General features: G+C 40.5%; 3 protein-coding genes across 5 annotated transcripts; all 3 read left to right on the top strand.

Moving 5' to 3' along the window:
* Positions 1-4,929: 4,929 nt before the first annotated feature.
* Positions 4,930-22,172, top strand: LOC146440193 (elongin-A-like). Its single transcript, XM_085056650.1, has 11 exons — positions 4,930-5,325; positions 11,789-11,845; positions 13,501-13,613; positions 14,685-15,378; positions 16,779-16,878; positions 17,713-17,886; positions 18,429-18,526; positions 19,289-19,469; positions 19,797-19,920; positions 21,681-21,799; positions 21,941-22,172. Exons 1-11 carry the CDS (start codon positions 5,173-5,175, stop codon positions 22,000-22,002), a joined length of 1,875 nt encoding a protein of 624 aa, XP_084912776.1. The 5' UTR covers positions 4,930-5,172; the 3' UTR covers positions 22,003-22,172.
* Positions 22,173-47,438: 25,266 nt separating this feature from the next.
* On the top strand, positions 47,439-118,345 carry LRRC1 (leucine rich repeat containing 1). The gene is made up of 14 exons (XM_085056646.1): positions 47,439-47,959; positions 62,932-63,049; positions 77,173-77,251; positions 80,411-80,500; positions 94,574-94,630; positions 96,195-96,258; positions 97,018-97,092; positions 98,866-99,010; positions 101,562-101,680; positions 102,674-102,757; positions 112,425-112,540; positions 113,453-113,625; positions 115,178-115,314; positions 117,127-118,345. Exons 1-14 carry the CDS (start codon positions 47,801-47,803, stop codon positions 117,283-117,285), a joined length of 1,575 nt encoding a protein of 524 aa, XP_084912772.1. The 5' UTR covers positions 47,439-47,800; the 3' UTR covers positions 117,286-118,345.
* Positions 118,346-126,896: 8,551 nt separating this feature from the next.
* Positions 126,897-142,953, top strand: LOC146440191 (uncharacterized). 3 transcript variants are annotated; one of them, XM_085056649.1, is made up of 6 exons: positions 126,905-127,254; positions 129,390-129,626; positions 130,147-130,236; positions 130,914-130,991; positions 132,761-132,856; positions 142,780-142,953. In XM_085056649.1, the coding sequence occupies exons 2-6, from the start codon at positions 129,438-129,440 to the stop codon at positions 142,930-142,932; spliced, it is 606 nt and encodes a 201-aa protein (XP_084912775.1). In that variant the 5' UTR covers positions 126,905-127,254; positions 129,390-129,437; the 3' UTR covers positions 142,933-142,953. The 3 variants fall into 3 exon arrangements, with proteins under 3 accessions (XP_084912773.1, XP_084912775.1, XP_084912774.1); XM_085056647.1 differs by lacking the exon at positions 142,780-142,953 and having other exon boundaries at positions 126,897-127,254; positions 132,761-134,556; XM_085056648.1 differs by lacking the exons at positions 126,905-127,254; positions 142,780-142,953 and having other exon boundaries at positions 128,595-129,626; positions 132,761-134,556.
* The last annotated feature ends 349 nt before the right edge of the window (positions 142,954-143,302 follow it).

Here is a 143,302-nt window from a genome sequence, read left to right as displayed (position 1 = left end):
CCTGTATAGACTTGCCTCAGCTTTCAAGGATATAATGGCTCACATCCCTGATATATTTTCAGAGATGTGAACTTCAATCTTCTGTCTCTCAGCTGTCTATCCTAACTTGGGGGTTATACTGTACACTGGAATAGTTTACCTCCACATCCTTGCCAGTCAACCTCAGGAATAATATAAAGCCAAACCCCCATATCCCAGGAGAATTTCATCCCATGGGGGAGATAAAAACAGTACAGGTGTCTGCATGGGAAGGGAATGGTATTGGGGGAAGTCAAAGAACAGGAAGATTTTCTCTTGCCTGTGCTTCGTATAATGCTTAATCTTACAGGTTTATTTGTTTGCCTCCAGGCTTGGATGGGCTTTTACAACAACCACTGCAAAGTAACACTTGTCGTTTTGAACAACAGGTGATCAATCTGCTGGTGGAGCTATGAAACATCGCAAGGTAAAAATGAAAAAACAGAACAGGAAATTAGAGGCAGTCAAATATGTGAAATGAGAGTGAAGGAGCAGGACATAAGGCTAAGCTCTCCCAACAGGAACAAGGTAACCAGCTTTCCTTTTGAAAAATAGAGCCACAGCTATGAAAAATTAAGGACAAAGCCTTATTTTCATAGAATCTTGGAATACCAGGTTGGAAGGAATACCAAGGATCATCTGGCCCAACCTTTCTTGGTAAAAGCACAGTCCTGACAAGATGGCCCAGCATCCTCTTCAGGTGAATCCTAAAAGTCTCCAATCTTGGAGACTTACCACTTACTTCCTTGAGGAGATTATTTCAATGGCTGATTGTTCTCATTGTGAAAAATTTTCTTCTGGTATCAAATCGTAATCTCCCAGGAATAACTTGTACCCATTCCCCCTCATCTTCTCCTTGTGATTTTGGTAAAAAAGGGAGTTTCCATCTACCATGTCTTTTTTTTCCCTCACATGTAGATTCCTACTGCCTCAAAAATACAACTAACAATAGAAATTATTTATACGTAGGATGACATCTATGATCATCTTAACACATATCAATATATTTTAATTTACTAGTTCAATCTAATTATAAAATTCTGTACATTGACAACTATCTTTAAATTTTTGAAGCTTTGCATTCATAGGATCTGTTGTGATTTTTATGCAAAGAATTTATTTTGTGCTGTGCTTCATGAGTTTTAAGAACTTGTAAAAAATTAGGTCTTGTAGGTAGAACAAGCACATTTCTAAAGCAGTACCACCACACATATCATATCAGTGAACCATAGTTATTTAGTTTTCTCTTTTCTAACAGCTCATGGCCAGACTTTTATGAATTTTCAAAATTTAAAGATTTTCTAAAAAGACAACATTTTTCAGACTAAGATTATTCTTTTCTTTTATTTTTCAGTTAGTTGTGTTTTTATAAAGGGGACACTTTTCCAGAATGAACACACTATCATAATATATAAAAAATAAAATATTATTCTAATTTTTATATCATTAAAATTTACTAGCGCATTGTAAAACAAATTGAATTCTTATTCAGTCTCTACAAATGTGTTCCCAACGTCATTACATGCTTCACTGTTGAAAAAACAACAGAAACAACAATGGAAAAGGATTTTCACTGAAAAGACAAAACCAATTTGTAATTTCCAGAAAATATTGAGCATGCTTTGAGCTGGGCAGTACAGAGATAACCATCTTGTGCAGCATGAGTCAATGTCTCAATGTACTAAAACTGAAAAAGTCAAACATCTCACGTAATTCTGAAACGTTGCTTCTGTGTTAGGGCAAGATCCACAAAATCTTTAATTACTCAGTCTTCAAGATCAGAAGACAACTGATGGCATACATTGTGTGGCACACAAGCTGTTCTTGGTAGTAGTCATTCTCATTTTCCATTAATTAGCACACAATGAAGTCTTTTAAAAATAACTAATACCAGGATCAGAAATCATTGTATATTTGCATAATGTAGTCCATACATGTATATACATCTACATAATACAAATATTAGTTTTAAAAATAAAACTTTAATTTTTAGATATTAACAGTTTCCCTTGTATCTTGAAAACAGCATGTTCTTTCTGTTTATTGCCTTTCAAATGGCATAGAAATTAATTACTGTAAAATATTTTTATATTGACTTAAGTCCTTGCAATCAGATTATTAATTATCTTCTCACTTAAAAGAGGGAGCAGTACATTTTAAAAAACCACCCTGAGCCTCTCAAGATGTATCCTTTTAGGTATGAGTGAACCTTGGGGGGGAAAAAAAAAAATTTCTTCATAATCAACTGGTCAATATGAGTGACTAAGGACAATACTATCAATCCATGCAGCAGTAGCAGGTCATGAAGTAATGTTTTAACATTTTATGGGCAAAACGTGGAAACATTTCAAGAGATTTGTTCTCAGCCCAATGAACAAGAACAATTGTTATTATTTGCTCCATGCGCACGGTTCAGAATCAACAATAGGCAAAGTTCTTTGGTCAGCAAAGACAGGCCTTAAGGCAATTATAACCATCTTTTCTAATCCATGCACAACCACTACTGCACTCTTTCTGGAAATGTAAAACCTTTTGTTTGAAGTTGACATGCTCTGATTTGTGGAACTCAAGTGTCACAGCCACGGCCGTGTGGAAATATACCTTGGTCAACTAAAGATGTTAGCAAAACTCAGGCTTAGCTCTAAATCATGACTGTTTTGTGTGCTCAGATCACTTTGTGTATGCTCAGCCAAATGCCACACACCCTCAAAGCCCAAATTTAGTTCTCTCTGATAAATAGTTATGAAAAATATCTTTAAATGTACTAATCTGAATGTATTGAGTAATCACACCAGTAATGCCTTTAGGAAGGGTGAAACTCTTTATGCAGACTGGAGAAAACAGTGAAAGCGTACTATATTTCAGTGGCAACTGCAGTCTTTTCAAAAAAGAGATGGAAAAGAAATGGGGGGGTTGGGGTTTTAAGATGCTGAATAAATGTAAAACCAGCATTGTTAGGAACAAATGCACAGAGCTTGATTTCACAGAGGTGGCTCTGAGGACTGTGTTCAGCAAGACACCCAGCCCCAGTGGGTCACTCAGACCTCCCCCCATACTTGATCATTTCTTCCCACTTCCTTGCCTAGTTTTGCCCAGCCAAGCTTCTCACATCAATCCATCCCCTGAAATTCTCAACAGGCTCTTCTCTTTAGTTCAAACAAAACCTGTTCATCATTCTGGTTTCTGCCTTTCCTTGGAAACTCACTAAGCACTGGCACTACGGCATAGAAAGGTCCTTAGGGATGAGAAGAGTTTGCAAGCCTTGCAGCAGAGCTGATGGCACAACACACCTCTTGAGCATGTAGTGTAACGGCAATTTTTGGAGCTACATTTGTATGACAAGCCCACTTCTTCCTAAGAGGAGTCACACATCAGTGTCAAATAAACAAATCCTTGTAATAATCAGCATTGGCTGCAGTTTTGAAGGACTGAGTAAACTTGGAATTCTTCCCTCTTGACAGTTATGACAGGCAATACAAAAAATGCTTCAATTAGATCTGGGCTTAAAATATTCTTCTTGTGCTAGAAAACTTTTGAGATTTTAAACGTTTTCACTGTCATGAAATCATAATCTTTCAGAATAATTGGCCAGCAAGAACATCTTACTCATCCCAGGAGTAGTTTGATATTTAGGCTTTCAAACAACATATGGGAATTCCAGCTTCAATCACATAATCTGTAAGACAATCTGGCCCTCAACTTTGTTACTCAATAATTACTTTAATCATAATGCTGATGTGGACTGAATTTCTGTGAAGATTTCCTCAGCATAAATGTCACTTTGTATAAATTATACTATTTGGGCCAGAAAATGGAAGAGTAACTAGTTGTGAATGGCCTAATGTAAGGCAGAGTTGATGAAGTCTCTACATACTGTGAAGATAACTTAATTATTTCTGCAAAATGAAAGCATGAGTATGGGAACTAGAGAGCCAGTCTGCATCAGGGACTTGGATTTATTTTTTCCATTTCCAAATGAATGCTCTACCTACTGTACTGCCCTATCAGCTATTTTGGTTTCTCTACTGATGAATTTGCCATACAGTGTGCCAAGATGTAATAAGATCTATTTTGCAAGAGCCACAACCCTAATGTGCAAATACTAGACTTTTGCCTACTTAAAATTCCACTGAAGTTCAGACTGGATGCACCTTTTTAACACTTCCCCCAAACACCACTTTAAAGAGTAAAAGGTGTTCTGTGTACCACACCTATTTTAATTACACCTACAGTAACTTCCCAGGAAATTCTGCAAACACTTGGATTTTTTTAGGAGGAACTCATTCAGCTTGGGAGGCATTCAAACACATGCTCAGCGCTGGCAAGCTCCATGGCAGGGATCCCGTTTCAGATGCACAGTTCACACAGCAGCAACGACTGATTCCCTGTCATAAGCTTTTTAGGTAATCCATGGGAGAGCCCTGAGCCCAAAAGAGCTCACACCCCTTAATTAAAAAAATCTTCTTAAAAAAAAAAAATTAAAAAAAAAAATTAGGCGTTAGGCATCAGGCTGTAAATAACGCAGACCCTAAACAAAAGGATGTTCTCTTCAGCCCGAGACAGGACTGCAGTGGGCTGCCAGCGGGCGACAGTCACGGCTTCACGGCTAGGCGTCACTACCCCAAGCCAGGGCACCCTGCCACAGGGCAGCCTCGCTGCCCCACACGGACACCAGGGATGCCCCACGCCTCGTGGGTACCGCAGGGAACAGCAGAGGTGTGCACCGGCAGGTGACACTGTCGGTGTGCCACCCGGCGCACAGGGCACAGGCACCGCTCGGGGCTGCTCCCGAGGTTGCCACGGCCGCCCTGGCAGGAGCACCGTGCACACCACGGCGTTCCCTGGCAGGCTGCTCCCTGAGGCAGCTTCCCGGGCTCATCCCAGCTACACTGTGCCTGCTCAGAACCGCACTGGGTGTAAGAATGCCGTCCAACGGGGCAGAGAAAAACACACAGCCCCACTGTTACTGCTGAGGCGCAGAGAAAAGCACACAGCCCCGCTGCTACTGCTGGTAGTTTGGCAGCGAACAACCAGCTCGGCTGCCGCCCTCAGCCCCAGCCCGAACGGCCCAGACGAACGGCCAATGGCGGCGGGAGGCACGGATACAAGAACGGCTGGAGGCGGCTGAGCCGCTCTGGGGGCGGTGCCGGTGCCATGGCGGAGAAGGGGCGCAGCGGTGCCGGTGCCACGGCCATGGCGGAGAAGGGGCGGAGCGGCGGCGGCGCCATGGCGGAGCAGGGGCGGGTCTCTGCGCTGAGGGTCCTGGAGCTGAAGGAGCGGCTGCGCTGTGCGCAGGAGCCCGCGGAGGTACCCGGCTAGGGGGCCGTGCGCGGCAGCCGCTGGGCTGTTGTTTCTGTGTTCATAAGAGCTTTTCTGTGCGAAATAGGTGCTTCTGCTTTGTTTTAACAGCGCACGCCAAGAGGAGCGGGGGCTGTCGCACCCTGCCTCGTCATTCCTGGTCCAAGAAGGGCCAAGCTGTTGTGAAGCAGTCCCTGCAGGGTGGCAGGGCTGCTCAGGAGCACCTGACACAGGCAGAGATCAGTGGGGAGCGCGGTCAGGGCGGTGTTGAAGCTGTGCGGGGGGCAGAGGGACCAAGGCACCAGGCTGGGGGTCACAGGGACCAAGGCACCGGGCTAAGGGGCAGAGGGACCAAGGCACCCCCGCTCTCTGAGCAGCGCCGGCACTCCCAAACACACGGCAGCAAAGCAGCGTGTGCCAATTTGACCTCAGTGTTTCATGAAGTAATAAATCACACTTGACTGAAGAAGGTATAGTCAAAAGAGTGATGTGGTTTTTGCTTGGTTTGGGGTTTTAAAAATTTTTATTTTTTTGAGGATCACGTTTGCCTTGAAGATACAGAACACATTTACCTTGATGGGTTTCTAAGGCGTTAAAACTTCATACAAGTTCGTGGGAGTATTTGGAGGCAGGGGGCAGCAGTGATAATTGCGTTGTATTTGGTAGCTGATGAAAAGCTTAGCTATTAATCATGTCTACAATGTGTTTGCAAAGTGTGTGTGTATGCATATAGAGGAAATACGGATTTTCATAGCCAATAATGGTAGATTTTCTTGAATGCCTGTGATGTAGGCAATATCTGTCTAAACTGTAAATACCTTTGCAGGTGCTTCTTCAGAAGTTTTAATTTGCTGTTCAGTTAACCTAATATTTCTTCCTGTGCTGTGCAAATGATCAGATATTATAGTTCCTGAGTTTTTTAGTACTTGGGATTAGTGATGTGCTATTTTGAACAAGAGGTAGCAAAGGAAAAGGAAGAAACCATTCTAGAAGTAATTAATTTTTAAGTGATCCCAAACCAATAGGTTTCAAAGCATTCAACTAAATTGAATAATGAGAACAACTCTGGCTGATATGGATTCATTAAGGGAGGAGATACACTTTTTATGCAGCACAGCTGCAAGTAGGTGCTGCATAAAATGGGGCTAATGGTGGTGCTGCAGCACTTCTGTCCCTGGTAAAAGTGCCTTGTGAAATAGAAGTATTTATGGATAACAGGGCCTAAGGAGGGGCAGGGAAACTGATAGCTGTAAATTGCCAGTCATGAAAGGTACTCCTGAAAGAAGGTAAATCTAATAATAGAAATTACGTGGTTAGGATCTTTATAGGCAAAGAGGAGAGTTCTAGAAATGTGCAGAAAAAATTACCAATCAGTATTACAGATGTGTATGTAGGCAAGTGTGCTGTCAAATATTTCTGTTCCATACCAAGAATAATTGTCTTGGGACTCTTGAATAATTGCTAAAAAGTTTTTGATAACCATGCAGAACATCAACTGTTCATTTCAAAAGCCTCTTAACGTGTGAGGTTTGATAGCTACCAACTGAGTTTTCAGAGAATTGACCAAAGAAAGAAAAGGCATTGAATGATGCTTGTGGTTCTAGGGAAGGTACAGGAAAAAAGTACTGTGCTATTGTTGGTAAAGGTCAGTGAAATTGCAGTTGATCATCAAGGAACACGTTGAGCAGCTGTCTGATGTTATGGTGTAACTGATGAAGAATTAAAGGGTGGTGCCATGAGCCATACTACTCAATAAGATATTATGCAGATACATTCTGGCAAATTTATCTCAAATTGTATCTGGCTGACACTACTTGTCATAAATATATGCAAGCTTCAAGGCATTTGACTTGCTTCTGTATGATGCTGATTAGAGTAGCAGTGTCACGGACCTGATAGAATACATAAAACTGATTTCAGTTGCGCTTGCCAAAAATAAGTGCTATAAGTTTCCATCAGGAAACAAAGTTGGTTTGTGGGTTTGGTTGTGGGTTTCTCATGGTTTTTTGAGGGGTAGGAGAGTGATTAGGCATCTCTTTGAGACATGATGCTACTGAAATCTTCCTTCATTTAGAAGACAGCAAGCATTGTGGGGAAATGCTACACATACTGAAGTAATTTGTGTGAAATGAAGAGAGTCCCTTCTAGAAACCAAATTTGACTGTGTGGTAGCAACATTCATTTGAGAAACACATGTTTTATCATGGCTCAGTGGAAAGTCACAGCTAGGAGCTATGAATATAGGTCACTCAGGATAGGAGACTGTATTTTGGAAAGCATTGACTCAGAAAATGATTTGGAGCTCTGATGTATTACCAGTTGAGCATGAAATTGCAGTAGACTGCAGTGGCTTAGGGAGTAAATGCTATCTTTGGGTAGCTTAGCAGGGTTATGTTATTATTGCTATATAGCATTAGAGGGACAATTACAGGAATATTATGTCCTGTTCTGGGGACTGTTTTTTTAAAAACGACACTGGCCAAGCTGGAAAGATAAGACAGCCAGAGAATGTCTGTAGCTCTGGCTAACATAACTTAATGAAACTAAAGAACTAAGGTAAAGAGTGTGATTAGTATTTACATTTATTTCTGTGTTGTGTAAGATGATTGGAAGAAAGCTCATTTAATGTAATTAACACATCATTAGATTTAGTAGCTGAAAAGAAAACAAGGCATTTTTTTTGGCAAACTGTTGCGTTTTGCTTTGGTGGTGGTTTTTTGGGGTTTTTTTTTGGTGGGTGGTTTTGTTTGGTTGGTTGATTTTTGTTAGCTGAGGGCATGGTGATGATTTGCTTGGGAAAGAGTTGGGGTTTTCTAAGGTGTTTTCTTCAAAGTTGTGGTGCTCTTTCAAATGAGTTGTCTGGCTCAGCCACAAGTTGATGTAATTTCACAGGCTTTGTTATAGAAGAGAACGAGCTGTAGAATCATAGAGATCTCTTTGAAAGAGAGATGCAGCAATTGAATGAGGACAGAGAGAAAACAGGAAAGAATTACTGTGGAGAAATGTTGTCAGTCCCAAATACAGATGGTCTGGGAACCTGTTAATGGATCCCATCCTTCCTGAGATTCCCAGCTCAGATAGGAAAGTAAGAGGAGACTGTACAACACTTGCATGAAGGATGATGGAGCAACACTGGTGTGGTGGGAAGAGACCAATCCCAGTGCACCTGGGATCTGTTACCACTTTGCTTTCAGTTTTGACTCTGGACAATTTTGTTTGCTCCCATGCTTATTTCCCATTGCTCATTACCATTGATCTCTGCTTTCCAAAAGCTTGCTTTCCCTTCTTCCGTGTATCTTTGCTTGCTTTTGTTCCTACTGTCATCTTTGCTTTTGTCTCACACCAGTATGTGTGTGCCAGCTCTGTTTGTCCATAAGGCTTTACCTGTTTATATTGCATGAAGACCTAAGGCTTGGGTTATCCCCGAGTGTCATGTGTGGAAAAAAACCCCAGTCCTAAAGGGTTTTGATCATTTTTTTATAGATCAGTATTTAGTAATTATGTAGACTAGTCCAGGAATTGTAAATAAAGGTAACTTTTCTTCATAATTTTCCTGTGTAATTTACAGTCTGTTTTAAAGTTGATAAGAGTTTTTCCACAGGGATGTAGCTGATAGTGGTATGTGAGGTAAAATGGTCTGAAAACCAGTGGAGGGTTAAATATGTATTGTGTGTGTATGGAAGTCTTTGGTAAAGAAATTACCAGGTCCAGTCCAGTGAGGTAAGAGCCAGACAGGCTGCAAAAGCTCAGATGAAAGAAAGGGTTAGAGAAAGATTGCCTCAATAGTCAGTCTTAATTTGGCTTTTTAAGGCCTGCACAGAACAGACTTAATTTTGCCTTTTTTATGCAATAATTATAATGTATATAAGGTATACTATATATAGGTATCATAACAACAAAGTTTGTGTTTCTAGCAAGCTCTGGTTTTGTTAAAGACTTTGCTGTGTCTTGTGCTTCACAGTTTACCTTTGTCTGGCCTTCACCTAAGCCCAATAGATACTGGACCTTGGTATTTGTGCTGTTTTTGATAGAGAAATTGGAGGTCTCTAGCAAACAGGATAAATACAGAGTTCCTCTGCTGCTACAGATGCTTGCCACAAATTATATTTGCTTATTTTCTGATTGTGACTAAGTAAGTTTGGTTTTAAATCACAAGAACTTGGAGATATGTGATTCCTACCAACAGGGTGGATGCTGCCATTTACTTTGTCCAGTTACAGAATACAGTCTCGTACTAGTCCTGTACATGCAGAGCTGCTGATTCCCCTGCTTTCAAGTCATTGATATCACTTCTAAAAAGCTTGTCAGTGTCTGATCCATTTTTAAAATTTTTTTAAATGAAACAGTGTTATTTTTCTTAATTTTCCAAATGTGACATACATTGCAAGTAACCAAAGTGTACTCAATGTGTGGTCTTCAGTTTAGAAAACTTTGGAAGTTTTGTTTTTCATTAAAATGTGTTGACTGCTTTTGAACATGCTTTTCATCTAGGTACGTTTGTAATTTAGCCTGTTGGTTTGAAGTTGCATGAATACTAATTGCCTGCTTCCTGAATTTTTCTTCTGAAATAAATTTGGCTTTATGAATTAACTTAGTCCAAAATCCATCAAGAGGAACTATTCAAAACCCCTATTCTCTTTGTATCTTGAAAACATCTCTTAGTATTCTTACACAAATAGGTTTGTCTCTGGCCTATTGGATTTATTCCCAGTAGTTTGCACTGCTTGCACTGCTTGATTATCTAGTCATATTATATATCACAATATAATGTGTCAGCAGTGGGTTACTTCCTTTTTCTTTGCAAAATAAATTAAATCAATGGGGATAAATATTATTTTAATTAAATAAAAGTGAACTAAATTGCCACTGGTCATCTCAAGCATTAGAAACTATGTTAACATTGTGAACAATTACTATTTTTCTTGGGGAGGGCCTTACCTTCAAGATAAGCAGAACTTCATATGGCTTTTGTGCTGTTTCTGAAAGCATGGTGAGGAAGCTTTTTTTTTTTTTTTGGTACCTGTCCTGTCATTTTGTTGCTAGCTGAACTTTTTGGGAGAGATTTTATTTGTTACTTCTGGTCCTAGGTGTATCTTACCTTTGTCTCACATTTTCCCAGGCTGTGAAGCATTTCTCCTGTGCTTGTCTAGACTCGAAAGCACTGTTGCAGGGTGGATGATTTACAGAAAAACTGCATGCCAGGCATATAGATAGAGCCCACTGAACACAATGAAAATCATTGTCAAGTGTGGGATTCCACTACTAGTGCATTATAGGAACAATGAAACTTAGAGCAACAGTAGGGTAATATATCCCTGGAGTGCAGTTTGTAAATTGTCTTCAAGTTTGCTACTCATTTTTAGTACCTCTTCCACCTCCTGCAATGCCATTTCAGAAGCAGTATCTGGTATAATAAATAAAAGTTCATCAATTATTTTAATTAATATAGCTGTTATTGTAGTCAAAAGATTTCTAGGTCATGTGTTTTGTGTTCCTACTGTTACATTTCGAAGTGTCCATGATCTGAAAAACGTAACTAGTATTTCAGGCTTTGTGAAAGCCCTATGATGTGCTGCTACTTCAGTTGTGCATTAATTCTGTCATAGCTTCATGTGTGTGGTTGGGAGTGTTTCAGTGGGAACACTAAATTGGGGGGTGCCATTCTTAAACTATGACAGAAGAATAAGACAAGTTGCTGTGTATGGTCAGCTGCAAGACCCCAGGGTGCAGGTATATAACCCATTGCCGAAGAAATTTGATTATATTGCTGTAGAAATTTATACTCTGCTTATAAATGAGACTTCTTTGTTACTAAAACTCTTCTTATAGGAAGATGAGCAGTTTGTATGTGAAAAAATCTTTCCTGCTTTTATGGAAATGTTGAGTTTTGTAACAGGTGTAAGCTTTGACAGTGCAAAAGAAAACGGTTCTTCTAGCTTGAGCTTGTTTTGTTTAAAATGCAAATTGCAGTTATGTTTTCAAAACCTTATTTTGTGCAATCTGCGATCCCACCAGCTCTGTTGTCCTTTCTTGGCCTGGACTGATGGAGTAGTGCTGCTGACTGTGAGATTTGCTGATTTTTGCGTGGTGGCTTTGCATAATGTAGCTTTTCTATTGGCAGTGTGGCAAAGGAGGGCCACTGCTACAGGATGAGTAGGCATATATATGTATATCTGTACTACTGTGTTATTGATCTTTATTGTAATCTCTGTAGGCATAAATTCAAACTGTCTACTGGATTTTCTGATGTTACTGGAACTGGGAGTTGGCAGGACCTTACTGGTTCACAGCACAGACTGCAAACACTGCCCTGATGTGCAGTAAAGGAGTGCTTACATTTTCTAGGACTTACTGGATGTTCTTTTTAACACTATTGTGTATTATTGGAGTAAACATGTGAATGAGAATGGGAAGAACAGAATAGTATTTCCTAGTATTTGTTTAAAACGATAAATCTAATGTTTCCTTCCAGATTATAAAAACACTTGAGGTACTACAGGATTTGGATTTATCGCTGGATATCCTACTGGTAAGTGATCAATAATAATAATACATTAAACTCTTCTATAGTGAATTACTGTGTAAATGTCAAGAGTGTGCATTTGTAGAAGTGGTTTGCATTTTATAATTTTGACTTTATATCATGGTTTGGCTAGATTCATTTTCCAAAAGCAGGTCATCCAATTTGATAAGTGCAGTGTTATGTCAACAGTGATAGTACTGAGCAAGAAACTGAGCATATAGAGGACACTTTGCTAATCAAATTGGTTTCTTTACACTGCCTTCAGTCAGAGCTTAAGACAAGGCAAATATGGGTCAACCATTCTTTAGGTCAGTTGTCTAACTGTCATCTTTTATTAGCAGCTCAAAGTTAGTTTCGTGCTTTTAAAGAACAGGCATCCCAAGTAAGCATTCCTGTGACTTTTATACTCATTCAAGCTGCTTCCTATCAAATTCTGTGTTAGATATTGTCACACTGGCCTGTGAAGCTTCTAGCTATAACAAGCATTGTGTCTCTGTTTCAGGAAGAATAAAATATGGGTTTTGTGAGAGAATTCTTTGAGTAAGAGCAAAAATATAGTTGTTCAGATATTTGGATAGCCTGTTCGGGCAAAGGCATTTGCCTGCCTAGACACAGGCAGACTTCTACTGGAAAGCAGTAATATTTATTTTGTTTTCCAATAAAAATACATAATCACATATTGCAATTAGTTGTTTAAAATGGCAAAGGGTTTCTGCAGATGATTCATATTCCCAGCAAATTTGCATGTTTTGTAATGGGACAGACTTTGATGGAAGCCTTCCAGTCAAATAGAGGAAAGTGATGTCTTAAAGCTGAGGGCTCCACATATTTTATGAAATAGTCCCACCAGATTTCTTCCATCTGTTTGCAATAACTGACTAACCAAATCAGATTGCTCAAATTATATATAGCTAAATATACTTGAAGTGAATTTAAGGAAGTCCTTTCTAGGGGCTGAGCTGATTATGTGGGAGTAATGTGTGTATAGTTCACACTTCACAGGAGTATAATTTCACTAGTTAGCAAGAGCATTAACAGGTTGCAGTGAATTTACTGAATTCTACATTTTGTGTGCATCTTAATAGTGAGAGTTTGTTAAACAGAGATGCTTCCTGATAATACAGAATGAAAATCACTTGTGATGCTATGAACACTCAAAGTCTGCAAGCTATTTTTTCCTGAAACAAAACACCCTAGAGTGAGACTTAAAGATGCAATGATACTGTGAAAATAACTCTGCTCCCCTAACTCCTCTGCCCTGTATTGCTGGTTGACATGCATTATTACACCATGCCCAACATATATGCTCTCTAATATGCTAAAATGTACTTTGTAAGCCTAAAGGAAATTTGAATTGAGGCATTTTGTGGGCTTAAGCATTTGAGAGAAGTGAAATTCCTGAAATATGTATATTTAATGGAAGGAAATTTACTTCTCTTAGTTTTATGAATTAAGGCTGCATTTTGTTCCCCATATTTGGTTATAAATAACTACCACTTTCAGTTCCATTTGCAGTATAGAGAGTGCATTTGTTTCTTTGGCTGCCATAGGACTTCCTTGAACACTAGGCTAATACTGTTTGTAGCAGTTTTAGAGGAGATTTTATTTGGAATTAGAGTTGTGATTTATTCCACCCATCTTTCTTGCACTATCTTCAACAGGAAACTGGCATAGACAAAACAGTTAACAGTTTTAGGAAGCATGCCACTGCTGGGAATGTAGCTAAAAGTCTGTTAAAACAATGGAAACAACTTATTTCTCCAGAAAGTAAAAGGTAGGTGTGAACTTTTTTCTTAAAAGTTAATTATACTGTAGTGTAACTTTAAAATACAGATTGGAAACTTAGGAAGGTGTTTGGAATGACAAATGTGCATTGAATTGGAATGTGAATTGAATGGAAGAAATGAGAATGCAGTTATAAAATATGAGGAAAACAATCAGACCAGTATTAGTCAACTAGCCAGCTGGCACTGTGACTTCATCTGCTTTTTTGACTGGCACAAGTTCTTAGGTCCAAGCTGGTGCAAGCAGCACTAAACCATGATGGGTACTCTTCTGCACTTCAGGCAGTAGGGAAACTTGCTCTTGCTTTCCAGAGGTGGTGGTGGATAAATGAGGTAGCTCTCCAGGGATTTGGGTGTATAGATGTTTTTCTTGCAATGCTCTTGTGGACTGCGGGGGGCTTCCACCATTGGAGGAGTCACAGTGAAGAGAAGTCTCAGTTTCTTCTGAGACTGAAGCAGCCACCACTGCCACAGCCAGGCCCACTCTGCTTTAGATGTTTTGCAGAGTTCCAGCAGTTCAAGACAGTTGAGCTGGGAAAGCCAAGAGATCAGTTTGACTAAATAGTGCATTTTAAATCAGAAATTATTCAAACAGCAGGAAAGTAAAATACCAGAACCTGTGATAAGCAAATTGTAAAGGCTGACCTGTTGTAATCAGTATCACCTACAGAGCATGTTGTAAATTCTGTCTCCTAGTTATTTCAAACACCATGTCTTTTTTATAAAGCATGCAGGGAACCTTTGTGAAAAGTGGTATCCAGCATGTTATAAAGCAGATAGTATGCCAGGCATGGTTTTTCTACTCAGGGTTATATCCCTATTCTCCACTTGTTTTGTTGTCAATTCTTGTTGCAATATTTAGCAGTGCTGGACCCAAGAGCTTCTTTGTGATTTTGTATTGATAATGGAAGAGTAATAGCACAGAACAAAGTTCTGGGTTTCATAAAACTATGACACAGGGTGACTTTATGCTTTTAGTTTTACTAATACAGGAATACCAGACTGTTTAAGAATTTAGCATCAGCTGTAGAATGGGATGTATTTTTTTTTTATTGTTGCAGTGGTCACAGGGGAGGAAAAAATAATGAAAAAGAAAAACATGAGACAAAATCTTCTGTTTCCAAGGAGATTAAACCTTCAGAGAAGTCCAAAACATCTGTACTGGCCTTTAGAAGTTCTGCCATTTCAAAGAAGTTGAATAAGGAGTGTATTTGTAGTGAAAAGACCCATCAAAGTACAAATTTTGAGTCTCCAAAAGAATGTGATAATAAAAAATGTAGAGGCAGTGGTTCTAAGCATGCTTCCCAGGGTACCAATTCTCAGCCTAAAGAAAGCAAGTTCAAAGAGAGCACCTCCACAGAGAGCAAGAAAGTTTCAGAACAGCAGCATTCCTCTGCAGCCAGCGAAGGCTTATTACCCACGAAGAAAAAGCCTAGTAAGGATGCTTCCAAACAGAGAAATCCTAAACGTGTGAAGAAACCAAAACAAAATCGTGTCATAAAAGGCCAAGCCAAATCATCTAGTGATGAGGAATTTGAGCCCCCTACTATGTCTTTTGAATCTTATCTTACCTATGATGAGGATACCAACAAAAGAAAGAGAAAGGCTTGTCCTACACGTGCATGGCCAAAGAAGTGCAGTGAACAGAAGAACAGTTTATTACCACAAAAGACTTCAAAACTTTCTCAGGCAAAAGAGGGAGTGGAAGATGTAAAAAATTGTGAGAGTGATCAATCAGAAACTCCCAGTAAAAAGGTAAACCACTACAGAGTTGAGATAATAGTAGATAAACAGCAGACAAACAACTGCTTTGGACTTTCAATTTCAGTGAATTTTATCTGTATTTATTTTAAGGAACAGATTGCATAACTCTGCATCAGCTGCAATGCAATTGCCAGTAATTACAATAATTGGGGGGGGAAAGATACTGACAGTTTGCAATTAAATTACTTGTATTTTTAGCATTATTTCCAATATTACAATAGTGTTCGATCCCTATCATTTAATCTGCTTTTGACTTGTAAAACGCAAAGGCATTTACCTTTTGAAAGATGACCATCTTTTTCCTTTCTTGACCATCCCGGTTTGTGCCTGCTGCAGTTCTTTGTGTATAGCACAGTCCTTTTGTCAGATGCTGTGGTTCTCTAATAGTGAATGTTTAGGTTTGCAGTGGAACTGAACCTTCTTTAAATGAATTTAAGTAAACTACAGTATTATGTATAAAACTAGATTATACATGTTCTTAATCTGAGCTGTCCCAGTCTCTTGAAATGCAAAAATCTTAAGTAGCTCCTCTGAGCAAATGTGTATGTGAAATCGTATATTAATTATATCTTTCAAGTGAAGACCTTTTGTGCACTGAAAATTATAGTTATCTTCAGATTTATATCTTCACTGTGATGTGAAAACTTCAGGCTTTTTTGTATTGTGGAAGATCTGCAATCTGAATGTGGTATCTCCTGTCCCAAATGGGGAAATATTAATGTAGAGGCTTATGTATGATACTCTAATGTAAACTGTTTATGCTAGAGGAGAAATTTCAGATATTCAAGCAGTTGTGAAGAGTTACTATAGATGCTAAAATGAAGTGCAGGGAATGCAAGTTTTGGGCTGTAAGTGCCTGACTTACAGTTGGAGGGACACCTAAGACTCAATCTAGATGTTGCACGTGATACTTTTGTAGGGACCCATACTTAACAGATTGCTGCATCTTTAAATCCATTTTTAAGGGGTTAGCTGTGAACCTTTTAGGCTAAATGGTTTACTGAGCATGATCTAGGAGACTTGATAGGACCAGGTATAAAGCTGTTTCATGTCTTTTAGAATTGTGCTTCTGTCATCTTGCAGTTTTGTCTCATTTTGTTTCATGCCTCAGTAGTGATTTATCTGAAAACCCATTAGCTCTACATATCTACTCTGTTCTTTAATTTTTCTGTGTGCTAATTGCAGATGTCCCATTAAGTTTTTTTGTGGTATAGCCTTGGTAAGTGGAGTATGAAAGGATATACTGAAAAATAATCCTGTGAGTAGATTTTAGTGTCTTTTCTACAACCCTGGTTAACTTTTGGATTTGCATAAAGGTTTGGGGCTGTATTGTAGCTTATTTTAACCCCAAATTTATAATGTTGATGCAATGTATCCTTGACTATGCACAGGCCAAGATGGCATCCCTCCAAGAGCTTCTGAATACTCCACTACCTAAAACTCTGCCAGAAATCTTAAAATCATCTCCCCCATGTGCTGCAGACTTTATGGGTAAGTAATATACATGGCTGATAAATGTGAAATAGTGCAGGTTTTTACAGCTCTGTGTAGAGATGTTTTATCTCCTTTTCTAATAAGCTGTGCTAGCTCATCAGTCCATGGCAAACAAGGGCCTCACTTTCACTTTCTCATCATGTGGAAATGATGTTGAAGCTGAAGGGAGTTATAAAGCCTTCCTTCCCTATGGCTGGCTGAGTAAAGGAGTACTGTGGAAAGTTACCACAGACACAGAGAAGGCATAATCAAGTGGCAGTTCTACAGGCTCCATTTATCTTTATTCCCAACTATACCTTAGAGCAGGCCAAGACTTAGTAAAAATTATCTTAGGTAAAACAAATATATGAAGCACTAGGTGTAGCTTTGGCATAGGAACCACTAGCATCTTTGTAAGTAGGTGATATAGTGTCGGTTCCCCTAGGTTCCCCTAGCAGCTCTTTTGATGTTTCTGTGGTTTCATACCACTGGGATCTTGAAACATTGCTGCTATTGCAGCTTCTGGCTTCTCTAAGATAAGTTAGAAGGATCAGTAAGGTGCTGTAGATGGGTAACAGAGTAATCGAGGTGTGAATACAGCTTATGTAGACTGGAGATAAATAATGCAAGACTGCTTTGAGTTGGTGCAGCTCACTTGCAGTGTACAGATTGTCTTGGTGTTAGAGGATGGTGAATGGACTTCTGCAATTTACAATACATGCAGGGGCCCCAAACTGTAATGCAGTAACTTCATATTTCAAGAAATAGTAATATATGTGACCTGCCAGCTGTGTTTATCTCAGAGCTGAATGTTGAAAGCGTTGTAAAGCCTGCTTGATGCTATGCTTTCAGATTCCACAGCACCTGTTGTAGAAGCAGCCCAGCAAGTCAATGAGATAGTTCAGTTCACAGGACAGAGACTGAACTCTAAAATGCAGGTTTACTCTGGCTCTAAGGCAGTCTGCCATTCGAAGATGCTTACGCTGTATGAACAGTGCGTCCGCACGCTTCTCAACAATATCGACTGTGAGTACTTCAGGGGATTTGTAGCAGCTGTGACTCAAAGCAGATGAGATTTTTCTCCGTGCCAACAACTGGCCTACTAAAATTTATTGTCCCTCCCTACAAATGGTGGCTTGGAGCAGGTTGAAAGGCACTTGCAGAAATGGATTGATGGCTGTGCTAAAATCTAGTTTTGTTTTGAAAGCTTACCATTTTTAAAGGTCCAGGTTTACTTAAAATAATGTCCTATAAACTATAAACCAAAACTTTTGCTCCCCCATGTTTGTTGTTATCAAGACATTCTCTTCATCCTTGCACAGGCAGATGGGAGAAGTGATGCATATGAGTAAAGATAGGGCAATGACTATTCAAAGATGCTTAATCCATCCTCAAGTATAACTGCTAGTCAGTATGGAACTGCTGATATATAAATATTTTCATAGCCTGACATAGGATGTTCTGTTAGTGCTTGCTAAAATTCACTTGTATTTTTATTTTTAAACTGAGTGGTGTTACCCACTGAGTAAAGTAAGTGAGAGTACTGAAAGTACTGTTCTCTTTTGTAGTGCTACAAGAAGCAGGAGGTGTGCCCTTTGAAATTCTTGAGCCTGTGCTAACACGTTGCACACCAGAACAGTTGTTTCGAATAGAGAAATGTAATCTGGTAAATTCTGCCTTGTGGAATTCTGTGGTTCCCCAAATTTAACAATTCCATGGGTTGCACTGGTTTTCTATCTTGTGTACTAATTTCTTTGAATTCAGTTGTCATTATCAGGTCTCCCTTTCCCAAGTGTCAGGATTTAAAACAATCAGGAGGATTACTGCTGATGACTAAGTGAAAGACTGTGTGTACAGAAGAGTATTTCTGTTTCTAAAAGTAAGAAAGAAAAACAGGTGACCATAGTATTTACCACTGAAATAGCTGGGAAAGTCAGAACCAACTGTTTTCAAGCTAGAAACTTGAACACGGCAATGCATATCAGTCAGAAAATAGCTGGGGTGAATTTCATGTGTGTGGTAGGTTTCTATCTACACTGTTAGGACTTGAGCTCCAGGATGCCTTTGGACATTGATGTTCTCAGTGTGTAGCCCTTCGTAGGACAAGTTAGCCTTTCCTCTGCGTGCTTGAGGATTGAGAGCTGGAGTGGCTTGAGCCTGTGCTGTAAACACAAGCCTAGCCTGTGAGCATGGCTTACTGACTCCAGTGTAGAGCTCTGCTGCTTGAAGCTCTGTGATTTCCAGGCAGAAGTCAATGTCCCTGCATGGTGTTGCCACGGTGTGGGTACCTGTGTCAGCATGTGTGGTGGGATTTCTTCTGTACCTTTTTCCACCAGGAGTTTGGGTTGTGTCTGCAGGCTCAGCTAAGAGGTACTCTTGAAAACATTATTTTAAATCTCTGATTTAAGATATCTTGTGTTCAAACTAGACATTTATAAAAGAGACTGACCACTTGTGGAAGAAACACTGCCAAAGAGACTTTAAAAGTGAGAGCCTTCTGGAATATGAGTCTTGGCGTGAAATGTACTTGAGACTGTTTAATCAGAGAGAAGAAAAACTGAAGATCCTTACAAAAAATATTCTTTCAGCTCAGTCTGAGAAACCAAAAGGTAAAATCTCTGGTTAACTCTTCCACTTACAAAACAAAGTCTCTTCTGCTGTTCCTGACAATATGTTTAGTTTAGTGAGTTGTTTGCAGCGAGTACTAATGCTGTACTTATAGGAGAAATCGTCAAGAACAAACACTGTTTTTCTTAAAAGTCGCTTAAAAAATAAATACGTGTTAATACAATACGTTGGTATATCCTGCAAATATTTTGCATTAGATGAACCTTACCTTGCTGGTTAGACTGAGGATCCTAAGCAACAATGCAAAGAGCTTTAGACATAAAGAACATGAAAAGTCACGTATCCTCTGCTTGTTGCTTGTGTATTAGGCAGGCAAGTAAAAATGGCTTATGTGACTGGTGCAGCCAAACCACCCAGGAACATTCGCCGACAGCAGGAAATCCATGGGACAGCAGGACCTGTCATCCAGCTTCATCCCACAGAGAAGTGCAAGTAAGTACTATATGCTATGCCTTTAATTTGAGTTTGTTTGTTAATTTGTCAGTTCAAAAGTGTGCTTGCAAAATAATTTTAAAGCTCTAAATAACTCCATTTACTTTCCTTTTTTTAGGTGCCTACTGGCTAGAAACAAACCTGCCTTTTAATTCTTGAGTACTCCTCTGCCCTGTGTTCATTGTCACTGCATGTTTCTCGAAAGTGTCTGAATTCACCCTCCCAGTTGGAGTATGAGTGGACACTGTTTTTTTTCTCCAGATTGCACTAAAGCCGCTTGGCGTCGTAGGGCGATTCCATTGTTGATGTTTTGGGTTTATAAACCTGCCTAGTAGCCTCACATGTTCTCCTGCTTTGATAAAATCCCAGTCAGCTGCCTGGTGTGATACAGCTGACCAGAATGAACTTCAGGAACTTTTAATACTCTTTTGTTTTTCCTGTGAATTTCAGAAGCTTAGTTGAACAGCCTTGCTGCTCAAGGTTGTTGTAGTATGGGTCAGGAAGGACAGCCTGGGTGTAAGAATATTCTTAAAGTCAGCTTTTACACCAGGTGAATTTTCATAACTTCACCTTTAGCTGGTGAGATTTGCAAGGTTCTTTCCATACTGTTGCTATTTTCAATGAAAAGATAGTCCCCCACCAAGGCAGTAGCTTAAGGCACTTTGAATTGCGCTTTAGCTTTCAGTTGCTGTCTGGGAGGTTGATTCTGTATTCTGACAAACCAGCCTTTCCAGTTTAGGTGCTTCAAGTGCAGTACTGCACAAGTACATATGTTCTTTGTGCTCCAGTCATCTTTGGACCTGTAGCTGAATGGTGTAGACCTAGCTTTGCGTGACTTTTTTTTTTCTCAGGCATGATAAGTTAGGAAGAGCTGGTGTTGTGTGAAAGAAGTTGTAAGAGGGTCATTGCTCTGCCTTGAAAAACAAAGGGTTTGTTTGGGCATGATGAGTTTAACTTCACTGCTTTGACCTATTGGATTTTTAAGCTGCAGAATTTGTACAGTTGAAATTCTCACTTAAGGAGCTGGTCTTGCCGGAGCTAAAAAATCCTGTGACAGACAGGCAGATCGTTAGCAGGCCACCACTTAGTTGGCACTCGGCATGCAGCAGTACCTGAGCACTGTCACAATCCTCAGTGGCTGGCTCTGAGCAGTACAGGGCTGGTCATGCTGGGGACATTGTGCTGATGCTGCAATGCTGTGTTGGGTTAATGGTCTTTAGCAGGAGGCATCAGTTCTGTATATGCATCTGCCTCAGTCTGTCTTGTCTTGTTGGTTGAGGATTCTGACACGAAGGTTAGTTAGTTATTGTGCCTTTTGCTAGTTAGTTATATTTACAGAGGGTTTTTTAAACATTTGCCCTCTTTTTCTGTCAATGAGCTAGTTAGCTAGTTCACCTGTGTTCAAAGAGGAAAATAAACACAAGGTGCAAACTAGAACACAGGGCGTTATGAATCACAGTGGTATGGCTGACCATTTTGATCTGTCACAAACTGATAATTTAATTTTAAAGCTAGTGAGAGACATAAAATCTTCTAAATGTAATATTTGGACAAGAATTAAAATGGACAAGATGATCATATGTCAAGATAATCATGTCACCCCTTCTAAACTGAATTATCCTATGACTTTGAAATGTATAAAGTCTCTTAAAGGTGTCCAATCAGGCTGTTGGTTTTGGGGTTTTTTTTCAAAATGAGCCAAAGCAAATAGTAGCTTGATATCAAATGCTAATGTTTTTCTTACTTGCTTGTTTCAAAAGAACACGGATTTCAGAAATGAGAGACAGAAATAACACGTTATCAAATCTGATCCCTGCTGGCAACAGTAGAAGTTCTAGCTCAGGTGTCATGATTCAAGATGGAAAGAAGCCTACCAAAAGTAAGTGGCATTTCCTAGGATTGTCAATTTAATTGTTTTGACCAGCTGCCTACTAATATATGCTTGATATTATACTAATACCATTTGAAGTTGCTCATAGCTGTAATTCTAACTGGTCTCTTTGTTTTGTTGTTATTGAAGAAATTGCACCAATCATGAAGAAAACTCTGAAAGCACTGAGGAATAGAGTTGGACAACGATAACGTGAGGCTGCATATTTGAAGCTTATGTGATGTGACGGTTTGTATATTATTCTACAGTGAATGACAGTAATGTTCATGTAAGCACTGTCCAATTTGACTTAGTTAAATTAGTTCTGAAAAATTGCAGGGGTGAATAATTAGCAATAAATACTGAAATATCCGAGTCCTTTCATACTGCTGCTTTCTTACTTGAAATAAGATCAATACACACTAATGACAACTCAGTTTATAGGAACTTTTATAGATGATGTATTTATCAGTTTAAGCTGGTGAAGGGTCTGGGGCACAAGTTTTATGAGGAATGACTGAGGGAGCTGGGGTGATTTAGTCTGGAGAAAAGGAGGCTGAGGGGAAGACCTTACTGTTCTCTACAGGTACTTGAAAGGAGGTTGTATGCAGCTGGGGGTTGATCTCTTTTTCCCAAGTTACAGGACAAGAGAAAATGGCCTCAAGTTGCACCAGTGAAGGTTTAGATTGGATATTAGGAAAAATTTCTTCACTGAAAGGGTTGGGACAGTCCGCCCAGCAATGTGGCTGTGTTACCATCCCTAGAGATATTTAAAATATGTGTAGATGTGGTATTTGAGGACTAAAGTGCTGGGTTAACAGTTGGACATTGATGATCTTCAAGGTCTTTTCCAACCTAAACAATTCTGTGATTCTGCATAGTGTGGAGATGACAGAAAACGTGTGCTGTGCTCTGATCTGCTGCTCTCAGCCTGTCACAAAGAGGCCTAACTCACAACCTCACAGCCTTTCGTCTTCAAAGTGAAGAAGCTATTTGGTCTTGGATAGCTGTCCTTTCAAAAATTACGGACTGTTGCAATTTGGGGTAGGTCTATGAATGGATTTACTTTTAGAAATGAGATATGTCTCTGTAGTTTCTTCCTCTAAACCAGTTCACTTGCATGAATTGTAAGCCTAACCTTGCCTTGAAGGCATGGCTTCGAAATGGAGGAACTCTTTCTATCAATTGCACTCAGTAGTTGCAAGTAGGTCTTGTTTCTTCCTTTGTACTTCCATAGGATTTGGCATCTTAGAACTCCTCATGAAGTACAGGGTAAGGTTGTCATGAAACCAGTTGTTGTGTCTTACTCAAAACACGTTACGTGTGAATTTCCTCACCATCTTATATGTTACGTATTACAGGCACATTTCAAAAATGTTGCTGCTAAAAATTATTTTTAAAGCCATTAATGTAGTCACTCATAGATAATAGCTTGTGCGAATGCCCTGTTTGTACAGGGATTTGAAGTCAGCAGGTGTGCTTCTGTGTTGTGTTTTTTCTCCATGCATTGTAGTTGCACTAAAAAGAATGAAAGTTGAAAACAGGTGTGTTGTTGACCTGAAGACGCTGCAGAGAGCTTTTTCTGTTTCTGGGATCCAAAAAAGCATTAACTAGAAGGAGAGGTAATGCAGCACCTGTCATACATACCTGAAGACTTAATCCCAGAAGCATTCTTTCCAAGACTAAATCTGGCTGAATGGCCAGTGTTCTACTCTTTGTTGCTAATCAGTTGGTGGCAGAAGCTCAATTCAGCTGGAGGTTTCTATCAAGTGTTGTATTCTTTTGTGTAAGAAAAGACAAAGTCATTGATTGGGCTCTGGCATATAAGAACACAGCTGTAGCCATCCAGAACAGATATAGGTGATGGGAACGTCCCCTTGGGAGTCTGAACAATAAATAGCTGTTTTAACTAGTAGACTTCCATTGTTGATTGGCGATAACTTTTCCTATCCTCAACAGTGCTAGCAGAGTTATGTGGAGGGCAGATTTGACTTCAAGATTAGGTGCCTTTCATTTCCTCTTCTCATTTTCTTTAACTTCAAAGGCTCTAGGACTATACCTGCATAGCTCTAGTTAGAGGTATGCAGAGGGTACTCATGGGATCAGATTATTGTCCCGAAAATTCCTGTTTTAGAAAGACAAGCAAATCTCCTTATTGTGAAGTGTGCTACACACACTTCAGGCTAGGATTTTTCTTTTGCTTGTTCTGTGGTCTGTTCCTATGGACTAACACCCACCTGAGGCTGCAGTATGTTGGGGTGCTCTGGGAATTCATCTTTGTGAGGAATCTTGTTTTTGTGGTTTGACACTGCTTGATGACACAATACAGATCATGCATGGAGGCAAATTCAAAGCTTACTTCAAAAGCACATCCTTTTAATCTGAGCTAGAACACCAATGTAAATGCTTCTGCAGTCTCCTGCCTTCCATCCCTTTATACACTTACTCCAGGATAGAGCAGTTATTGCTAGATGTGTGTTCCTGGCATCTGACATACCTAACAGCACACATGGTATTGGAGTATCTTGGCCTGAGGCAGATGACTTTCCTTCTGGGGGATGGGTGAAAGATGTTTGATTGGTTTTGTTGCGTATTCCCCAGGCGGGTTGCCACATCCCATCAGAGAAGACCTCTGATCCTTCTTAGATAAGGGACCATTTTCACAGAAAGACTGAATGTTACAAGTGCACCATGGCCTCTTCCCTAAGAACACATTGCAGCTCCTAGTCCTCCTGCAACATCTCTGGAACCTTTGATACCAGCAGCATAATGCTTTTCCCTCCAGGTGTAATTAAGCAAGTTCCTTATTAGTTTCTGGCAAATTAAATAAGTAATGGGAGAAAAATACAGGCACAAAAGAAAAGTCCTGCTGTTGTGCAAAAGACCACAAATGCATAACGTTTCTTTTCTTAAGCTTTTTTCTTCTTTCAAGCATAGAAACCACTTTCCACTTCCTGATAATGTTTGTTTCATAGCATTCAGGAACATTTTCCATCCTGTTAGTGGTTGGGCCCAAGAAGAAAGCTTGGCCTGGCTGCTATACCACTTAAAAAAAGGAGGATGTGTGATATTGCCATCTAAACAGTCCCTGTGGTAGAAGGAAAACAGTTTTGAGGTGAAGTGTTTGATCTTAGGAGACCCTGCTCAGAAGGCATGTGAATTCCAGGAGCTAAGCTCTTCTTGGGGACCATGCAGGCATTTTAAATGTTCCCTTAAGTCCTGGGCCAAGGCCAGAAAGGGGTATAGGGTTTGGCACGATCCTTCTGGAAGAATTTGTAGGCATCAGTGTAGTGCCCCATGCTATTGTCAGTTGTTGCTGTTCAGGGATCAGTATCTGAGCTGCTTCTAAAGCAAGGCACAGCTGGGATCCCTGTGAGCAGGAAGGTTGTTATAGCCCTGAACATGATGCCATTGGCTGTGTGGTACCTGGGGATGTCTGAGCATTTCTGGCAGTCAGAGGAGATAACCTCAGCAGAGGAAAAAGAAATCCCCTCACACAGTGCAGACTTGCCATCTGAAAGCTTGGCAAAATGTCTGCCAGGGTTTCATGTGGTGAAAAATGTTGCACTGATGAGTAAAAAGACCATCCTCTGTGTACTGCTTTTGGGGAAAAAAACCCAACCAAACAAAACACCACTCAACAAAAGCCCAAATCAACCACTGAGAGTTGCCTTGTTCTTTTATTTTGATTTATTTTCTTTCCCTGCCCTTTCTGTAAAGACAGGAGAGGTTTTTTGAGTGGGTGATTTAAGGCCTTGGTTAGACAGCTTTCTGCCTCCCCTTTTGACCACCCCACCATTGAACAGAGGTGAAATTTATCAAGATTGTTTTCCTGCAATTGTAACTACTTACTGCCACTGGAGGAACAAGTCTGTCCTGGGTCTCCAGTATGGTAGAAGTTGTCCTGGATTTGTTTATTTACAGGATGAATGTACTGTGATTTTTTTATTTTTCTTTTTTTTTCCCTTTCTCACCAGTTTCCATATGAGCAATTCTTCCCTCCAGCCCTCAAAGCATTTCCGTTCTGACCTACTGAATCATTTGGAGAGGAAAAAGGATAGTGTTGTGTCCTTGTGATCAATCATGTTTGATCCAGTGTAGGGGCTGGGTTCAGCATTTCTTGGTGTGATCATTTGCCTTTGGTTTTCAATGATCTCTGCTTTGGGTACCATTGTTTAGCAGTGAAACCTTTCAGGAAAGTGATGGAGTCCATCTGCAGTTGTGCTGCTTGACACAAGAATGGGAACAGGTTATTCTTCCTGCTCAATGGAACTGATGGGCAATGTATTTTCCTCCTCTCTTACAGTTTCTAGTAAACATTTTTATTGTACTCTTTTCAATTTTTTCAACGTGCTCTTTCATTTTTGCACTCATGTGAGTTGCATCCTTACACAACTGTTGTATCTTCTTCCTCTTCTTACTTCTTCACAGAGCTGAATTATGTTTTATTCTGTGGTACAGAATTCTAATTTCCTTTGGTTACATGTCTTGGCTTGTTTTTAAAACTTCAGTCTTAATCATTAGCAAAAAAAGGGGACTCTGTGACTGCACACATTATAGAAACAGAATTGCAGGCTTTTCAAAAGATAATTTGTAGAGAGTTTGGATCTAAACCAACAAAAAAGCAGATGAAAAACAAGCATTCCCAAATGTGTAAAGGAAGTGTACTAATCCCAGAAGACTTGAGATGATTGTTTCCACAGATGGGTGTACCAAGTCCAAATCTCTGATGGCCTGGAGATGAAACATCCTGGAATCTGAGCTCTAACGGTCCTACATTTAACCCTACTCAACTTCCTCACCAATGTGCCCTAGACAAAAATTATACCAAAAATAAATCTTGGAAGTGCTAGGTTTTCTAGAAGAAAATGTATGATAAGACTGTCACAGTTTTTCAGAAATGAAGCATCAAAAACTCAGAAAATTGCCAACTATTTAAAGGCATAGAAATCTAGTTTCAGAATCCAAGTGTTTCTCTTGCTTTCAGAAGATGAAAGTAATTCAGTCAGGATAGTGCGGGAGTTTGCAGTTTTGTTATTTTTTTTTCCTCCTTAGATTGCAAAACTTCAAAATTTCTGTTTTAAATGGGAAACTACCAAGTCATGAATGTAATCTTTGTAGCTTAAGCCCTAAATGGTGTGCTTGCTGTGGGAAGTGCTGGGAGAAGCCTTCAGCAGCGTATGTTATGTGAACTCTGTTTACAGAGAAGTTGCTTCTTTTTATCCCTGGTGACAGACCTAAAAATGGCACTTGCTGAGGGACAGGGCTGAACTACTCAGGAAAATCTTCTGTAGCTGTCCTCCTACAGAGCTGTAAATAGGTATCCAAACAGTAGACAAAAGCTCTTTACAACATCTCCAGGCCCTATCCCTTGATGTTTATGGAATTGCTGAGGCTGCAGAAAGAGATGCTGCTTTAGAAGCAGGAAAATTAGCTGCTCAGGCAGAAATAAAGAGGAGCAAACTGCTTCTGGCCTCTGGAAGAAGGAAGGAGTCTAACCTGCAAGAGGGGGAAAAAGCTGCTGAGACCAGATTGGGAAGCAATATTGCCTCTTTTTAAGTTGCTGACCTCTCTGAGAGGCAAGCATTGAAGCACTTTTTCTCATGTTATCTAGCTCTGCATATTACATAAGTTTCTTCCACCAGACAAGGCACTTTTTCTACTTAACAGCTCTTTACAATGCTCCAGGTTCTCAGCTTTTTTCTCCCACAGATGTGCTGTAGCCAGCTCCCTGCAAAACACATTTTCCCACAGTTACCTGTGTTGATGTGCTTTTTCATACTTCCAGACCTTTCAGTCTGAAAGTTAGATAACTAGTCTGTCTAAAATTTTAGATAAACACTAAAGTGGTGTATTAAAGTGTGGCTTTTCAGAGCATTAGTATCGTGCTCAAGCAGTGCTGACAGCGGAGTTCTGGGCTTAGGTATTTAGAAAAGCATGGAGAGAATGAAATGTTGTAAAGAAGTCACAGAGGCTTACGCACAAAGCAGCTTTTCCAGGTTTGCAGAAAGCCTGAGACCGGAGTTTGCTTCTGCAGCTGAGGGGTGAAGATCACAGGCCCTGAGCAGAAGTAGCAATCTCTCTATAGGAAAGGAGAAAAATGTTCTATTTTTCTCTGTGTGGCTCTGAAAAGGCAAAATCAATATATTGGGCACTTCATTATAACAAGGAGGTCTCTGTGTCACAAGGTTTTGTTGTGACCTGGATGTTGATCACCAGCTGATTAATTAGCTGCCATCGTTTCAAACTCCTTTCTTTGGTAAGGTAAAGAATCCATCACTTTTCCTTGTTCAGCTTCAAATGGTTGGTGATTGCCCAGCCATCTAATTTGTCTGTGTCTCTCTGCAGGGCCTCTCTGCCCTCAAGGGAGTCAACTCAGCTTAGTGTCATCTGCATACTTGTTCAGTATCCATTCCAGTCCTGCATCCAAGTCATTTATGAAGCTGTGGGAGAGCACAGGGCCTAAGATGCAACCCCACTAGTGACAGGTCGCCAGTCTGATGTCACCCTATTCACTACAACCCTTTGTGCCTGACCCATGAGCCAGTTATTTACCCGTTGCATGATTTGTGTATCTGGCTGAGGGCTGGACATTTTGTCCAGAAGGATACTGTGAGACACAGTATCATAAGCTTTGCTGAAATCCAAGCCAAGCTTTGCTGGCTTCCCTCGATCAACTAGGCGGGTAACCTTGTTGCAAAAGGAAATTCGGTTTGACAAGCAGGACTTTCCCCTTATTAAACTGTGATGACTGTGTGGTCCTTCAGGTGCTTTTCAATAACTTTCAGAATAATATTCTCCATAACTTTGCCAGTTATAGAAAAGACACTGACAGGCCTTTAGTTTCCAAGTTCATCCTTCTTGTACTTCTTGAAAATTGGGCCAATGTTTGCTAACTTGCAGTCAGCTGGGACCTCTCCAGGTTCCCAAGACCATTCAGAAGTCATTGAGAGAGACCTTGTGATGACATTAGCCAGCTTTTTAAGTATTCTTGGATGGGTTCTGTCAGGCCCCATAGACTTACAGGTATCCAGTGGGAGCAGCAGATCCCATGTAAGTTTAGGGTTGACTGGGATCATAAAAGGTTTTAGTGGTCTTAAGAAGTTAAAATTTAACATTCTGAGCAAAGTATGGGTCCCTAAGAAGGGAAATTTCCCATGTTTGTATTGAATGCCTTTTTCAGAAGTTTCCTGATCTGGAGAGCTGTAGTAAGCTGTGCCTGTGTTTCCTCTGCTGTTTGGTACAGGAACATATTCTTCATAAGTGAGAGCTTGAATCCCCTTGACTTGCCTAACAAGAGAGGCGTAGGAAAGACTTTCCTCAAGAAAACCTTAGAGTTTGGTTTACTATGAAGTTATTTAATCATTCAGTGTTATCAAAACTTTCAACACTCAGTGTATCTTATTTCTCTATAATCTGTATCAAGAGCTTTGTGGAAGAACTCATGCATAATCAATGAAGTGTTTTTCTAGATTGTTAAAATAAGACTGAGCTATATTTTGCACATAAGTCAGTGCTAAACATTGAAAACTTGGTATAATTTTCTCAAAATTATGGCACTTACAGCACAGAAAGGATTTTTCTGAAGATTTAAGGGAAAAACCAAGGATGTGACAGACCATGTTTTTGGTAGTGCTCTGACTTGCAGCCGCTGTTTACATTCTTCTTAGTTCTCAGTAGTTAAAACCCACTGAGATCTTTGAATTGGTCAGTGAAAAGATAGCCACTCCTTTTTACCAGTATTTTTCTCATGGCTCTGCAACAGGAAGCTTCATCTTTTATCCATTGTCTGTAATAATTTGTTGAATTATTTTGAAAATAATGCTTTGCTTTTAGGAATGAATTGCTGTAATTCTCAAGAAATTACCATTTCCCATGGCACTAGTGTTTCCATTGGAGAGATGTCTCTTTTTCTCGGGTGCTTCCTGGATGCCCATCCATTATTCCCTGCCTTCTCTGTCAGCATGCACCTGCTGGGGAAGTTAGGGCTCTTACCTGTGGGGAGAGAGCAGAGAGCTGCCTTTTCCTAACTATGCTCTGAGATACATCCTGCTTACCTAAGTTTAAAGGTTATTCAGTCTTTTAAAGGTAGTTATCAGGCAACAGAATCTGGTAAGAATTTTAACAGCAGAAGGCTAACAGTCTCACCACAAGACTGCATTCCTGAGGATGGTAAGGAGTCAGGTGGGTGCTGTGCATCCTACCTCCTATGCCCTTCTTGGAGCATGACTCCTGTCCGTATTTGTCCATCTTTCGTGTTGGCTGCCCAGGAAGGATTGTTACAGAGGGTTTAAAGTGCTGCAAAGAAGCTGCAAGAACTAGGTCCCTGTTTCCTTCTGAAGCTGGGTACAGTTGGACTCTGTAACTCCTTTAGGTAATTATGAAAATTGTTTGGGTAATTTTCTCCTTAACAGCCCCTTTCCGAGAATGTTGATGTGTAACTTAGAGGGTTTATTTCCTCAAGACAGATGCCAAGCCACAAGCATGGAAAATCTTAAAAATGAGAGAAACCTCTGAGAGGTCAAGAATAATGTAAGGTTTTTTTAGTCTGTCATCCAAAATGCTAGTGTAGCTCTGTGCCTTGACAGCTCTCCCAGCAACATTGAGTAAGGTGACTTTTGATTCTACCTCTTTTTTACCCGAAGCTTGCTGTGTCCTTACCTGCCCTCCCACCCCCAACCCACCCATTCACCCAGATTCTGCAGTCTGTCTTTCTGCCTCCTCTTTTTATCATAACCCTTCCTCCTCCAGCTCCTGATGCAATATGGCAATGCTGCACCAAGAAATGTCTCTGTGAGAAGCCCTAGTGAGAAGCCCTGCCTTCTTTTGTGCTGCAGATCCATGCTTTTCTCATTTTTAGGGGTGTCACCATAGTTCCAACATCAAAACCATTCCCTGTTCCCCATTACGGATAATTCTGTAAATATACTTCCAGTGGCATGTTTTATTTTCATAGCACTCCAGCAGGATAGTTTCCTAGTTTCAGAGATGCAGCTGTTCCTTGCTAATGTATCCCAGAATAATCCCAAAAATGAGGATGTGTTTGCTGTGTTCAAGTGTTTGTTCATACTTTTCAATCTGCAAAATTTGTTTTCTCTGCACTTTGACTTGCTGATTTGTCATTAAATGTGAAATGGGTGCTTGTTTTCATAAAAGCAGGTGCTTTAAATGCAGGTTTAGAAAATCCAATTTCAGTTCCTGTGCTTGAAAATGGGACTTTTCAGAAAAACAAAACCCAAAAAACAACAGCAACAAAAAAACCAAAAAAAACCCCACCAAAAAGCCCCAACAAAACAAAAACAACCCCCCCAAACAACAACCAACCAACCAAACACAAACCCCAACAACACAAAAAACCCCAAAACCCAAAAAAAAAACCACCAAGAAAAAAAAGAAAAAAACCTCAAGGAAAAAAGGGAGCTTTCTCCTTGCCCAAAACCTGCCTTGCTTTCAGGTATTGCTTGTCTGCAGCTCTGCTTAGAGCCTCACATGATGAGTGGGCTGTTCTTGTTTGCATACAAGTAGATAAACATGCTGTCCTCTGCTCACCTAACCCTGGCTCCCATACCTTTTGGCAGTTTTAAAAAAACACTGTTTGCTTTTTATTCTTTTCACAGAGGAAAACCACTGTGCTATTTTATCTAGTGGAGACAAGATACCTCAAAGCAGTAGTAACTGTGTTGGTCTCCATACCAGACCAACATGGCTTTTTTTGTAGCAGTCTACAAAGACCAGCGAGTAATGCCTGAACTTGCATTTTTAATAAGGTGTCACTTGTCCCTGTTAAATAAGAGGAAGACTTGCTAGAGGGAAGACTTCCTCAAGCACCTTGCAAGAGCTCCATCATTTTTTGTCTGGGCTGTGTAGAATACATCCTTTTGTCACATCAGTCGCTGTGGTACAGCCCGGTGACTGGCAGCATGGCTGGGGCATGCTCCAGAAAACCTCCAGGTTTCATTCAGGAGGAGCTAGCAGTTCACTTGAGTGTGCTGCTAATGCCCTGCCACTTTCCACTACAGAAAATTAAGCACAAAAGGTTGAAGGAGAGTGACGTTAGTTTCAAGATATGCCATAACATATTTGTGTACAGACTATGAGGCTCACTGCCTCTCTTGATGGGGAGCCTTATTGGCCCTTTCTACTCATCCTCTTTTTACCTGCTCTAAATAGAGCAGGTTGTGAGGTCATCTGAAAATCTTGGCTTGCATGAGATAAAGCTCACATCAAAATGGGTGTTTCAGAAAGTTGGAGAAACCCAGTGCTGCCAGGACAGATAGGTGGTAATACTTTGGGGGAATGTTAATAGGAGTCATCCACTGAAGGCCACCAGACTTAGACTGGAGAATAAATCTGCATGGAGATGTTGACGCTAAACGCTGCAGTGGATGGGCGGGGGGGGCACACAGATTGAACTCGGAAAAACTCATTTTTCATTGCTTGGATAATCCCTTCAGAATCTGTTTTTTGAGTATCAGGGTGAGATCCTATCTCTTTATTAAAGCCTCTGTAGTGCCTGTGTTGGAGCAGAATGGGTGTCAGTGGACAAGCAGCCATGGCAAGGGCAAAGGCTGTTTCCATAACCTGTCAGCACCCAGTAACTGTGAAGCTGAACTGTTTAAATCTGTGCTGTTATGCAGCACTTGGGATTTATTCTAGAAAATTTATGCTGGAATTTGAGAAACACAGGAATGGCAATATGCACTCAAACAGATGAATTGCAATAGTCACAGCCCATTAAGTCCAACAAAAAAATCCACTGTCATTAAACTGGAAAAACAAAGGTCTGTGATATACATCTGTTATTTTTCAATATGGTAAGCATATGGTATCCAGTAGGACTTTGAAACTGTAAACTAATCTGGTGAAAATATACATGAATCTTTTCAAAACACTGTCTATGTTGCCTCACTGTTTTCAAACCTCAGCAGGATACAGCCAGCAATTCTCCGTTTTATATTTTCTGGGTTCTTTTACAGACAACTAGGTTAGATCCAGTTCACTAGCTCAGGCTGATACAGAGAAAATTATGTTGTAGCATCTAGTTTGTATTAAAGGAGAATATGGATTTATTTATTTATTTATATTTTTACTCTGTAGAGGATGAGCCATAGGTGCTACATGACTTCCTGAATGTTTTTAGCTGAAAAAAAGTTTTCATACCATACAGAGTTGGGGGGGAGTTGTGTGTGAGGGGGTGTATTTAGTCACCTCCACAGACATCTGAGGTTGATTTTTGCATGATAATGGCTCTATAAACTTTGTACTGTTGGAAGAATCAAAATACATGTTTGCTGTTGTTTTTTTACTGACAGTACTTATACTTTTTTCCTCTCTGAAGTAGAAAGGATGAGAATAGTTTTGCCTTTATGCCTCTCAGATGAAAACAGGCATTTTGAAAGCAAATTACACACATGAGTGGGAACTAATGTGGTTGTTTGGTCATTTTCAGCCTGTGTACAGTGAGGTTTCTGTCTGATGGGCTGGTGAAAGGAATGCAAGGATGAGTTACTTGTCACCATGTAATCTGTCAATATATAATTTGTCAACATATAATCTAAAGCAGCCTCTGGAGAAATAAGTACATGCTTTGTGGTTGTATTCATAATTAATTCAATGAAACTCAGATACCTCGTATAAAGCCACAATAATCTAGCCATAAGACTATGCTAATTGAAAAGATCTTTCTTATTTCAGGATGAAGTTCTTGTGAGCTGCTAGGGCTCTATGTAAAAAATATATCACAGTGCTGTTGAAGGAAGAAAAGCACCTAGAAGCTCCCGGTATTGATATTCAGTTGTTTTGCCACTGCTCTTGTTTCACAGCACAGGTTACAACACCTCTCAGAGTTCCAAGCCACTTTTCCCCACCTGTTCCTGCCTGCTGTCTGTAATTTAGGTGCTCCTCATAAGCTCCTCTGTGAAGTTTATGTAATTAAAATAACCTTTGTGGAGGAACAAAGAACAATTCTGTGTGACTGGGAACCTTGATTTGACTTTGCTTAGTGCACTGGTTTAAGTCTCTGTTCTCAACACAATGTAAAATCAAGTAAGTCGCTAAGTATGACACTAATGGTCCAGAAAATATATAAGATACTAGAGACACTGAGAACACTAAGAGTAATGGGGAGAAAAATAACCTGAATTTCTCACTCATGCTCTTTGCTTCCATATTAGAATGTGTGAAAGACAGCAGGAGTTTATATGCTATTATCCAGCAGGCATGGCCACCCCAAATGCCACCTATCATACAGGAACCTTTTAATACAAGGTGCAGAAATCCATGGTGGGATTCTCATTCTGCTCTTCATAAGCCCCAAGCCAGAGAAGAAAAATGTGTTATCCTAGAAGAGTCAGTGTGTGAACACTACAGCTCTTCTTCAAAGAAAATAAATTCCTGGTACGGCCAAGCATGCTTTTTGCTCACCATTTTATTTTTGTGAGCTCTAACTATAGCTCCCAAATGATAAAGCTGTAAAATTTTCAAGTCTAAGATAGAACAATGTGAGCTGATCAAAACTGGCATTGATATAGTCTCTCTCTCCTCTTTTGCTATATGTTCCTGGCACCTTCTTTGCACCAAGCTGTGTTATTCTGACTAAGCCGTGAGCCAAGTTGGTAAAAATAGACTCCCAAACTGCTGACCAAACATTTCCACCTCACTTTTTGAATCAGATCTAGTGCTCATGTACTATATGCTGTGTTGATTCAGCATTCAAAACCAATGAAATAAAACACTGGTCTGGTTTTTTTGTATTTTTCATACTGGGTTGGTTTCCCACAGGATCAGCAAGCTTGATCTTGCCCCACTGCTGTGGCCAGTGCATGGGAGAGCTTGGGGAAGGGAGGTAAAGGAGAGGAGAATATTTTTGGTGCTTTTTTTTTTTTCTAGCAGAAGCCTATAACTAGCAAGGTTTAGGCTGAAGAGTGGTTCAGTATGGTCAAAACTGACCCGAAGCCCTCTGAGAGGTGGTCCAGCCTGTGCTTGGCTGCAAGAGCACTAGCAAAGTGTGAGAGAGTTGTCTTGCTGGGGAGTTTCAGGGCAAAATCTTCTCTGTTGCCAATCACAAGGGCACTGGGTTCAGTTTCTGACATAGTGATATAAGCCTAAAGTAACTCACTGTCTAAGTGGTTTAAGCTTAAACTGAAATTGTAGCCTCAGAGTCTAAAAACATGCAACTGATGAGAAGTGTATTGAATTGGTACTTCTCCCATGGAACTGGGAGCTGAAGTAATTCAGAGAGCAGATTAGGCTACTAATGATGGCTGGCTTGGATTCCAGTTGAATTGGCTTGCATGAACATCAGTGCTGGCTGGCACAAGAGAGAGAGCAGGGGAGGGGAGGACAAGGCTTTGGTAACATAGGCTTAAATTGCAATGACATTTCGTACTGGAGTGAGCTGAGAAGCAGGTTACATCTGTTAGGTGGGGAAACTTAATCAGTGCAACTACAATCAGACTAGACTAGAAAAAACAGTGGGAGCAGAAAGTGGAGACTGCACCTTGCACTCCATGTTGAAATGGACTGGTGGAGGATGGGAGAATGTCAGGGTTGCTCTTTTCCTCTCTGTTTTAAGTAGCTGGCTTTGCTGGTTCAGAGGTATGAATTGTATGAAGCACTACCTGAAAAATCTTCAAGGGATTATTCTGGGGCCTGTAGATACAGTCCAGAGTGATATTAGTTCAAATCAACTTTTGAGGAAGGTAAAGGTTGTTTTTTTGCTGGCCTTACTCAGCTCATCCTGGAAACTCAGCACAGTTTTGCAGTTCTCAGCTGCCACGTTCAGTGCCAAAAGAAATTCAGTACCTGATGTTGGGTGAGATGTTTTCTAGCAGACAGTGGTATTATACATATTATACAGGCCTTTCCCCAGGGGAATTCATGGCCTGCAAATGTGCCAAAGCTCCAGTGGCCCATTTTCTTTAGATGTTTGCTTTTTTCATATTTTCATTCTGTTTCTCCTATGTTCTGTACAAGACACAATATTCCTGTCCTAGAATGTGATATTGTTATGTGTTACTGCAATTTCATGGCAGGAAAGCATGAATTTGATCTATTATTATTTTAGTTCTCCTACACTGTGTATTTAGAAATTAAATTAATTACTGCAACTGGTCTTTAAATATTATTGTAATATAGGAACTATGTGTAAATATTCAAATTGGTGCATCTAAGACTAAATTACTAAAGCATAGTGTGTGACACTTGCTCTACTGATTGGTTCCAAAGGGACTGGCTAGGTGCTAAGGGTTTCTAAAACTCACAGCCATGTTTACTCTCTGTAACTAAATAATAGACCTAGAGACCAAACTAGAAACATGATGGGATTTGGAAGCTTGCATTTTTGTTTGTTTGTTTGTAGTTTTTGTTTGTTTGTTTTTAGCATATAAATATCAGCTTAAGCCTATGATCACAGGGAAGCAGAGAAAGAAAGGTGAAGCAATATTCTAGGTATTACTGAGTGATAGGAGCTTACCTCAGTTTGTTACAACCATGAGCCCTTTAATTAAGTAGAATTTACCCCAGCACAGAGGATTTCTGTAAAGCCTTTGCTCCACACACGACCTGCTTCAGGTCTCTGTGAAGGGCAGAAATTTGGCATAACTGGTGAGGTTCTGCCCCAGATATAAACCCTCGATGAAAATCCCAGTTATAACATTCAGCCACTGGATGTCCTCATTTTCAAAGGTCTGCAAAGGTTCATCAGCTGGAAAGCCACGTGTTGTTGACAGTTTGCAGAGCATTGCATAAAGATATTCTGTCTGTATTGGGTGTTGCTAAACTCCAAGCTTACCACCCATATAGCAATGGAATCAGTTTCACTTGTCAAGATAATTGAACTACTACTCAATGCGGAACATATATTCTTAATTCTTCTTTCTTTTCTCTTATTTTCTTGGGTTTTGAGTTGTTTTTGGTTTTTCAAAATGACTTAAGTGTAATTTATGTAACACCTGGCTTTGCAGGACTTGTGGATCCTTGTGGAAAGTTGCTCATCCCCATGCTCATGCCCACTGTGGAGAGGGAGGCATGCACAGAGCTGCTCAGGTGGGCAGAAACCTGGGATGCTCCTGATAGGACTCTCAGTTCTGGGATTTGCTCCAGCTCAGTAACCGTGCTGGTTTCTGGACTCTGGAATAAGCCTAACATTCATGTGAAAGATTCAGAAGATGGAAGACAGAAAACCACCACGGGCAGATCTGGATGACACAATTCTTGTCACAATGCTGTTACCTTAATCCCAAGTATGTGCTGATAACAGCACATAACAGGGAGAAGAGCCAAATGTGGTAGGAGCAGACTGCTGTGCAGACACAGTGAGGGGCTAAGAGCAGCTTCTTAAGAGGACATGTATTGCAGGACTCCTCCCATCCCAGAGCTGCTGGCAGCTGAGGAGCCAGGGAATAGTTGATTGGAAATGAGCTCTCTCCACTCCTGGAGACTAACTGGGCTGTGGGAGGGAATAAAAAGTCATGTCCCTGCCCTAGAAACTGATACTACTCTGAAATTTGCTCACCTTAGGCTAAATGATCATCTCTCAGAAAACACAGCTTCTTAACTGCTTAGGAACTGGTGAGTGCCTGCAGACTGCTCAGCCTTCACCCTCTGAAAGAAGATTTATTGATCCCTATCAGTCATTCTGGAGAGCATTGTGGGCCATGCAAACAGTGGTGGCAAATACAGATGAAGAAGAAATGGGATTGGAGTCCAACATGTATGCACTGAGATTGGACACTTCCACTTTTCCCCCTGGTGCTCATGGTCATCCCTGGAGAGCTGAAGCCTGCTGTGATTTTGCAGGGATCTACCTACTCTTTCCTCTTGTGGCTTTTTAAGAGCTCTTTGGAAAATGTGGGGTGTTCCTTTTAGAGATTGTAAAACTAGAGATTTAACTTGGAGTGATGAAAAGAGATTAAAGGTTTTGCAAGCAGCAAACCTAGATTTATAGCAAACATAGAGGATTTTGCTTCCTCTGTACAAAAGCCCAGATGCAGCTCAAAATCAATAATTGATCTATGTGCATTTACAGATATGTCTGCATTCATGCAGGCTGGGAAACCTTATTCCTGGGTTCATAATTTCCTTTTAAGCAGCTTGTACTCAGGCTGCCTGCAAATATATCTGTTCATCAAGTGGGCAACACTCAGTCCCTTCTAGGAATGAGCCAGGGACATTTTTTTTCTACAGGAAGCCAAGAGTAGGATTGACAAGACAGATGGAAGCTGCTGAACTGTTACACAGCTTGTTAGGGAAGCGCAGAGCCCTTTAAAGCTGAGGCTGCAGCCAGGATTTACCTCTTGAGAAATGGCAGCAATCCCCAAAGTAAGTAGCTTGCATGGGCTACAAATCTGCCTCAAAATAAGCAGCATGGATGCAGCCTGTAAGGCTGAACTCCAAATTACCCTTTTTATTTCAGCTGAGATGCTATAATATGGGATGAGGCTGAGCAAACATATTGTGACTGTCCCCTGTTTGGCCCTCGGTATCCCAGATCGCTGAGTGTGCAGCCACACCAAGCCGTGGATCACACATCTGTATTCCTTATACAGATAAATATTCCTGCTATGTTAATGGCAGATCTGCAAGAAATTTTGGTTTTGCTTCAGCTGGTTAATGAACCAGTGTCTTGCTCTGGCTAGGTCCTTGCTGCAGCACCAGGACAGCCCAGGCAACATGATGCAGTCCATGGAGGATTTGGGTGATTTTTAGCTGCTAAATACTAGTCTTGTTAGAAGCACATGCTGCTGGGCCTTTGTGAACTGATTTTTCTTTTTTTCACAAAGGAATCTTGGACAAGTTTCATGATTGTGGCAGCAAAAGACCCATTGGTGGTAGGAGGCTTTCTGGTAAAAAGGTTCTTTTTCTTCCAAAGCAAACTATCACAGCAGCAAAATTACTGAGCATTTTTTCAGGATAGACATAGTGTATTGTCTGGTAAGTGTATTCTTAGAGACAGATGATAATTTTATCTGAAACTTTCTTAAAAATACCTGGATCCGAGCGAGACATGCAAGGCAGAAGACATTATCCTGACAGCTGGAGTTTGGGGAGGTTGCAAGCAGGCAGAAACTCGATCTTACAAAAGGAAGTATTGGGCCAGCTAACGATGGAGATTGTCAGCTCTTCCCATTGCTCCTGATGACAGAAGGACAAAAGGTGCCCTTCTGCTTCCTAGGAAGGTTTCCAAACTAAAGAAAGGTTCTTTGTTTTTGGTGAGAGGGATTTTGGCTGAGGAAAGTTAGCAGGATAGCAAAGATAGGAAACATGCAGCAGCTTGGCATTGTGTGTGAGGTAGAAGCTGCCCATTTGGTGCTAAGTGTGTCTCCAGAAGCTAGAAAGGGCAAGATGCTTTAGTTTTTGGCTTTATTTATAGCTGTTTTGTGCTCTCAACTTCTCCTGTGTTCATCTTGCAGCCCTGAGATTAATTAATACAGCATAGAGCTTCCCATCTTCCAGAAAATAAATGATGTGATCTCATGGTGGTCCTGTAGGAGATGCACAGGGATGAAGTGGGAGACAAAGGAATCAAGGACAAACTGCATCATACAGCTAGATGTGTATTAGGCCCAACATCTCTATCCTGGGATCAGATTTCTGCTGAGATTTTGCTCGAGGGCAGCTTGTCCTTCCTGCTGGAAAGAGACACAGGGTGAGCCACAAGATGACCATGACCGTGTTGGGAAAGTTGCAGAAAAAGTGACATATAGGAAAGGGGGCCCTGGGTGAGCTCTGTTTCTTTGGGGTAGCCCATGTCCCATCAGCACTGCTACCTGGGCACAAACCCATCTGTACATCTCCTAAACCTGAAAGCCCTGATGTATCTGGGCAGCCTAAACCAAGCAAGCCCATGGCAAGGAGTGGGATTTCTGGCAGACCAGAAGTCAAGCCTCTGCCAAAAGCTGAGAGAGCTCGGCGCCATGCACAGCAAAGTGGTATGGACAACTAGGCTGCAAAATTACAAGCTGCTGCTTGCCAACTATGTGGCTGGAAGGAGCATGCCAGAGCAGACTTGATTTCCCTCTCACCCTTCTCTGGCCTCCTGTCAGTCTATGCCTCTGCATAGTGTCTGGACAAAGCATTAAAAACTGAAAATACAAATACAGAATTAAAAACTTGAATAAAATGTGCTTGCATGATGGTTGAAAAAATAGTGGGCATTTCACAATTAAAGCTGAGCAGTACCCACAGTGTTGATGATGCTTCCATGCCAGGATTTCCATCAATGGGCAAGATAAGATGTATATTGCACTTCTGGTGTCAGCTGGAAGAAGCCTATTTTTTGAAGCACTTGGTCCACACATTTTCAAGTAATTTAATTTCATATTTGCAGTCATCCCAGATCTTCACCTAATCAAATCAATTTCAGTACTTTCTTCCAATACAAAACAGTCTTAACTGAGCACATGCTACCTTGGAAAACATTCTCTCATAAAATGACCAAGGATAGGATAAAATAGCTCAGTGTGAAGGGACCTACAGTGATCACCTAGTCTACCTGCTGGGCTGGTGGAAGTTCCTTGCACTTGGGAGTTTGCTGAAGGGTTGCACTCCAGCCCACTTTGCTTTCCATTTACTCCTGTTTGCCTGCAGAGCTTCTGAGGTGCCTGCATGGACTTCCCAGTTCACCACTGTATGTCTGTTTGCCAAGTGTTTACTTGACCTAAATTCTTTTGAAAACCATCATTTGTGACAACTTAGCACAGGCTTTACAGAACTGGATAGCTGATTAATAAGCACTGTGACCTGGACTCACAAGCTCTGACATTTTGTTATCAACAGTAAAGGCAGGTTTTTTCAATTTTATTTAGTTTTAATGGTACTGATTTCTTAAACTATATTTTTTTCTTAGTGGAAGATTGAGCTGTTGTATATATGTCCTAAATTGCTAGTTCACCTTTCAGTCCTCAGTATAACATCTCTCCAGAAAGGTATTTAATTCTGAAGACAGTTGTGATTCTCAATGAGTAGCTAAATCATGCCTGGTAACTCACTGGATTCAGATGTCTGCTTTTAATGCCAGTTGTTATTGTGACATGATCAAAGGCATAAAAATATTTTACCTGGTGCAGCTGAGTACTACAGTTTTTCCTTTTGACATTCCAAATAATTTGTGGTTATATTTTATTTATCCTTGGTCTGATTCCTTAAATAAACAACTTTCACAGTTCAGTTCCTCTTGCTCTAAAGAGAAATGTCAGAAATTTCTTCATTCTTTTTCCTGAACATCAGTAACACTTTTATAACATGGTATTTTATAATTTGAATTACAAAAAATCTTCTGTGGTAAAATTCATTGAAGTACAGCTTTCCAATTAACATGCATTTATATGAGCTAATATAGGAAATAAGTGAAGGGTAGACTCAACATTAAACTAGCATTTATGAATGCTAAATGTGGAACTGTGTGTGTGCAATTGTTGATAATACCCCATCTGACTATTCTAATAGCATTAAATTCCCTTCCAGCTGAGAGGAAGAAGAAAATAAGAAAACACACATAAAGAAACAGCTAAAAAAATTACAGGCCAGTCAAAATACTTTTCATTGTCGTAAACTTTACATTAGCCCTGGTGCTAGCTGCTTCTACCTCCTCTCTGTAAAACATATTCCAATATGTACATCAATGAGTCCATGAAATGATGGGCTGTAAGAATGCTCCTGATATGGGTCCTTGACATGCAAAGTGGTGCTCCTTGTTGCTACCTTTGCACTGGTGGGAACTACCAGCTCAGCTTCCCCAGCAGAGATGTGACCTCCTGACCCTCACAGTGCTGAAAGCCCACTGGAACCTGGGGGTCTCTCCTCATTCTGCCAAAAGAGACCATGAAATGAAGGGGAGGCTTGATGCCTATCCAAGTCCCCAGTCTGGGCTGATAGGCAGAGTGACAGACCTTGTGTTTGTATCTGCCTTTTTGCTTCATGCCAAATCCAGCAGTGTGGTTGTTTTTGCTGGTCATAGGAAATGGGCAAACTATATGGCCAAACAGAGCACCAAATGATATCCAGTCAAGGGTTATTTAGTTACATCATGATATTGATTTGAAAAAATAAACACAGACCAGAATTCACGTCTTTACTTTTTCTCTTTACATGGTAGGAGAAGAAAAATTTGCTGTGAGAGGTTGTACTGAACCAGCTGAAAACATCAAAAACCTAAAAAAATGGTTGCGAACCAGAGCCTATCCATCAGCTGTGACAGCCAGCCCAGCAACTGGGAAGGGAAAAAAAGAAGGAAAAAGCCCATCCCAGCTGCCAGAATATGTATTTTCCTTATTTGCAAGAACCCATTTATTTGTTCCACTGGCCAAAGAAGATGAGGGGTGTCAGTCCTTAAAAGTTGGTGTGAAATATGAAACTATCAGATACAATACAACTACATATGACTGGCCACTCCTTACAAACCAAACTGAAGCAAGTAGGATTAAATCAAAGTAATACCTCATGTGATTACAGCTCATTGTGTTCAAATAAAAGCTGACGTTAACATGAGTGATTTGTTTGGTGGTGGGGGTGGAGAGGCTAGGAGATGCTACAGCTTCTGCTCGCAGTGATTGCTATTTATAACGCTGTAAAACCACAGTGAACGTGTTAAATGCGCTGCCACGAGCGTGTGCCGCTTCAGCTTGGTCTTATGGCTATAATAATTCATCACAGCTCTTGGACGTGCCTTTGCACTGGTAATACATTATGTGATTCTGTATCAGTTATTTCAGGCATACAAAAACCTTGTAGATGTGGTGGTATCTGGGATGATTAAACTGTAATTTGTAACTGTATTTGTAGCTGTGTAATCAGTATGGGAACACTTTATAGTCGCATGTACCTGCTGTTTTTACAGCCCTCTTCTAAACAATTTACATAGAAACAAAGAGCAAATGAGACTGGAGTCCTCAGCCAGCAAAACTGAGCAAAGAGAAGTATGTCAGTGCTAATTACCTCCAGCACCCTGCCGGGGCTGGCTCTCAGCAGCTCTGCAGGCTGTAATACTCTCACTGTGGGTTCAGTTGTATTCCTGTTTAATTTGCTCAGAGGTGTTGGGTAACTAATCTTCCAGCAGCAATCCAGTGCTAGTTAAATTATTATGCTCAAAACTAAACCTGTTACCTGTAGTACTTGGGTCTTTCTGCCTTTGTGCTCTTGTTTTGCTCTGGATTCTCTGTGCTATATATCACTTTATAACAAGGCTTAGAAATCGGACTGGGGGAAGAAAGAAGTCTTGAATGCAGAAAGAGGCTTCAGGAACTTGGCCTGCTTTATTTTTATTTTATCTGTTTTTTTTAATTATTCATTGTATTTTTCTTAGTGTTAATTTAAGTGGATTTCGAACTATGAGCTTTATGAACCACTTAAACTATGCTGAAGCAAAATCTATTTTCATCCATTCTTTGTGTTTTCTCTCTATCCCACAATGTACTTTACTATTAAATTCTGATTATTCTGAATATTACTGTTTTCCTTGTAGCAGCACTAACCTCCTCTGCACTCAACCCAACCCCATGGGTATCCTTGCTCTAGGCCTTTTTATAAGAATCTCAACTTGAAACTTGGCGTTGTTTGCTTGAATTGCCTTTTGACAAGCCAGAAAGCAATTCTGTCGGAGCTGTGCTGAGGAGGGAGAGCTGCAGCATGACCTTGCTCTTGATTCTTTCAAACCATAACTTCTAGGAACACTCCTGAGATCAGTCCAGCCTTGTCTGTATTTCACATTTCATTGTCGGAATTCTTTATAAGTCACGCAGACCTAATTTTTTGTTCAGGAGTACACAGGATGATGGTATCTAGCTAAAGAAATTGAGATTTTCAGCACTGAAGCTCTTGGCTGTGTGCCCAGACCAGGCTGGTAGTGACTGAAGGATGGCTCTTTGTTTGACAGACTGTAAGACATTAGTTTTTTGGTCATGACCAGTCTCCCAAGTTTCAACTGTGAGGTGACTGTCTGTATAACTGGTATTCCTGGTGTCATTCCCAACAGAGAACCCTGGAAGCACTGAACTGTTCAGCAGGGTGATCTCTTGCACTCGACACAACTCTGCTGGCAGCCCTGTGCAGGATGGTTTGCTCACCTCCTGCTGTGTATGTCCTGCAAATAACTGGGGCTGCAACCTTTGTGTATAAGCCATAACACCATTTAACGGGGGCAACAGTGACTGTCACAAACCCTGACGTGGGTTGCCTGATCACAGTGCAAATAGCAGGAAGATATGTGAACTGTGGTATCACAGTGAGAGCTGACTCCATCTGTTCTCCTCCAAAGCAGAGCTGGTAGGAGTCTGACCTTGTCTGCACAAGGCTAAAGAAAGCGGTCGGCTGGGAAAGAAGCACAAAGCTGCTCCCCAAATTAATCTACTGCTCCTGCAGAAGAGGTAGAGGCTTTACTTCTCTTATGAAATGGCAGCTGGAGCCAGGTAATCCCCCTGCAGGGACTCGGAGTGCAGCACGCCTTAGTTCCTTCTGCACGTGAGCCACACCCTAGTTTGCCATGGAAATGAGTGATACAGCAGGACTGCTGCTATTAGAGAGGGCAATACTGCTGCTACCCCTGGGAGACAGTTTCCCCAAGTAATAAGGTTGTTGGGTATGTGTTAGTATGAATCCTGGCAACTTGCTGTCGTCCTTTCTCACAGCTTTCTCTCGCATGCCTGGCTGTAGCTTCTAGTTACTGCATTGTATCACAATTCTCTTTTCCCACCCTTTTTCCATGACCTTTCCCACCAAAACTTGTCTCGATATGAGGTCTCTCTTCAGGTCACACAGGATATAGAACTAGTCTCTCCTTCATTTAGGGAAGGTTTTTCTTATTGCTGCTACTTCTTAGTGAAGAACAACCACAGAGACCAAAGCTGAACAGGTTTACTTGCTTGGGAGGTTGCTTTCTGCTGTGAGAATACTATTTCCTCAAGAATGGCACACCAGTTTGTCTTTTGGCTTCCTTGATGCCTTTTTCCATACCACAGCTTCAGGCACTACCTTCAGCTCTGCAGTGGGCCAGGGGCAGTAGCACTAATTTAATATCCCAAGCTTCCAAGGATTTTATTAAAGATCCTGTGGCAGTAGCTGTCCACCTTAAAGAAGGGAAAGAAGATCTTTATCCTTATATTGAGTGTCAGCTGGTGAAAGCAGATCTCATAAATAAGTATTTATCTCTCTTGCCATCACTCTGTCCCCTGGATTCCCTGACACTCAAGAGAAGCGTGCAAATAGTTTGACTCATCCTTCAAGTACACAGACTCACCCGATTGTCAGTCACCCTCCTGTTACTGCCTAGACTTGTCACAGTGAGACCTAATCATGAGACACATGACAGCATCTGCAGAAGTGACATCTCATGTCAAAATTTGTGTCCATGTCATGCAAGAAAGGCTCAAGCTGTTAACAAGCATCTGGGATAGATCAGTGTTGTGCTGGGATCTGAAGTGCCCTTTGTCTGGAGGGCATGCTGGGCATTGCTCCTAAACGGCACAGAGGATGGTGGGACAGAGAGCACCATAAGCTGTCAGGAGAACCTTCCCACCGAGGCCACCGCTAGAGCTCTTGCTTGTTGTCAGACTCAGCTGTGGGCAATGGGGATGCTTCCAGACAAGCAGAAGATGGACAGGAAGCCCTGAGGTGCCACTCACAAGTCTGTTTTTTAGAGCTGGAGTTCAGGAGTCAGTGTGTTCATCCTTCTGTTTGGCAATTAAGCGAGTCACACTGTTCTCCAGCTTAAAATGCTTTGGTTTATCCCATCTCCATGGTGTAGTCCTTTGCAGTACTGCATGTCCCAGGTATAGTGGGGGCAGTCAGCTGAAGACCTTCTCTGTTCATGTGCTCCTCTGTAGTCTCGTTTCTTCAGAGGTTTCCCTAGGAATAGAGGAACTGGGGTCACTGAATTTAGGCAAAGCAATTTTGGCAGCAAATCTCAGTTGGTCACAGAGTCTTGTGAACAGTTTGAACCTTAAGTTGGCCTCAGTATTTGTTCAGCTGGTCTCTGCTGAGCCTCTAGGCTCCCTGCACCTGGTTCAATACCTCCTCCAGTGGCAGATCTTGGGTTGCAGCTGCCATGAAAAGCTCGATTTTATGAACCTGGCTCCTCTGCCTGGCATCAGGGAGGACTAGCCTCACCAACAGCTGCAAGAAGTGCATCTGAAGCACCTGGCTGGCCACTGGCTGGGACCCACTAACTTGTGATACAGAGGGTCCTCCTCATCTCCACCTCTAAAATCTGCCAGGCAGCTTCCTGCATCCCTGTCTTTGCCAAGCTCTGCCAACGTGCAACAGGTTCGTTTGATTTTCTCCTGTTGAAGTTATCTAATCTCCTGCTGCAGGGCTGGGAAGGTTTGGGAGTGCTGGTGTGTGCCTGCCCTGTTTCTGAGCACATTTATGAATGCTCTTTTGTAATTAATGACTGTATTGATTGAAGGAAGAAACTATGGGTTATGATGGATATATTTTAAAGGTATTTATAAGAAGGAGGTAATATTTTTAAAGTTTCTTGTTTTGTAGGTCTGCAAAGAGTAAAAGTACACAAGCACCTAAAATGTCCTTTTTAAAACTAAAAAATAGGCAGATCACTCAAATTCCCACAGAAATATAACAAGTACAGCTTGCAAGATTTATCAGCTGATTTAAGAAGTACCCAACAATAAATACATTACAACTTTGTAAGACTAAGTATTGTTTGTACCATGCTGGGATTGAAGAACAGAGACAATTACAATAAACTCCACCCTCTCCTATTCCTATATCTGCACCGAATTATAATTATGCAAGAAATTAGCAATATTTCAAGAGCAGCTCTGATGTTAACTGCCTGTTTTCAAAAGTATTTTGTGCTGCTGTGCAGATTACAAAATTGCTATTATGCAACCAGAAAGACGAGCTCCTTTGAGGCTGTTTTGCCATGGGAGCTCAGGAGCACATCGCCCCACTCACGGAGGCGTGGAGCGGGACTGCCGGAGCCCAGAGCCGGCGGACACGGGCACAGCACTGCCGGAGTATTTGTCTTTGCTAACCCTTGTGACCTCACAATTGCCCTTTTGAAAGTGGATTAAAAAACCCCACACTTCAGAAAGCCTTGAAGATAGTATATCCTTTTTTTTTTTCAGCGTTAGACCAATGCACTTTGAGAGGGAAAACATTACCCACGGCCATCGTACCTAGAGTGCGTGCCACACATTTTATTGTGTTACTTTCCAGACAGGGTTGTGCTCTAACAATTGAAAAGAAACTGCGAGAGTGGTCTGCGCAAGCTCCCACTCGGTGTTCCCGGGCGCCTCAGGTAGGGATTGGCACATCCCAGAGTCGGTACAATGAGTGTCCCAACCCGCTCCGCGGCACTCCCGGTCACTGCGGACACCGCCGGTCACAGCAGCTCCCGATGCGATGGCAGAGCCCGCCTGGCGCGGCTGCCGGGGGAGCCTCGCCCTGCGAGCCCCGCTGCCCGGGCAGGACTTTATCCTCCGAGGCGGGGGAAGCTCCGTGCCGGCGCGGCTCTTTTTCCCTCGGCAGAGAGTTGTGCGGCTCCCGCCCCCGGCTGCCCGGGGCGAGGCGGCGCCGGGGCGGGCGCGGGGGGGTGTGCGAGCGGCGGGCCGGGTCCGGGCCCGGGGCGGGGCAGGGCGGCAGGGCCCGGCCCCGCTGATGTCAGCCGGGACGGGGGAGGAGGGGAGGGGGAGCGGGAGCGGCCGCCCGTGTTCCGGGTCAGGCGCGGGAATGCGCGGCGGCCGCCGGCAGCGCTGCGCTCGGCGCCCCGCGATGCCCCTGCGGAGACGGCAGCGGCCCGCCGAAAGGCTCTAGGGGGACGCCCCCGGTTCCGCCCCGCTCCGGCTCCCGCCCATTGTTCTCCCGGGGCCGCCGCGCTCGCCCGGGGCTGCTTCCCGGCGGCGGCGGCGGCGCGCTGGATGCGGGTTGCGGCCGCTGGCTCGCCGGGACCCGCGCTGCGCGGCGGCGGAGCGGGCGGCAGCTCCCGCGGCCGGCGGCGAGCAGGGGGCGGCGGCGAGCGGCGGCGCCCGCCCCGCGGCCCCCGGCGGCGGGGCGATGTTCCACTGCATCCCCCTGTGGCGGTGCAACCGCCATGTGGAGTCCATCGACAAGCGGCACTGCTCGCTGGCCGCCGTGCCCGAGGAGATCTACCGCTACAGCCGCAGCCTGGAGGAGCTCCTGCTGGACGCCAACCAGCTCCGCGAGCTGCCCAAGGTGAGCGGGAATGCGAGCGGCGGCCAGGTGAGCCGCCCCGGCAGGTGCCCGCCGAGCTCCGCGGTGCAGCGCCCGCACCGAGGCTGCGGTCAGGGGCTCTGGGGCCGTCGGTCTGTGCTAGCTGCCTCTGGAGTTAAAGGAAGAGCCGGAGTTTCGGGTTAGCGTGTGCCCGGAGCGAGATGGTCAACGAGCTTTCACGAGCAAAACCTGGAGATGCCCGTCTTGCGGGAGGATAGGTCCTGTCGGAGGGCAGGGGGGTTGGTGCCCGAGTCGCGGGACATGAGTGTGTATTGTGATTAACATTCACGTCATCGGAATTACGAGACCTTGGAGGGTATTCAACCCTCCCCCGTTTCCCCCTTTCGGTAGATACTGTCTGCTCTGTACATGGGAAAACCAAAACCTTCCAGCAGATAACCGCGTTCCCGTTTCTGCCTTCTACTTCTGAAAACTTCGTCTTACAAAACACGAGAGGCTAATAAGCTTTTTATGTGTTTCGGTGTAAGTCCCACGCAGTTGTCAGTGTTTTGCTTCTCGCTTGAAACATGCAGCCAGAGTTTTGTGCGTACTGTATTTTTGGTAATATTGTCATAGGTGAAGTCAATTAAAATTCAACATGGTTTTGAGACCCTGAGGTGATACCTGCCAGGGTGCCTCTCCAGGTGGCACTTGCAGATTTTGCTAGAGGAACTCCATCAGAGTGATTCCAGCGAGGCACTGTTCGGCTGCACAGATGCAGAGTGAGTGGGAGGCATGCTCCACTTCTGACGTGATGAACTACGGGCTTTTTTTCCCGTGTTTCCTCTTTAAAATTTGGGCAACTCAGAAGCCGTTGTGAGCTGTGGTTGGTAGAGTGACACAGGAAGGAAAGTGTTACCTGGAAGCTGCATCTTAAAAGTGTGTAGACTCTTACTAACTTGGAATCCAAGGAACTGAACTCACTAGCCAGAAAAAATTTCAAAAGCACCTTTGTTTGCATCTGAATCAAAGTTGCTCTGTTCATACCCAGACTTAAATAGTCTTACTTTTTCCTTTTTGAAATTCAGTGAACTCACATACACTCTCTTTTTTCAATCTACGTAGTAAGACTAATCGTGGTGGCTAGGTTTTCCTTCAGACAGCAGTAAAGGTGTTCAGTTGAACTGACATATTAAATTTGGCTTTTTCTTTTGCAAAGAAATAGAAGGCACAAGTTTGCATCTTGCTGTGACTGAACTCTTTATCCTTCTGAAGTAGAGCAAAACTGGTTTACATAGCCTGTGTGTGGGTGCTATTTTTACTTCCAGCAGTTCTTGCTGGCTTTGTGCACAGACCAAACTCAGGAGTCCCTTTGTACTAGACCTTTCTTCTTAGTGTTGGCTTTCAGGCTTGTACACATTTCATTACAGGGGTATGAATGTGTGTATGACTGAAATCCTATTGAAAACTATGGCTCTCTGATTTTTTAAAACCGTAATAAATCTGCCACCAGCTGGTTGCTGTGGACAAATGTAAAGGATGATGTCTCTTCGTGGTGTTATATGGTAATAATTTCTGTAAATAGAGTGCAACCATTTATTGTTTCGCCTCTCTTCCATGAACCATAATATATGAAATAGCCTTTTTTGTGCCCTGTGATGCTTAAAAAGACCACTTCTTCCCATTACTTACATGTGACTATACATTACATCCTGTACATGTAAGACATAGCTGAGGGGGTTAAAAAAAATCCAAATACCAACCTAGGCTCCTTGGCATCTCAATGGAATCAAGCAAAAGTTGAAATTAGAAGTTTGGGTTTTTTTTTTTTTTATGTGCATGGATCGCATTACAGGGGCGTCTAAATATACTGTAGGAATATGTTTGTGGGTTTTTAGCTAGACTAGGAGGAATCCGATGAAATGCAACCACAGAAATATATTTGTAGTATCTGTCCTAAGTACTTTCTGCATTGTCAGCAATGCAGGGAGGCATTTTTATTGGGGCTTCCTGTATGAACCTATGAACTTTCCTTGTCAGTTCGTTATTAATGATTTCTGATAAATGGAATACAGCACCATCATCTCATGTAAGTGTTGACTCTGCAGGATTCTGAGATACAAAAATAGAGCTGCAATCCTGAATGTGAAAGTAATCTATCGAAGGTGAAACTGATGGGAAGAGCCCTGTTCAACTTTTCTACCAGCAGATAATTCTAAAAGTTCTCCTTCTTTCTGTAGGAATCTGGTTGAAGAGAATCATGGAACATCTCTCAGTGGAAGGTAGCTACAGGGTACATTGCTCATTCCTCTTATATTAAAAGGGTAGTGTCAATGCAAAGTACTGATGCAGAATTTGAAATAAGTGCCAAAAGCTGGGGTACACCATCCCTCTGGTAGAGAAAACATGAAGGAAATAATTAGAGTGTGTAATTAATGAACTGTTAGGTCAGCATAGATAGAAGTGGTCGTTACATCCTTAATTTAGTATAATCCATTATATTAGTCTGAGTTTACCTCCATTAAGTTTTTTCTCCATGTATATAAAGGCAGTCACACAAAGTCAAGCTAGGTTTGACTCAGCTGAGGCCTGAACAAGTCAGGAGAATTGTGTAACTCTCCCTGGCTGGTTAGTTAGGTGTTTTTCTGTGCTTGACGAAGTTCTGAAGTTCACAGTGATCTGTGCAGTTCCTGGTGAATCACCTGTGGGCTGTGCTGATGCCATAATACAATCCCTTAACAGTGATAAGGTGTTCGTGTTGCTGAGATGGTTGTGATGCCCTTTAGGAAATTGCTGCTGTAAAGACTTGCCCTTGGCATAGTGAAGAAGAATCTCCCTGTAAACTCTCGTAAACTCTGTCATTTGCAGCAGAATTTGCCATGGATGGAAGAGGAAACCCCAACTCTGCTGCTCAGTTCTTTGTTGTGCACACAGGTAGCTCAGACTCATTTTCCCAGTGTGGGCAGTTGTGGTCTGAAAGGTCTATTACAGCAGGCAGGAGGTCTTGTAATGTTTTTCTGAAATCGAGTAGATGTTGGTGAGCTCTTTTACCAACTTTGCCATGGCTACAAGTCAGTGATGATGGCTTTATTTCTAGACATCCACTTTCCATCTACTTGCATATTTTTTTTCATCCCTTCAAATGTAAAGCTTTCTGAGGGAGATAAATATCAGCAAGTGGCATGATGAAATATGTGGACCTGCTGCATTTCTCTCAAGCTGATGAGGCAACTTGTGCTGGACGCACATGCTTCCCCCCTTCTCCATAGGTTCTCTCTGCCCCATTTCTATAAAGTAGCAATAAAGGGTGTTCTTTGATTGGTTTGATCCAATACACCAGTAAAAGAATACACTCGAATACATCCTGAAATCTCCATTTTGAGGTACAGAAGCAGTCTTAGGCTTTGTTTGATTTGCAGTCTTTCCTAGCATACTTAAAACCTCTCTTATTCTAGAAGCCAGTAGAGTGTGCATATGTTAGGGTGTTATTGAAAAGAAACAACAGAACCAACACACAAAAAAATCCCTTTAAAATACAGAAGACAACTTATAGAATTGCTGTAGTGTCTTGAAGGGAGATGACTGGCAGAAGGACCCAACATTATTGCTGAATTGTATGTTATGAGAGTCACCTGAAGTATCCTGAGGAGAAACAAGAAATACACTTGAATTATTTTGAAGGAATTACTTTGTTGGTTTTATTTTTGTTCCTTTGGCTGACCAAAATGTATGGTAGAATTCTTCACCTTTTTCTAAGGGGAGAGGGTAGGAAGGGTTCAGCTAGAAAACACCTAGAAAGAAATGTCTGAGAAGCAGAGAGAGATGGATGTCATTGCCCCTATTATTTGTGCTCTTCCCATGTTTGCTTCCTTGTGCATTAATGAATATGTGGATCAGGAAAAGAACTCAGTTTCTCTGACTCCCCTTTCCCTACAAATATCTTTTTTCCACTAAGCTGTATGATTAAGGGGTTTTTTATATCATTTTGCTACTGCACATTTGGTTTCCCATGTCAATAACCTGATTGTTTCTCATGGTGTCCTTAAGTGCTCTGGTGGATCCCTGGGTCCCTCTTCTCTCCATTCCTCAGTTACATGATGCAGAACTAGTGCTTATGTTGACAGTGACATTTTGTTACCACTGGTGTCTCAGGCACCTCACCCTGCGTGTTCATACTTTCCAATCTTCCCCTGTCCTTAATGTTCCAGGATCTTGCTTATTTCCTCCAGCCTAAACAGCTCTGTCTGCTGTCTGTTTCTGATGCTTTGCTTCCTCTGCTGTCCCTTCTGTGCTGGGCTCTTGACTGCCCTTGCAAGCATCTCTTCACTTTGTACTCTGCTCTTTCCCCTTCCTTTCTGCTGCCTCCCAGGTTCCCTCCTCTGCTCTTGCCCTTCTTGCAGGATAAGCCAGCCTGGTGGGATGTGCAGGAGGAACAGGCTGCATACTATTAAGCTGCTGGTATTTTCCACAATAATGAAGTCTCTCTGAAGCCTTTCTCGGCAAATGTGGCTGTTTTCCCACAGAACAACAATTTCTAGCTGTCAGCATGCTTCTTGCCACTTCTGCTTTACAAGACAAATTAAAGAGCTGCACCCTTTGGTCTGAAAAGGATTGGCTATGTAAAGAGTTAGTGGTGGAGTGTGGCTCTTAACTTGAGTAAATAATTCCCTCTCCTGTGTTGGATCCCAAGTGCCTTCTGTTGATTATTTTGTGTATCTGATTTTATTGGAAAAAAAAATGAGTGGTTGCCAGTGTGCACAGAGTGGCTTAAAAATGTAGTTTGTGTGTTTTTTCTAAACCTGTAGCGTTTGTATTTTCCTTGGGAGTGAAAACTTGAAGGATTTTTCAACTCAAGCTGTAATGTGTAGTATATCATTTGCTACACATCAAAAACTATTCTTCACTGAAGAGTAGGCTTTCTGGCAAATTGCTTTGATAGAAGAAAATAACACATTCTGCATGATGCATTTCAATAGCTTCTCTAATGAAAAGCATCAGATAAAAATAAAATGTTTTCAGTTCTATAGATCAGTCTGTAGTTGATGAAATGTTGTTTTCTACTCCCGTACATTAGAATTTAAGGGCAAGTACATCCTGTCAGCTTAATTTTTCTGTGCCTTAAATTTGCAGTACAAAACTGAATCTCTGCATATTTCTTTTCCCTCTTATAAAAAGAATAAAAATATCTTAGGAACCCTTGAATGCAGTATTATATTTTGGCCTTTGTAATAAATCACAGCATTCTTTGCATTGGTGGGTGGTGGAAATAGCTTATAGCTCTTGTTTTGCTGCTGTTTTGTCTTGCTCCTGCTCAGTTCTTTAACTCAAAGAGTAAAGACCACTTTCCCATGAGACTTCTAGCAGATGTTGTTTATGGAAAAACTCCAGTGGCAGAAAAAAGAATTCAATTTTTTTTTTTTTTTTGTATGGACTTAGTTTAGCCTAAGAGTCTGAGGAACTTTTGTTATTTTACTTTGGGGAATGATTTTTATGTAGCATTTGTAAACCTAACCTAGTGCAGCTCTGACTCATTTTGCATTTCTGAGCTTAAACATTGTATCTGTCATCTGTAATTTTTCTTCTTGGTGTTACATACTAAAGCTTCTCTGTAGAGTTACTAGGTAGATGTGAAACCCTTTTCCCGAGAGACCTGGTTAAACCCTGGCCTCCTCCTGTGCCCCAGTTTCTTTGCTAGAGATGCTGCTCGTCTGCTGCTGCTTGGCATTCGGCACTGTCGGTATCTCTGTTATATGTGGTGTTGAAATGCAGGATGCTGTTATCTTACCAAAATCATGTGAAAGCTCCTTAAGAAAAAAGTCCCTCTGTTCTTCCCATACCACACCTTTGTCTCAGGAAAAAACCTGTTCTGGGCTGAATTTCACTGTTCTATCATTGTTTCTATCATTATGCAACCATAAGCCTGAAAGACACTTGTTTGGTCAGTGGCCAGTAATCTGTGGAAAAAGATGATCTCATACTATAACTCTCTTTAAATTTGCGTTCATGGCTTCTTAAGTTGTAAATGTATAGGAGCTTTATTTCCTTTTTTCAAATGCACAGATCTCCTTGGGTTTGGAGAGATGTGGTGGGATATCTCACCTGTCTGGAGTGCTGCAGTGGATGAACACAGGCTGTTTAAGGACAGGCTAGGAAGTCAGGGATGGGGAGTTTCCCTTTGGATGAGACAGCAGCAGGGATATGTGAATTGCTTTGGGATGGATGATGGGCCAGTTGAGAGCAGGTTGGGATTAGTGGATGGTATTGTTTTGAGTGTCTGCTGTAGACTGCTTGATCAGGATGAAGTAGTAGATGACACCTTCCTCAGATAACTGCAAGAAGTCTGTTTTGCAGACCCACGTCCTCATGTGGGTCTTGAACCACAACAGCTGGAAGGACAACTCAGCAGGACATAATCAATCCAGGAGTTTTCCGAAGTGCTTTGATGACTTCCTACCACAGGTTCTCAAGGAGTCAGTGGACAGAGGTGATCTCTTGGACCTCATATTTAAAACCAAGAAAAGACAGGTTGAGATGTGAAGGTCAGGGTTGCAGTAGATGGAGTGACCTTGGTCACCTTGGCTGTAGTGACCATGAGGCGAGGGAATTAGGGATCCTGACAGGAAGGAACAGGACAATAAGCAGCATCTTCAGAAGACAAACTTTCATATATTTAGGATACTGCTTGGAAGAGGTTGGTTAAAAAGATGTTTGTGTTGCTATTCAGAAGAGCAGGGAGAGGCTGGAGAAATGGGCAGAGAGGAATCTCATGAAGTTCAGTAAAGAGAAATACACCTGCACCTGGAGAGAAATAACCCAATTCTCCAGTGCAGTTGGGCACCAACCATCTGGAAAACAGCTTTCCAATAAAAGGCTATGGGTGACCTGGTGGACAAGTTGTCCGTGACCCAGAAATGTTACTTTGTGACAGAGAGGGCCAACAGTATCCTGGGCTGCATTGCCAGCAGGTGATCCTTGTTCTCTGGCTAGCATTGCGGAAACAGACCTGGAGTGCTTTGTCTAGTGCTGGGTATCCCAGAAGAAGAGTCGTAGACATACTGGACAGATACTGCAGGGCCAAGGTGTCCTGGGTGACCTTCTCTAGGTGACCCATTCTTTGGGCAGGGGATGCACTAGTTGATTTCTAGTGCCCCTTCCAACCCCAACTGTTTAATGATTCTGTAGAGGGCAATCAAAGATTTGCCTGTCTTTAACTTGGGTGTTTTTGATGATGAAAATTGAATTTTAATGGTTTTGACTGTTTATTCAGCCTCAAATGTTTAATTATCTTACTTTCTACATTGATAGTGCCAGGGTGTTTTTGCACATCTTGCTGTAAAACCTGAAAGAGATACCACTGTATGACTTGAACAAGCTTCATGTTTTTACAGTTCGTGTCAGAGAGAAGTGTGCCACTGGGTGAAGCTGAAGCAGACTGTAGACACACAGTAAAAGTAGTTTTATTGAAAGTTTAAGAATTTTTTCAGTATGACAAATGCTACTTAAAATACTTGCTAGGAGCACCTGCAACATTTCAACTTCAGTATCTTGAGAATACATTACCTTTTGTAAAAACCTTTTGTGAGTGCAATCGATTACTACTAGCATGAAGTGTATGCTTGAATTATTAAAATACATAATGGTTTGTAGATAAGCAGCAATGGATCCTTATAGTAACATACGTCAAAACATAGAGCTCTGTGTTGAAGACAACAAATAAGTTTATTACCAGATAAGTATGTCTAGGTTTTCCCTCTTAGTTTCCAGATTTTTCTGTTGTATTGCTTAGGACTTGAAGAAATTCTTTACCTTTTGACATCAAATGTGAAAGACCACGGTCTGATGGGAGCAGAGGAGGAACTTAGTCTGCTGTTTTCTAAGCAAAGGAAAGTCACAGTCTTCCCTGTTAGTGTCCCTGCAATTGTTCGGAAGAGTTTTGAAGTCTGCTTGGTTTGAAATATTTTCTGGTGGCAGTTTTTTGTAGTAATAGCTCAGCTCTACTGATTTTTGACCTGAGTTGAAAGAAAGTAATTAGGTAATTGTGTTTCAATACCTTAAACTTTTTTTTTTTTTTGTAAAGTGTGTACTGTTGTAGTAAACTGGTAATATTCCCTCTTCCTTGTGATGTACATAGGTGAGACAAAGTTTGTGGGCAGACATTATACATTTTTACCTCTAAAATAAATTTTATGATTATCCATTGAGTTACTTTTGTAATTATATCAGTTGGACTAAAAAAAAGACATTACCTCCTGCCAACGGTCTTGTATACTGGAAAAAATACATGCTAGAAATTCATTAGAGAGATTAAATGTGGGCTTTGGTTGTTTTTTTCTCCAAATGGCAAATGCATTTAACTGCAGTGAATCCATATTTCATTGTAGCAGATGTTTTCTGGCCTCTCTCAAAGGCAGAGGTAGTCCCTTTCACCACTGTGATCTAATAGCTATGGCATGGAGTGTTCTTTAACCTTTGTTGCTTCTGCTTAATTGACATAGAAGAGAAAGTAAATCCTTGCCTGCCAGGAGCAGTATGAGACAACCTGGTCAATGTATTGCTTGGTAGTACAGCATTTTGATTCAGTGCTGCAGCATATTGGTTTTTGAGAGTGGATAGTCCCCTATTTGTTTTTTAAAAGAGATGGTAACAACTGAGACTAGGATCTGCCGTTGGCCCTACAATTGGCCCATCCTTGTTGGTGGTTCAGAAAATGACAGGTGCTTTGAAAATAGGGTGTCAGAAGTGTAGCAGGTTGGTGCTGAATACCAGCTTCAGTGAGGCAGTGGTATTGTTTTTGCTCTGTCTCCTGTAGGCCTTCCCCCACAGCCCTTTTTGCCTGGCTGATCTTTCTATTGGGCTTTCATTTCAAGTATCCATTGGAGGGGGAGACAGAAGTTGCAGCATCTGGTTCTGTTTAGGATTTTTGCCCATGAACTGTGATATTTCATTACTACTTTTCTCGTGTTGTGAAATCTAGTAGTGTTATTAATGTTTTGTATGGACTCTTGCTTGAATGTCTGCCTCCATTATGTCTTTCATTAATACTCATGATTACAAAGTTGGTACTAGAATGTTGTGAGACCAAAGTACAGCTTGAATATATTCTGCATACATGGTTGGGTGTGTAAAACAATCTTTGATCATGCCAGGTATCTGTAACAGTTCTGGTTTTGCTCATGGCACATATGAAGACAGAATTAGAGACCTCAGCTGCATGGACTAGTTGTCCATTTGCCAGCTTCCCACCAAACAGGAGGGCAGAGGTCTGTGTGCTGCTGTCCATCACCAGCTGCTGCTGCATCTCCTCGTGGCTCCAGAGGAAATCCATTACCTGCTTCTTTGATGCAGAGTCACCAATTGCATGATGACTTTGCTGTGCTGCACCGTTAGTCCCTGCCCTCAGAAATTGTTTCAGTATTTCAGGTAGTATTTTATTTGAAAATTACTGTTTATTTGAAAATCAAAGTGTTTTGCCCAAAGGATCACGTGGGATCTGTTTTTGTGAAACCCTGTTGCCCTTCCCAGCTGTCCTTGCTCTCAGGTGAAAGCAGGTGGAGTGACTTGAGGGATCCTGATGTTGCTAGCAGGCTTTGTGGGTGATGCCAAGCTGATAATGCCCATGCTAGGCTTTACTGGAGTCTAGCTGACATCTCTTTTCATACTTCATGAATCCAGAGTAGATTCAGCTTCCTTAGCATTTTGTTATGCAGCTAGTTTGGATGTACTTCTAGGGGAAAGGTATCTGTTTTCTGTGCTCTTGCTGGTTTTCCTCAGTGCTCTAACCTGTGCTACTGGCAGGAGTCTCAGGGTTGGATTTTAAGACAATGATGTACAGGATTGCATCCTAGAAAGAGATTTTTGCTCACAAGTTAGTTGTGGATTTCGACTGGGGGTGCCTTGAGGCTTGAGTGGAGCTCAGGGTGCAGTACAGCTTGCTGAGAGCTCCAGACTGGTATGTCCACTGGCTGGCTGGACTAGAAGTGGTGTTTGCAATCCTACCAGTTGGTTAGTGTAGGGTATTGAGTGTCCTATCCTTTAGGATTCCTTAGGGCTGAGTAACCCCTATTGATGGCCTTTCAAAGCCCATTCTATCGATGACTTGTACAGAAGTGGGATGGAGAGGAATGAGGAAAAGCTCACCCTTCCCTCTTTGCCTTTGCCCTTCAGACAGAGAGGGAATGTGCATGGATGCTGGTGCCAGAGCCTGGTTATTAATCCCACCCCAAGGAAGCAGAATTCTGGAATTCAATGGTGCTGCTTCATTATAGGATTCAATCCATGTTTTCCTGATAGTGTCCCAACCAGCAAGTAGTGTGTTCACCTAAAGTGAGTTGGGCTTCTCTGCTCTCACTGAAGCCATGCAACAGTGCAGGTAAAATGTTAACTTCCCCGGCCAAAAGCAAGGGACTGGGGACCTTGTTGGGGAGCAGCTGTATTGGAGGGCTGGTTCATGGATTTGATGCCTTATCTCTTGTTCACTGCTTTGCTTACCAAGATTACCTCTTCTACTTGTGTTTGCCATAAGAAAGACCACAGAAAAAGGTCTTTCTGAGGCACTGTAAAAAATGTGGGGAAGGATTGACTGTAATTTTCCTTATCCGATGACCAAAGGAGGACACATGTCTGGTAATTGGAAGTAAACAAATAAAGTGAAGGGTGTCCCCATTCATTTTTGTTTACAATGTAGGAGAAGAAAATGGAGCCTGAAGTAAGATTTGAACCAAGAATGCATTAAGGAGTTAATCTATATTTAAATTACTATGTGCCACTTCTTAATTGTAAAGCACAGATAGCCTTTAGTTGGTCAGTTGCAAGTTTGGAAAATGGGTGAAATAAATACAGATGTATTTAAGAAACAGAACCTAGTAGCATACTCTGTCTTGTAGCTCACCTACTTAATTTTAATATAATACTATAATTTCCCAAAGAAGCCTTAAAAGATGAGGCAGCATGTATATGTGGAAAATCCATATTGGTGTCTAAGGAAAGTTTGACATATGAGCAAATGCTTACAAATTCTTAATCTTGTCAGCAACAGCCCAAGTGCCCGCAAAAAAAACCCCAACCAAACAAAAAAAACCCCTAAAGCAAAAAACCAACAAATCCTCATCCCATCCAGTGTGAATGTAACCATGAAACAAGTTAATTTCTAATTTTCTTTCCCCTTTACACCTCATTCTAATTTCTACTGCTCATGCTGGCCTATTGTGAGAATTAGGCAGTGGATTTGTAAAGGTTCTAATTTTAATTCTCTTTGCTGCTAGCAGTAGCCTTTTTATGGAAATGTTTTGCTTAACACAGTAAACATTTAGTTATGCTACCTGTGCCAGATGGGTTTGGAGTGTGAATGTCTCTAGCACTGGAAAGGCTCTAGCAGCTCAGATGTTGCTGAAATGTTGCTCCTCCCCTTAAACAGCATTAACTGCAAATAAGTCTTTGTTCCCTCCTGTGTGTTTTATTTCAATAGTGTATTATTGTAATGTATTTCTATTTGTGGTTTTTTATTCCCGTCAGGTAAGGTGCTGAATTTTCTGGGAAAATTCTCAGGCATGAATGCTTTTCGTTTCAGGACTGAGCCATTGAAAGAAACCCAGAGATAGGTTGTTTTGGCCACTTTCATGGGAGAAAATACCCTACTAGTTTGGCTTAATTCTCTTAATTTATTTTTCTAGAATTCAGTGCCAGTTGTAGTGGTACTCTTAAAAAAAGGTATAAAAAATGAGGACTGTGGGATCACAGTGTCTGTTTATACTTTTCAGTGAGTCATGCACTTATCTATTCCTTTTTTTCTTCTGTTGGCTGACATCGACCCAATGTTGTCAGAATGAAGTCTTTTTTAAAAATATGTGTCCGGGTGAGAGAGACTTGGTTAGTTTTCCAGTGAGAGAAGGGATCTGTTCAAGATGTATGTTCTTAGAAAATCCATGTAATAGAAGCCTCTATAAATTCTTCGATAGCAGGAAAAGCTTCAATTGAGGGTTGGGAATTGTTACTAAATAACAAGTTGTAGGCCACTTCGTGCTTATGCTCATGGAATTATTTTTCTCTTTGAGGCACTATTAATTAGGCTGGCTAAACTAAGCAGCATTAAAATTGTTGCCAAGATACTCATAGAGACGTTGGGTCTGCAATCAAAACCCACTATTAGAGCGTGCTGGGTGGATGTGCTGCTCTGGCCAACAACCCCATTGCACTTTGGATCGTGTTAGGGCTCATCAAATAGAGGCAGAACTGTGTTAGACACATCAAATTAGGAACTTGTTTCTGGTTGGCATGTATTTACAAAATTGCAGGTATTTGTACACATACATATGCACACACACACATATACATATATATATATATATATTTGTGTGTGTATATATATATATATATGAAAGCTTGTTGAACTCTGTTGAGTAAGCTTTTAATTCTCTTTGTTCCCTGTGGCCTTTTTGAAAGGTAAAACATATATGGCCAAAAGGAGTTGTTTGCCTCTCCAGCAGTGCTTTAGAGCGCTAATGATGTGCTTTAGAAAAAGGAAGAACACTTACTGAAATGGCAGCAGGATGCACTAAACATGCAAGAGTGATTGAGTCCTGTAGTTTGGAAGAAAAAAAACCAGAGATGTTCAAAGAAGTGCCAGTCATGTAACTTCAGTTTCTGATTTTATCTAGGAAATGGTGTCATTCATTAAAAATTGTTATGCAAACTGAAAATAAAGCTTCCAGTTAATTTTTCTTTTAAGTATTAGTCAGTTAAAGAAACAGGAATGACTTTAAATATTGTGTAATATTGCTTGTGGCACACGTGCTCTGCATGTTTAATAAATATACACTGCATTGACGTATGGTGCTGTGAGGGCCCTCAAACCTTCCCAAGGATGTCCAGCTCTTAATAGGCTACTGATGACCATTCTCTCTTTTAACCATGTTTCTTCTGTCTTTGCTCACTTGCCATTGAATATCTGTCAGGGACAACTGTTGCTTAGGAGAAGATTTGTAGTAGAACATCAATATTTATAACTTTCATGTAGTTTAGCAGCTACACACTGGCTTGAGGAACACATTTTGGCAAGTATTTATTTTGGAGTGTTAGGACATATTGGAATCTGTTCTGTGGAGTGTACTCCTGCTATGATTTTACAAAAATGTCTTTAAGTGCTTTTCTAAGCTTCTGATGGATTCTTGGTTTAGTCATATTAATAAATATTTAGAAAAAGGGCTATATTTGTTATGAGAATGGTAATAATATGAAAATGCAGTTATGGAACTTTTGAGGCAAATGAAGGATTAAAAAGCATTTGTGGCTATTTGAATTGGAATATATATGTTTTTAGGGAGCTAGGAATGTGGAATTGCAGGGTTTTTTTACCTTTCTCTTAAAATTTCAACTCTGGTATAAAACACTTTTAATATGGGGGAGAGGGGGAAGGAGTGCCATTCTCACTCAAAAATGCCTTTGAAATATCACATTCATGTCTGGTGCATCTTTTATTGCTGTGTGTTTATGAGATTTTTAGAGCTCTATCCTTTTATCCCCTGAAAGGAGCCCATGTGTTTGAGGGAAAACACATTAGTTTCAGTTGTGTTTTATTTTTCTGTGACACAGTGTATATTGAAAGGTTGATGCTGAAGTGCAAAACTTCGCACTTAAAAACGTGATTTATGATCTTGACCACAAGACACTGAAAACAAGATTGAAAACCTGTATTGTAATCTAGATTCATGGGACTGCTTTTATCTTGTGTCCTGGTAAGATGCCTAACTGCCCCTTTTTTGTCAATCCAAGTTATACCTGAGTGACATTTAGAGCACATACTCCAGCACCTAAATAAAATAAAAACTAAAAAATTTTAGTTTTTATTTTATTTAGGTTTTATTTTAAAAAAACTAAAAAAGAAGTGCTGATTTCCTAGAAGAGATTGCAGGTGTTTAAATGTAAGCAGGTGTCAGGGGGATGCAGGACAGATGCTGTGAGTGGGTGAGATGAACGCATTCTGACTGCTGGATAAAACTCCTCGTGCACTCCAGGGGCTCAAAACTTGCTCAAAATTTGAGGAGTCCATTCAGTTTTGATCAAGATGACTTGTGTGTAAAGTCATTTCATTCTGCACAAATCCTCACCCCTTGCAGTCACTCTCTTTCAAAGGCCTGCCTGGAAAAGAGAAAAGTTGGAATAAGAGCTCCACAACTTTCTTAGGAATGCCTACATCTCAGTAGGTTTTAAATGATCATTTTTCCCTTTCAGTCATCAGCTGCTCCCAGTGCCTGGGGCTGACCTGACTTTCAGTTTGAACTGTTTTTTATTTTGTCTTAGGGGCTGCCAGACCCACTGAGCCCATAGCTGAGGGTCAGGGAAAGTTAGTATCCTGTCTGCATTGTGTGCCTGTGTCCTCACTATGGACAGGGCTGGGCTAGGTTTTTGCTCAAGCAAGGAAGACCTGGAATTGTGTGCATCCTGCCCAACTTTCATTAGTCCTTCTGAAACTGGGCCACGGAACAGAGGGTGTTTGCGGTGGAAAGAAAGCCTTCCTGAGGGAGGCTGGTCCTGTAACCTAGTTGGTTTTGGTGCTCGCTGCTGAAGAAGACCTTGTCAGCCCCTCTTTTTTGGTTTTCTGGATCTTGTTCTTTAGAAGTGTCCCTCTGCATTAGCTTCCTAATGAGCCCCGGTGTGTAATTAGGATGCTTTTAATTACTCTGCTTGGTAGCCTCACTCCATTAATGACTTGAAGCAGGCACTCTGGATTTTGCTAGTGTCTGTCAGCAATGATCTTTAACAGCAAGCTTTACAGATTGGTTTTTTTACATACATTTTCATTTTAGGTAAAACACAGGTTAAAGTTTGTTTGTATGTAAAATTTAAAACAAAATGTTTGTCCTGATACAGGACTGAAAGAGATCTGCATAACTAATACCATGCCATAGCTTTAATTAGCTCACGTTTTGAAAGGGATTCCAGTTATTCCTCATCATTTATCATGCCTGTATGTCAGTTGTGTGGATGTTTTCTGACATGTAATTTTTCCTATCTTCCAGCCTTTCTTCCAGCTTGTGAAGTTGCGGAAACTTGGACTTAGTGATAATGAAATCCAGCGGCTCCCGCCAGAAATAGCAAATTTTATGCAGCTGGTGGAACTTGATTTGTCTCGAAATGGTAAGCTCCAGTGTTAATTTGTTTGATTCTATACTGTCCTATGACATAGTCTAGAAAACTGGGTTAGTAGGGTTTTTCTGTCTCAGAAGTCATCATCTATGTCCTGCAGAATACTTCTTTGTGTAATTATTGGCTTTGCTTGTAGTTATAGATGGGAAGGAGGGAAAGAGCATGGGGGAGCTCATAGTAGAAATACAGTAATGAAATAATACTTGATTGTAGTTCTGCCTTTCTAAGACCCTGCTTTATTTTCCAGTTTAAAAAATGCTTTATGTGGTAGTTTTAAACATGTCTGCCACAATGTTGACTTCTTTTCCCAAGCTCTCTGAAATGCCTGGCATTTAGAGAGGGGAAAAACAGAAAAAGGAAAAAAAAAAGAAGTTGAAAAAAAACATAAAGCTGCTTTCTGCCCTGAAAAAAGGACTGCCTATGGGTTAGAAGTCCAATTCTTTATCTCTGCTCTGCTCTTTACCTGGGATTAGCAAGAGGCAGAGTGCTGGTATTTCTAGTTGTACTTTTGGAATAAGAATCAGTCTGTTTGTCATCTGTAGAGATAGTTTCTCACAACATTCTTTTCTGAAGTTTATCTTTTAAAATGTGTGGTTGAAAACAACATGGGTTTATTGTTTGCTTGCAATGCTTGCTGCTTATATTGTCCTGCACTGTGATGGAGTGAAAACATTCTTTTTTTTCTGTGGCCTGGTGAACTTACCAGTTCTACAAGAAGTTCAGGAGCTGGTGGGTCACCTTTAAGCAGCCTTATGACCCAGTGATCTAGAAACAGTGAATCTGTGCTACCAAATTAGAGCAACTGTCAGCTATTTTTGCCTCCTACATGCAGTGGATGTGCACAAAATGCTCTCTGAGCTGTGATGGCAGGGGTGGGAGCGATCAAGGTTGTGTAACCTTGTAAATAAATGAGGGTTGTAATTGAATATTCAAGAAAATAAATAGTGTAGCGGGGAGCCTTTTTTTTCTTTACAGTTTAACTTCACATAGACTCTTTGTGACTGAAGAATATTCTATTGCCACTTCACCTTTCTATAGCATATTTCCTTTATTTGTTTGGTGCTTTAAATTCTGTCTTTATCTGATAATATAATTGATGAAGCGTAATGAGTCTCCAGGCAATTGCTGAAAAATTTCTGTGAACCATATAATTTTATGCACATTTGGAAAACCTTTTAACAGAAGAAAACTGGAAAAAAAACAGAAACAGAAGAAGCGGATTATTAGTTAAAACATTTGAGAAATACATGAACATTAGTAGATGTGATATTTGGCTGCTGAGTTTGGCTGAGTTGGGTGCTGTCAGTGACAGACCTTAGACAAAAAGAAACCCTCTGTTGGCTTAGTAAGTCTCTGTGCAAATGAATAACTAGTTGGAAAAGAGCTGGTGGATCAGAGCCATGTGAACTCTTGTCAGCCTGACTTGGAAGCTGGCTTGAGAACTCAACTGTAACGAGAGCAGATGGTGTGAATGTTTGTGGCTGGGTAGATGTGTGTGTCATTAGGAGTTACTGCACAGGGAAGTATTTTCTCCAGTGATGGCTTGAACTAATGCAGGTGGCAGGGAGCAGTTGCTTTCCTGTATCCAAGGTTCAGTGTTAATTACCCATTTTATTGCCTCACTTTCTCTTCCCTGTGGTTCATTGCAGAAGGTGACTGATACTGCTTCCCCCTGCCTAATCATGTCACAGTTATTGCATGACTTGACTCTTCAAATGAAAATTGCACCATGTGATGTGGTGCAGGGGGCCTCTGGCAGAAGATAACTTATACTACTTTCTGTTGTTTGACCATTTTATGGTTGTCTCATAGTTCTCCAAATCAAAAGGCAAAACACACACCATCTGGGATGCTTCAGGGGGAATTCTCGCATAAGGTTTTTCAGATTTGCAGTATTTTAATTTATTAGCTTTGTATTTTGAGCCCACCTTCCAGTATATCTTGTTCTGAACCTGCTACAGGTTTTTTCCTGTTCGGTGGTTTGCACTCCAAGAGGTTTTGTTTTTCTAACTGCCCAACTACTTAGGAAAAAAAATCAAGGAACTCTTCATATTCCTTTCAGGCAGAGAAAAACAGCCCTGCTTTTCTAAATGCAGTATGCTGCATGAATAGGAAAGTGTGATGGTGACATCTGAGCTTGGGAAATAAGAGATCATTGTTCTGCGTTTTTTGTTGTTCTAGCTGTCTGGTTTAGTGCACTAATTGCCTTCAGTTCTGGCCATTCTGTTTCCTCAAGAGCTTAAAAACACAAATATAAATTCATTTAATGTTCTCTGCCCAGGAATAGCTTTTTCTATTTTAACCTCTCATCACAGAAGGAGGAAGGTGTTTGAATAAAAGAGTAGTTCCATTCTTCCCTATAAGAAAATGGTAACATGTCTTTCTTTCTCCTATTTTCTAACCCTTTAGTCAGCACATGATCTTTGAAGCCACATGAGATGGTGGGTATGTCTCATGGCTGGGCTTGGGTGCTCTGCCAGGCTGCAGTGGCCAGCTGTGCTTTGAGCAGCAGTGAGGTGTTGAATCTAGAGGAGGGATGAATCCCTCCAGGCACAATCCCTCCTGATCTTTGGAGGTAGCTCTGGATGCCTGTGCCATGCAGTGTTAAGCACCATGTAAGTAGCCCTGCTTTGGAGGCACTTGGGAAAAGTCCATAGGCAAACACTTAAATGTGTCTTTCTTAAATTCTCAGGTGTTTTAAAATGCTCAAGACATGTTAGTATATGTTTAAAATGTGCTACAATAATTAATTCTGTAAGCAGTTTCTTGGTTAATAAGTGAATCTAGAACTACAAAAGTTCTTCTAAGAAATAAAACTAAAAAGTCTTCAGGAGATGTAAATTTGATGCTCCCTGTGTATGTGAGAGAAATCTGGGGGAGGATAAGGATAGCCTCAGAGGTGCAGAAGGAAAAGCATTTTGGGAAGGCTAGCAGCCATGTATTCTTAAACTTTTCCTGGATTATTTGCATGTTGATGATATTTCTTATTCCTCTGGAAGGCCATGTGTTCATGCAGGTTTTCCTAGGAAGCATCCCCACTGTGCTTTTCTGGTCTGGCTGAGGCTGTTATTTGAGCAAAGGTTGAATGGATGAATCAAGGACTGGAATACGAGGGCAAGCAAGCTGTGCTAAGAAAACAGCATAGTGATGGTGAACACTTTGAAGGTTATTTGGCAATCAAGTTTATCTTTGCCTCTTGGTATCAAGTTGTTCAAAAAGCTGATGAACTCATTCTAAGAATAAAGAAAACAGACTCGTAGCATTTCAACAGTGGATGCCTGAGCTTTTGACTTGCTGGTAAAGCATGTCTGAAGCTCAGAGTATTCCCTGAGGAATCTTCTGGTATAGATGCTCACCTGTTGTATGTCTGAAACTACTGCTGGATCCCTCAGACTCCCCAGGCTTGGTTGAATCTTTTTTTGGATTCTCATATCAAGGTGAATTCTGTGAAGACACTGGGTCACTATAGCATTCTTGCTTGATGACCCTAAAGTTTGGGTAGTGCTCTGATGCTTTGCATTGAGCTTCAGTGCAAGTCTTTGCATGACAGCGGGGGAGATTCTGCTCCTAAGCACAGCCAGAAGTGCTTATGTGCTATTTTTTTCCCACAGAACTTGGACATTCTCTGAGGCAGGTCCTGAAAGACCCTGTGATTCATGAAGTGCAACCACCAGAGGTAGAAAGATGTGCTTGAATTTCAGCAGTTCTTTCCTGGTGCCTTGACTGGCACTTCATTAAGTTTCCCTTTCTCCCAAAGGCATGCCCTGTGTTTCAGATCTCTGTGCTAGCATAGGTTGCTACCTATGCTGCTCACCCCCCAGAGATTTCCTTCAGCAACTCCATCACCCCTTTTCTTCTTGCACAACCCCTGGAGGCCAAATTCTTAAAGCTTAGGGCCCTGCCATCCCAGCTTCATTAAAATGTTAATGGCTTTTCTTGTTCTGTAGCTTCTTCTAGACAGGAGGGGCAATGCATAAAGTTTCTGTAGTCAATTTAATGCATGCTGATATTTGGGATTATGTATACTATGTATGTATGCTGTTTTCTTGCAGAGGTAGTGCAATCCTTTTTAGTATCCCTCTTCTCCAAGAGGAGGATTTTTGTTTGCCTTTGACAAATATTAAATCCTTCAGACTCCACTGATGTGTTTTTCTTATGATATTGCATGCTTCTTTAAATGTCCTGAAGGTGTTAATTTAACTGTCGTATTCTTATTTGAAAGAAATTTCTATCCTGTATATACCTTCTCTTAACAGGTGTGTTGTGGAAGCCAGGATTTTCGTTCTTAATGTCACACTTTTCACAGCCTTTGACAGATTGTCAGCAGCTTGTTTCATTCAGCTCTTTTAGCATAAAAGGAAAATCACTGTGAGCTGGGATGCTAGGCATTAGGCACTGGACTGGCCTTCCTACCCTTCCCAGCTTCAGGAGTGCCATTGGAACCATCCTGCTGTCCACCCCTTTCTCTGTTGCTTTTGTAGGAGAGGAGAGTCTTTCACTGCTGTGTCTAACTGTGAGTTGCTGTCTCTGTGATCAAAGCCTGGCAGGCTTTTCTGCTGCTCCTCTTGCTTCCATTAAATGTGTGTACCAATGATACCAAAGACTTGGTCATGCAAACCCATAGCATCAGTAGTTGCTCTGTGCTGGCAGATTTGCATTAACTGTCTATAGTGACTCTGCAGCTGGCAGAAGGCAAGATGACTCAGATTATGTGTTGTGTGGAAGTGGTCTGTAACCTTGCAGTTTGGTGTTATGTCGAAACCCTGGGTCTCGTGTTGCAGTGTGCTAATAGGATTTCTGTATATGGTTTATGTTCCAGAAATTTCTCCCTAGCAGGAGTGTGTACCCTCCCCTGCTGTAAGCTTATTGGTGTACCCTTTTCCCCCCCTTAGCTCCTCCCCTTTGGCTTTCCCTGGTTGGCTCTTTGGAGCTAACTACGCCCCTCTTCCCTCTCCTCTTAAGCTTCTACAGAGCCTCGCTCGGGGTTCGTCATCTTGGATTTCCAGCCGCTTCATCCTCCCTTGCCTCTCCTCCCCTCTTCGCCGTCCCTGGACCCTCACCTGTGGACCTTAATAAATTCCCTGGAAATCTCAGACCGCGATCCTGCACTTCTTATATCGCTACACCTCCACAGCGACTCGCGTCCCCAGCAGCTCCACTGCTTGCCACAGCCACATGTGCCCCCGGCGTGTCTTGGCCCTGGGCGACTCCCTCATTGTGCGGCGTGGGGTGGTCACTGTCTCAAAACAGTGAAAAAGATGCAAGTGTGAGTGCAGTGGGAGAATTAAATGGATTTTTGTAGTTGCTAGCTTCTGGTTCTGTTTGCTGGCTCAGCTCTCAGTGGAGCAGTGATCCATTAGTTTGTGAACTAAGGAGTAATAGGTTTGCTGTGGAATCTGTTGAGGAAATCTGTGCGTGAGCACATCATGTTAAGCCGTATTTGGCTCTGCATGATGCTTGATACCGAAATCTCTACATTGTTCTTCACTATGATATCCAGTAAGAGTAATACTGTTTGTTTAATGTGTACAGTTCATATTTCATACCCACCATAGAGATGAATTCTGGCTACATGTTACATTAGTTGCTACCCTTTTTTGTAGTTTCTGCTTAAACTGAGCTTATGACTGTGCTGATAGTGTAGTTGTTCTGGACACAAGTCTTGTGACATCAGGATAGTCTCATTCCAAAATCCTTTCTCCACACAGCTGCCATGTGCTGTCATTTATCTGAAAATAATTACAGATTTAATCAAAGATAAATATGCTACTTTAAGATGACTGTAACAGTAGAGATGGTTCCTCATAAGCATGTCAACAGTCGTTACACTGTGTAAGGAGAGACTACACTACTGCTAAGCAAGGTCTGAGCAGGGTCCAAGACTTCAAAAGTCAGCCTGTAGGTTAGTGTCCCAAGTGCTCCATGAGCCTTATTTTTATGTTTTCCTTGCTTCCAAAATGGATCACAGTTGCAAATTTAGAAACTTGTATTTTCTTTTGTCTTCAGCTCTCAGGGTACTTTGAGAACTCTACAACAATGGTATTTAACTGTTCTACTTTCAGCTGCAGGTGGTTTGATATTTCTGCTTTTTATTTGAAGAGTTTATTCTTTTTAGCTGCTTTACAACTTAATTGAAAGTCTCTTTAGAGATCTTGATCATCGTCAGGACACCACGGCATTGTGTGAGAGGTAAATTTTATTCAGCAAGTCATTAGGGCTTCCTTAGAGGGCCACGTGAGCAGGCAGCAGCTTTCCATCAGAGCATCCATCAGTCCCTCCTGCTGAAGAGCAGTGTAGAATCTTTGCTTTGCTCTTTGGTACTCACCTCACTTGTTTATGTTAGTGCCTGCACACCAGTGCTTTCCCTTTTTAATTCAGCCATCTGCTCTCAAAGGTATACCTGTCATCTGTACTGTAGGATTACTTCCCTTCTGCCTACAAAGTGAGTAAGTGTTCCCCTTTTCCTCTCCCCCACTGAATGCAGGATAAGCAGTATTTTTTCAAACTAGAAATTCTAGCAGAGGCAAGGCTTGAACATTTGTTTCAGTTCAGCCTGGGCTAGTGACCCAGCTATATTCCAGTGAAGAGATAAGCTAATTAGGGAGAAGCACTTTTGAGTCTTCTGATCTGGTCTTGCAGCATTACATGGGCTGTGGTCTCTTGTCTGGCAGCTGCTCCTGTTGCATTGTGCTCTTGCCTGGGGTCTGACTGCCCACCTCTGCTGCACTTCCACAGCATCTGAGCGGAGACCTCCTCCATGAAATCCTCTTCTTCTCTGCCTGCCCCCAGCTGCCTTGACATGAATATGTTGATACAGGTCTGGTGGCAAATAGCAAAACCTAGACTGCTGAGAAATAAATAGGAATTGATGCTTGCTCAGTGGACAGGGGAAAAACCTTAAGCCAGCAACCTGTGCTGGAAGGAAGGCAGTATAGTTGACAAATGAATTTATTTTGTTAACATATGCAACTGCTGGATGTTGCTTGTTTGCCTTCTGAACTGATTTGTGTCCAGCTGAGTGCTTACAAACAAACAGGAATTGCTCTCCTACTCCTGCATGGGCATGTCTTATTTGATACAAGAAAGCATCCTGTGAATGCAGTCACTGCAACCCTGGTTGTGTTCACCTGAAAGCGATGGAACATCTCACCAGAGACTGTTGTGTTTTTTATGGGGGTAGATTATCTGAAGCTTCAGTCTGAATCTGAACAGTGACTGGTTTTTGCTTTTGTGAGGATTTTGGGGATTTTTTTTGGTGCTAATGAAAGCACAGCAGACTTGGAGATAATTTTTTTTCTTTTAGGTGGTTGCTTGCTAAGAGTTACGTTGCATGTTTGGGTTTTTATGTTTGGGGTTTTTTTTTGCACATCTAATTTCTTGTGACATACCTTTTCTTTGTATTATCTCCCATCTCTCCCTTGAGGTTAGTTTAAAACGTGTGCTTAAAAGCATCACTTTAATGTCTTACACATGAAATTTTGGGATCAATGTACAAAGGAACATATTAGGGAAGAAAGAAACACCTACTGCAAATTACTTTTGGATTCTGGAGCTTTGCAGAGTCCCTCAGACATGTAAAAGTTCTTGCTTGCTTTGAAGAAGTGGTGTAAAAGTGAGTCTGATTTGTGAATGTGTCACTAAAATGAATTTGATTGTCAGTAGGTTGGAGGAAGAGGAGAGCTTTATATGCAGCAGGAGAGGTAAGGTAAGGAGAGAAATTACCAGACCTTGTCTTGGAGCAGAGCTGCTCATCAAGGAGGAGAAGGAAGAAGCAGCAAGTGCTAGCTGTGATTGAGAAAGAGAAGATAAATGAAATCTTATGATAGAATTATCTAATTAGAGAAGTCTAGAAGATGTTATTTTTAAATGGATTGCAGAAAAGTGGATTTTTCCATCATGGCATATTCTACCAGATTTAACTTCTTTCTGATGAGGTTTTGCTAATGTACTTGTGCGTGTATCTAGCAATAGTGCCTTTATACAAATTCAAGGGAAATCTATGGAAAGGAGCAGGCCAAGTGGGAGACAGAAAACTTAGGCCTGCCTGAAGTATAAGCTCGACTGTTAAAACATCAGACAATATATATAGGAGTGACATAAAATAAAGACTTAATTTTCTGGATAATCTAGATTAGGGATCATAAAAGTGTAATCTGCAGACAGGCATTGTTAGTTCTTGTATTCACAGAATTGCTTGGGTTTCAATTTCTGGTTTTTTGAGAAGGTAAGATGACATGGCAATGAAGCTACTGAAGAATGAATCCAATAAATCTGAAACTTTGCTGTTAAAACACTTAATACACTTTCTGTCATCCATAGCTTTGTAGGTAGAATACTAGTTTTCACATTTTTTCCCCCCTCTTGCTTCTCAGACTAAAAATATTTAATTCCTGTTATCCTTGAGGTCCAAGGTAGAAATTCTTACAAAGGTAGGTCCAATAACTCTTCTGTTCAACTCTTGACTGGCATGTATAAGTAAAAAGGTAGAAGACATCAATTCATTGTCAGACTGGGCTCTTCCACTTAATTCACCTGGAAGTATTGTTTCCTTGTGATGTGGTCTTTGAGCTCTCCCCTCTCTCTCTCTCCCTCTTCTTTTCTCCTCCTGTTTCAAATTTACAGCTCCTGCTCTGTAAAAGTTACTGCTGCTTGCTGTGACCGGGAAGGATAGCCTGTTGAATTACCACAGGCTATCTGTTCAAAAAAACAGCTTGTTCTTATGTCCCTGCACAGTTTTCTTTCAAGTGTGTCTAATATATATGTATGCATGAAGTGCTGTTTTGGGAAGACTTCTTTGCCTGCTGCTGTTGTCGTTTGGAAAAGGGATGTACCCAGAAGCAGTGAGGAGGAGAAATGAGACATGTCTCCTCAGTTTCTTGTTAATTTTTCAGTAAGGGATTTACTTGAGAAAATCCAACCTTAACCTATTGGTGAATTTACTTAAAGCTTTGAAAAAGGTCCTAAAATAGCTTTATCTCTTGTATATCCTCAGTCTCAGAGCCTGAAGAGGAAAATGTTGCAACCTGTTCAAGAACCACTTAAATCTCAATAGTCTTTGCAAGAACTGTATGACTCCTGTCACCTTGTGCCCACAAAATTGTAGCACTTCACCTGAAGAGGCTGATTGCTTCTGTCTTCAGGGCTACTAGCAAAGCCTCCTGGTTTTAAAAAAAGGGAAACTTGTCTGATCATTGTGTATGTCATGATCTCCACGTGGAAATGGAGGGAGATGATGAGTAACCTTCCTTTGTCCCTTCCCCCAGAGGGGTCAGACCCTTTGGGAGCTACACTTGCTTGCTTTTGGGAGGGTGGAGGGATGTGGTGGGGACATCTGTGAGACAGGAGCCTGCTCAGCTGGGCTTTCCAGATGGAGAGCCCTTCAAAAAAGACGAACAAATGCTTGCGGTACAAACTCCCACTTGAAAGGTATTTGACAAAGTGGACAGTTTCCTTCCTTGTTTTGGTAGGGGGAGGAGGTGGAGAGCAGGGCTGGAAAACAGAGCTTTTCCAAGGGCAGGCTTCTCAGAGATCCCTCTGAGAAGGTGGGTGGCACAGAGGAACCTCCATGGAAGTGACAAGACAACCTTGAGGCTCCTAAATCACTTGAGTATTGCAGTACCGCAAAATGGACCTTTTGTGTGTGTCTGTGTGTGTATGTGTAAATGCCGTAGTTGATAATGTGTATTATATATGTGAAAAGGATAAAAAATAGTCTGTGTATTGAATTCAATGGATGAGACCTGGGTTGCTGCAGGCTATCTCTCTTGAGGGATAGTGCTGCATGGATTCACAGTCTTTGAGCCTAGAATGAGCCTCTCTGGGTATAAATTATGTAAACTATTCAACTGCTTAATTACATCTATGAATTACTACTACTCACAAAGCATTTAAAGGTGTTTTGCCTTATGTAAAAGTTCTGTATATGGTGGACTTTCCACCATGACCAGGTGAATCAGGTCTATTCAGCTGAATTTTGCTGGGGTGTATGGACTGTGCCAGCTCCAGCACTTCTAAGGCTCTTTGCTGCCTTCATAGCTGAAAAATATGACTGCATCCAGTAGTTGCTTCCTGAAAGACTCTTGAGCCTGGTAAACTCTCTCCCTCAGGAATATGGTGCATCTCTCATGTCTGAGACTTAAGCAAAGTTTTTGCAAAAATACTTTTTACTTTGATCAGATCAAGAGTCACTGAATAGCTCTGGTCTGACAGCCCTGTCACAGCCTAGGACTTTCCTGGCCATTGCTGTTGTGATATTGGTTAGGTATTGGTAATTATGTTCATTACTACAGAATGTATTAAGTATGCTGCCTGTACTGTAGCCTTTGGGTAGATGAAATATTATCAGTTCTTGAAATTCAATATATGAAATTCAATATGAAATTCAATATATACAATTCAAAATGCTGGAAAATGTGCCATACAAAAGATTTTATCAGTTTAAAAATCATCCTCTCAGCCATTAGAGAAAGAGAAGTGCGGGAATGGGGATTGAGTGATGTAACTGTTATAAAAACTGTAAAAAAAAAAAAAAAAAAAAGAAAAGAGATAAAAAGAGAAGAAAGGATTGTCATCAAACAGAAGGATTTTTAGATGTAACTTCCTCATCCAGACAGTACAGAATTCCCTAGTGTCAAAATTCTAAAGTTACTTGTAAAGGACTTGCTAAATTGTTAGCAAATTCTTGTGCAAACTGTAACAATAAACGTCTGAAGGGGTGTTTTGAATGGAGAAGGGGACACATGCCCTCTTGTATACATGACTGCTGAGCTTGATTTTGATCCTCTTCTGCTGCCACAACTTCTTTTTGCTGTCAGTGTATTTGTACTGTCACACGTCACAGGGCTTATGTTTGGTTTATGGCTTTATTATTAGCACTGCTGCACAATCTGTATGCCAGGACATCTGGGGCATCATGTAAATGCAGAGCATTCGTCAGAGTGCAGCATTAGAAAAATCCTAGATATTTAAGTAGGATTTGAGCTGGTTATCCAGCAGTGGCAAGAAAAGTATTCAACCTTACTGTTGCTGATATTGGCAGGTACATACATGTTAATGTCTGTAACAAAATCGAGTAATTAACACTAACGGTTAAAGGTTCTTAATCCTTCAAGAGATAAAAGCACTTCTTTATACATTTTCATATCTTCTGCTGCATTCCAGTTGGCTATGTCAATGCTTTTATGATGTGCCATTATCTTCTCTGCTACAATTATCACTCCATTTTTTTTGTCATGTACTAAAATGGTCCTTTCCTTTTTTTCTTCTGAATTCATTTATTCAGTGTGATGTTACACTGGTTTTTACATGTGGTGATAAAGTCTCTTCTCATAACTTGTGTTTTGCTTGAGGAATCTTTTTAAGATGCCTGATAATGAAAATGAGTTATATTTCAACCTTTTTGAATTCAGTAAATGTATAATGATCCTCACTTCAGAGAGCTGCACTGAGTTTTTGTCCATCCTTTGTCCAGATAGGCAGAGGAGGAAAATGAACAGTGAAAGGGGGGAGGAAAATGCACTTCACAGAATCAAACAATGGGTAAGATTGGAAGGGACCACAGTGGGTCATTGATCCAACCTCTCCACTCAAGCAGAATTGTCCTAGACCACACTGCACAGGATTGTGACCAGCTGGTTCTTGAATATTTCCAGTGAGGAGACTCCACAACCTCTCTGGACAGTCTGTCCTGGTGCTTGGTCACCTACACAGTGAAGATGTTTTTGTTTTTCCTTATAGTCAGGTGGAGCTTCCTGTGCATCTGCCTGTTGCCTCTTGTCCTATTGCTTGGCACCACCAAGAAGAGCCTGGAAACCTCCTCTTGACACTGTCCCTTCGAGTACTGATAGACATTGATGAGTTCTGCTCTCAGTCATCTCTTCTTGAGGTGAACAGGTCCAGGTTCCTCAACCTTTCCTTGTAAGAGAGATGCTCCAGTACCTTAATCATCTCTGTGTCCCTCTGTTGGACCTGCTCCAGGAGCTCCATGTCTCTCTTGTACTGGGGAGCCCAGAATGGGACACAGCACTCCAGCTGTGGCCTCACAGTTCAGCGAGTTCTCAGTCCAGCTCACTGGCCATTGTTGCAGTCTGCACTTCCTGAGTTTGCCTATAAGGTTATTGTGGCAGACAGCATCAAAAGCCTTGCTTGAAGTCCAGGGAAACAATATCCATTGCTCTCCTAGCATTCATCCAGATAATTGTTTCATTGTAGCAGGCAACCAGTTGGTAAAGTGTGAATCCAGGCTGACCTTCTTGTCATCCCTTTGGAGGGACTGAGGTGAAGCTGGCATGCTGGCAGGTCCTTGGGTCCTCCTTCTTGCCTTTTTTATAGACTTGGGGTGATACTTGGTTTTGTCCAGTCCTTAGACATTTCTCTTGATCCCCCTGACCTTTCAAAGATGACTGTGAGTGGCCTAGCTGTAGTGTCCAGCAGCTCCCTCAGTACTCATGAATGTGTACCAACAGAGCCCATGGGCTTGTTAAAGTCTAGTCTGCCTAGGTGTTCCCTAACCCAGCAGTTCTCTTGACCGTGCAAAAGTCTTCCTTCCAACATTCCTTGACCCTGGTCTCCTGGGTCAGAGATTGTGTAAAAATATCCACAAGAATGAAATTTCCCTTGTTTTCCCTGTGTCCGTTTACATTTCTGATTGAAGAGTTTTGTTCATGTAGTCGCTTCATAGTCTGGGAAAGCACATTTTATTTCCAAAACAGATTTAGTAATTTGCAAATGCATCCAAACTATAAGCAGTGCCTATACTGTCTTATTTCAAATAGTATCTTATATTGGAGTAATTTTTACTTAGCTTGGATACTTGTTGGCTTTTACAGATAATATCCAAGATTTCTAAAACAGAAAAAGCTTAGCAAAATAGTTTTGCTGAGACGGCATGTTTTCTGGGTGTTGTAGTACATAGTACAGAAATAGAAAAGAAACTATTTTCACAATGGCAGTGAAACTATACTTTGGTGGAGGTGATTCTGTTCTGAGCTGGGAAGGATTCGAAATAGACGGATTTGCTGAGATTACTTGGCAAGAGAGAAATCTGGGGAGCAGGTGCTTTCCTCCTTTCCACCCTTCTTCCTTCATCACACCTCTTTTGGAGGGAAAAGCTGAACAGAATACATAGGTAGTCAATTCTGAGTTAATCAGCCAGGTAGGAAAAGACCTAAATTCCATTTTTTTCTTTTCCAATGTATTTAGATCATATATGGCTGCTGAGGTCAGTGGAAATAGCAATAAACTTTGAAACAGAGGTCTGACTTTTACTTAAATATTTGCCTTTTTTAAAAAAAAATAAATTTCAAAATCAATCGTAGAAGATTCATTTTGAGATTCAAGGAAACTGAAAGTATTTGTTTCATTTTTGCTGGATCTCAATGACAATAAACAGGTACTTAATCAGAAGTCTCACAGCCTGTTTGTGGAGAGTGTTTGCTGTAAGAGGGCCAGAAGACAGTTTCACTTCTAAGACTTACCTGACTTGAGTAGATAAATGTGTTATATTGAAGTTCCTTGAAAAAAACTCAACCTGTTTTCATATACAAATTTCTCTGTTTACTTCCTGGCAATCTGAAATTGGCTACTTATTTGTGACCTGTCAGTTTGAATAATATTTTCAAATTACTTGGCTGTGGTGTAAGGGAGGATGTTTGTGCTCCATAAGTCTATGTTACAGGTGGAGAAACTTGCACGTTCTCTTCTTCCTTCCATTGTTCTCCTTTCCCATGGACTTTGTTCCACTACAGAATGTGGGCATGTGTTGATCAAATCACAAGAGGTTCAGGTTATAATTGGCTCTTTAGGATGGCCCTAGCACATAGGTTGTCTGATTTTTTTGATGGGAAGAGTCTGATAAAGATCAGTCCAAGGACAGGTGAGTAGTAGGAAGATGAATGTGAAGCAGGAGGGGAAAATGGGATGTGAAAAAGCACCGAATGGCTCTGCTTCTATGGTTCTGTACTTGAACAGGAAGCAGTCTTGCATGTTGAAATGTCTTGAAATATATCAAGATAACTCCTTGCAGAAGCAAGTTAGTTAATGTCATTAAGCAATAATTTCAGTGCAGATGCAATACAGTTGCTGACAATTTTTTCCTTTTTTTTTTCCTTCTGCAGATATTCCTGAAATACCAGAAAGCATCTCATTCTGCAGAGCACTACAGGTAGCAGATTTCAGTGGCAATCCACTGACTAGGTAACTTCATCTTCTTAGTACTCAACATACCAGAATTGCAATCTTGCTGTAACAATTACAGTTTTAAATAAGCCCTTAAAAATTGTGATCTAGGCTCTCTGTGTAATACTGCCAACAGTTTCTGTCTCTGGCAGAGACTACAGCAAAAGTTCAGATTTAAAAAGCGATGTGCATCTTTCCTGGGAGGGGATGAAATTTGTTAACCAACCAGGAAAAATCTGATTTGCCAAATCTGATTGTCTATAAAATGATTTTCATTCCTTTTCTTAAAAGCATAGGAAAGCCATGTTCATACTTGGGAGAGATAAAGCAATGGTTAGAACAAATGCATTGGCACAAACCCAGGTGCCTGACGATTTGGAATAGACTTTAGATCAGCTGCTGCAGATAATGGCTTTTACTAATGATTAAAGCTTGGACTAGCGTTTCATCACTCTCCCATCAATTGGGACACAGTGACATGCAGCAACATGAGGCAGAAATGCGCTGTGGATGTTGGTTGCTGCTGTGTCTGCTGCCAGCCTGCGATGAGCTGAGGTTTGGAGGTTATGCACACTTCTAGTATGGAAGAAGATTTTTGTTTACATTTCTCTGCTCACTTTGCTGAAGAATTTGGAGTTTATCTAGTAAAGTGAGCGTGGAGATGGCAAAGAAGAGGTGATCTGCTAGTTAAAAGCCTTTGAATACTATTTGGAGAACTATTTCTTGAATCAGACATTGCTACAGAGCTCCTCTGTGATGCTGAGCAAGTCACATAAGCCAGAGTGTTCACAGTGGGTGTTCACTGACCGGCTTTGCTTTGTACTGAGATGGCCAGATACTTGCAGGGTTAGCTGGCTGGCTGGGCTGCTGCAGTGCTAACAAGCAGGAGTCTGTAAGAGCTTAAGCCGCTCCAGTGGTTTTGCAAGACTGCTTCTCCCACATGTGCAGATCAGATTCTTCAGAAGTGTGCTTTGAATATTGCCCATAGTGCCTCCTAAGTTCCCTGAAAGTCACATCTCTGAGCATTAAAGGGACACTTGTGATCTTAATCCTCGTGGCTCTGTAGCCTATTTATATAGTGAGGATAATAATACCACAAAAATCCGGCAAAGCAAACTGAGGCTGAGCTGATGTTTAGATATGCAAGTGGTGAGGGTCACTGAGCAGCCTTTTTTCCAGGCATCAGTTGCAGTGTATAAAGCTCAGAGCTGCATCTCATGGTTTTGAAAACAAAATTGTCAGTAGTAGTATTCCAGTTACCCTTCTTCATTCTGTGTGCTCAATAAAGCCTGAGGCCTGAGTAATGTGTTTCCTTAAACAGCGCTTATAATGCACAGCTACAGCTTTGTGGAATTCGCGAAAGAGTTTTTCAGTGGTGTGGAAATAGATCTCCTAATTCTTTGTTGACAATTTAAGGGAATTCTAAAAATTCATGACAAAGTGGCTCCAAAGTGTATGCATGTCCTGGAAAACATCACTCCAAGTAGTTTAATAAGTTAGAAAGCACAGATTCCAGAAACTGTTTACGTATGGTTGCCAGGTATTTCTGTGATGAGATTCAGAATTTCAATTTTACCTATATAATAGAATATATGTTTTGGTACTGATTTGTCTAGGTAAAGTGGGAAAGTCAAATAGTTACTTTTGTCTAATATTCTGGAACATTGTTTAGCCACTGATTCTAGTCCTTATTTCCTGTAAGCTTAAAATCCATTCAGAGATCTTCGCAATCAATGTCGTACCACTAATACAATATGTTGCCTCATTGTCAAACTTAAATTACTGATGAAACTGGAGCATTAAAGGTGGCTGGTAGACCATTTTTCCAGCTGTTTTCACATTATTTCAGGTTTATTTATTATTTATATCAGTAAAAAGCACATGCACTTATTTACAGATATTTATTTGTAGATATTTATGCATATGGATAGATTTATTATTGATATGGAAGTCCACTGCCTGCTATAGATAATAGTTCTAGTTGGAAGGGGCCTACAATAATCGAGTCCAACTACCTGTTAACATCAGGACTGAGCAAAAGGGAATCAAACCATTTAACTCCACTCTTAAACCTGTTAGAGTCTAAATGGTAACGAATCGCTCCAGTGGAGCTCACATTTTGAAGATATTGAGCATCTTCTGTTAATAAGGTCCAGAATATGAAGCAGTGCAGACAGAATTGATCACATGAAAATTCCCTCCTGTCCCACACTGTAATCTGCCTTTTTCCTTCTCCCCATCCCCATGTGCGCAGTTGTATTTGCCCTGTAAGTGTGTCTCCATTTATCAAATTGCCTGCAGGTCACACCATGTGCCTTGAGCTGGGTGATGGGGAGAGCAGGAACCAAACCAAATGCTGCAGCTTGAGCTTAGGTTACATGCCCTGGGGGTCAGCACAAGTTGAGTGGCTGGGCCAGGGGCTTCTGCTCCTTTACCTAATTGACCCCTTTACCTCGTGTCTAATGTGCAACTGCAAACTGAGCTTCTCGGTATTGCCAGCGAGCAGCAAGAGGCACAGGAGCCCCTCAGTGTGAGGGAATGGCGAGCCACACCTTCCAGAAGACCAACTGGGTGATGGGACCTGACAGCTTTGGGAACCTTGGAAGTGTTTTGCATATGACTGCATTTTGTAGTGTGAGAAGGGGGGATTTACATGCTGTTGTGTTCTGAACCAGTAAATGTGAAATGCTGTAACAGCAGAACATTGTCTTCATAGTGAACAGAATGTTTCTGCAAAAAAAGCAGCAATTGAAGAGCAGCTTAGCAGTGAATACAAAATGGCCATGCTATAAGCATGTATGTAACTGGAGCCTGAATAAAAATAATCATTTTATCACTTGGTTATACAGGAAAATAACAGTAAAAAAAGTTTGGATGGTTTTTTCTAGTATGTTTTTCAATTTTGTGAAAATTCTTAAAATGTTCTCAAGCCCTGTAGCTTTTTGAAGTTGCAAATTAGGTGCAGAGAAGAGAGCAGTATATCATCTGTTCTTTGACACAGAATAAACTTTAAAGTCTCTAAATCATGGAGATTTTTTATTATGATCCTTAGAATTTTCTGAGAGTCATGCTGGAATCTGGGTATTCCTCTCTCTGTGTGTATTTGCTAAATAAACTCTAATTCACATATACAAGAATACTTCTGGAAGTCCTTGATTTGAATTAATATCTCCATAGGTTGCCTGAAAGCTTTCCTGAATTGCAGAATCTAACGTGTCTTTCAGTAAATGACATCTCTCTTCAAGCACTACCTGAAAACATTGGGAAGTAAGTTCTTTACACTTTATTGCTTTCTTTATTTTTTCTTTCTTGTTGCACTTATTGTATAAATGACTCGCATAATTGTATTTAATGCACCTATAAAATTGTTTGCAGGACTACCCGTTTTTTTCCTATTCTTTCAAGTGGGAGGGTTCTGTGTGAAAAAAAAGCCCAAAACATGGCATTTTCATTTGACATTAACAGGCTAATGTAGAACCTAAAATGTATATGTGTATGGCTCAACTCTGTTCTTTGGGATTTAGAATAACTTGGAATTTTAGTTGCAAAGTTAATTCAGTGTTCTATCATGCTGATCTGACCTTTTGCTTTCGTAAGTAAACCATTGATCCATTATTGTGAACATGTCAGATGGCTTGCAGCTTAGCTCCAAACCAGGCAATTGCTGGCACAAGAACAGATGGGTAAAAGCTGGCTGGGATCAGGATGGAAATTAGAAGGTTCCTAACTAGCTATGGGAGCAGTCTGGTTTTAAAAGAAACTCCAGTGGGAGCTATGGAGATGAAAACTCACAGAACAGCTCTTAAGATGAAAATTTATAAACTTTTAAGGTGTTTGTTCACTCTGGAAATTGGAGCAGTGTTGCAAGCACAGACTCTCAAAGTGGAAACACATGGAAAGTGAAGTGAACAATGTTTATCTGTCTCCTTTTGACTGAAATAAACATTCACACCTGCAAAAGGGAAATGTCTTTCCTCTTAGTGGAGAGAGGGATATGTCTTCCAATTTGAAAGAGTAGTTATTCCATGTCTCCTCGCTGAAATATATGAGAATGACTGTGCTGATTCAGCTCAAAGGCTGATCTAGCCCAGCTTCCTTCTGCAGTTGCAGTAAGTAGATGCCTAGGGAGGATTCTGAAGAAAAGTGTGTGTTTGATTCTTTTTTCCATACCCTGACTGTTTCTGGTTCAGAGGAATCCCTGAGCTTTGGATTTTGGTTTGTCTAATTGATAGCCCATAATGAATCTCTTTCATATACTTTTCCAGTTTCTCCTTGAGCAGATGTAGGCATCTTTAGTATCCTCCCCTGGCAAATAGCTGCACACATCTATTACCATTGCACTGGTTTGTTGTTAGTTCAGTAAAATCCAGATGTTTCTGAACAGAGGAGTCTTGCAGAAAGGATCTTAATAACAGGAGCTCCTGCAATGTAGTCAAGTTCAGACTGGCATTACTTTAGCCACTTCCCATGGGTATGAAAGCTGTCAGCTGGCACCACACCAGCTGCAACAGAAGTGGAAAATGTCTTTTGAAACCTCCCGCAAGCACTAACAGGTGCAGATAATGTGTGCCCAGTGACTAGGGCGAAGTCTTACCTAAAAAGTGAATGGGCCAGGACTTCTGTGACATTCTTCCTTCACTGTAAAAGTTCACAAAACTTTTTATGCAGCTTTTTCAGCACTGGCAGCTAAGAATAGACCTGTTCAGGCTTCTCATTTACTGAAAACCAAGGCCAAAAGTTGGGGATTCTGCCTGATTCTGAAAATAAATACAAGAAACATGACAAGCATGATTCCCAAAAGCATAGTGTGGACTGCTGTTTTGCAGGCAGTAGCTACAGGGAGGTTGTTGGCTTTTTTGAGAGCTCACTGGCTGTGGTGGCTCTGGCTTCTTGCTTGTCCTGCCTGTCATTTGGTGATAGCCTCTGTTTTGGAGCAAATGACTGGACACAAGTGCGGTTAAAACAGGGATACCAGTATTTGTAGAGATGTCAATATGTTGAGCTGTGCAAGAAAGAAAGGTAAAAATTTGCCTCATACTGATCCTAAGCAGTTCATGGAAATGCAGTGATACTATTTCAGCGTGAGCTCTTGCAGGACAGAGCAATGTAACCTTTCCTCTCTCAAAGTCAGTATCTTATCCTCAATACTGAAGCTAAAAATCCAGGGTCCTCACTTGTGTCAGGAAGAGCCACAAGCTTGTCCCGGTGGTCTTGGTGAGTTCTCCTGGAGGGATAGACTTTTATTGAAGTCTGACATGCCTTCTTTGATCTGGGAAGTGTTCCCATGTTAGCTGTTTAGAATATGAATGTTGTATTTTTACAAAAGCACTTTAATCTCATTATTAGAAATTTTTATTATCAGGTTTATGTTTAAAGAAGCAGAGACAAATGTGTGGGGCTGTTGTTTTTGCTTCATCAGGTATTCAAAATAGGTGGGAATATGTTGGGAAGTCAACAGGGAGGTTGAACTGAAGATGCATACTTTGCAACTCAGAAGACTGATGATGTAGCATGAGAGAAACTCATGAGGTGTCCACTCAAAATGTAACTGTTTGTGAAGTCTGTAGAGGAATGTCCAACAGAGAGATCCTGTCTGATTCCAAATGGAAATTATTGGGAGGTCTTGTTTGTAGTGGACTAGGACTGCAACCTAAAGTCTGTACAGATCACTTCTGAGATTGAATTTTACTGATATTTTAGCATTAGATCTATGAGTAAGAGATCTAATGCTAAAATCAGTCTGTCTGTCTGCCAACAAATGTGACCTTCCTATTTTAGTTTGCAAAATTTTCATCATTTAATTCAAGTGAATTCGATGGTGCTGCCGATCACCTTCTATTTGGTAAAAGCAGTGAAATGCTCTGTGGCTTCTCCAAAGGTAAAAGCCACAAACTTGTACTCATTGTTCCCTCCTTTGTTCTTTTTCATCTGCTGAGACCCCAAAAATGCTGGGAATTGAAAAGTAATGCTAATCTTGTTTTTCTGGCTGAGCAGACTAAGTAAGACTCTAAAAGATGTTTGGTATGTTTGCAATTGTTTTATTGGAGTTTTCAGTATGCTCTGGATAATAATACATGTTGTTATTTGATGGAATAGGCTGGATCTGTATGCTGTATATGAGATCTGTCAAATAGTGAGCAAACAAATATATATTGGTGTTTTATTCTACTATGGTTGGGCATGTTCGGGGAAAAATTTGAAGTCCCTGTGCTTGCTGCAGGTCTTCTGACTACTAGAGTATGTGGCAACTTGGGGAAAAGCATCCTGATTTCTTACAGTGCTGTGTAGGAAACTGCCTAATACAGCCAGTGAAATCTCTAATTCATCTTCATGTAGTACAGTGATCAGTATGTACTTACCATCACTTTTTTTTTTTTCTTAACTACCTACTTATAATCTTGTGGTAATGCAAATTTGCCTTACTGTCTTAAATGGGGAAAGCAGCAAAAGCAATGGCAAATCTTTTACAAACAGCAGTATTTTAAATGTTAGTAAGAAAGTTCTTACTAATGGCAGATAATAGACTTGAATTGCCTTGTGGTGAACCATTAGTGGAAGTGTGTCTTCCTTGTGAATTGAGATATCCAGTTTTTTTTTCCCATGGTCTGATGTATAAGTGTCAGGGTTCAGCTTCACTCTCCCAGGCCAGTGTCTGAACTTTTGCTGTGCCGTTAAGAATTCTTCTGCACAGATCTTTTATATTTTTACTGTCCTTTGTATTTCCAAAAAGAGTATTTTTAAGGGTCCCAACTGGGTGTTAAAGAGCATAGGCAAGGCCTTCCTTGAACATTTTGTCTTTCCTCTTGCTTATGCATTGCCATGCTCAGAGTATGTCAACTTTTTGTAATCTGTGTGACCACTTCAATCTGCTTGTCTGATGCTCTTACCATGTCCTGGCTGTTTCTTCCTTGCTGGATGAAACCTACTTATTTTAAGCTGATGTATTGTTTCAGGGCATTCTAGCAGGATATGTGACACACTGCCTTAGGACTGGATAACAGACTAGATGTCTTAATATTACTAGTGCTGCTTTTTGTGTTTCTCTGTGATTTGTGTTCTCTTAACTTGTGGTTTAGTTGCTATCTGGAGTAAAACAGTGAATGCTAATGTATGGGAGATACTGAAGCTAATAATTAGGTGGGTGCAGCTTGGAGCAGGACTTATCCTGTTGGCTAGTTGAATCATTTTGAGAAACAAGTTACACCATTTAAGCTGTGAGTAGGAGTGTCTTTTACAGCCTTTCTCAGTCTAATGAGAGCAAGCCTAATTTCCTTGCCTATTCTGCAGGGCCATCTGTTTTTAGAGCTGTCCAACAAGCAGGCATAACCTGTTCCTTCCTGCATGGGTAACATTTATGAATTTCCCCTTGCTTCTAGGATTATTTTACTTCAATACTTCCATCTTCACGTAGTACCCAAAACACGGGGCATGACTTTTTCCTGAAATTGAAAAATCAGAGTATTTGTACGTAAGGGTATTTGAGTAAATCAGGATGTTTGTAAGGCTTCCTAGAGCATGCCTTACAGTAACAGCATGAATATTCTAATCCCCAGCACCTTTCTTGTCCATATGTGTTCATTCTGTAGTGTTGGTTTCAGCCCACTGTTAGACTGGCTTTTTACCAGTGAAGATTGGTGATTTTAGAGATATGCATAGTGCTCTTACTGCTTAATGTCTAGAAAGAGAAGAGAGATTGTGTCAGCTTTGTATGTTTATTTATTTATTTGTGGTTCTTAGGCTTGAATGAGATCCAGGTACCTTTTTTGGAAAGCCTTTTATGTGTCTCGTGTGTTTAATCTAGCATTGGACTCCCAGAACGGTGCTTCACAAGGAACTGGCCTTAGCTGAAAAGATAGTCCTTTCAGCATGAAATGTGTATTTGAAAAGGACAGTTATGTGTCACATTCTATAGGGGCAAAACATCAAGCAATTTCTTAAATGGCTAAAGCTTCACTGGTGTGCTTTAAACTGTGATTTAAGACCTGCTGCCCATTGGCACACCAGACATCTAACTCATGTCCAGGTTTTAGCTTTCACCATTTTTTCAGCAGTCTTGTCTGTGCCTGGAAAAGATAAAGATTACCAGATTACCTTTTTTTGGTTGTTAAGATTTAAAGTGAGAGATTATTCATGACTGGCAGGTAGGGTATTTTGAAAGTTCCCACATGGCAGATGAAAAAGCTTTCCTCTGCCATACGCAATCTTTATTCCTCCCCTAAAAATGTACAGATGGTCTCCTATTAGGACATGATCTCAAAATCCTGAGGATTCAGCAAAAGATCATAGAAATGTAATGATTTGTAGTATCCCCATCATTCACAGTCTCCCTCTTGATCCCCCTGCCCCCTTTTTTTTCAAAAGACAACTGCATAGTCTGTGGTGCAAGAAAGTAGGATAGCTTTATTATAGCTTTAGAAACTTTTAATGTGGGGAGGGCTGAATTTCTTTAGATGGGAAGGATATTATGATGCTGATGACTGATGAGTCTGGTTTACCCCCAAGCTGCAAGCAAGGCTGAATGGATCTGTGGAACCTTACCACTGAAAGGGAGTTACCAGGTAAGCAGAGATATTTTCCTCTTAACATTTGCAGCTAGCAGGTAGAAAGCTGAAATAGGCATTTCATTATGAAAGTGAACATAATGAAAAGAATAGAACAAACGTTGCTGTGCTTAGGAGCATTGTTTTGCAGAAAGTTTTGTTATGGGCATGCTTTTCAACAGTCATGGAACCACAAATACCCAGAGATTTCGTGTTTGTTAGTCACTGAGGGTGGTGGTTTTACATATATGGGTTTAATTCTAGAGGTTTTGAAGTTTTCAGCAGTTTCTGAACCAGAATCTCTTAACATTGGTCATAGTAGAAGTAGCTGGAGAGTAAAAGATCTTCAAAGGCAAGGGTGACATGCTCAGTACAGATGGTCCAGAAGCAGATCAGAATGGCATGCTAATCCTGAGAATGGATTCCTGGCCCAGTCCATGACTGCATTTTTCTTAGTGTATGCCTGGATGACTCAAGTGTAGATTATGCATCTGGTAGCATCACACAAACCAGAAAATGTTCTTAAAACTGTGTGGAGCAAGACAGTGTAATTCTCCTTTCAGGTTTAGTGTAATAATGTCTGATTAACATACAGTCTTACATGACACAACAGAAGTGATGGGGAGGCTTATCTCACAAATACATAGAAGGAGGACTATATGTAGGTGGTCTGGCTAGGCTGATATAAATAGTATTAAAAACTCCTACTTTGGCTTAACTGAATTTAGCATGGCGAGAAATATTTACAGAGTTTGAGTAGGTAGAGCATTCAGTGTTAGTCACAGCTGTTTGGTAAATGAAAAAACTGAATGTTAAGAACTCGGAAGTTAATTTCAGGAGCACTTTAACTGTGTAATAGTGAATGCAGTGTCCTCTGGCCTTTAAATAAGAGATGTTGCATCTTGTATGTTACACAAGAAAAAAATACTTGACATATATTTAGCAATAGTTAAAAAAAAAACTAATTCCATTATTATTAAGTTGTTGAAGATTGATGTTGCAAGAATGGAATGGAAGGTACTTTGAAAAGGAAATTTTGGTGTAATTGGCTTACCCTTCCCAATCCATTTTGATTATCTTGATAAGCAGATAAGAGAATGTTTGGTTAAAGCATTCTAAAGTGAACAGGATGAGCTGTAATTACAAATCTCTCTTTTCTTCTTAATGATGCCTTTTGAAATTCATAGGGAGTTCATTGTTCCTGTCCATTATTTTGGTCCATGCTTGTTGCCATGAGTAAGAGAGAGCATAGAACTGATCTCAGCAACTTGAAAGCCAAGCTTATGTAGAAAACTAATCTTAATTAGCAACTTAGACTACCTCTGTAACATGTTTAGGAAATTCTGTGGCCATAAACAACTTTACTCTATTTGTAGAATTTAAATGTGACTTATACTACTGGCCATCTATTGAGGTTTTCCCTCAATTAGTGGCCGATAAGATATTAATGCTTTTTTATCCTGTTTTCACTTGTTGAAGATGTGTAGCTTTTTACAAGCCAAGTAATGGTATTGACAATTCAATTCAAGTAACTGACTTTGCAAATGCACTTTCTCTGACTTTCAGTGTCCTTGCTGCTTAAGTCTAGGATGACAAAATTATCAACTTTACTTTTTTGGTCCCTATTTAAAATCAATCTTACAAGGAAGCAGTATTTCCCCACCCTAATTTGTGTCCAATTCTCCCAGCTCTGTAGAAAATGACAAGTGTTAAGAGCATAATCCTTAATGTCAGATTTTGTTTCGAGAATTACTGTATTTTGTTACAAGAATGCTGTTCTGCTTATCAAACTTCAGAAGCAGACTGCTAAGGAAAGCCTCATGCTTTTCCCCTGAATGTTGTACACTTAAACTTGAAAGAATAATGTTTAATTTAGATACAAGTTACATGAAATTACTCTGCCTGCAAAAAGGAGGAGGAGAAGGAGGAAATATTTCAAAGATATTTCTGGAAGAATGGTCTATAACAATACTGGTGAGACATAATAACAGTTTCATCAGAGCCAAATCTAGTTACTTTGCTTTCTAGTTGCTTTTCCAGCTTCCCTTATGTTCCAAGGCAGAACTATAGGACTTAATGTGGGTGAAGATTAATTTGTTTTGACATAAGGAAGTGCCCTCATCTAGGAAATTAGTATTTGCTGTAATTTCTAGCTCATGTAAGAATTTCTGGCATTCAGTACCTAAGAATTTGAAAAAATCACTCTCCCTTATTGCATGGTGTGGGAAGAAGGTCTGCTTTTCAATTCTGTCAGATCAGTTTTACAAAAATTCATCAGTACTCTTTTTTATCAATCTCATTGTAAAACAAGCAAAGGGTAACCAAGGCAGCACTATTGTACTATTTGTAGGTTACCATAATGGATATGAATTCTAAGGTTCTTTCATTGTAACTTTGTCTAATTATATGCCAGCATTATGCAGTAGTTGGAAACAAAATAAGCATGTAGTACTGAACCTTTTAAAAGGGGAGAAAAATGCATGCCTGGGGCATACAGACCACAAACTCTATGGTTACATGTTAAGAGACCCTCGGTAGATTCTGGAAGCATAATCCTTCCCTGTATGGCAAATACTGCTTTTGTTGCATTGGAAATGTCCAATGCAGAAATACACCAGAAATCCACACGGAGCTAGTTGTTCAGACACAGAGGGAAGATACATTGCTGGCAGGTATGGTAACTGTGGGTGAAATAAGGCAGGCTGAGGGAAGCACAGAAGTGGTGGTTAACTCTGATAAGGGGTATCTGCCACAGGAGCTCTTGAAACCATCCAACTCTAAGCATCTAATTTGATAGAATGGTTTGGGTTGGAAAGGACCTTCAGAGATCATCTAATCCAACCCTTCTGTTGTGGGCAGAAACATCTCTCGTTAGATCTATACTATCTGACTTTGGCTTCCAGGGAGGAGCCATCTGCAGCTTCTCTGGGTGTCCTGTTACAGTGTCTCACTGGCCTCATTGTAAAAAATTTCTTCTCCAGACTGATCAATGCCAACTCTCTGAGCCTGTCCTCACAGGAGAGGTGCTCCAGTCCTCTCATCATTTTTGTGGCCCTCCTCTGGCCATGCCCCAGCAGGACTGTGCCTTTCCTGTGCTGGGGCTGCCCTTCCCAGAGCTGGACACAGTGCTCCAGGAGGGGTCTCACCAGTGCGGAGTAGAATCACTTCCCTTCACCTGCTGGCCACACTTTTATGCAGACCAGGATTATATGGTTGATGTAGGGTTGGGAGTTTGGAGATTTGATCTTTTCAGGGTCTATGTGCAGCTGAGGAAACAGTCAGTGTTGAGAGGAGAAGAAGCATCTTCTGGGAGTGACTTGGAACAGTAGCCTGTCCCAAAGGTACATGCTGTACCTTCAAATACTTACAGTCTGAGTAAGTGGCACTTTGAGAGCTGACTAGTGACTGATGAACCCTGTCATTTTCATGGGGAATAAAAGCTGCTAAACATCAGGTTCTCAATGAATTGTTGATCTGCAGCTAGAAGCCTTGTGGGATGGGAGTAGCTTACGAGGATCCTGTCAGATGAGTGACTAGTCATTAACTGGTGTGTCCTGGGGCAGGGTCATACGTGTTACTGGTAGTTTTATTTGGCTAGTGGGGATCGGCCGTAATATCTTTAAATATGGCTAGTTTAATGCATTTTTATGCCATTGTCAGAGTACCACAGTTACCTTATCTCTTGGAAAACCCTTGAATAGACAGAAAAACCATGTTCTTTTTCCGCACAAAAAAAGACAGTAAATTGCCTAGCTCAGACTCCTTTCCTTCCTAGCTTTGTGTCATGATGACTGTTTCAAGGCATATGTTCTGTATATCCAGGCAGGGTATCTAAGTACCAGTAATCTTCAGATGCTGGCCTAGTGAACTGAAGTCCTTTGGAACTGGTGCACTGGCCAAAATGTGGACTTAATCTCTCATTTCTGTATGCTGCATCCTTGGGCTGTGTTCTGGAGCCATTGCTGCTGTTGCATCATCAAAAGTGTAATACCAGATCAAACTCAGAATCTGTACTGTGTTCTCACTGTACCTATCCTTGTTGTGCAGGACCTTCTCTTGTTCTGTATGATTATAGGGACTATGCCCATTGTCCTGTCTTTCTCTTCTTTTTTACAATTTTACGAATGTAAGGAAAAATTACATGTGGGATTTTATATTCCCCTAACCACCTGAAACTTGCTGGAAAGGGTGCAGATTGGGCCATGGATTTTTGCAGGTGCATTAGATCTTCATCTCTTATAACGTTGCTTCCTTGTTTCCCAAAGCCTGTATTCTTGTCTTGCTGGCTCAGCTGTGTGCTGCTTTTGACATAGGGTCAGAAAGTGTAGCTTTTATTACTCAAGAGAAGGGCGTTGTTCAGTTTTTATTGACTGAGCATCTCTAGCTTTTATATCAGTTCCTTTTGTCATCTGTCTTTGTTTTCTTGTAGCTTTTCCCACATTTCTCTTTCCACTTTCGTAATTTTAACCTTTTTTTTTTTCCCCCACAAGAGGATAGCATATGTCTTATCATGCTTCCCAGTCCTTTTCTCAGAAATGTTTGCTGGTCTCTACTAAGAGCTTGGTTACTCCTAGTCTTATTGTAGGGTCTGGGATAGAAATAGGGTGAATGGTGTTGCCTGTTGGCTCTCTTAGGGTTGACTTTCTGTCCTCGTGGATAGAGGAATATGCTGCAACTCTCCCTCAAGGTTAAAGTGCTAGGATAAACTCATAGGAGTTTTGTATTTTATACCTTTACAAAACAAAATACATCTAATGTATGCTGTACACTGAAAATGTAATTCCACCCCAGGGAACATCTGTCTCTTTTTTTCTTTTTTTTTTTTTTTTAACTTCAGTGATGTTATTTTACCTACTGTAATGAATCACTGTTGTTTAGAGAGTCATCTGTCTGTGAAAAGGTTGTTTTGTTGAACATGGTGCTGCTGATAATCTCATTGTAATTAAACCAAACTGACTTGCTTTGGAAGAAAAAGAACAACAGGCTTTGTTTCTGGTTTTAGTGGATGATTCTAGTCTAACCTTTGTTTGGGAGTAGACTGCTGTAGTTGACAAGGGAGTATTTGTGGTATTCCCTGTCTGTAGATCGTGTTGGATTGCAAGTTTCTCAAATTCTGACAGGAATCCTCAGGAAAGACACTTTCAGCACTTAGGTTTACTTTGTTGCTATTAGTTTTATTCTCAGCTATTGGTTTCACATTCTCTTCTTCCAGCTCACGCGATGAATACCAATATCTACAGTTACTGTAGGTAGAGTGCTGAACAAGTATATCTGGTTTATACTGAAACTGACATTTTTAGCCATGTTGTACCTTTAAATGCGACTTGGTTCCACCCTTACATCAGAAATCATCTGGAATGCTGAGATGGAAAACTTACAATTATTTCAGTTAACTGCAACCTCTGCCTGGTTTGTCTGTTTCCTTGTGCTCAGTAATTTCACACACATGCTCAGTGTTTGAGGTGTGTGTGGCAGCTTTCGTGCTAGGAATTATTACAATATTAATGGTTTCTACTAGCTTTGGTGAAATAGTATGACGGTGGGTTTTTTGTTTGGTTGGTTTTTGTTGGCTTTTTTTTTCTCTTTTTGCTGTTGTTGTTTTGTTTTTCTCCTTTAGAATATGAATTACATTTGCTTGTGCATTTTCTGTTGGATTTTTTTTGGGGGGGGAACAAGGACTGTTGGAAAGCAGCCTGCAATGCTCTGTGGCGTGCTTGCATTTCTAAATGCAGTTGGTGAACAGCTGCTGATGGAACTTTCTTTAGTCTGAGTAAATTAGATTGCTGTTGCCTTTGTGTTTTATGGTAACTTCCCATGACTGATTTTTGTCTACAACATGGATATTAGAATTAGGGAAAGATTCTGAAATTGATAAGGTAGGGCTTGCTTCAGTTCTTTGCAGGTACTTTAGAAATGTTGGACTGACAGTGCACCTGTAAAATTAAGGGCATAGGGAAAAATTTTTTTTCATAGTATACTAATTGAAATAAAGTTATTTGTAGCTGAGGAGAGGAAGCATTATGCTTTCTGGAGAGAGTGTTACTAAATCAGCAAATATATTGGAAGAATAGCAAGTCATGTCTATTTTTTCTTGAAAAAGAGTTAAAACTGTGTTTCTTAACAAAACTTAAAATCGGAAAAATGTTAGTGCTCATACAATTGTCAAGAACCTGTTGGTAAATGTAGGGATGAGCTATACCTCTGCTTTTTAATGTATTAGAGATTAGTGCTTCAGTACATCAGTGTGTCTTTTATATGATACCATTTTATAAGACAGCTGTCACATTTTAGGTTGCAGCACATAGGTTTGCTGGGAGCCATTTCTGTAACTAGACAAAATTTAAGAAAAATTAGTCACGCATTTCCTTTCATTTTCTGACCTTCTATCAAATAGATCCATCTTAAACGTAGTGTTTCCCTCTAGTGACACAGCTTTGCTGGTTTAAGGTTCAAAGACTTAGGTCTTTGTATTGGTGGGAAGCTTAATTTTGCTTATTGGGGTCAGCTTACATTGGATTTGGACTCAAAACCTTGGAAGAAGCAGAAAGGATAAAGAAGTGTGGGGCATTATCTTTTCTTTTGTCCCAGGGTAGAGTTTGGGTTGTGAGCTGTGGGTGAGAATAGCTGTAGAATAAATGAAGCATTTCTCCCTCAGAAAGCTGTGTCATTAGAGATGAAAACATAATCTGGCAGGAAGCTGACTCCCACAAGGAGAGAGCCTGGCCTGGGACAGGCACAGTGCGGTGGGATGCAGAGCCAGCTGTGCTGGGCACTCCCAAGGGCACAGCTGCCCAGTGAGTGCTCACAGTGCTGCAGCACAGCTGCCTTCCTTGCACCTTCTTGGCAGCTGTACAGCCCAGGTGTCAAAGGGGATTTATTCTGTGTTGGACTGGGGATCTGTGTTACTCTCCCTGCTGGGTTATTTTTAAGCAGGATCAGTTTCCTGAGCTCACTGACTGGCATGCCCCAATTTAATGATATCACGAGGCTTGTTAAGATGATGGTTCCCAAGTTCTTGCTGTTGAACATGCTTTTCTGACAAAGATTTCTGTTCAGCCACAGCTGAAGTGGTGTCTGAGGTAGGAAAAGAAATTAAGAGATTGCACCATTTTACTCATCAACAATTCTGCATGATGAAGAAGGAGATAAATAGATGCGAGGTGATGTGTAAACACAAGATGACAAGGCAGCTTGGAGGTGTGCACATCCTTTTTGTGTTCTCTTGATAAAAATGATTGGGCCTCACTTAATGTAAGCCTGAAGAGAAAGTGGAAAATTCAAAGGAAGATTGAAGTAGGTTTCTGAAAAACCTGTAAACACAAATGAAATGGCAGTCTGTGAGTGGCAATGTGGGCAAGATCAGACCCATACTCCTCCTGGAGAGAAACGGTTCTCCGTCACCCCTTTCCCCTCCTCCTCCAATTGCTTGGTTTCTGTGAGGATGTTGGAGACCATGTCCTGTCTTGGCTTGTGTTTTGTAGTGTTAAATTTTTGTGTGTTTTCTTGTGTTGTTGGAATGATGTCTTGCTTATTTCTGTCAATGATTTTGAGTGGCAGTAGCAAAGTTATTCTCACTTATCTTTTAATTGAATTTTTAATAGACTTCTACTAAAGTATCTTTGCCTCTATGGTATATTTAAACTATACTTCTGGAGGAATTCAGAACCCGTTGGGTAAAATGTGCTTATTTTAAAAGCTGGAAAGGGCTGCTGGGACTGTAGTCAAAGCTCCTGTGAGATTTCATTCACTGTTTTTTGAATGCAGTATGACATAGGTGCATGAGATAAGGATTTATTTTTCAGACACCATCAAAAGTCAATCCATGAAAAATCTTCTTTCCCTTTTTATTAGTCATTACATCAGTTCTGTTGATTTTTCCCTGCTTAGATAGCTATATTGAATGCCATGTGAAGGTTTTTCTTTAGTGTTATTGAGGTTTGTTATTGCATTTTTACTAGAGCTAACTAATTGTTCTGTAATTCAGTTATTGTTTGAGATGAGAAAATATTTCAGTTTTATGTAGTCTGAATGCATAGACTTTTTTTTTTCCTAAGGTGTACAAATTTAGAATTAACATGTGTTTCAGATTTAGTGGAATTCTTGTTTTTTATCTAGATTTTATTCAAGGCCTAGCACAATGTCCCCCTTCCCTGCACACCAGGACAGAACACAATTCTGTTGTAGAAAACTCCTTATTTGCAGTCACTATATCTGATTTTCATTTTTCTCTGGGATGGTGGGGGATTAGAGCAGATTATAGTGTTGGGATAATGTCTGACTCCTTGTGTTCCATTTAGTCATAAATAACCCCCTGAGAAATCTGAATGTTGCTATGGTGATGTTGGTAAAAGCCTGGGATGTGGAGTAAGTGAGCCGCTTAGAAGCATAATGTCACTTAGAGTAATGAGCGCGTCGTTAGAGCAGTGATGGCTTTACCTGGGGCTCTGTAACTTTGGTAGCCCATGCCAGATTCTGAAGGCCAGTAAGTAAAAAGAAATTCAGATATAGTATACTCTGTTTAGTAACTTGCAGCTACAAACCTTTTAACAAATGGAAATTTGTGTTTTGTCTGTTTACTTTCTAGCTTCAATCTATTGAAGTATCACAAAGAAACAAGAAAAACTTAGTCTTTCTATTCTGCCTTTCACATGATGGTCTGGTTGAATTAAAACAACAGAAGATCGGTTTATAGTAACTTGTTTTAAACTGTGTAAACACACACTTTCCTTCTGAAAATGTGGAATATAAAAAGTAAGATGGTATTAAAATGTGATTTTGGTGGTGTTTTTTTTTTTTTTAGTCTTTATAACCTGGCTTCACTGGAACTGAGAGAAAATTTGCTGACATATTTACCTGAGTAAGTCCCACACATGTATTTGATTATATTAACATAAAATGTTCTTATTCTTAAAATCTGTTACTATATGAAACTGAATGACAGCTAGAAAAAATATTCAAAGCCAATTGACAACATGTATGAGATGCAGCCTTCTTTTAACAACACTTACTTACATCCATTACTTCTAGTTGTACTTGATTAGTTGCAGGAGTGTGCAGTCTGCATGGATTGGCTTTGTTCTATAAAAAAGTGTTCTGTATGAAATACAACAGCACCAAACATGTCCTGGACACACTGAACAAGCCCATCTGCAGTGGGAGTGGTGGCTTGGGTTGTTCTCATGATGAAAGTTAACTGTGAAAGTAGGGCAATAAAATCTCAGAGATTTTCACTCTAGACCTTCATAGCATTTAAATAAGTGTTGGTGTTCAGGGCTGAGTTGCCAACAGTTTCTAAAACCTGGAGATGAAAGACTTGGTAGCAAATTAGGCTTAATGATGTATGAAGTCTGACTCCATCCACTGTGATTTTTGGGGAAAAAGTTATCTAGATGTCTCTGTACTGCCTGTATTGTGGCAGATGAATTGGTGGTCTTTTGTTAGACTAATTTGGTGTACTACATTTTGGGGATCCTTTTTGTCTGCCTAGAAGAAGCCTCTTCTTTCTCTTGTGAAGGAGTTTCTTCACTATCTAGTTGCTTCTTTCGAGAATTTTGTGACTCCTGTTTTGCTTGTTTAGATAATCTAATAGATACTGTAAAAGATTTAACCTGTTTTATTCAGAATCTCTTCCCCAGTGGCTTTGGGGTCCTTTTTTCATGTCAATCTACCCAGTGCCTTGGTTGTGGCTATTCATAGCAGTGAGCCACAAGACAATTTAAATATCAGTGGTCAGAAGATAGGAATTGCTAGCTAAGTTTGGCCATGCAGTGTCAGAATGAGCCTATCACAAATGTTGACAGTTTTATTGCTTCTGGAAAATTCTGACTGTCAGTAATATAGTTGACAAGTCTCTCTGACTTTTTTGCCACTGCAACTTTGGGGAAAGTAAGCAAGAGCTCTACTACAGCCTACTTTTGAAGTAGAAGGGTGGTCCTCCCTCTCTCTCAGTTGGTTTGAACTTCTTTTAGGCTTCTCTGTTTGCTGTTCCAAAAACAAATACTTCAGAAATTGACCAGTCATGTTGAGAAGATAAATGATGGATATTGAGTCTTGAGTCACACAGTTATGTGATCACTATGGGGAATTTTTATCCAGTTGCACAACTGTAAATTTTCCCTAAAAATAAATATAACTAACTGTACTAAAGTATGTGGCATTTGCTACCCCAGGGGACTTGCTGTTAAAAAAAAAAAATTCATTGCCTATACTAAGTTTCAAGGACATACAGTTACACTGACAAACCAAATTATTTTTTCAGTAAGCTATTACTGCAAACAGTCTGTGCCTGGTAAAATAACTGTCTGCCTACAGTACGTTGTAGTTTGAAATTCAAGTTTCAGTAAAATGAGCTTATTCAAATACATGGGGTTTCTGTTGCTTTAGTCTAATGTGGTTTTGTTTTGACTTATCTCATCTCACAGATCACTTGCCCAGCTGCAGCGACTAGAAGAACTTGATTTAGGAAACAATGAACTTTATCATTTGGTAAGAGAACATGCCACTGAAACTGCACATTGGTTTAGTTTTACGCATCATTTAGATTAAATAGGTTGTAGGATGTCCAAAATTGAAGAAAGAAAAATGTATGGAGGGAGAGTCTTTTTATAAGTACAGATGAATTTTGACAGTGAGCTAGTGCTTTCATATCTGCTTAGTCTTGTTCAGTACAATATCACTTTACTCAAAAATCTGCATCTGCTCTCTAGAAGATGAGAGCGTGGCACAGCTTTTTTTATGGAAATAAAAAAGAGTGGAGAGACACAAACTCCTGTCTGTGCTTACAGTTACAATGACCACATGGACTTGTGTCAAGAGCTGGATGGGCTGAGCACAGATGAAAGCTCAATTTTCAGGGTGAGAGTAGGAATCTTTGGGAAAGGGCTGAGGCAAACTGTTGAGGGTTGAAAGGTCCTACATTGTTGCAGATCCATTTACCAAAAATGTTTGTCATCTCCCTTAAGGCTACTCAGTTGAATGTTGGGTGGATTTTCAGTAGATCAAGAGTGTGCAGGCAATTTATTAGTGTATGCCAGGTAAAGAATGGTACCTTACTAAGTGATAGCAATTAATTTGTATGATGGAGTTCCCAAATACTCACAGTCATCCTTGCTACTTCTAACCAAGGTACCTCTAAATAGTGCTTGCAGTAAGAATTAGTTTACTTAGACTGGAATTGTGGGGTAGCCGTTTGTTGTCAACTTGAAGCTCCTCTGCTACTTAACTTTACTGCTTTTTATGTTATAGCCAGAAACAATTGGTGCACTTTTCAATCTTAAAGACCTTTGGTTGGATGGAAACCAATTAGCTGAAATACCTCAGGTAAGAATGAGTTCTACTGATACTGTTTTGAAGATGCTTTTAACATAAAATGTTTACATTCATTCCTAAAGGGAAGTGCTTTAAAATGGAATATTTTTCTCAGTCTGCTTTGCCTGGGTTTGGTTTTGAGTGTGTAAGGGTTTTCTCTTAATAAATTCCTCTGGAAGGGATTGGCCATGATATACTGTATGTTGTCAGAGATTTTCATTTAAGCATTTTGACAAAGAAGTTGTTTCCTAATAGGCACATTGTTCAGTTTGTAGGATGACACATCCTCTGTTTATAGTTCTTGCCCTAAGATCAGGGAGCCATTAGTTGTCTGAGCTAACCCTCACCTTGTCTATCTGAATTGCAGTTTTAAAAGTTTTGAGTATGAATCCTTCTTTTTTTTTTTCTTTTTTTTCCTTTTTCTTTTTTTGTAGTCATCTTCATCTATTTAAGCATGGTATTTGGAAGAAGTACAATAATGGAACTGTTGCCATAAATAGAAATTCTGATTTATTCAGGCAAATCCCCCATCTGACATCAGTCACGGGATGACGGAACTTAGCATTTAAAGCTTACAGCACTCTAAATTCCCTTTCTTAAGAACTTTGATAACATGTGGGATGGTTCCTTTTCCCTCTTTTTCATTTACAGCCAAGTCAAAACCTGTTTTCTTTTGTTCTTCCTGCAGTTTGCTGTTACTTGCTGTATTGATCTCATTGTCAACTGTGTATCTTGGAATTCAATTACGGCTTAGTGGGTTTAGCTAACTTTGTTTTTGTTGGCTTGGCCTAATAATTTTTTAAGTAGAGGTGATCATTCATAAAAGGTCGAGTGTGACTTCAGCAACCATTTTTATTGAAAGTGGCCATTATTGTGTATTTTGTCCAATGTACAAAACATGAACTTGTAGGATAAAGGGTATGTATTTAATTGAAAGATCCTCTTGAGAGGCAGACATTTCAAAAGTAAAAGAACTGATCTTGTAAGTTAGGAACAAGGCTGTTGCTGTATGAAAATTTCATATATGTAAAAGTAAAAGGCACCTCTTCCTCAGCTGTTCTGTTCTTTGAAAGGTGATTTGGATGACTAAAATGAGATCTATTCTCAAGCATGTATAGGGGTGTCTGTGTGCATGGGGAATGGGGGGGGTGCTGTGATAGCTAATAGAGGCAAAGGTATTTCTGTCTAGTGGTTGGATTGCCATGGAAAAAAAGTTAACTAATCATTTATAATTGTAGATTATGGCAGTATAACTTGGCAGCTCAAATATGCTTGCTAGAGCACCACCCCCAATTCCTATTTCTGCATTTCTGTAGTTGGGAGATGTGAAGATACGAAATCCCTAGATGTCATGGCATGTTGCTGTAGCAGCCAGGAGAGACTAATCCCAGTTTGCCTAGGGTTAATTGGGAGGGGTAGACTTTAATTATGTAGTGGTTGATAATCTGCCATTCTGAAGAAAACAGCTCTGCAGTCTTTACGTGAGGAAAACTCCAGGTTTGGCTGGTGCTTGCTTGGGTGTGCTCAGCATAGCTAGCCTGACTACTGAAGCCAGGTTAATAGTTAAAATAAGAAGCTGTGACTGAATCACTTGGTTAGTTTATCATATGTAAAGTGTAATTTATTTACTTTTTTCTGCTTTTAGAGGTTGTATAAAGAATGACCAATTAAGAGGTCATACAGATAATTGTTTTTCTTTGTGGAATTTCATTGCGGTGGTACATTTTTTAAAATGCTTTCTAACGTGTTTGGGCATGACTTAAATTTTTTTGTCTCGTATCACAGGAAGTAGGAAACCTGAAAAACCTGCTCTGTCTGGATGTTTCTGAAAATAAATTGGAATGCCTTCCTGAAGAAATTAGTGGTCTGACTTCTTTAACAGACTTGCTTGTTTCTCAGAATTTGCTTCAGGTTTTACCTGATGGCATTGGTAAGTACAGAGTGAATGCTATCACACAGGACCATTTAATCCACCATAATCTGGAAGTAACTTGGTTTTTTTAAGTCTTTTTGTGGAAGACATGAGCTTGTCTCAGGTTGTTTTTTCCTTTTGCTTAGTATGAAATGCATAGCTCTATTAATGCTGCATTTTAATTATCTGCATAATGACTCCCTCATAATCAAGTCTTCACTTGATACCTCCCAAACAACATAAAAGTTAATGTATCCCTTCAGTTCCCATTGTATCCATTTCACCATCACAGCTCTTTAACACTGTAAAATTGTAGCTTGTAACGTGCCGTGGGGCACTTTGTAAGACTGGCTGACAATATCACTACAAAAATACAGAATTTTTAGTGGAGCTGTATATTTATCTTGAATTGGACAACATGATTAATCCTACGTTGAACCTAGTAAAAGACTGCCTTGCAGCCCATTAGTCCTTGCCCTTGAGGACTCAAACTATAACCTTTCTGTGTCTGACCCCTTTGATAAGGCTCAGTAACTGAAGAATGTTTCCTGAAGCATTACTGGTGCCTTTTTTAAGTTGTATGTTTTTACCCATGCAGTAGTTGAGACTAGTAGTAGAACAAGTTATGGTTGTGGGGTTTGGTTTTTTTTTGTTTTTCTTTTCTTTCTCCTTCCCCAAAAATAAAGGTGTAGGGGAAGGAGGACTCATGAATGTGGTTTAACCATATTTAACATTTGGAAAAGAATGGTCAGACCTTCCCCCTTCCTATATATTCTATATAAGGCTAAGAAAAGTTTCTCTAGAAGTTAGACTTGGGGAAGTAGGGTGACTACTGTGTGTCCTACAGCTGGCTAATGTGCACTTGATAGGGAGTTGTAGCAGCCCTTTCTGATGACCTGTGCTGGCCAGTACAGCTGTTATACATCATCAGAAATGGAGCTGTACCTTCTGAAAGTCAGCAGCCCATGCACCTGGCTAGACAGAGCTTGTAGGCAGAAGTGAACCTGGCTGGTCTCTGTGGAAGCTCCTGGGAGTTGCTCAGCTGATCACTGAATTCTTGGTTGGATTGGTGGATCTGTAGAGCTCTCGAAGCAGGGGTCTCACCAACACCAGTGGGTCAGGTCAGCTTGGCCATGTCTCACCCACTCTCTAGAGCCCTAATGGATCTCCAGCACAGGCAGGCAGCCTGTGGCAATGCTGCACCACCTCCCACTGAGGAAGCTCCTTCTGATCCCAGCTGGGATCTCCCACACTGGGATTTGCAGCCATTGCTGTCTCATCTGCCACTGCAGAGAAGAGTTTGGCTCTGTCATGTCTGTAACTGCTCTGCAGGTGGTTTTGGGCAGCTCCTAGATGTCTCCTTGGCTATCTCTTGGTGGCAGTCAACAGCTCCTTCAGTCTCAGCTCACATATGCTCTAGTCATCTTGATGGCTTCCTACTGGACCCCCATCACTTGGACAGGGGAGTTGAGGGGGAAGACAGGACATCACATGAAACTGAGAATGATTTTACAGGTGTGGTTTCACTGATTGCAAGTAGATAGGATGTAGGAGCTTCCATTGATCTGCTGGCTATAATTCTCCCAATGCAGTTTACCTGGTGTTTGTTTCTGATGAGAGCTCACTGCTATTTAGTATTCCAACTGGTTCCCACCATGGTATCCATGTCCTTTCTAGAGGGGCTGTTGTGCAGCTGTCACCTCCCAGTCTGTGCTGGTGCACAGGTTTATTCTGTCTGGGTGCAGAGCTCTGCACTTCTTGCTAAACCTCGTGTTTCTCTTTAGGTTGCTCTCTTAGGTTTGTCTGTTGTCAGACATCTCTTCATGATTTAGCATCATCAGTGAATTTGATACTCCAGACTATTCCAGCTGTTTTGGACCATATAGGGATGGCAGGGAGATGTCAGCAGCTAGTGTTGTCTCCTGAATTCTCTATCTTGGGCTCTGCCTGAGTCAGCTTTTGCTCCAAAGACCATTCTGGTGCAAAGGAGTAGAACAAAGTGAGTTTTCTGCACTGAAATAGTATTTTATTTTTCATGAGAAGATCACCTTCAAAGAAGTTTGATTTCTCATTTAAAGAATAAACTCAGATTTCATGTCTGACTAACTGGGTTCTCTGTTAGGACAAAGAGACCTTGATCCTGTTTGGATTTAGGCTGTCACTTCAGTGCAAGATGTTCTCACTGTGGCTGATAAGGTGTAGGTGATCTTCTGAACACTTCTTTATTAATAAACATTGTGTAATCAAGGAACAAACAGATAATTTTTACTCGCTTATAGGTGTTTGGATAGACGCATCCTTGATATTTACATGGGCTATCATTCAGATTTTACTTAATTACAATTTATTGTGCTTAAATGTTGGATATGAATATTTATATTGAATATTAATTCAGTGATATTAAAACTTGCAAAAATAGTGCAATCACTATGTGAGTTTTTTTTTTTAACCTGAAAAAAATTTTCATTGCCTTAGAGGATTTCTGGAAGTTTTGCAGCAGTAAAAATTTTTGTAACTGAAGGTAGTGGAGGATACTAGACTAAAAAACCATGTTGTTCTTTCTGCCCAGGAAAACTGCGGAGGCTCTCGATTTTGAAGGTTGATCAGAACAAACTGATTCAACTAACTGATTCAATTGGAGACTGTGAAAGCCTTACTGAGCTAGTTCTCACAGAAAACCAGCTGCAGGTAAGCCTGGTCATGGCTGCTCAAATGGCAGGTGGTAATAAGACCTGCTGTTAAGTGCTGAATCACTTAGCTCATTAGGTTACTCAACCTCGCTACTGCTAAGAAGTGCATTTTCTTTAAATGCATCTTATTTCTTACCTGTTAAATGAATGCTGGAGATCAAGTTGTGTGTAGTAACAATCTGCCCTTCAAATGCTTAAGCAATTACCTATTCACTCTTGAATCTTTCATGAGCAGTGAGAGAACTGGAGCATTTGGGGTGCAGGTATCACTTACTTTGTTGTGTTTCTTTTGCGGGCGTTTGTGCTGTATTGCACTATTGCCAATTCTTGCAATGCATTATCTGGATCAGTCTTACTGGAACTGAATAGAAGCCCTGAGCACTGCAGAGCTTGTACTGCTCCTTGCTCTGCTGATCTGCTTTAGACAGGTATTAAACATGATATATGGTCAATTAAAATAAAATCTCAAAATTTTTTCTATTTGGTGTTTCCTTCCATTATTTTGAAACTTCATGTGACACTGACACTTGGAGAGTAGCTGTCTTCAAATAAACTAGGTTTGAGCATCTCTTAAGCTCCGTTGGTTCTTGGTTAAGTTAGGAGCTTAAGAACTGTTGAAAAGATGCCTGTCCAACAGTCAGTTCATAGCACCTAAGTTAGGAGATAGCTAACCAAAAAACAATTTTGGGAGTGTAAAATCAGATAATATGGACATTCTACCTACATGTATTTTGTACACAGCTGTTGTGTGTCTATGATCATGGTGGAGAGATAATTAATGAGTGAATTTGTGTTAGAAATTGACATTCCTAGACATTTGTTCTGTAATGTAAACCTTTGGATCTTCTTTGGAAGGTCTGGCAGTAATAACTACACTTCAATTTTGAAAGTGGAGCAGACAATTAATTTTTAAAGTGATATAAGCGGTTTTTTCCTGACTCTGTGTATTTATGAATTTTATTTGTATATTATTTTATTTTTGTTGGCACAGTCATTGCCGAAGAGCATTGGAAAACTAAAGAAGCTGAACAATTTGAATGCTGATAGAAACAAATTAACATCTTTGCCCAAAGAGGTAAGTTTGGTGCAGATGCGATTGTAGAAACAAAAATCTCTTGATTTCAAATGCCTACAAGCAGGCAACTTGGGTCCAGTGGGTATTCTTTCCAAACTCAACACGAGAAGCTTGTCCACTAGATCTGAGCTGTGGTGATTTGGTGGCTTTGAAGTGCAAAATGTCTTTGTAGTTGCACAAAAAGGCTTGGATCTAATTAGCTTTTAACTGGTGATTCCCAGTGTGGATGGCAGCTCCCACACTATGTGAAGACTCAGAGTTCTGGTAGGGTGAATGCAACACTGATATGTCTCTTCTGCAGGTAGTAAAAAATTACTGCCACACTTCCTCACCTCACTCCTGTGAGCAATATCAAAGGGAAAGTTTCACACTCTGAAATGTGGCTCACTGACTGTCTTGACAGTCTTTTTGGTTTTGGAGATCTCTGGACTACTTTTGTCCTTAAATATGAGGACCTGATGTGACCAAGATACAATAAACAAGAAGTCCTAGTGATCATAGCTGTAAAATTTGAAGTAACAGTATGTGTAATGAAATGAGGCTAGAGTTTGTCTTGTGAAACTAAATATAAATATAAGGCTTTACAAGTTAAATTCAGCAGTAAATTGTGGAAAGAAGTCAGAAAAGCAGCATCCTGTGATTGGAGCATGGGACTGTGAGTTGGTTCTGTTTGTACTACTTTTTCTCTGTAATTTTTGTGCAAGTAATTCTCCCTCTTAATTTTCCTATTTAACATGTGGCTCTGAGGTTGTAGCTTTTGTTCTCTGCTTTCAGTCACCTAAGGAGCAGGAGGGTTGTGTACTCAGGTGACAGCCTGTGAATGGAAACTGAGAGGAGTACCAGCTCTCGCGCACTTTCTTATGGAGCTTGGACAGCTCAAGGAGGAGGTATGAGGAGGAAGCAAAGTGACAAGGAGATGGTGGAGAGCTGATTGTCAGAAGAAGAGGGATCAAGCAGGGACAGAGGATGCTGCTGTGGCACTGGCAGCAACAATTCCAGTGTCCTGGCTCTGAGCTGCCACAGGGCTGCCACCTAATAGGGGAAAAGTGAGGGAGAAAGTACTGCAAGTACTGCAGCTTTTCTAGCAGAACAGTGTCTTCTTTGCAGTGGTGCTTCTGGTTCTGAACAGAAAATTGTTACAGGGCTTACCCAGACAGGTTCCATGATTGCTAGCAAGAGGCAAAACCCTGGGAAAACTATCTGGGTTGGTGTGTAATTGCAGTTCTCATCTTATGTACTGAGTTTGGAGGAGCCCATCAGGATCATGGAGTCCCCCCTGGCCCCACACACAACACCCCAAGAGTCACCCCATGTACCTGAGAACATTGTCCGAGCACTTCTTGAATTCTGTCAGGTTTGGTGCTGTGACCATTTCCCTCTGGAGCCTGTTCAGTGCTCAACCACCCTCTGGATGAAGAACTTTTTTCTAATACCCAACCTAAACCTCCCCAGGCACAATTTGAGGCCATTCCCTCAGGTTCTGCCACTGTTCACCACAGAGAAGAGATCAGTGTCTGCCCCTCCTCTTCCCATCACAAGGAAGTTGTAACTGCAGTGATGTCTCCCCTCAGTCTCCTCCTCTCCAGGCTGAACAGACCAAGTGACCTCAGCTGCTCCTCACACAGTATCCCCTCAAGGCTCTTCACCATCTTCGTTTCCCTCCTTTGGATGTTCTCTAATCGCTTAATCTGATCTTGTGCTCATTCAGCAGAAAGCTTTCCATGTCTTTACAAAGGACTTTAAATTAATACACTATGCAGGTGTGCTAAAACACTTGCACTTGAGACTTGTGCAGTTTTATGTCTACTCCACCTTTGAGCAGAATTGGCTCTGAATTTAGCATGGAAGGTTTTACTGGTACACTTTATTTCCAGATTGGCCATTAATAGCTTGTGTAGTGATTAAGCACTTTTCTCAGTTAATGGGATACATGGCATTGGAGATGGTGGGTAAGGGCAAATAGTGTGGTTGGAAGAAGGAGGGACAGGAGCAGGTGAGAGGAGAAGGCTCAGCTGCAGAAGCAGGTAAAGCAGGGTGAATATGAAGTGTCTGTTTGGGGGTGTAATGGGATCAAGAGCTCAGTACAGAACAGTAGTGGGATTAATACTGAGCAAGATACTGAAGACTTGGAACCAGCACTGTTTTTGAGAGGTGGAATGTGTTGCTCAGTTGGTGAAGGAGTTGGGGGATATCCAAGGGTGAAATGGAGAATGAGAATGTGTGTAGAGAACTTAATGCACATGAGAGAGAGAGTGGGACATCTGCACAGAAGTAGGATGAAGACAGGAATGAGCCTGTGTTTGGAGAAGGGGAATAATGAGGAAAAGGAAGGTACTATCTGGAATAAGGTGATCTGGGGAGTTGTGGAAGTCTAGGAAATAAAAATGGGAGAGGGTGGTTCCCAAGGGTGCTTGGCAAGAAAATAGGAAGCAGAGCTCTTTGGCTCCATATGGACAACTTTGAAATAGAATTTTTATTTTTCCTTTAAAAGTACCCACACCAATGTGTCTGTCTCATTAGAGCAAATATTTTGAAATTACGTTTAATGTAAGATTTTATGTTTTGGTCTGTGGATATTTATTTTTTTATTATTGAATTTTAGAGGAAGTCAGTCCTTTTCTAACTGCAGGGTCATCTCACCTTTGGTCAGTGCATTTGAATTTCAAGCTGGTAATGTTACAAATAGAAAGCATAAACAACTGATGGCAATGGTGTGCTTCAAAAATACTTTTGTGTGTATTGCAGAGCCTGCTGTCTAGCTAACAAGATTTATCAGTTTCAGTTTGAATTCCTTGGGCTTAGGCTGTGCAGTAGAATGTTTTTCCCTGAATGTCTTTAGAGTTTCTTTTACAGTGCTGAAATGGTAGTTTCAAAAACAAAGGAATCTGCTGTTCTCTGCTCATGTTCCATCTGTTCCTGGAGCTGCATTTTCTCTGTATAGTACTTTTCTTAACCAGCAGCATTTTGCTTATCAAACACGAAGATACCGTGATACAAGTTTTATGGTTAAAATTCAGAGGAATTAAGTGAATAATCACATTTCATATCTCTGAAAGAAGAATGTTCTACATAAACTGAGTGCACAGGTATGAGAAGTACCATGTTTGCTGTTACACAAAACATCCACAGGAGCAGCTTTAGGGGGCTGATAATGGCAAAGATTCCAATTCTGAGCTTCCCTTTGGATGGCAGGGAGGAACAATTTGGTGTCTTGGGTGAAATGTTCAATTTCATTTTTGTTCTCATCATTACTGACTTGGAAAAAAAATACAAAATGCATTGGTAGCACACTTAGAGAAGACAGAAAAATGCATCACCCTTTTTCTGTCTTTTGGAAGGCTCTGCTTGACAGTGAGAAAGCATTCTATGTTTTCTGTTTATTTTCATCTTCAATTGACTAAGATTTAAAGCCAGGCACAAGCTTCTGACAGAAGTAATTTTCAACACCCCTGCCTGCTGTGTGTTGCTTAAGGTGTCTCCTGAGACAGTATGGTGAAGACTGGGGTCTCAGACCATTGCACATCAAAGCTAGCACTTGTACACTGGTTCCCCCTTCACAGCAGAGTTGGATGCAGAAGCAGAGTATGCACTGCAGATATTTTTCCTCAGCAACTTTGCCTCTTTACCTCTTTTTCTTATCTCTTCCATTCTTTCTCTGCCTTACAGAATATGTGTATACGTGGTCTTCATCCCAATAAAGAATGGCTGTGGGACAGGCTGTTACTGGTTTCTGTTGGAGAGGGGCAAAGACACAGTCTTATAATGTGTGCAGAAAAAAAGTGGAATTCAGCTAGGGAGAAGATAACATGTACCCAATACTGTATCTGCTTGGTGGTGTTGCTGTCCTTTCATCCAGAATTACTCCTGTAGCAGACAGCTTTTATAGATAAGATGGTGGAAATTATGTGCCTGCTCTAATGTAGCCTGGTGAGATAATATCTGAGTTTTAGCTTTTCTGGGGTGGTGTGTGTTTTTATGGTGTTTTTTGGGGAAGAGGGTAGAAGGATGTTGGCTTGGTTTTGTTTGTGTTAACAGTTTAAAGGAATTGGATTTTGAGTCAATATGTTAAACCATTACATTGCAAGGTTGTTTCAAGGCACACTTGTAAAACCATTCTTTATCTTTTGGCATAAGATTTCTTGACTTGGGATTATTGAGGAGGAGTTCGCATGCAAATACACCTTCAGAGCTTCCTGGTTCAAAGGTTCTTCTGTATTGTGTGCTGATAAAGGTAAAACGTGGAAGAACTGAATGTATTACCAAGGCTTAAGTCACTGATAGGTTTCGTCTTCAGTATCTCTCTCATCTTGCAGCTTAGTCCCTCTCTGACTGAAGTGGTGAAACAGACTTCAGCAAGAACTGAGAATGTCTAAACCTGTTCATAGTTACAAATGTTTCTACCCTTAAACTTGAAAGACCTGCCTGGTGACTCTTTGGTATTGAAATACCACTCTGGCACAGGAATGCTGATGAAACTGGTGTGTTGATTTTGGCACTTGCATAAATAACCTCCTTGGAATGTTTTCCAGTTTATATGCTTTTGTTAATGAGTCTTTACAACCTGCAGAGATCTGCTAATATGTCCTTCCTGGCTCTGAGGTATATTGTGAGAATTATTACTCCAGTAGGTAAAACTGCAGAAGGTTTTTTTTTTTGGGAGTAACTGCTTTTAAAATTTATAATTTTTAAAACAAGTTGGGACCATTTTGTTTTTTCTTATTTTTAACTTTTGGTGTCCTGTCTCTTCCTCATTTGTGTAGAAGTATGCATATCTCAGAGGAAAAAAAAGGCACTAAGGAAAAGTGCAGGAAAACTTGTCTTGAGTTAGAGGTCTAAGAAGGTGTCTTGCTGTGCTCCTCTTCTGCTGTTCACCAGTGATACAGGAGGTGTTGAAGTGAGTTTGCTGAAGATTTTCCTAGCTAATTTAAAGTTAATAATACCGACAGAATAATAGTTAATAGTAGTTAATAATTGTGAATTGGGCAATTTTTTTCCACCCCTAAATGTATTCTGTGCTTGCAGTTAAAGAACTAGTATACTTTATATGGAGCCAAGGAAAATTCTGACTTTATTTACTTTTTACCCAAACAAAATTTTGTATATGACATTCTGGAAAAGATTTTACTACTCAAGAGGACCTGTGTTTAAATTGCCACTGTATTTATCAGACTTGTATAAGTCTGTGGAAGTTTTTGATGCTGACAGCTGTTTTGAGAGTTAAAGAAAAGATGCGTCACTGGACTTTTAACTAGTCACACAACAACTGAAGACTAATCGTTACAGTATTTGTCATAAAGTAATTTTTTTGCATTGCTTATACCTGTGTGAAAAATGCTAACTGGAAAAGGACAGCAGGATTGATTCGTAGCTTTTGAGTAGTAAACAGATGCTGGTGTCTACTTGAGAGTCGTCAGAAACACCAGCAAGAAGCAATGTGTTAAGACTTGCAGTTCTGGAGGACTGTTTAAGGAGGACTAGTAGTGGGTATTTGAATGATAAAAAAGCAGGAGAGTTGTTGCGGTTTAGAGGATGTTACAGCAGACTTTACCCTAGAGCTTCTTTACCTAGCCCGGTTCAGCGCCTCAGTGCTCCAAACCCTCTGTCCCAGGGCAGACACTGCGCTCTCACCGGCCGGGGAGCCATAAGGCTAGCTCTGGTTCGTCTGCTTCCACAACCGGCGATGATAAAGGAGGCGAGGAGGGTCTATGCGTTGTGTCCATGGAAGATGTTTATTCGCATGGTGCAGCAGAGGCCAACGACCTCCCCGAGGCAGAGATGCCTCGAGGGCGAAGGCCTCACATGCACAGCCACATGTGGAGCATAGACACACGTGGAGCACAGACAGCAAGATGGCGGAGGGTAAGGGGTTTTATAGGGAAACAGAGAGGGGCAGGGACAGCACACAGGCCCAGTGACCTCTGGGTACAGGGGAGGTACAGGGGCGGAGTTAGGAGTACAGGAACCAATAGGGGAAACCCGAGGGAGTGGCCAGGGCCACGTGGGGTTAGGGTACAGGAACCAATAGGGAAAACTGGGGGCGTGGCTAGGACTATGTGGAGTAGGGAAGGCAGGACAATAGGTGACAAGTACAGTCGTTAAGAAAGGGGTGTGGGGAACTTGCAGCTATTATCACAATAGAGGGTGAAGTGGTAAATGCTGGTCATGATGAGAGCACAGGAGGGAGTTTTAGCAACCAAGCTGACATCCTGTCTATGTGTATCCAAGCCTTACTGCTTCTCCAGAACAAGGGAGTTGTTAGAAAGATGAGCCTCAGACTGAGACAGAAGAGTGAAAAAAATCATCCATTAAAGTTAAACAGTTTAAAGGGTTAAAATTTTGTGTGGAACCCAAAGGCATCCTAATAACATTCATCCTCTCAATCAAGTCCACTTGAATGCAAATGTGCAGTTTTGTTCCAACTTCATAGTATCAATGATCTTAAAATTAATGTCATAGTAATGATAATTTACTGCCTGACTGATGTGTGGGTTTTGTTTTTGTGGTTTTCCTTTTGGTTTTTATCCAGGCTTACTGTTCTTTGGAGTTGGTGTGATGTGACAAGTCAATAACCCTTAAAGGTGCTGAAATGAATTAAGTTTCAGGAGTGTGACTTAGTCATGCACAACTCATGTGAGATCTTTTCCTGATGTCTTGCTCACTACAGAAGAACATGAGGACTTCTTTAAGCCTCCAGTCCTTTGCACAGTTACTCATGTGCCTGGAACCAAGCACATGCTTGTCCCCATTAAGTGAAGTCTGTGCTGGAAATGAAGTGTGTGCTGAACTGGTGGATGGGCTTGTGGCCTCAGCTGTGTCCTTGGTGCATCTGTGGTGGTTTGGCACAGTTGTTTGGGAACATGAGGCCCTTGGAAGGCGTGGCTCTTGCTCAGGGAACGACTCTGAGCCAAACCAGCGACCCTCTGATAGTGTTGCTTCATGGTGGCCACGCCAGCCCAGCGTGTTCCTTTGCGCATGCCATGCAGTGTGTTGTGCCCTTTGTCTCTGTGGTACCGCTTCATGTTTAGGTTTTCCAGCATTGGACCTGATGTCTTTGTGTACTGCTGGATGCGTGCCATCTTTGTTTGAAATGACAAAGATCTTAGTTGATTTTTAACTGTCAGCTTGTCTTTTCTTTCTTTGTGATATCTCACTTGATGCTGCTTGTTAAATGCTGTGTGCATTTTCTAAAATCAGTTTCATTTTAAAAATTCAATGTTTCTTTTTTATCTACCCTACTACCCTATCAAAATAAAAGCTCTTCACTACCTTTGAATGAAGCAAAACCTTTGAACAACAACAGCCTGTTGACTGATAGAGAGCAAAGTTAAATCAACTGAAGTTTAAATAATTTAGAAGGTAGAACCCTCTTTAGCAGTAGACGAATGTATGTTCTGTCTCCATTTGTTGGCATGCTCTTGTCCAGTATGGATAAAGAAAGATAAATTGAACATCTCTTGTATTTTCTTAATTGTTAGCCGCTTGGAAAATTATGGGTCAGGTAAATTGATAACCCTGTAAGTATTATTCAGTCCACGGTTCTACTATTACCTTTCATTAAACTGCTTTAAATGCATGATGACTCAGGCTGTCCTGATTCCACTGCTGCATTTTTCCATTGTCAAAAGTATAGAAGTTTTGGTCTCATCAGGGCTGCATGGCTTTACTTTGTTTGTTTGGCTAACCTGTTTGGATCTCCATGCTCAAAGACTGAGTGGCGCAAACTTCATTCATGAAAAGGGAACACTTTTTGTACACTGAGGGCATCACTTGCCAGCTCATCAACATTCACTAATTGTATTTCTTGCTTTTCACAGCTCCTCATGTTAGAAACACCAATTAGACACTCTGTGTGTATATATATTTTTTTTTATATGACACTGTGTTCTGTACACACTTTAAAGTGAATAGCAGAATTCTTGTACTAAGAAGTGTTTGCTAACTGTTTGAGTGCTGGTTTCTAAGGGCTTTGATTCACAAGCTAAAATGGCTTGCAGAGTTCATGCTTCTGTTGTACTCACAGGGTCAGGAAAGCTGATAATCTTGTGAAATTGCTGCATCTTAAGAGTGCAGTGATTTAAGGGAAACATCACAGATTTTGTTTTATCAAGAATGGAGCACTGTAACTTTGTGCTGTAAACAGCTTGTGAATCAGAAGCCTTGAGCAGCTGATTGCTGTTTTCTTCCATTAAAAAGCATTTATGATACAAAGGAAGGTGAGTGGGATATAAATGCTCCATTTGCTTGTTTTATTTTGAAAGTCATGGTTGCATCCTTTTAAAAGTGGCTTTTTCCTTTGTAAATAGTGTAGGTTAAATCAACGCTATTTTTACTTTGACTAGTTAAAATATTTTGTGCTATTTGTAATCTCAAACTTGGGTTTGGACTGAATTGTGGGTTTTGCAAAGACACAACTGACCGTTAATAAGAACACAATAATTTCAGCTTAGTTTTGGGGACTCCTGGCCAAGGTGTAGTTACATGTTGGCTATATTGTGAGAGGAGAATCTTCTTAGATATATGTGACTATAGAAGTCCTCTAATTTTTGAACTGGGATTTTCCACTGTGTTTAGTTAGGAATCTAACTCTATAGTTAGATTCTAGGTCCGCTTAACTTGAAAGCTTCAAATGGCATTGGGATAATTTGCATCTAATACTTGGAGTAAGAGAAGAAGAATCTTTTTTCCCCTTCTTATGGTGAGTTTTGGAATTGACAAACAAACAACAGTGCTTTTTGAAGCTCTGTGTGATAAGCAAACAAAGGTAGGTTTCCTGTGTTAATAGGAACAAAGAATTACTTGAAGCAGCTTTTGTGTTGCTACAATTAATAGTCTTCCTGGTTGTAGCAGTTCCCTCTGTAACGGAAAGCTGGAATGAGGTTTTTTAAATCAAGTGTGTGTTTTTAATTTTCTGAAAACAGCTATTTTTAGTGCAAAATGTAGATTTTTAAAGGTAAAACTGAAAAATCCCATCTTTTGCACCCAAAAAACTAATTAGCTTGAGAATGCAAGTGCTCATATTTGGGTAAATTGATAGAGACCAAGCATATTAGATTAAAATAGAGTAAAGAAGGCCAGTTCATATGGGAATCATCTTGAAATTAGGTGCTTCTAATGAATCAGGGCATCAAAGATTTTACTCAGTCTTCTGCTTATAGTGAACTCTCCGTTACACTTTGTGGACTCAATAAATGTTGGGAGTTTATTGGTGTATTTAGCATTTTGTCTTGCTCCAAGCCCCATTGCACTTGCTTGTGTATAAAGTTGCCAACAGGAAAGAAAAAATTAGTATGTAAAACACAGAGCTAGAAAAAGTTAAGTGTAGTGGTTTTATGTGAACGTTGGGCACAGAGTAGCCTCTATGTGGTTACTGGTTTCTTCTGGATGTGGAAGGCTCTGAAAGGTAGCTAGAATGTGACCTATATGTAAAGATATCCATTATTTGCAGATAGACATGTTCAAGAGACTGTTCCAACAGACTTGCTTCGGGTCAGGCTTCTTCTAAGCTAACACTTGTTTGCAATCTGTACCTCTGGGGGAAGTGTCTGGCAGGCATTGTAACTTGAATGTGCTGTGACACACTCTGTGACCCGTGCTGCATGCCTTTGTTACACTGTGGTACTGCAACAAAACTAGACTTGCTTTTTTTTCCCCCTCTTCTCAAATATAGGTTGGGGGTTGCTGCAGTCTTAACGTCTTTTCTGTACGTGACAACAGATTATCTCGAATTCCCTCTGAAATTTCACAGGCCACTGAACTTCATGTCCTGGATGTTGCTGGAAACAGGCAAGAGCTTTTTGTATTTTCATGTTCTTTTGCTGTATTTACTTAATTCTTTCTGATAGAAAAAGATATGTCGAAGAATGGAGTAACAAAAAACCAGTTATGACATTCATATTAGTGTTACTGTTGAAATTGTTAAAGTAGTCTTTCCCCTGGGCCAAAAGTAGCATAAATTGTGTGTTGTCATGAGTGTGATTTTTGGATTACTTTGACCCTGAGGAAGAGATTGGATTTAAAAAAAAACCTCTGGATTTGTATATTTCTGAATTAAAACTAAGAATCTAGGCAATTGATAGAGCTTCAGGTGAAGCTACCAAGTTGTAATGTCAGTGGCATTAATATTGGGTGTCTTCCCCTTGTGATACAGTGTAAGTGACAAGGAAAGCCACTTTGACCTTGCAGCTTCTCGTGAAGCTCAGTGCTTCAAACATCAACATGAAAAAATGAGTGGATTAAAACATAAACCAGTGTATTAGTTCAGTTGCTTAGTAGGAAGTTAAATAAAAAAATAAAAAAAAAAAGGAAGAAAAGCAAATGGCATCTAATCTATGCAATATAATTGTCTCACAGGCACTTAGATATTTCTGTTCTGGCCATTATTTACATGTAAGGCTTCTGAGGAAAAGCAGCTGTCTGCCTTGCACGGCACTTTACTGCAGTAGAGAAAACTCAGCATAGTTTTACCTGTTATTCACAGATTCAGAGGATTGTGGTATTAAGTTAAGCTGCAGATTTTTTTTTTTTAAAGAATGGAGTAGTTGGAATTGATGACTACTGCAGTGCCCTCTATTAGAGGCATTGATTTCAATCCTGTTTATTCCAACTCAGTGATAGATACTTGAGTTGACTTCATGACCATCTATTAAGTCTCCTAGAGATTGCCCTGACTTTTTTACTTTGCTTTTTTTGAACTAGGCTGACGTATCTTCCCCTCTCACTGACTACCTTAAAGCTGAAGGCTTTGTGGTTGTCTGATAACCAGTCCCAACCTCTGCTGACATTTCAGACTGACACAGACCCTGAAACAGGAGAAAAGATTTTAACATGTGTATTACTTCCTCAAATGCCTTCTGAGCCTGGTTGCCAAGGTAAGTGCCTAGAGTCAGCTTTTCATTATGTATAGAAGTATCACATCTTTGTTTACTGTGTTGTTCTATCCCATAAAGGTTTGTAAAATATGCATAAGCTCTAGTAAGCAAAGTAGCAAAGTTCTGGTTGAATTTTCTATATTAAACTTTTTTTTCTTCTGTTATCCTACTAGTCTTCAGGAGACTTGAAAACTTGGCACTGAGTCTTACTGAAAATACAGTGATAGCAGCTACAATAAACAAAATACAGATCTGGAAGAAAAAGAGTTATTCATACCACTGTTCCGAGGTTTGCCAGTGGGCCAAGTAGTGGTGTCCATATTTGTGTACTTTGATTATACATCTTAAATATGTATATATTTATATATGTATAAATGTTGGGAAAAATTGTGGCTTTCCAAGTGCAATCTCTTTACCAGCAAGATAAATTGCATAGCTAGTAGTAAATAGTAAACTTTTTACTTTTTAGCAAGCTGATTTTCTTTCAAGCAAAGGTGCCATACAGTAACGTTATTATATTCATTAACAACTGTACAATTGCAGGATAAGTTCCTTTTCCTTTTTGTGCTGAAACTTGCCTCTAGGTCAGATGGAACCATAAACTGTTTTTCACTGTTGGCTGTGTTGGTGCTCCAGTAACTTATGAGTGCTTTTTGTCCTCAAGCTTTTAAAACTGTGTGTGAACATTCAAGGGGATTTATCTGAGCTAATATTTAAATTTCTGCTGTAATGACTGGAGAGTAATTTATCCCATCCAAGAACGGACTTTTAAAAGAAAATCATGTGGATTCTTCTCCACTCAGTACAAAGGGGCCTGAGGAGAAAAGTTCAGCTGTGGATATCTGTATTGTAGGTACCCAGACTTAATTCCAGTGTTTCAATCGTCTATGGCTGGAGCAAATAGAAACCATTTAAGCCATAGGAGTGTAGAAATTTCTCTGTTTTATATCAGCTTCTGGATTTCAAGAATAATTAAGAATTAAAATAAATAAATGAATTAACCCCTTTAGAATTAGAAAATATTAGGCTAGTTCAAGAGTAATGGAGGTTGACTTGACTTTCTCTAAAGGCCTTACTACTAGAAAGTAGATATCCTCCTCTCCAGATGAGTCTCATGGCTTCAAGGGTAGAAGGCTTGGAATTAAGATGTTTATGCCTAGCAATACTAAAAGGATGAGGTCAGTAAAAGCAATGATCCTATGTTATGGAATGCCATTTAGGGAACTGGCTAATGTCAGGTGGTAGCCATGTTCCAGAAGAAAAGCATGTATAGTGGCAAGTATATTAAATTATATAATCAGTACTCTAAAACTCTGAAACAGTCCAAATACAGAAGTAGTTAATTTATACAGAAACTATTTAGTGTATTCACTTGATAACAGAAAACTAATGCAAGTTCTGTTTTCTTCCAAAACCAGTAGAAACAGCCACTTGTAAATCTTGGAAGAGTGATTGTTCAGATATTGCAATTATGAACAACATAGCATGTTGACTGTGTGACTTCACGTGTATGTTGCTGTGAATATTGAGTTACATTTTCCTGTTCTGACAGATAACCTACCACGATGTGGTGCGTTGGAGAGTTTGGTAAATGAAATGTCAGATGAAACATGGAATGAGCGGGCAGTGAATAGAGTCAGTGCAATTCGCTTCTTAGAAGATGAGAAAGATGAAGAGGAAAATGAAATGGTATGTTTCCCAAGCCTTTGGATACCTCCAGATGCTGTGACATTAATGCAAAAGTACAAGAAGTCTCTGAGCATTCTTGCTGGAAAGATTTCAGCTTCGGCTGCATGCTTTGTGTGTACATTTGTAGAAGAAACTGTTCATGTTGGCTGCTGAAGCTTTTTATGTTGACTTTGAATGCCTTTGTTTTTTCTGCTTTGAGTAGAACTTTTATATTCTGATGCAGGACAGTCTTCTGTTTTGCTTTGTTTTCCTCTGTCTGCTCAGGATGTTTTCTTTCCAGAAAGAAGATAGGATCTTTCTCTGCATCTGTGAAGCTTTATTGTCTGAAAGTATATAGGGTCTAATTTAGGATTCCAGCACTCTGGCATGTGTCTCCATTACGTTTGCTGTTGTTTGTCTCTCTAATTTCTATTTCCAATCTCTTTCTTGCTCTTTGTTTTTGTTTTCTTTTTAACTCCACCATTTGCATTGAAACAACCATAGTGTCCATAAACAGCAGAAATGTTGCTCATTAGTTTCCCACTTAAACAAAGGATGTGGGAGCATCTGTCACTGTACTTATAAGACCTCTCCATTAAGTTGGGCTCTGCATGTCCTGAATATGGTCTGTAATTTTACTACATTTATTACCAATTAAAACTCTTTGTAAAGATTAAGACTGCTTCAATGTGCTTCTCTGATGCTCTGAAAAGTTGCTGGTGGTCCTCATTAGATCTCAGCTAGAGATACTTCAGGGCACTGTCTGGATTGTTTTAGTTTAAACAGTGACTATAAGAACTCTTAGTTTAGTATGGAAATGAACAAGTAAGGTAGTTGCTTACTCCAAAGCAGCAGAAACAAAATGTCTCTTAGAAGGCATGGTTCACTGAGTGACAGGGAGTTCAGAATGATGCTGCTTAACAGCCGTGCCAACCTGGGCATGTCCATACAGTAGTGAGTGCTCAGGTGTTGAAGATGAGTGCTTTCAGTGATGGTATTACAGCCTGATTTGAGGCAAGAACCTTTTTAGGGGAAAAAAGTTTATGATCTTACTGAGGAGAAGGAAGGACAGGTTTCCAAAGCAGTCTTGACCAAAGCACCCACTCACTGGTCATCAGTTCTGCTGTACTCTGCGCAGTTTACATGCATGCCACTAAAAAGTAATTGCATGTATACATGGATTACACATATATTGTATTTGTGGTGTTCTTTTGGTCTCCAGCGTGGATGCTAACTGAAGTTTTTGTAGATTTTGTTTTCCTTGTGAAGGTTTCAGCTCAATGATAGACATTCGTGTGTCTAAGGTGGGAGAGAAATACTCCCTCTCAAGATGCTTATTCTTAATTGACAAGAGAACCAGACTGTGTGGTGGGGTTGAAAGGCAAATGGAGCTCCACACAAACACAATTTAACACTGTAAAGAGATCTTGTGGGATTCTTTCAAAATCAGATTAATGTTTTATGTTTGAAATGTGATCTTAAATCACTTGTATGGTTTTGGGGGGAAAAATCCCCAAGTATATTTATGAAAGAATCTTAACTTCATAACTTGTAATCGTACTTCACTTGAGTGGCTTTCAGATTAGTAATCCAAAAGAGGAAAAAATTTGCTCTAAGACACTTCTTAAAACCTCTTTCCCTGTCTTCATAAACAAGCAGCTTTTAAAGTAATGTTCAGCACAGAGCATCATAGTTTGAAAAGCAAAAAGAGGGGGGAGAAAAGGAAAAAAATGATACTTAATATTTGGGATGTGAATGCTGAAGCCTTGAAAGTGTATGTTGTTTTTGCAGAGAGACAAAGGCAAAACCACTTATTGCACTGTTTATTTTTAGAGAACACTTCTAAGGCGAGCCACTCCACACCCTGGAGAATTAAAGAACATGAAAAAGACAGTGGAGAATTTACGGAATGATATGAATGCTGCTAAAGGACTGGATTCAAACAAAAACGAGGTCAATAATGCCATTGACAGAGTGACCACTTCTGTGTAGAGTTTCATCTCCAGGTTTTACCTCCTGTGTCTTCCCCTGCTGTTGAAATGTTCCTGTCATCTTCTGGGACCTCACTGAGCCCCTTTTTGTTTTTAACCAGAACCTGAATCATCGTCTCCATACACATGAAAAGTGTGGCCCGCTGGAAGAAAGTGCCTTATTTCATCCAGGCAGCGAACCAATAATTTCCAAATCAATATTGTAATTTTAATAGTCCTAGGCTTTTTTAAGTTTAATACACTACTGTATGCAGAATACAATATTTTTGTCTTAAACACAGGGGAAATAATGCTTTTCTTTTCCAGAGTGCTGGGATATCTTCTTCTCAGTGGCTGGATGTGCTGGTGAGAAATATAGTTTTGTGGGAAATCGATACACTTTTTTATTTTTTTGGCAGCTCAGATGGTGTAAATTTTAAATTTTTGTATAGGACTTTCATAACAAGATGATGTATTTCATTTTTAAGAGAAAATTTATCTTGAGCGGTACATATTTTAGTATTTGTGGAAGAGAACAAGTTTCATGGACAACTGTACTCATTTGTTTGTACCACCCATTGTGCCTTATTGTGTCTGGTATGTCATATTAGTCTTAAATATAGCAATTCTTGAGGAAAGTGAGTAGATTTGGTCTCCTGCTTTAGATATGTTTTTCTTTTTGGGCAGTAATTCATTGGGAATTTCACAGTGGAGAACTTACGTTTATGTTATGGGATCTTAGGTTGTGAAGCACAAATGTTAGTTTTGTTGTAAACAGAATTAAGATTGAATGACCAAACTGCTATTGTTTATTACATAATGCACTCACACTTTAACTTAGTTGTAATGAAACATCTTGGTTTTGATGCCTTGTTGCATTGCAGTCACTAGAAATTCATGCTTCCATTGTTTTTTTAAATGTGCCATCTGTAAAATAACTTGAAAAACAGCACGATAGACTTTCAGAAGCACAGTATGAAATTAGTTTTATGTATTACACAAGAAAGCATGATCATTTAAAGTGCTTGGGTGGTTTTATAAAAATTTATAAAACCATAATAAAAACATCTTTAAAAGCTTCAGTAGATGTGATGTATCATTAAACCAGCAATTAAAGTATCTATGAATTAATGCTATCATTGTTATTGTGTTGCACTTTGATTGTCCAATACTGATTTCCAGGTCTTTTTAAATCTGTGGTTCTGGTTTGTTCATAAAGGTAAGTATTAACCGAGTTGAATTCAGTGAGTAAGAGTTTTGCAAAAGCCTGATGTTGATGTCTCTGGGTTCTGCACGTGCCATGAGCTAACAAAGATCAGTGACTGGTTCAGTGCAGGGACTTGAGGTGCAGAGAGAAAATGTCTCATATTTAGTGTTAGACAATGCAACAACCCCAAATTTCAACAAAATGAAAGAGCTGAAGCTTTATGTCGTTAACCATGTCCCTTCTTCTGTTGAACATTTCTTCCAGTAAGCATTGGTTGTATAATGATGCCTGGGACAAGATAGGAAAGGAGGAGATCTGGGAAGTCATAACTTGTGTTCAAATTAATACCTGCAATATGTGATAATTTTTTAGTTTAACTCTTTTTAAATTTTCATTTGAAGCTTTTACAAAAGGCACTGCTGTCTTTTTGATATTGAACAAGTAGGTGTTTCAAACCATCTGCAAGTATTCAAATCTAACGTGGAAAAATACATTAGTTTTCATTTCTCATCCCAAAGATTCCTCATTTAAACTTCAAGACATGGTTTCATTGTAGAATGGTGCTGGAGATTTGTAGGAGTTTGGTCAATTCAGTGGTAGTGCAGTTTTATTCTTCCCAAGGGAGGGTTCTCCTGGTTATTCTTGGTAAGCTGCAGTTAAAATAAAACCAAAAAAAAAATCAGGTTTTGGTACAGCTGTCTCTAACCTTGGGTAGAATTTTCTTTTTAAAGCACTTACTGGAAGTTTAAAAATATAGGAAATTCTGTACCCAGAGTCCAAATAAACCTCAACAAACCCATTTGAGATGAAAAAACAGTTTCTAAAAAAGACAGTTCCTAAAAAAGCCAAAGGCAGCAAGACTCTGTGATGCCAGTTTTTCATTTGGAGGCTGTGGTTTGTTTTGTTTTTAGTGTCTGCTCCATCAGCAAGATGAATGTATAAAGCCTGGATTTGGGCCTTGCTTGACATGTCACCAGATGGAAATAATTAACTGCCCTTGTGCACCTACTCCCTCCTGCTGCAGTCAGAACAAGACATAAATCTTGTTCCAGCTCTGTGATATGTGCTGTGTTGCTCGGCAGTTGTTTTTTGCACATTCCAGCAGGCTTGTGGAGACTGTGCTGCAACCCACAAACTCACCAGAAGACAGGCACTACTTGCTGCGTCCACTATGACACAAAGTAACTGGTCTGCAGTCAATTATTTTTTTCCATAATAGTGGAAGGAATATTTGTTGTGGTTTCTTTGGCTACAGATAAATAAATGGGTGATCCTGGCTGGTTGCCTTCATTAGGGACAGTTTCACATTCCTGCCCCCAAGGGTGGCTGGTATCGTTTCCTTGTGGCCGTCACAGCCAAAGATGTTTGCCTCCACTTATTTGTAAAAGAAAAAATGAGCTCAGAGTAGAATCCTACAGTTGCTTAATGAGAGGTTGGAGGAGCTGAGCTCCATCAGACCAAGCAGCTACTATCCCCAAGGGAGTGTTGGCATTCCTTGCTTTTCCTGGCATCTATCTTGATTTTGTTATCCTGTGTAGTTGAAGTTTGGATTTTTGTTACGTTTTTTCAGTCAGTATTTGGGGAGAGCTGAAGGAGGAGGTGTATTTTTCAGTCTTCTACACTAATACTGAGTAGCACAGTACCTCCTTAATGTCTTTTGTTTACACGTTTTAGTGAGGCAATTTGAAATTCTGCTCTGCTGCAGTAGTTCAGCAGTGTATACAAGGTGGTGTGGTGTTTGAGTGTGGCAGTGAGTGTAATTGCCAGGCTACACCTTGAGGTATGGCAACAGCTTCTGCTGGTGTGGAATAATAGCAGCTGAAGTGGTGTTTTTCAGGGCTGACAAGATGCTTGGATGCTCGCTGTGCAGAGACAAGTGGCTACTCTCTCTCTCCTCCTACTGCTGGTTCAGAGGAACTTGCATGTCATTCCACTTGATCAAACCTTCATCAGCATAGGCCTCACAAGTCCCTCTGATCTCTTCAGTGATCCCTGTGTGTGCTATTTTATGGAGTGGTTGAGGCACACTTCTCCCAACAGCACTGATAGAATTCCAGGCAGTTTTAACTGTTTTATAGCCAGAAAAAGCTGATGACACATGTTCTGATAAAGCAATGTCTGTCCTTGAAAGCGTGAGCCTTCTCTTCCCGCTCTATTTGGCTTTTTTCTCTTGTTGATGCTGTGAGGAGCCTGAGTAGTGAGCATGATCATGACTTTTTCTCTATAAACTTTTCCTGCTTTACTTTGTAAGCCTTTTGAGAGGTGGGTTTAATGCAAAGAGCCTATAAAATTTGCATGCTGTTTTATTAGCTATAACCAGGTAACCGGGGAAAATTGACTGACCATAGTTATGGAGTGGATTTAATATTAACCTGCCAGTTACTGCATAGAAGTTCTCATTAGTCAAAGTCACAATTCCATAGTCTTAAAAGAATAGGAAGAGAAAAAGGCACTTTTGTGCTACTGTAGTTAGAGTAGCAATGGATTTTACCACCTCCTGTGTCTTGCTCCAGGCTTTTCCCGCAACTTCTATGCGATTTATATGTTGAGGTTATTTTCTGGCTTATGTTCCTTGTTTTTGATAATCAGTGTATTGTACAAAAATGTGCACTGGAAACTTGCATAATGCTGTTCTTTCCATCAAGTGACTTGTTTGTGTCCTGCTCGGCCTAATTCTTGTCTAACATTGATGCTTTACTAGTGCTGGGTGAGTAGATTTTTTTGCTGATTAGCTACTTAACAGGTTTCACTACTTACAGCTCATAATTTTGGCTTTTAAGAGAAAGTAGGGACACCAGGAATTTCATTTTATTAAAAGTGCATTTTTTAGGATATTGGTTAATACTATCCAGGTTTGCTGTAAGTATCTGCCTCCCACTGAGACAGAAGCACACTATTTATCAGAAATGTCTAGACCTTTTGTTAATGGAGCATTCACCACCATTCTTTGCCTTGACTCCAGAAAATAAAATTACTTTAGTTTTTCAATTGACTTGGTAAGAGTGTTTCCCATCATCAGTTTCTGACAAACACACCAATCTGTTTCTGTGCTTGGGTTGCTGTCAGGGAATATGACAAAAGGTGGGTGGTCTTGACTATCAATAATTGGTTTTAATCAGTAATCCCTTTCTCCTGAAGCAATTGTGAAATTTTCAGAGGAACAGTGCTTCCCTCTTTTATTCTAAAGTTAGGACTATAATCATTATTCCACCAGCTGAATGAAAAATGTGATTTTTTTTTTTCAAAGTGGGTAGCACATGCCTGATTTGAGGACAGCTCTGTGAGCTGCTTTGTGGAAGCTCTCCTATCTCCTCTTCTAGTGGGTGTTGGAGACACTCTTTGTTTTATTCCTGATTTTACAGTTCTTGTGGCAGCAGGCTGGTCAGCCATGGGTTCTGCCAGAGCAGGAGGCTTTTGAGGGAGGAGCTCAATGAGTGTAGCTGGACTGTGTGCTAACTTCAGGAGCAAGGGTTTGTGGCAGTCTGGTTTTGAATGTGTAACCTGTTTAGGACATTGTGCCTCTAAACACTGATGTTATTAGTCCATTAACACCGAGATCTTGAGAAGTAGCTTATCTTTTTCCAGGAGAAGACCTCTCCTGAAAATACAGCATCACTATTGTCTATGGAGAGATCTCTGTGGCTCCTCAGTGGTGTTTCAGAGAAGGGTTTTAGCAAACCTCCCCTGGCATTAATACCAGGAAGTGGACACCTGATGTTCAGTAACCTCTGACACTGTTTCTCTGATGTGCTCATCTGTTGCTGGGGAATGCTGTCTTGGCTGAAATCTCTGATGTGCAGCTGGACGTGAAGTAACAGCCAAATGCAGAATGTTAGCAACGCTCACTGCGGAAAACAAGTGCTGACTGCAGTGACTTTCCTCAAGATCCACAGACACACACAGCTTGCAAATACCACCAAAGCATCAGCAGCTTGGATTTCAGCTTGTAAGCATCCCCAGTATAATGCAGAGAAAAGACTTTGAAGAGTTTAGTTAGTGTCCCATTAAAACTATTTTCTTTTGCTCCTGAAACAAACTTGGGCAAGTTATGGAAATGTGCTCCTGATAGAAACAGTCTGATTCTATGATAACTCTCAGTAACTTGCCAGTTTTACTCAACCCCAAAAGGAATGGGCTGCTTTAAACCATTCCGAAGTAGCTCATAGGAAATATTATTTCCCCATATTTCTGAAAGATTAAACAGGGCACTACATGATGACATGATTATAAACATGAGTGAGTTTCTTTATAGTTTGTTAATGGCATAATGGATTTCCACTAAGCAACTTAAAACCAAAACAAAATCTAAACTAACTGACAAAAAGGTTTGTTTGAATATTACTGATTACTTCATTCAAAAGGGGAGAAAACTTCAAGTCTGAAGAGCATTTGCACCGTGGATGTTCTTAAGATAACCTACAGCAATTTTTTTAAAATTATGTTTTCAGGAAATTGAAAAAATCTTATCTGAATAGCTAATAGTTGAATATCTAAGTTTGAAATTAAGTCATGTATTTACTGCAAGCAAAGTGTATAAGGCTTGCTTCCGTAATCAGTTCAGGCAGCTTTTATGTTGCCTCTCCTCCAGTGAAAGCATATTCAAGGATGCCTTTGTTTCAGCAGCATTTTGTTCAGCTTTTGTTTCATGGAATTACACAAAGCTTTCTTAGAAACAGTCTTTTACTTTAAAAAAAGAATGAAGCTGAAAGAGTTTTCGATTAAGAAAATGTGTTATGTATAGTCATATTTGAAAGGAGAAAAGTGTTTATGTTCTAGGAAATGCATCTTTAAAGATATTTTCTTTTCCATAATTGTGCTATTTAAGCAAATCGTGTTTTAAATAGAAAAATAGGTAAGAATGTGTGCTTGGGGTTTTGAGTTGAATTGTAGTAGCAGGTGTATGACGCTTGAAATGTTCTAGGTATCTGGATTCTACTTGACAGTAGAAACCAGGCTGTGGCTGTAAGGAGGGTGTTTCATTGTCCCTGTGTGATTTCAGCATGGTACATCAGAGACATGGGTGGCTTTCATATCTTGGCTTTTGTTGTTGGGCTGCTTTGGATTCTTTTTCATTTACCAGAATGATTTAGGGTGATACATAGCATTTGCACACCTTTGTTGCCTGGAGGAAATTCATTCTCTAGGGGATTTGTTAGTGAGATCTTATCAGAATAGACACCTTGTACTTTATGGGAACAATTTGTCCTCTTAATGTACAGGGCTATGATACAGAGCAGTATTTATGTTATGAAGAGGCTGCCTTTGAAAAGATGAAAAATGTGTTGAAAGGAGGCAAAAACGTCACTTGACTTGCTGGTGAAATACTGAAGTAAAGTAATTTGTTACCAATCAGGATCATCAACAGTGAGGGAGAAGAAAAATGCGTTTCCATGGAACATAATAACTGCTAGGCTGATAAATATTTTCTCCATCTGAACACTTCTGCGTTTACAAAACATCAGTGTTACACCACCCACATACCCTTGAAGCTTAAAGTCCTAAATACAGAATTTGCTTGAATTATTTCATTCCAGTTGTTTTTTAATATGTAAAATTTAAATATATGTGCATCTCACTTTGTGTTTGCTACTAATGACTGAAACAAATCACATTTTTAATCTTTTTGGGTCTTAGCTTCCCCACATATGGAACACAAGAAAGGACTTCCAAACTCTCCCTGTGTAGTAAGAAGACCAATCTGTAAAATTCTGTAAAGAGAACTCATTTTTCTTTCTTCATATTAAGATATTTGCCAGTACCCTCCTGTCTCAAAGCATGTCCTATGTTTTATCCTATGTCTTTAATATAACAAGAATGAGCTAATAAATTTCTGGAAATTTAAGAGAGCTTCATTTTTGGAGTACAAATCTACTGTTCCCTGAACTACCTTGGGGGGTGATGGAAGCTTCTTATCCATCTAAAGCAATTTTCATGAGTACATCAGAGTAAGGAATCGGTTTTATTTTTGGAAGGCAAAACAAAATCCAGTAAAAAAAAACCAAACCAGAAAGAGTGGTTGAGTTCACTATTTTCCTATTTCCAGCCCTCTCCATTTCATCAAAAAGGGTCAAGTTGTAGAAAACATTTGAGGATTAAGATTTGTTTGCTAAGTAGTATTAGCCTGTCCTCACTGCAGTAGCATTCATTGGCTTGGTTTCTCCATTTTACTTCATGGAAGTATAATTCATGTGGTGTTTTGCTTATAGCAGGTACATGTAAACATAATCTAAAAGGCATTTCTGGTTGTTCCATTCCATCTTTTGCTGTTGATATGACCAAATTATGAAACTGCTTTCATAAAGATAATGCAGTCCGCAGTACTGTGTGGACCTGCTGAAAATTCTTCACCAGAATTGTCCTATTGTTTCTGTTTTACTTTGTAGTACTGTAGATCAAGAATACTAAAGACTAAAATATCTTGGGTTACAGGTGTTAAACAGGTACTGAATTTTCCTTACAGCTGTATGTCAGCATGAGAAAATGCATCCTGCCATAGGAGAAGGCAGACGGAGCAGAAGTGCCCTGTAGCTCTGCGTTCCCAGCTGAACTGCAAGGGGCACAGGGATGTAAAATCTACTGCTGTTCATCACCTTGCTCCTTGTGCATGTGGGAGGCTGCCACTGCAGCTGAGTGTGTGCCTAAAATGATGCACTGATTGTCAGCATAACCTTAATTTGAAATTTCTGTCTGTTACTTTGGGAGAATAGCATTTTACTGGTCTTACAGAATTTGGCAGAGTGAGTTTGAGAAGCTGTTGTTTAGGATTAGGGATCAAGGTCAAACATGGATGAGACATTTCCTTGGAAGAAGTTAAATGCTTAACTGTACCCATGTTTATTTTTAGGGTGAAATTCCTTTATGACTTTCTAATGAGCTTAAAAGTTGACAAGGATTTAAGCTGTCTCTTGAAATACCCTGACGAATATTGAGAGGTGTTACATTAGCTATTCTGAAATACAACAGACCAAGACAATAGCAAAAAATTCCACCCTGTCTGATTCAAATTTCTGTCCTTCTAGTTCATATTGACAGAAAGCAAAGTTTCTGTTTAAGGGTACCCTATGTTTCCTTATTCAAGACAAGTGTGAAGAAATACTGAGATATCCTGTCTTGTGTTTTGAATTTTAAGAGGAAGGGGAGCCACTGCCGTGTTGTGATTGTTTGTGCTGCTTTCACATTGATCAACTAAATTGACAATCAGCTCCAGTGTCCTGAGCAATGTGGTTTAGAATAACCAGAAATGTGGGCTGTTTATAAGCAAATAGTGGTATCACTGAGTGCCAGTGCAGTTCAAAATGTGGTTTAACAGCAAATTTCCTGCAAAGGCCAATCATGCCTTCCATGTGCAATACAAATAATCCTGTGTTGGCATTATCATCTTTTCAAGACTCACAGAAAGGTCTACAGTGTTTTCTAATGAGACACTGAGATACTGTCCTTTTCTGTTTCTTCGTCTTTTCAGCTACTCTAAAACCAAAAGCAAATGAAGAATCCCAGGGACACCTTTTTGGAGATGAATTTGTGTGTCCAGCATGAATGGCATTGTCCTATTTCCTTGTCTTTCTCAACCTTAGATCTAATAGAGATGGTGACATCTGGGTTGCTGGTAGCAGCAAGAAATATGTGTGTGTGTGAACATAACCATTCTGCATTTAAAAAGGAAAATGGAAACTTACAGAACTGTTACATCTGAAGCAAATATCTGTTTAAACTGTGAAAGTCGCCATGTGCTTCTGATTGCCCCACCACAAGCTTGTTAAAAATTGTTTTTGTTAGTTTGTTTTTTCCATCGATGTATCTTATTTGTTTGGCATCATGCTGCATTCTACCATTGGATTTGTATCACTGTAAGAAAATGCAGAGGTGAGATTAAATGAAAGCTTGAAAGAAAGGTTACTTTGAAAAATGGCTTCTAAAGTTCAGTGAAGTTTGGATATGTAGGCAACCTTTGACACAACTTGTCATATATAAACTTCTGTGTATCAGTGAGAGAGGTGAAGTATTTTGGATGTAAATAAGTAATGGACATTCTGGGATAACTGGACTGTAATCACTTTGAAAATCAGCAATCCTTAAAAGATCAATTTGATGTTGTACTTTCTATTGATACCATTCAAAAAATTAAATGTTTTATTTAATGAATAATGATAACGGGAGTGACTTAACAGTTTTTTTAACCTCAGGTCATGAGATGAGATGTCACTAAAGGTCTAAGTACTCTTGTTTGTTTTCTTAATAGTACACTTTATTGAAGACTACTGATCACTAATTCCTCTTTACGATACTGAAGGTAGGCTCAGTCCCAAGCTCTTTCAAGTCCCTAATGGCTTCCACTATTTTCAGCAGCCTTTGCTTGCTCTTTGTACCACCAGTAATGCCCATTAACTGGCAATGTATCTCACTGGGACTGAAGGTACCTTTCTAGGTAAAAAAGGGAAACACAGTATTTGCAAGAATCTAAACTTGTAGAACTTACCAGGCAGTTTCTGCACTTCCATACTTCTACCGCTTTCTTAAAATCTATTAATTGCCTTTTCTTTTTTTTTTTTTTTTTTTTTTTTTAAATCCTCTTCCCCCCAGGACTCTGTTAAGTGGCTTCCCAAGTCTCCTAAACTGTACAGTGGCCATAACTGGAGCTCCCAGGGCTCTCGCTGGGCCTCCTTGAAAGGAAAGGAAGGTTTTCATGGTGGTAGCCTGTACAAATTCAGCTCTGCTAATGGAAAATGGAGAGAAGGAAGGGTCAGTCCCGAGCAAGAAGCAGAGGAACTCGAGGATCCTGATGATGTAAGTAATCTTGAAATCAGGAGAGACAATGTGTACCTATGAAAAGGCTACAGCTGCTCGCAGTGCTATGCAGTGGAGCACTTTGGGTTTGTGGAACTTGCATTGCTTATACTCATGTCCTTGCTTGTGCACAGGGTACAGAGTTATGTTCAGTGTTTTATTCCTTTACTTTGCTTGCAATTAATCCATCCAACCCTCCAGAGTACAGTTCAGCTTGCAAGTTAAGATGAGTAACCTGAGCAATGATGAGATACATTTCTTACTCCTACTTATATCCCCAGTTACCAACTTCCCCCCATGTGTTTCAGGTGAGTAGGTTGTTGGCAGCACTTGGGGCTTAGCATTTCCCTAGGCCTGGATGGCAGAAAAGTGAGGTTGCAGTGCTGCTCCATGGCATGTCTGTTTTGGGTGGCTCCTCCAGGATGCTGATGTCTGTGAGCCCTGCCTGCTGTTGTTTCTCTAGCCTGTGCCTGCCAGGTGTCTGTCACCTGTGCAGCAGCCTGGCTGTCCTCGTGGTCCTAGCCTGCCAAAAGGATGTTGTGATTGCACTCTTGCAGCCTTTCCCTTTCAGGGCAGTGCTTGCCATTCTTCCTGACATTTGCTGGGAGATGCAGGGGCTCTTGCTCCTCTTCCAGGACCTCTGCTTCCTTCCTAATCCCTGTGAGTGCTGCTGGTGTGCCTCCTCCTCCAGCCCCCAGTGCTGGCTCTTGCTCACAGCCTCCCCCCCGGCACCCATGGCACCACAGCACTGCAGATGTGTCCAGGTTAGTCAGCCTGGCACTCTGAAGAGGAATCTCTCTCAAGAGAAGAAAGGTAATGGATGTTTTATGTGAGTTAAAGCTAAGCAAATTCCCTTTTAACTGAAAATAGGAGGCAATCGTGCCTTGTATGCTTTCCCTGGGGTTGGCAATGCTTCTTTCCATCCCAGCCAAAAAGAGATTTTGGGAAAATGCCAACATAGATTGAAAAATAGTGTCCATGGGGTTCTGCACAGCTGTTCAAGGTAATGCCACTGCTTTTTATTTCTGGTTTTAAACTTCTTGGTATTAAAGCTTAGAAAAACACTTATGGAGCTTATTTTCAGAGGTGTTGATGTGTGTTTGCTGCATCATTTTACTGCCAACAGAAGACAGAAGGATTTGGGCAATGTGAAGATCTGATTTGACCTAAACCCATAAACTTAGGGAGAAAAACTCAGCTAAATATAAATATAAATGTAAAATTCATAAAATGTGAACAGAATTTGGGCATTGCGTCTGAATTTCTTTTAACCCTTTGCCAGGAATAACTGATAGCTGGAAAGCATCACTATGTTTTACAGTCAAACTTGTCTGAAGCTTTAATTGTTTGGTGGATGTATTTTAATTGTGTATTTCTCTTTTCAAGCCCTTGTAGTTTAGCTAAGCTTAGGGTAACATTGTGAGCTCCTCACTGCATCTCAGAGCAGGTTCACCCTAGGGCCAGGCTTCAAAGTAGGCTTTATTATGCATTACTTTTGAGGTTCCATTTCCAGAGGACTCCTAAATCACTTAAGTTTGTAGGTCTCCTCTCATTGCCATTTGCAACTAAAGACAATTCAGTGACTGAACCAATGTCTTAGATACACAGATAGAAGGTAGGGGCTTGCCTTCCCTCTCACACCTATGCTTCTGAAAATGGAATGTGAGCTTTGAGGAGCTATGAGAAATGTTTTATTTTCTGTATGGAAATATCTTTCCTTTGCCTTGTGTGTGTGGTTCTTTCCTCTGGAACAGTGGATTCAGTGCTACAGAGCTACAGGAGGCGGCCCAAAATAGTCTTGTTCTCATGCTCTGTCATTTTCACAGAGCATTGCAGGATTTATGCACATATGGGTGTGTGTGTTACATGTGCTTGCGTGTGCCAGGGAATCTAGTGAAAGGCAATACAATCCCAGTCCTCTCCCTGTTCTCACAGTTTTACCCCCAGTGTCAGGGGCATAACATGCCCAGAGAAATAATGGTAAAAGAAATCCTTGTATGTTTGCTTCAGTGAAATAAATTTTATCATACATCAATGTGATAGTGAGGAACAAATTCAGGTTACCATGGGTAAGGTCTGTGTTTCAGATTCTCCTTGCTTTTGCTGTGTTCACCTTTTTTATCTTTAACCCTCAGGAACCTATTTCCAAGTTTTCCGGCAGCCTTTTTGATAGCAATGATAACATGAGAGATCAAAGAAATACCAGAGCAACGCTTCAAGAAAAGCACAAGTTGGCAATGAAAGGGAAGACTCTTCCAGGATCAAACACTAAGGTGCAGCCCCCTGTCTCTGCAGCAGGCAGCTTCCCCAGCGAGAGCGGCCGGATCCCGGAGGAACTGCGGGTGCTGGATGTGCCGCAGCCCCCGCTGAAGGTTTGCAGCTGCTCATGGCCTGGGATTGCTGTGGGGCAGTCCCTGTGTCTGTGGGGAAGTCCTCCTGTGTGAGGCCATTTATAAAAGATGCAAAGAAGGAAGGACGTTGCATGGCACATGTCATGAGGCTTACCTTAAAGAGAGTAAGCTGAGGGTTTTCCTTGCTCCCCATGGCTCATATGGAAAAAGAATTTCCCATTAAAAAACCCAAACAAAGCCCACTTTCCTTGTGGCCATGCATCTCACTTCATATATCCAGCTTTGGTACTGTGAGGTCAAGTCAAGGGTATGTGCAGGTGGGCACTCAGCTGAGTCCTTGTCCAGTCCATGGTTTCAAAGCAGTGGTGACAAGTCTTGCATGTGCCAGTGTTGAAGCACAGCACCATTCTTCTCTCGGCTGGGCTCTCCAGGGGCATGTCTGCTGGTGTTCAGAGTAGGAAGTGGATTTTCAATGCTCATGTAATTAATAGGCAATGTTTTTGATTAATCAGGCCACTTACCCATTATAATTCTTTTCCAGGTAACCATTACTGTGTGCAGTCAAATGGGGAGTCTTGGTATTAGCATTGCTGGTGGAAAGGGCTCATCTTCATGTAAAGAAAGTGATGAGGTGCATTTCATTATTCAAAATTTTTCTAGTGATCATTAGAAATAGACTAATGAGTAGTTCTGAGCTATTGTGTTTTGTTGTTTTCTTTCTTAGATTGTCCTTCATGTAACATTACCATCTTTGTGATAAAGCTAACAAGGGTAAACATAGGTAGCTTATTTCCCAGACTAGGAGCTGGCATTAGATTTTGATGGGGAGGCTCCCAAAAGGATGACTTGGGAGAGAAACCCAAATATAAATGAATGATTTTGCAAAGGGAACCTGATGGCTGAAACACTGTTGTCTAATTTTAATTTTCTGCCTCAGTTTGGGGTCACTCCCTTGGCAAGCCACATGCCTCTCTCATCCCATTTTCTCATTCCCAGGAACTAACTTGATTTGAGAGAAGTATTTCACACATCTTCTCACTGATTTATCATTTAAATAAATCTTTGTTTCCCAGTCTGTTCCCCATGGCACAGTGTAAACAATTACTGACTTTTGTTCATTGTTTTGTGTGTCAGCCATGGAGGCTTTTTTTTTCTTTGTCTTGCTAAAGAGCCAAGGCATTTAATTTTTAATTTTATAGAGGCAACAGAACAATAAGTCCTGAAAATTAATTACTTCCCATTTGCTTTTTACATCTAAGGACAATGGGAGAAACCATCACGTCTGAAACCTATGTTTTGTGTTTCCAGGGGATCCTGATTGCACGGCTGCCAAAAGATGGTCCATCAGACTTGGCTGGGGTACAAGCAGGAGACAGAGTGACTGAGGTAGATGGGTTGTTTGTCACTGTGGAGTGTGTTCTCTTGTTGTTGTCTTTAACTCAAAGCACTTAGAGCTGGGGAGTTTGAGATCCAAATCTATGCTTGCCTTAGCTTTTCAGATACTTGCCATTATGAAGAAATTATAATAGCATTAAATTGTTGTATTCCTTTTTATTATGTTCTGGTTGTCAGATCTTTATGTTCAAAGTACTTAAAAAAATATTATTCACTTAAATGAATGATTTGCAAAAGAAAATAATGGTCTTGGTAAGCAGTTATGTAAGCATAAATGCAGTTGTACTTGATCCAAGGAGCTTTCTTGTGACATGGTATTAGATTTACTAGATGAGTAAACTGCAGTTGTAATAAAGAAATATAAACTAGATGAGCTTGTTTCCCCAAGGTAATTTTTGGTGGGAAGAGAGCAGCTCAAAGTAACTCCCCTGATGGAGGCTCGCAGTGCCAAGTGCCAAGGGATAAATGCCTCTTGGGCTGCTCCACCTCAAGCCTCATCTTTCCTAGCAGAAACCACTCTCTTGAGCTTCAGAATTTCCCAAGAACAATGGGGAAAAACCAGTCACATACAGTTTTATGACATATACTTTTGATGTACTGTTCAGTTTCTGCCTGCTGAGAATGGTGGCGTAGGAAGAGAGCCTCTACAAAATCACTTGAGGTGAAACCATATTTTTTTCAGCTCTCATTATCTTAAACTGTCATTTCTACTTGGTTAGATGAATAGTTTTTACTCCAGCATGCTCCATGCTGAATTAAGGTGGAATAGGGCAAGCAATATTTTATTTCTGTTAAATTGTCAGGAATAATGATACAATCTGTATCAGCCAAAGACTATTAAATGATAAATTAATCTACTAATTGTGTAAAACTATGCTATGGAATTATTATATAGAGGGTGGTGTTCCATAATATAGACATATTGTGTTATTTTAACAGTTCTTAAAAGGTTAATTATAGAAAAAAATCTGTATTGTTTTACATTTTTTCTTTTATGAAAGGTATTTTAACAAATATGAGAGAATATAAATCTCTACATGTTTCATATTATCATATCACTAAGGAAAAACGTCAGGATTTTAATTGCTGTACCTTTACCTTCTGAGCATAGTTTCTGGACAAGTTAATATCTTAAAAATCAACCCCATTGCTCAGGTTCCTCCATGAGGCTATAATTAATTTCTTATTTTGAAGGCTACTTGGAATATACTAGCTGTTAATGTGTGTTCATTTAATCAATAGTGAAACAAGTGAAAAATAGAAGAAGTTTCTGTTCCATGATGTTCTGCCATGCTGTTGTTGTAGAAATAGTTAGGATTTCTCTATCTCCCACAAGATGGCAGAATCATTCATCTGTTTAAAGAATATAGAAATCATATCTCTGCTTTTTGTGTGTGTGTGTGTGATGAGAAGGAATTAATGTAATGAGAAGGAATTAATGCTATAGAAATCCTAATGTTTTGACCACAGGACTGATCTGTGTACAAATAACAAGCATTTTTCTCTTGACACTGTCTTGCAACTTCTTATTCTTGAACTGATAATTTCAACAGTTGAGATATAAAATTCACAAAAAATGAGAAGCAGCAAGAATTACAATTTTATTTGTTTTTGTTGTACAAACACATGCAACAATAGGGCCAGGTGTTTGTGTACTAACTTGAGAGGAAGGGAGGGAATTTCTCTTCTTAAACAGTGTTCAGAATAAAAATATGTTTCTGGTGGGTTTTTTTTTGTTTTTTTTTTTTTTTTTTTTTAAGGCAACCTTTGTTTCAGAACCTGCTGCTCTTGGTGCTGGTCCTACTGAAGCTTCTTCCAAGGGCAGCCCCTTCCCTACAGTCAACCATGTCATTACAGTAAGTAGGATGGCCCCAGTGAATAACAAGTCACTCTTACCTGTGAAATTTATGTTGTCATCATTATTTCTAGTGAAGACTGGCACAGAACCCAACAGATATCAAAGACCAAGCATTTACTTGGCTGTCACTGCAGCTGGAACATGGCTTCTAGAGGAGCTCAGCTCCTGGGTGAGCACCAGGGTAGCAGAGCAGAGCTTTTAAAGTACTCTCCTTTGGGGGCTTTAGGGTGGTGTTCATTCCCTCCAGTTTAAGTCATTATTCTGTTGTCTGGACTCTGTCTCTAGCTAATGGAAGGAGCAGCATTTCTAGGGTTCCTCTTTTAGAAGGGAGAGGTTGAACTGCTACCTGGAGGTGACCATTTTCATCTTTTGACTGGAGGCGTGAGCTTGTGCCACAGGCTGACATGCCTGCATTTCAGGTGACTGATGAGAGTAAGCCTACTGCACAGGTCACAGAAGGAAACAGCTGAGCCTGCAGGGTGGCTTTTAGAAATCCACTTTTTTGAACTTCTCTAGCAAGTTCAACTATCTGAAGACCTACCCTAATCTTGGTCATCTCTGTGCACAACTGAAACTATGGCTTTACTAGGAAGATACAATAGGATCAAGGTATCTGAATAATTAAGATCAAAAAGCATCTTACTTATATGCAGCTTGAAGTACCAAGAAGCAACAACTGTTTCTTCTTCAGCAAATGCCAGAGGAATGCTTTGTTTGATTCCTCTTCTTTCAGCCTTTAAAAAAAAATCTTTCTCCTTGACTACCATTCACAACCCAGCTAATGGCAAAAAGAATGAAAGTTTGTATATTATATAAAAGACTATAATCAAAGACAATATCAGTTTTTATTAACCATTTAGATAACTAATTTGATTTGTTAGTTGACTGAAAAAGTGAGCAAATAGATCATGAAGCTATTTTTATCTGGTTTCCTCTGCTAATCACTGTTTGCAGAGTACTGAGCTACAGCTTTTATCTGTGAGATAGACTAAGGAAGGTTTTCTATTCAGTTGCTTAAAGAAACTTATTTTGAGGCTTCTTGTCTCCAGCATCATCTTGTGAAACATTAAACCAGTTTTATTTTCCACCTGAAAACACTTTCATCAGTTTGGGTTTTTTTGTCCAGCTTTACCTGGTAGCTGTTTCTTACAGTCTTTGTCAGCATTGCAGGAAGCATGAGGCTCCCTGTTAGAGGAACCACTGTTGAAAGGGTTTATTCATACATTGGTGGTGGCCTGGATCTGTTGCAGTAGTATTTGAATTTAAGTATTTTCATCCAAAAAGAGCTAATGACTGTATTTTTATGTTGTATGCCTCCCTTTAAAGTCCTTCAGCTGTAGGGGGAGGAGGAGGCAGGTTTAGACGGAGCTACTTAACTTAAAGCACAGTGCACAGAGGGAGTCAACTGGCTGAATATGTTCTGAGTGTCAAAACTAACCAATATGCAAGTTCTTTTGTGGAGAAACATTTGGATTTCTGGTTTTGTTTCTTTTTTGAAATAAAAATCTTTGTGCTGTAGCAAATTATATGTGTTGTTGCTTGTAACCTGGAACAGCATTCATCAGTTTTAGTGATTATGGGATTATGGGGAATATCCTGCTGACTTGAAACTTCTCAGTATCTCATCTGTTCTCACTTTGAAGTCCCTCTTACTGCTCAGTAACTGAAGGAAATCTTATTACCTGAAAAATGCTTAGAGCCTGGCTTCTCATGGAGGACTTGCTTTGCATGTTCAGATAAGCAGGTGGCAGTAGGACCTAAATGCACAATCTTCTTCTGTGCTAGGAATATAGGAAGGTTCATTTCCTTTGTGTTTCTGATCAGGTTTCAATAGAAGATGGTTGTGTCTACATCAAGGGAGGGAAGGATTGAAGCATAATGGCAGAAAACCCAGAGACTCCTATTACTATTCAGCAAAAACTGAATATCTGCCAGATGGTGCCGTCCTTCTTCTCCCTCTCTTCCAAGTCATCATCCTGCCTTCCAGCAGATACTGTCTTCATCGTTTATTTTTACTGAATTTTAATAAACATCCTCTTTGCATATGCTCTCTGTAATAATATTTGTCTCATTCTTGCTAGCCACCCCGTCTCTGAGCCTGCTGCTCTGGCATTACAACAGGCGATGCTGCTGCCAGATTCAGGTTTCCTCTCTGTTTTCCACAGGCTTGGTTGGTGTAACTGCTTCTCAAAGGCTCGTTTAATTGTTAACTCATCCAGTCAAACTCAATTTCAAACCCTTTGTGCCAGCTTTAAGATTTCATGAGAGTGTGAATGACCAGTAATTAATTGGACGAATGAAATGTTCTTTCATAGTGAGTCATTGTTTTGCAAAGGAAAAATGAGAATCTTCCTTGGTTTTAACTATTATTGAGTATTTTGCTGACATGTGGATAGAGGCCTCAGAACTTTAATTACAATAAGATACTTTTTTACATACATTATTTTATAGACTTGCCTCAGTTATGCTAATCATGCCTTAAAAATATCAAAACTGTTTGTTTTACTTGGTTTAATATACATATCTAAACAAAAATATTTTAATTGGACTTAAACAAAAAAAAAAAAAAAATCAGGGATATAAACCAATGCCCATGCTGACCTTAACAGAAGGAACTTTAACTTGGAATCTGTAGTCTTCATTTCCAATTCTCCTATTGTTTCCTATCCGTCCTCTCAAACACAGAGCCAGCTCTGTGTTGACAGGTTTCAGCATCTTCTATCATTTCAAAACATGCATCATCATGTCATCTTCTTTGACTCATTTTTGGGGCTATCAACATAGTTAGGATATTAGATACTTTGTAATTAATATCAAGTCTTTAAGATATTTTAATCTAGTATTTCACTTTAAATGTTAATATATTATTTGATTTAATTTTATGCCTTTGTCCTGGGAATTGCCTCAATTATATTTTTTCATATAGCTCACCAGGGGTACAAGTGTGACTTATATTGGGATTTTCAAGGAGGGTTAAAGTAAGAGTTACCAATTAAGAGTGATTGTGTAACTAAATAAATGTGAAGCTTACAGTATTGGAAAAATCTGAAGAACTTTTTCAGGCTAAAAGAGCCAAAGTTTTTGGCTGCTCTGTTGAAAATGCAGAGAAACCGAGAAAACAGACAAGTGTACTAGAACCTGTAACATGTAGCAAAACGAAATGCTCCTGTGCCTGCAGAAAGTGAACAAGCACATACACCATCTTCCACAGTATATAGGTGCAGGTTTTCTGCCTTTGTCTCATATTGTTTGTATGGAAGTTGTGAGAAATTGTACATAGATGAGAATCCCAGCCGATCTACCTTCTTCATTTCCAGCTGGTATAGACTTTTTTTAACAAAAAAACCCTTGATGCACTAACATTAGTTAAAAATCTTCAAAAATCCTATTATCAAACCCTTTCTTTATTCATCTGACCATATTAGTTCTAAACATATCAGCACATTGAAATCATACCACATAAAATAAATTTTTTCTTGTTTCTTTAGTAATTTTCTTTGTTCAGTTTTAAAAGCAAAGCCAGTGGAGTACTCAGGTCAGAGAAGCAGTGTAAAAGGAGACAACTAGAGTGGGATTCAGACTGTCCCTATCATGAACAAAGCCAGGTTTCTTCTGAAGCTTGTTTCAAACAGTGAAGACCTTGCTCACATCCCATACAGTGTTTGACTGACCCATAGCACTGTAAGATCTACTACTTCAAGTTTCTTCTGAGGAACTGCTTTATCCCTTTTCGAAAACATTTTCATGACTCTTTTAATCTTGCCAGGTAAGGGTGTTGGTATTTCTATGGGGTTTTTTTCTATTCTGACAAGCTAAGTTAGTTGTAGAAGTCAGGAATGTAACTTTCCACTGCCTTGCATCTTGTTCAGGTTTACATACATTTGCAAAGAAGCCTATGAGCCTTGTTGGTTTAGCTAACCCTTAGTCATCATGTGAGCTTCAGTGGAGTGTAAGCACCCATGTGCCGTGGGATCGATCGCCTTCTCCATTTCATCTCTTAGTTTGCATCTGCTTTTATCTAAGCAACTGAGTATTTCTGAGTCAGGATGAAAGATGAAAGATAAAAGGTGTGTGTTGTAGACACTATGTTTGCCTCCATAGTGCAGTGGTTAGGGAACTTATTTTGTAAATTTGAAATTAAGTTCCTGCTCCCAACAAATGCTTCTGTTTGCACAGTGTATCTTTTTCCTCTCTTCCTTTTAAGTAGTTTTCTCACAGGACTTAGTCAAAACTGACTCATTTTGAACTTTAAATTCTTGGATTTTTCAATGCTTGTAATTAACAATGCTAAATAGGAAAAACCTTTTAAAAAGACATTAATTGTCTTAGTTCCATGTCCTCCAAAGGACATTAATTGATGCTTTCAAGTTACCATATTAAAATACTTCTAAGTCAGAGAAAAAAGAATCTACAGAGTGAGCCCATCATATGGTAGACAATATAAGCACTGCAGGTAATATAAGCAGTAACATACAAAAGACAAATAGACTCAAGCAAAGCACCTGGAACTGTGCTGTAGGACACAGCATATTATTTGAGAATAAAAGATGATAAGTATTTAAACAACTACACAAAGGTTGAGCAACATCTACTCTTGTAAAAGGCATTGTCATGGACTCTGTGGGAGAACTGCAGGGGAATAGACTGTACTGAGTTCCTGCAGGCTTTCAAATACAGCCACTGCATTTCACAGGGGTGATGAGTTTTCTTCGAAAAATCAAAGACTTGGTAACTTGGGGCATGGGTAGCCCTGCTTATGGGGGAAATACCTTTTAAGTCTCCTGATGTGATCAAAGCAATACATTTGCTGCAGTGTTTTCATAGCATCAAGCCATAAAGCATTTATATGAAAATCTGTAAACCAGTTGCAGTGTCAGGGGAGTCACTATCCAGTGGTACATTAGAAGATGAAAGAAACAGAGCAAGAAAAATTTTTCATATGCAATTCGAATCTTGTAAAAGCCTTTTATGCCTGACAGCATTGCAGATATGACATGATGAGCATTGATCTTACATTTTTGTGGTGAGTTTGACAGAGCTCCACCTTTCTTGCCTTGTGCATTGCCCTTGGGAGGCACTTGGCAGAGAGCAAGAACAGAAAGGAGCTTTGCTCTAAATGTGACATGACCAAATGTTATATATACTACATGCTGGAAGACAGATAAAACATGCAAGATGTTCTCTTGCTATTCCAAGAAGTAGAGAAAATACCCAGTTTTAAAACTGAGCTGTAAAATAAATTGGTATCTAGAAAATTCCCACAGAGGAAATTTTCACAGAATCATAGAGTGGTTTGGGTTGGAAGGGACTTTTAAAGGTCATGTTGTACCCTGCTTGCAGTGAGCAGGGACATCTTCCACTAGAACAAGTTGCTCAGAGCCCTGTTCAACCTTGAGTATTTCCAGGAATGGGGCATCCATACCTCTCTGAGCAACCTGTTCCAGTGTTCTACTGCTTGCCTGGTTCATTGACTTCCAGGAAGTCACACTGAGCTGAATTAGATTTGGGAGTAAATCACTATGCACAGTGTGGGAGTAGCAACAGGGAAGAGGGATGGGCTAGGGGGTAGCCCCTGCTCAGGGCTCTCACCAGGCTGCTGAACACAAACTGAGGCAGCACTTCCAAAAGCACAGTGCCAAAGCTCTTCTGTCAGTGTTTGAGAGTAGTGTGGCTGTTCCAGGTGTAAGGATGAAGTGAATTATGTGCTGCCCTCTCCCAACCCCAAGCAACAGTAGGTGTTGTCATGAGCCCTGAGTGCAGCAGCATAGGTCACAGCTTTCCTTGCACAAAGGTCTTCTGGAGCCAAGGGTAATGAGGCGCTTCATCCATGCCTCACCAAAGATTTATCTTCCCCAGAGTGCAGGAGAGGTTTATACCTCTCTCTCCATCAGACTTCACAATTTCTGGAGTTTGGCCACAGGTATTTTACAGCAGTAAAATAGCATTGTAAAGTGCCAGGCAAAGGGATGCAGCCAGGGATTTCCATGACCAGGAGAGTTGAGGGTGCATCATAAAACACATGCTGCTTAAAACATTCCTGATATGCTGTAAAAGGAGAGCAGTACTGAATCCCCAGACGGGGTCTCCAGATTCCCATGTTTTCATACACACAGCCGTGCATCAGCTGGTTTCTGCCGCACGCCCCTGCCCCAGCTGTGCCCCGGCTGCTGTGCCTGCTCCCGCCTGGCAGTGGGACTGCTTGTGAGCAATGAACTCACAAGGAATTAATTCGATCTCTTGATCTCTCTTTGACTTGTATTTCCTTGTTTTCTTTCGGGGAGAAGGTTTCTTTTTTCTATCTTCTGACATCACTTCAGCTAAGAATGCCATTGGATGCCTTTTTGCTGTGAATCGAGCAGCAGATCTGCCCCTTCTCTGCTGATCTGTTGGATGCATCTTTTACATCCTCTTTTTAAAACTTTTATTTGAAAATCCAGCTGTGTAATATTTTTTAGGCATGAGTAAGTGCCCTTCTTTACTAAATTTGATTTAGACAATTTATTCCATTAATACAGTCATTATCAGATGTGACCTTTTGCATCTAGTAAAGGCATATTTTCATTGTTTAGTGAGAAGTCTGAATGTCCTGTTCAGGTCAAAAAATTACTTCCACCCCCAGTGATGATAAAACAGGTAAGACTAAGTTTGAAATCATAACATTATTCATAAGGTTTACGTAAATGCTCTCAAATGCTGCAAATGCTCTCAACTATGTTGATAATTTTGTTTTCCCCTGTTTTCAGCGGTTAAAGGGTACCACCCTTAGCACTGGTGTCCATGAAGATCAGCTATTAAGTCAAATTTCAACAATATGCACTATTTAGATACATGGAGCTGAGCTAGGCAGGCATCCCCATAACAAATATTTTCTAGCTGGGGAATATTTTCTTTACAAAGTTATCTGTTTGCACTAGATTTAAAAGCATGTCTGGTTTTCTTCCTAAAAAAGGTCAATCCAAATCCTTTTTTCCTGCCCTTCTTCCAGCAAACTTTGGCCTTACATGTGTCGCTTCCCCTTCTGATTTGTAGCCTCTGTCCCCTGCAGCTGGCCTTGCTTTACCCTGTCACTGCTGGTTATGCTTTTGATGTGAAGCTTGGGTTGTAGCTACGACTGTTGTCTTGAGAGCTTTCCTCTCCTGCTAATATTGGAGTATGGACCTGTGGGATGGGGAAGGCCAAAAGAAAGGAAAGGCTTATAGAAGACAAAAAAGATAATGGGGTTTGTTCTGTTCAGGGTTTTGGTTTTTTTTAATTATAAAAAAGACATAATGAAGTGTCCTTTATGGACTGTTCTGCAATGGTTTGGACAGACATTTTGATTAGAAGTAGACAAGGAAAGCATATGTACACATCTAGAAGTTAAAAATTATTGAATGTTTACCTGTTGGCAGGACATCTCATTTATCACATTTTAAGAAGCTGCTTTCAACTGAGGCATCATAGCTAGTTATGGGTTTCTTCATATCCTGTTTCAGTATGAAAGAATTTTTGTGGCCAACACTGCAGCTGAATTGCCCCAAGTTGTTTAGATGGCTTTATTTTACTGCTTCCTATGGAGAACCAGGAGTGCAGAGGCAGCCCCTGTCTGTGCTCCAGTTGGAGGACTCCAAATTCCAATGGAGGCCGTCAATCCCATTAAATGAGAGTGTCTGAAATAATTTGATTTTTAGTTATGCCTGATTCAAACAAAATTAATTTTTTTAATGTAAAAAGTCTTAGTGTTTATGTTGAAACTAGTGACACAAACAAGGTAATGCAAGAAGTTTCCACAATGAACCCACTGATTTTACTGCAGGATATGTCCATTTTGAAGTTTACTTATTAGGCACTGAAAATGTAATTTCAGGCAAAAATGGAAAAATATTAACTTGTTTCAAGTGATTAATGATACATTTTTCTGAAAAGGGATATGACATATTTTGATGGTTTGAGATTGAATAGTAGTTCCAATATTATTTAAATAGTGATATTTAAAGCATGATGATGGAAAGTGAGTAGGAGGACTTTACAATTTCAACATAAGTATTTTAAACAAGTTCAAACACTGCTGAGTAACAACCAGTGGAGAAAACAATGGAATAATAGGAGATTGAGATAATTTGTCCTCCTACACCAGCATTAATTTTTTTTACAGAATTATCCATAAAAGGTGGAAGTTTCACACCTTCCCACATGCCTTAGACAAGCAGCTCAAGTGCCTGTACTGGAAGGGTTTTCCATATTGCCATCCTAAATCTCTCTCTCTTGCCCTGTCTGTAATGGGTAGTGGAAATAGTTTGCTTCCTCTTTGCTGTGCCATTTTTTCACATAGAAAGTCTCTTCTCCTATCTTCCCTTGATCATGCTGCACTAGGAAATGTACATTCAAATATGAACAGTAAAAAGCTCCACGAGTGAAGCTTGCCATTTAACAGGGTAATGCTGAGGTCACTGAAGATAAGCAGGGAAATATGAAAGCAAAGGTAAAATCCCCCCAGGGTTCTGGTGGAAGTGCTCACCGAACCTCTTTTCATCATCTATTGGCAGTCCTGGCTAACTGGGAAGGTCCCAGTTTACTGGAAGCTGGCAAATGTGATTCCTGTCTAGAAGAAGGGCTGGAAGGAGGAGCCAGGGAATTACATCTTGACTGACCTAATCTTCTGTGACAAAGTGACCCACTTAGATGTTGTCTTCCTAGACTTTAGTAAAGGCTTTGACTCAATTTCCCAGAGCATTCTCCTGGAGAAACTGGCTGCTCATGGTTTGGACAGGGACACTCTTGCTGGGTGAAAAACTGTCTGAATGGCCAGGCCCAGAGGGTGGTGGTGAATGGTGCTACATTCAGCTGGTGGGTGGTCACTAGTGGTGCTCTCCAGGACTCAGTACTGGGGCCAGCCCTGTTAAATATCTTTATCAATGCCCTGGATGAGGGCACTGAGTGCACCCTCAGTCAGTTTGCTGATGAGACCAGTGGGAATGTTGATCTGCTGGAGGGTAGAAGAGCTCTGCAGAGGGATCTGGACAGGCTGGATCGATGGGCCAAGGCCAATTGTGTGAGGTTCAACATGGTGAAGTGCTGGATCCTGCAGTTGAGCTACAACAACCCCTGGCAGAGATACAGAGGGCAGGGTGGCTGGAAAGCTGCCTGGAGAGAAAAGAACCTGGGGATGCTGGTCCTCAGCCAGCTGATTATGAGCAATGCTCAGGTGGCCAAGAAAGCCAATGGCATCCTGGCCTGAATCAGCAGCAGTGTGGCCAGCAGGACCAGGGCAGATTGTCCCCTTATACTCAGCACTGGTGAGGCCACACCTCGAGTGCTGTGTCCAGCTCTGTGCTTCTCACTACAAGAAAGACACAGAGTGGCTGGAGCGAGTCTGGAGAAGGGCAGTAGAGCTGGTGGAAGGGTCTGGAGCACAAGTCCTGTGAGGAGCAGCTGAGGGAGCTGGGGGTGTTTGGCCTGGAGACGAGGAGGCTCAGAGGAGACCTCATTGCTGACTACAAGTGCCTGAAAGGAGATTGTAAGAAGATTGTTGGTCTCTTCTGCCATGTAACAAGTCACAGAGCAAGAGGAAATGGCCTCAAATTGTGCCAGGGTAGGTTTATATTGGATATTAGGAAAAAAGAAAGGGTGTTCAAGCGTTGGAACAGACTGCCCAGGGAAATGGCTGAGTCACCATTCCTGGAGGTATTTAAAAGACATATGGTTGTGGAACTTAGAGACATGGTTTAGTGGTGGACTTGGCATTGCTGGGTTAGTAGCTGGACTTGATGACATTAAAGGTCTTTTCCAACCTAAACAATTCTATGATTCTCTATGGTGTTACACTTCTCACATATTTTTTCTCATCACCTGTTTCCCCTGTCCCTTTAAAATATTTCCTTTAAACACTTCCCTGCTCTTGATCTGATTATTTTTTCTGAAATCTTTCACATCTTGCTGAAGATACCTCGGATAATCCTCACGCGCCCTTCCACATCTGATGAAGATGCTGACCAATTGCCCCCCGACCCCGATGACTTTGAGCCCGAGGAGCCTGACAGCGCAGAAGGCCATGCCTATTCAGACTGTCTGAGCAGTGCTTTTTATCCTCCCTAATAAAGTACTTTTCTGGCAAGAGTTCATGGGTGGTTTTCTTTCCTATTGTTTGATTATGTTTAAGGTAGTACTTAAACCACTATGCCTTATTTATGGTGAAAACCATTACATGGAGGATGAATTTGAGCTGTGGGAGCAGAACCCTGTTTGTGTTTCTTTGCCTTGAACTTTCCTTTGGCGAAAACTTGTGAGCCTGAAATGAAATGCACTGGGTCAAGTTATGTGAATGTCACCACATGTTTCAGTAGCCACTCGTAAAGGTATCCTGCAGCACCTAAATGTAATGGTAATGGAAAAAAGCAGCGGTTTTTATTCAGAAGGTACTTTACCCATTTGGAAACACACTGAAAACAATTGTATAGTGTGGTGG

This window comes from Lichenostomus cassidix, chromosome 3, assembly GCF_008360975.1.
Source record: "Lichenostomus cassidix isolate B80296 chromosome 3, HeHo_3.0, whole genome shotgun sequence".
NCBI classification, from domain to species: Eukaryota; Metazoa; Chordata; class Aves; order Passeriformes; family Meliphagidae; genus Lichenostomus; species Lichenostomus cassidix.
This window is presented reverse-complemented; position numbering and strand designations above follow the sequence as displayed.

Coding starts and splice junctions, on each gene's coding strand:
- LOC146440193 (XM_085056650.1), top strand. CDS start 5,173: ATGGCGGAGAAGGGGCGCAGCGGTGCCGGTGCCACGGCCATGGCGGAG. Junction 18,527..19,288: donor GAATAGAGAAATGTAATCTG/GTAAATTCTGCC, acceptor TGTTCAAACTAG/ACATTTATAAAAGAGACTGA. Junction 21,800..21,940: donor TGGAAAGAAGCCTACCAAAA/GTAAGTGGCATT, acceptor TTGTTATTGAAG/AAATTGCACCAATCATGAAG.
- LRRC1 (XM_085056646.1), top strand. CDS start 47,801: ATGTTCCACTGCATCCCCCTGTGGCGGTGCAACCGCCATGTGGAGTCC. Junction 96,259..97,017: donor ACAATGAACTTTATCATTTG/GTAAGAGAACAT, acceptor TTTATGTTATAG/CCAGAAACAATTGGTGCACT. Junction 99,011..101,561: donor GGTTTTACCTGATGGCATTG/GTAAGTACAGAG, acceptor CTTTCTGCCCAG/GAAAACTGCGGAGGCTCTCG.
- LOC146440191 (XM_085056647.1), top strand. CDS start 129,438: ATGAGAGATCAAAGAAATACCAGAGCAACGCTTCAAGAAAAGCACAAG. Junction 130,237..130,913: donor CATGTAAAGAAAGTGATGAG/GTGCATTTCATT, acceptor TTGTGTTTCCAG/GGGATCCTGATTGCACGGCT. Junction 130,992..132,760: donor CAGGAGACAGAGTGACTGAG/GTAGATGGGTTG, acceptor TTTTTTTTTAAG/GCAACCTTTGTTTCAGAACC.